Source organism: Rhodamnia argentea, chromosome 5 (genome assembly GCF_020921035.1).
Source record: "Rhodamnia argentea isolate NSW1041297 chromosome 5, ASM2092103v1, whole genome shotgun sequence".
In the NCBI taxonomy this organism is placed as follows: domain Eukaryota; kingdom Viridiplantae; phylum Streptophyta; class Magnoliopsida; order Myrtales; family Myrtaceae; genus Rhodamnia; species Rhodamnia argentea.
In genome coordinates this window covers 26,627,222-26,766,069 of record NC_063154.1, presented here as the reverse complement: position 1 = coordinate 26,766,069, position 138,848 = coordinate 26,627,222, and the positions used below count along the sequence as shown (strand labels likewise).

Here is a 138,848-nt window from a genome sequence, read left to right as displayed (position 1 = left end):
TAAAAATTAGTTCTTCAGCTTTTCAATGTAGGGAAAGGATCCTGTGGCAACCCTGGATAGGAATGATCCAGAAATCAGAAAATCTATAGGTAGAAACTTCAATAAGATTATACAAAGTAAATCAAACTAGAGTTTGACTCGACGGAAAGGTTTAGAGGGTACAATTTTACAAAAGAACCAACGCACACAAACTTTGCCGGAGTTTGACTCGACAACAAAGCCTGAGCATGCTTCAATACTATATCGGAGTTTGACTCGATAGCAGAGCGTCTAGGATAAAAATAAATGCCGAAGTTTGACTTGATGATGAGAATTTGAAAGCTATAGCTTAAAAAATTCAAAATGCAATACAAAAAGTAAATTTGTTTGATTTGTTCGGGGCTCCTCTAATGGATGCTTGGTGGTATTTATAATTGTTGCATAGATAACTGTTTTTCGATGGTTGTAGCTGTCAAATCATCTTTGTCGATTGCTTCGATGTCCGCCATTCTTCATGAGCCGCTCGAACACGTCATTCGGCAACTATTTCTAGCCTACACAATGGATCATGTTGCCATCGACAGCTCCCCAATGACTTGTGACGGCTTGCTCCTTCTCTCCTTTATCCTCATCGATGGTGCTAACGTTCTTCACTCGACATGAATCTCATGACCAAGTCTTCACGGGGTTGTATCAAAGCTTTGAGTAACTCTGGATGGCCATTCTCCTGCCGGATGTTCAAAGGATGACTATCTACCAGTTCGTGTGCGAATTCTCGGCGGCATCATCTATTGTTGGAGCCATAATCCATAATTATTTCACTTCCCTCATCGTGTTCTATTGGCCGTACACGTGGCATTAACTTATATCGTTACCGATAAGCTATCCAACATTCATCAACACATCGGTAATTACGGCGCGCCTCACATGTCACAGGCATGACTTTCTCATATCCCTGATATTCTGCTCTGAAAACTTCCCTTCATGCCTCAGGCAAGTGTATCAATAGGCGAGTTGTTTTTTTAGTGTCACCAACCTCTAACATAAATTAGGAAGTGTTGTAGCCACTTAAAGGGTGGAGATAGACGTGAGCGGCAGATAACCTTTGCCCTATCCTCACTCACATTGTGTATATGTATTATCTTAAACGGTTGAAATCATTTTATTCTATATAGGCAAGTCCAAACTATTCTTGGTCAAAGATTCAAAGCCCATGTTTGCTGGGCCTGAACTCGTTTAGATCCGACCTGATTGATTTGGTCGGGTTCCATTATGTCAAGATCTATGTTACACGGACACTCTTTGGAGCCAATCATGTCATGGTGTGCCAACCCTCGACACTCCGACACTCTTCGACACTCTTCGACATGTGACCAACACGTGGTTAGCACTTGAGATATATCAACAACATGAGAGTCCAACATCTCGACACACTATTTCGACACGCACGGGGTTAATTTTAAGCATTCTCAATAAATTAGGGGTTAACATGTAAATCTATGAAAAATATATGTTTACTTAAGTTATATATCCAGCCACTCCAAAACTAATATACCCAACCAATCCAAAAAAATCTAATCATGAATCCCTAATAGAAGAAGAAAAAACTCACCGTCGATATTTTTATATATACATGATAATTTATGATTTTTATAGTTAATATATAACGTGTTCTAACGTGACGAAATTTTCTATTTTTTGAAAAATTACTTGTCAGCGTGTCGTGTCGTATCGTGTCGTGTCTTATATTACATGTCGTGTTGATGCAACATAGGTCAAGATACGGGACCAAGAAGATTGAATTCAGTTGCCAAAGCCTCACGGCTCCGAATGACCGAGCCACTTGCTAAGTGGTTTTTTTAAATGTATATTCGAAGTGCTTTTTCTGTCACGTTGTTGAAGAAGTTACTTAATTAATTATGCATTAGGAGAAAACGATAAATTGAGCATGTTCCAAATGACTTAACGATAAATTGAGCATGTTCCAAATGACTTATACATATCTATGTATTTAAATAAGAGGTTAATACCATGAAAAATCTCAAATTGGTACACTTGCGATAAATTTATCATAAACTATTTTTTTAACAATCAAAAATCCATAAACCGGTACAACTTTGATAAATTTATCTCAAACTGGTACATTTGTGAGAAATTTACCATAAACTATTTTTTTAACTACCAAAAACTCCTAAATCGGTACACCTTTGATAAATTTATCCCAAACCGGTACACTTGTGACAAATTTATCATCTTTTAATTATTGTTAAATTTCACCGTCGAATTGTTGATTTAGATGAAACGTAACAATTTTCGAATGTACACACGTTTGGGGCTTTTACCTTCTATTTGTCACGGATCTATCAATTTGAGATTTTTGGTGGTATTAATCCAAATTAACGGAACTAATAGATGGTAAATTTATCATAGATGTACTAGTTTAGAGTTTTTGTTTGTCAAAAAGATAGTTTATGGTAAATTTATCACGGTATATCGGTTTGGGATTTTTTTGTGATTGAAAAAATAGTTCGGAGTAAATTTATTATAGATATACCATTTGGGGTTTTTCATGATATTAACCCTTTAAATAAGTAATGAGATCCCGTGTTCGACTCTCAACGATCATGTCTTGGGACACTTACCCGGTGGCATTGGCATACCCCCACCACTTTGAGAAATAATCCATTACATGTGGGAAACCTTGATTATAAAAAATAAAAAAAATAAAAATAAAAATAAAAACCTTTAAATAAGTATGGTATGAGGTAAAATGATGTTGTTATGTATTTTGGGATAAGGTCGACTGACTGACTCGACCGTACTGTCATGTTCCCCTTGACTATGATCACGAGCCCCTCGTGCCCCCTAGATCATGCCCTCTTGAGCTCGAGATCATCACGTATGCAATTAATTTGTACTTTGAAACTTCAACAAATTTGATTGCGGTTCAATGTTTAATCTCGTATAGGATTTTGACGTCAATTGCAATGTGGTAATCGGATGATTTTCAGAAATTCTATGTGAATTTGGTTGATTCTCTCGAATTACGGAGAATGGAATTATGTTTATGTAATTTATGTGATTTTAATTTTCCTTGAGAAAGAAACCGAGAAATGACAAATACCGAACGCTTGCCGAGAGATCACGGGATCGAATCCAAGAGGAAACGAGAGAGAGAGAGAGAGAGAGAGACAACAGAAGCAAGCAAGCGACCCAGAAGACCAAAACCCGAAGAGGGAGTAGCTGAACTCGTAATCAATTTCTTCTTCTTCTTCTTCTTCTTCTTCGCAGATCCGAAGACCGATTCGATCGGAGACTCGGGTACCCTCTCTCTCTCTCTCTCTCTCCATCTTCTTCAATGGCGAAGAGGGCGTTGTGGTTGCCGCTGATCCTGCTCTGGTTCGCCGTCGACAGGGGGCAAGCCATCTGGTTGACCCTACCCCCCACCGGCACCAAGTGCGTCTCCGAGGAAATCCAGAACAACGTCGTCGTCTTGGCCGATTACGTCGTCGTCTCCGACGATCACTCCCACATCCCCGCCATCTCCGTCAAGGTCACACCCCGCCCCTCTCTCTCTCTCTCTCGCGCGTTGAATTCCGCTTCTCGCGCTGTATTCTTCTTCTTTTCTTATCCCCGTGAAACTTTGCGTCTTGGATCGGCGGGGACTTTGAGGAGGGAGAAAATTCAGAGGAGATGCGACTGAAAGATTGCGGTTTTCTTTCTCTGTTCTTCCCCCCACCCCCACCCCCTTTGAGATTCCGAGAGTATCGAATATGCGTGACTTAGCCTATTGGGAAACGAAACTCGCTGGGTGCACGAAAGGTTTGAAGCTGAGGACCTGGGATTTTCGGCTGTCTGTAGTTATTGGAGCTTTTTGCGTTATTGATTGCATGCATGTTTACGCGCTGAAGTTTCTGTCGACTAGCAGCTGATAAATCTTGCTGATAGGCAGATGAGCAGTTGGTGCTTTAGAGGCAGAGGAAAACAACTTGAAAAAGAGAGAATTTTGCGAATTTGATACTTCTTTAGAGCTCAGTCCGTCGAATTTTTGGGTCTATGTGTTGGGAGGGGATGTGAATATAATGCATAATTTTGGGGTTGAATTGGCTGTTGCTGGGAGAAGCAGTAGGGTGAGCGCTTGTAGGCCCGGATCTCAATAGCTATTGACATTTTTCTCATTGGTTGTTAGTGTAGTTGCAATCTGAATGCTTAAGATAGATAAACCTGCTGCGAGTTCCTGTGATCACCACCAATCCCCATTCTTCGACGGGGTTTTGATTTTGTAGAATTATGAATTGGTGGTTTGATACTATGAAGTTCAACACTAGACACCTCACCTCTTCCGGATTTTCTTTTTCCTCCTTTTGGGTTTTCTGAAAGGGGCAAAAAGGGAAGGGATTGGGGTTTGATGGTGACAAGCCTCGAGTTGACTCCCCTTGGTACCACAAATAATGTAATCTCTTCACAAAGGTGTTGCCTCAGCAGTCATCCTAGTTCTACCTTACTGACTACTATGGCAAGTCCAAGCTTTATAGCTGATTACAGATTGAGAGGTCTAATGCATTCACTTATCTTTGACTATGTCTGTGGCGTTTTTGGCTAATTAATATTTCTTACCGTTAATGCTTATTTTGTGGCACATCATATGCTCAAAATTGAACTTCCAGCATTTTCCATGTGCTTGTTGGTATAAACAGTGTCGCTTTATAAGAAACTTTGCAACTAGCAAAGGTAAATTTTATTGCTTCTCCATGATACATAGGATTGACTGATTAAAAATTGGAACATGGGATGATACTTGATTGCATAATTAGTTTATCCAACCAGAGAGCCAATTACAGAGATATCTTCTAGTGATTTTGAACTCATTTCTTGAAGCAATCAGACTATTAACAATGATTTTCTTTCTCTTTCTTCTCCAGTTTCAGAGCCTTTAGCCTAAATTCAATTGCTTAATGCCAGTTTCATCTGTGTATCTAATCCCTATTGTATGCCTCCCTAAAAGTGATGAAGATCAGATAATAAACCTTTAGTTGTGAGTCTTATGTTGCTATATTCATTGCTACAGATAGCTTTGGAAGCCCCATGGAATTAATGACACGGCCTTTTTACTCTCCAGAAAAGTTGATTTTGCCAACATAACCTATTTTTGAGACGATTTGTTTTGAACCTATAATTCTGGTGAAATCTTGTGTGTTTATTGATCCTCCTAATTATCTTTACAGAGATTTTTGGTTACTGCACTGATCTTTACATATAAAACCATAAGACATTCTTTGAACTTCGGATAAGGTTCATAGCAAGCACAGCTTTGCTTTCTCTTGAGCATAATTTACATTTAAGACTTGCATATGAAATCAAGTCATGCTGACTTTTATACAAGTTATTAACAAGTGAGCAAATCCCTAAGATCTAACTTTTTTATCTCATGGACAGGATGTGGCACCTCCATACAGAATTGAACCTATAGATCCATGTCTTCCTTGACAGTCAAATAATTCCTCATTCTATACGCATCTTATTTGTATGCATTCATTTTTGGGAGAATGTCATAAACTACTTTTTTTTTTTTTCTGCCGATTGAATACTCCATTTTCAAAAGAAAGAAAAGGTGCCTAATTTGCTCACAGGGCAGAGTATACTACTTAACACCTCAACAAGCTGCAAATCCATTGAGCAATTGTTTAGGAATAGAGCATAAGAAAACAAAAGTACCTTTTCAAAACCAAATTGGATGGTGCAAATGATGTTTTACAGGTCTTGGCATTAGCCTTTCACAATTTGCGAGATCCAGCTTACTCTGTTGTTTGAGGCTTAGGGATGTAGACTTATTTGTAGAGTGTATTGAAAGACTTCTTTTGCAGTTTCTTCATTTTCCTGTTGATCAACTATTGCTTTTACCACCTGCACCTCCCCAAAGGCAGTGTTTGAATCCCGAACTTAACCGGTGGTACTTTGGTGCACGTGTTGCCCCAGGTTTTCCTGTTCGGGTCACCAAAAAAGAAAACTATTGCTTTTACTGCAGTAAGTCTTTGTATATCTCTGTTAGGGCCTTATGAATGACATAGAAAGTTTGGAATGGAAGGTCAAATAAAAGACTTATGGTTCTCAACTTACTGAAGGCTTCTTTGTCATTTCAAAAGCCAATGTTAAAGTTCTGATCTTATTTCAGGAGTTGGAATTATGAGCAAATTGAATTACTAGATTTAGTTGGAAAAGTATCAAGTAGAAGATTACATGCATTCACACGATCCTTCGTTTTCATGTTTCTATCAGTAAGATATTCGTTATAATAATGAGACAACAGAGATTATGCTAGATTTCCAACATTGAGCTATTCTGAAAGTTGAAATGCCTTATCAGTGGAAATATAATTTGGAGAATAGTCTGATAGTTCTTTTGCTTTCTTCTGAGAATTGTCGTGTTTGTTCTACAGCAGATAAAGCGGAAGAACCGACAGTTGCTTGATTTACCTTTCCCTTTGTGCTCTCTCTTGTTTTTCTTAGGAGATTTGACCCAGTTGATTAAAGTAGGTAACTTAAGCAACGGCAACATGTGAGGGAAAAACTGTGCTTTGACAAATGGTGCAAGGAGACCCCCTTAATGCCTTAATCTTGACTTTCAAAACCAACTCGATGTAGTCAAATTCTATTGGTAGGCATAAACTGTCTCGGCAAACTCAGTGTTGTTCTTGTCATGACCCATCTCTAACAACTCTATTCAATAAGGGAAAAGTTTTGTTTGTCTCACATCTTGAACCTTTTTAATATTACCCTTGCGACTCACTGAACTCATTTCATCAAGTAACCATTCACTTCATATGTCTAATAACTACCCACTATCACCATATTTACTCCATTAAATAATCACCCAACTCCTCTCAAAACGTTTCCTTTTTCTGTGATAAATAACCTCTCACTGGTGCGTGCCTCAACACTAGTAGAATAAATAGCCTTATGCTGCCCAAGGCATGAGCTGAATAAGTGAATAATTAACTTCTTTCTCTATTGATAAATGAAAAAGAGTCTTTTCTCACATAGATTTACTGATATTTGGGAACCAGATAATTGTTTGATTGAAGGCAAGCTCATGTTTGTTAAATTTTTGCTTCTATCTTTGTAGGTGACTTCACCATATGGCAACAATTTGCACCACCAGGAGAATGTCACTCATGGTCAATTTGCATTCACAACTAGTGAAGCTGGCAACTACTTGGCCTGTTTTTGGGTGGATGGTCATTAATCAAGGAAGTGGAGAAGTAAGTGTCAATATTGATTGGAAAACTGGAATTGCAGCGAAGGATTGGGAATCAGTTGCAAGAAAAGAGAAGATTGAGGTAAGGACTGTGGTTTCTTGTTTATATGGTATTTCCATCCTAAAGGTAAATATTAGAAGGTGTTTCCACTATAAAGGAACTTGCTCTTAGGTGTCTAGGAAAGAGAATCTTCAACAAACTGGATTGTCTCCTAGTCTCTAAGGAAAAAAAAATTCATACATTTGTGATGTCATTTTCTGTATGTTTCTAACATGCAGACGTTCCTCACAAATTGACCTTTGTTTTAATTTTCACTGGAGATTCATAATATGCTTCAGGGTGCACTCTTAATGTGCATTTTGATGAAGAATAATTGTCATTGGATCTGAGAGACACTATGTAGATGGGGCATCTGTGGCATGCTGTGATGCCTTTAATAGCAGTTATCTAGTCTGGATAAGTGAGTGTTTCGGTGGTTGTTTTTTCTCCACACGAAGCGAAGTGGTGAATCTTGTTAGAAGGTGGAATATCTCTATTTTGCAAAATGGTCGCTAAAATATACTCCTTGAGCCCTTTCTTCGTTTATTTTTTTTTCTGGGTATCCTTTGAATACCCTGAATCCTTTGAGATTTTCTTCAACAGCGGCTTTCTCAATGTTTCCTCGTCAATGTTCTACAGGGCGTGGAGCTTGAGCTCAGGAAGCTCGAAGGAGCTGTGGAGGCCATACATGAAAATCTATTGTACTTGAAGAGCAGGTAATTTGTGTATTTCTACTTGATATTGATTATTCTCGTTTCACACTTTGTAGTAATGTCCCTTAATCATTGCCTGTAATAACAGAGAAGCAGAGATGAGGATGGTGAGCGAAAAAACCAATGCCAGAGTGGCCTGGTTCAGTATAATGTCCTTGGGATTATGCATCGTTGTTTCGGCCTTTCAGATTTGGTACTTGAAGCGATTCTTCCAAAAGAAGAAGCTTATTTAAATTATATGACTAGGTACGTCACTGGTTAAAAGTGGATGTGAGACCTTTTGATTATTTGTTGCTATTGTAGGTGTAGGAGGAGAAAAATTTTGACACAGGAAAGGACTAGATTTCACTGTTATAACAAGTAAAAGTTATCATCATATTCTGTAGCAGCATGCTTGTATGTCTCGTTCTTCAGATTAAAGGCCTGATGATATGCATGCGAATTCGAATGGTTTGACTCATGAGTCAACCGGGGATAGATTCTCGACATTGCATGTAATTTCAATGTTAGCCCCTTATGCAAGCAGTCCCATGTGAACTGCCTGAACCTGCACTATGTGATTTTAAGGCGGATGATACATAAAGGATGCGTCGAGCACCGGCTAGGGCATGAATGGACTGAGAACGGGCTGACCACTCGCAGTGTCCGAAGAACCGCCTGGATAGTGGACAATGAGCATACGGCCCATTCCTGGGGCTTGAAGCGCCCCCAGAAAGGTGCCCGGACGACCTCAGAACATCTACACTAACTACTTGTTAGGTGACTTAAAGTACGAACACAAAGAGGGTAGTAGAGAATACAAATAAAGATGAAGTAACCAAACGAATCACATTTAGTTGAATCTCAGAAAGCAGATATCACCGGACTAGAGCTCTTATCAAAATGTTTTGACGGCGACAAAGATGTAAGGACGGCTGGAAGATGCCCTAAGAGCTGCGAATCTTGGTGGCTCGGAGTCTCGTGACATTCTCGATGGACTTCATGAAACTTTTGAGGTGAGGTTCAAGAAGTCCGTACATTTAAACATTTCCATGAAAAATAAAAAGTATTTCTCATTCATTTATTTTTGTAAATGATATAAACAATCACTTTTAGGAAGATATTTTTTAAATTATTCATTTATCACGAAACAAACAAAACCTTAAAGCAAAAGGAAGGAGAGAGATATACGTGGCAACATTAATTCCATAGAGTGAGTAAGAAGAGAGGATGAAGAATTCGAGAAAAGAGAAAAAGGGAAAATTGGCGAGGAAGATAGCCAAGACCTTGGCCAAGCTAATTCGAGCATATACTCCCCAGGGCTCGAGATCATCCGCTATCGCTTCGACGTTATTCTTAACGAACATAGCATTTCGCCTAATCGCTATCTCTTGCTTAAGTTTATTCGAAGTTCATTTCATGGTGTGAGCGTGCTAGCAATGCGGTCTTCAACAGTCTTCCCCTCTCACTTCACATTTTAAAGTAGTTCTTTTGTGTCTCCATAATCTCAGAGAACTTCCCGTTGCATAATTAAGTCACTGGAATCGTAGTATTTCCTGCTCCTCTCTATGCACCAATTTCAATCTACTGAAGGAAGAGAACAAAAATTGTAAGAAGAAAAGATGTTTACTACTTCATGTCACTGTTCTCAAGGTCTAAAAGTAGTGGCTAAAACACAAATTCTTAGATTACAGTTCCCCACGAAACTCTAGTAAATGGAAGCGATCTTTCTAGGAGCAAAATCTGTGGCAGTGAAAGGATTGGATCAAGTGAAAAACTCTGCCAAGTTCTCTTAAATTACACTGGCTAACTATTGTAGAACAAACAGAGACTCGAGCACCATTATGCGTCAAATGAGCGAGCGGTACAGAAGATGTACATACCCAATACTAAGCTATGCTACTGCTGCCTGCGGAAGGCACAGGAATCCTCCTCGCAGGCCGGGACCTGGACGGCTTCTTCACATAAGAAGAATTCCACTCCCCACCGTCCTGGGCATAGTAATCCATCGGGTAATCTCCAATGCCGTCGCACTTCGAAGCTCCGCTACTCCCGCATTCGCATCCTGAGCCGCCCTTGCTGCAACCGGAATCGGCTATGCAACCCGAGTTCGTCTTCAAATTTCTCTCCCACCAGCCAGAAACGAACCCAAGAGCGATCTCCGCCTCGAACGGTGTCAATACCGGCTTATGAAATGCGTCACCCCAGTCGATGGAAAGCCTCGGACAGGCGATCTGAATCCAAGCATCCACAGAATCCTCGAACAGAGCGATCCTCCCAGGAGTGATCTCAGACATCAAAACCACCGTGTATTCAAAGCCCTTTTCCCTCATCTTCTTCTCCAACCTGTCTAAAATCCTCGGATTACCTTGCCTCCCGAGCGTCCCCAACACGACTCCCCAACTCCTCGCGCACTCCTTCGCCTTCAATATCGCGTTCCGCCTTGATTCCCTCATCCCCTTTTGATCATACTCCTCAAGAAACAACTTCCCCATGTAGGGATCGTATCGAAAGGTCTTAATCCCTGGGTTCGCTATCATAAAAGCCTCCAAGTGAAACCTCCCATCTGCTACAAACACCGCAATCGTCCCCTCGTTCGAGTCAGAACCGGACCCTTGGAGCGGTGCATCCGAGAACCTCACCTGCCGACAGCGGCTTTGCCTGCGGCACCAAAACCCTAAACCCACTGCTCTCAATCTCGGGCTTCGCCGCGCGAATCGCCCCAGCGAACTGAATCGTGCCCGCGAGCACGACGTCCGAGTAGTCCCCGCCCAAATTGAGCTTCAGAGTTTCCACGAGATGGCCGACATCGATCCGAATCTCGACGAACACGTAGAGGCAAGGTATGGTGGTGGTGTCCACGGGGACGAGGCAGCTGTGGCCGTAGTGGATGAGGAGGTCGGCGCCGAGGGCGAGGGCGGAGAGGTCGTCGACGCAGCAGGCGCCGTAGGTGACGTCGCCGAGGACGAAGCAGTGTTCGACGGCGGCGAAGGAGGCGAAGATGTCGGAGAGGAGGAGGGAGTACATGAGGAGGCCCTCGGGGAGCTGGAGGGCCACGCGCTTGGCGCCGGAGGAGAGGATGCGGGCGACGCACTTGTGGACCTCGAAGTTGTAGTTCGCCGGGAGGAGGGAGATGGCGGCGTTGAGGGAGGCGTTGTTGAGGATGGTGTCGGGGATCTGGGACTTCGTGAACCGCTTCGGCGTCGGCCTGGCCGGCTTCACCGCCGCTCCGTCGCCGGTGGCGTCGTCTCCGTCCATGGCCGTGGCCATAACTGCGCTCAGCCTAGCAAAGCTCGCGCTCTCTCGGTTTCGGCCTCGGATCAGTGATCGAATTCACGGAAGTCCTAAAAGAAAGAGTTCACCGCACGAAAGCCCTTCGAATTAATTATTCAATTAATCTTTAACGTGATATTTTTAAATTAATTTATCTCTCTTAAGCAGCGTTTTTAATTATTTTTCTACAAATCTTATTTAAATTAGAACAAAAAATAAAAAAAAACTAAAATTTTATTTAAAGAAATTGAAAAAAAAAAAAGAGTGAATGAAAGGCCTAACTAGTGGGGCATTGCTGCCCGTCGCTGGGGCGAGGGTGACCAACCCTCATTATGCCGAGGCGAGGCATCACCCGAAATGAAAAATCGATCAATCCTAATTGAACGAAAAGGGAATGGCTACAGATAGAATTTAGAGGGGGCATGCCTAGCTGCCTATATGAAATCGATCAATCTCGCTCGTTGTGATCGAAGTTTATTTTTATCATAGCTCCTACGTAATAGTAAAACGGGTGTGTAGTACATAATTGAAAGTTGTTGAAATGCTACCTTGTGGGTGTTTTAGATTGGTCACGCCATTCTTGACGAAGCTTGCTTACTTGCTAAAGCTGTCAACCATGTTCATTTCTTGTGCATGGACATGAATGCATAACAGCAGTACCAACTAGTGCAGTGGCGACTTATTTGCAAAGACTAATCCACCTCCTTGTCGAGAGTTCTTGGAAGCGACGGTTGCAACTTTTGAGGCTCGCCGAAGCTTAAGATTAGCCAGAACCCGGATGTTAATAGCTGCAAGAAAATGTGTCAACCTACAATCCTAGGTTTCGTTCCATCTAAATGGAGCTATTAGGACGAGTGTGTCATCGAACCGACGGAGATACTTGTGGACATCTACTCCTGATCTTACCTTCCTAAATGTTTAGGAGCTTTGGCTGTATCTCAGGAAACCGAGACGTCGTGCTCGCTACCTTGCTACATACATACTTAGGTCTCATGAAGAGATGGAGTTACATCTAATGTACAAGCCAGTGGCGATGTATCGTTTGTCCGAGGTCATGCACGAAACAAAGGCCCCCGCTGATGATGGTGGCCGTCCAGGTCGCATGGTCGAAGTCAACATATTGAGCAAGCTCGCAGCGAGCGACCGGAGATGCTCGTCGTTGCCTTACCACTCCATTTTTGCGACCGCCGTTGTGGGCCCTCCAGCTTTCTTCTTAGAAAGGTCACACACGCGCGCAAGCCTCACTTCACAGCTCGTGCATGCCCTTCTTTTTTGTGGGCTATCTGGGTAAAGTGGATATTTGTGGATGCCATAACAGCCTTGAACCCATGTTTACATGTGCTACTGCAGCAAACAGAATGGTAGCCTTACTTGGGCAAATCTCTAGTCCTTTGTTGTAGACTATGATGGAATGAATTGTCGGGCATCAATGTTCCAGAGTTTGTGCCTAGCAAGCTTATCAATGACATCGGCAACCTACATCTTGGCCATGACCAACCTTGTCCTGGCCGTAACTTTCGTCTTGGCTATTTCTTGTGGGTATGTACAGGATTTCTCAGGAAAATTCGATAATTGTTTATTGAAATGAAGATTGACAAAAGCAAAATGTTCACTAAAGAAAACATATTGTACAGGCTCATTTTATAAACGACCTAATTAAAATGGTCATTTATGAAATTACTGTGAGATTACTCACCATTCCTGGGCATGAATATCCGACATGGTGTGTGGTTCCCTTTCGTGTTCACGTTGATCGATCAAAATTAGGTTGGAGAAGGGTAGGCTAATGACAGCTGCAGGGAAAGCGAAAGTGTTAGGAACACTAGGAGGAATTGATGAGGCAATGCTGCCCCCGTTCTCCAAGGTCGTGGAAGTCAACCTCTTGTCGGCACACGGGAACCCCGTTGCACCATGTGGCGACGACCCAGCAAAGCCACGTGGTTCGAGGGGTCACCTGCGTCGACCAAAGAGGTTGACTTCCATATCCTTGTAGAACATGAGCAGCATTGGCCTGCCAATCCCAATCATTTATTGTCTCACATTATAATTTGCACGTGAATTGCATGTGAGCAAATCAAATTCCATGTGCCATGGTAAAAATTCCATTCCACAAGCTATTCATAATCCAGCTTGCAAGTGAATTGCACAAGAGAGGATATTAAAGATTTGTCCCACATCATAATCCGGCTTGCACATGAATTGCATATAAGAAGGGGTGTTGAAGCATTGTTCCATATAGCGTGACAATGGGTCCTCAATGCTTTTCATATGTATGTTGTATTCCTCCACCTATCAATTAAGTTTTTAGATTGGACTTTCTAATAATTTTAATATGCCGATGTCACATAATGCTAGAGAAAGGTTTAGCACATTACAATGCTAAAATTTCATTTAACATGGCTCATAAATGTGAAATGCAAGAAACTAATGTGAATTTTTTTGCTAGGGGCCAAATCATGATAATATCGACGAATTAAGATAGAAAATATATGTGTAGGTCAAGTCAAGAAAGCATCATATGCTCACATAACTTTCCTTGTACTCTCACAAACAGAACAAATCATTTTAGTCACGCGACGAAGCAAACAAGAGCACAGAATCTGATCCAGTACGAACCTAGGATTCGATCCAATTCTAGTCAAGATCAAGGGGACTCCATATTGAGATGAAGAGCGGCCGCTCGAATAGGACCATGCTTGTAAGAAGGAGATGGCTGCACCCAGAAGTTCTGCAAAATTATGGTCGGAGCAACTTTTGCTTCCTGGAAAGTGAAGTTTTGGCCAATGCAAGTTCTAGGACCCCAACTGAAAGGGAAAAAGCAGAGCTTGTTCTTAATTGCCTTTGTGAATCCCTCGAAGAATCTCTCCGGATTGAACTCTTTGGCATCATCGCCCCAAATCCATGGATCACGGTGGATTAGGATCGTGGACACAAAAGCAGAATGTCTGGAAGTACTTGTATATCTCCTAACTTGGTCCTCGGCATAAATGCACGCGGATATAATATGAGCACCTCATTCAGTATCATGCTTACCTTGCATATGAATCAATGTATTGTGAGCCTGTCTTTTTCCAAAGAGATGTTGAGATTGCGACCTAACTTTTTTATGTCATCCATGTTGTAACTTCGAATGAGAAGGTACAATGGATATGTTTCTCTTCTGTCACAAACAGAACAAAACTTGAATAATTGCTGCCAAAATATTTTCGGGTTTAGGGAAACAACACAACAAATTTCAGGTTAGGTGCTGAAATCAATAATATACCGCTGAAATGGAGATAAACGGTAGACTACAATGAGATGAGAATCATTAAAATTTTCATTCGGCTCCGCCAATCAAAATCAAGTCTGTTGTTGCAGAAAGCTTGGATAACTTCCTCTCTTGCTCTGTCTGGCTCGTTTTCATACTTGCTCAGTAAAATCAAAGTCCAAGTAAGCAAAATATAAGTCGTCTCTTGACCAGCTACGTTAAACACTTTGCACTCTTGAATCACATCCTCTTTGCTCATATCTTTTGATGCATTCATGCATTGCTGTTTGATTTGAGCAAACTCCTTTTTGTAAAGAGATCTCTTCGTCTACCCCTTCATTCATTTGGCTTCTCTCCTTTAGTCACTATTTCTTTCAACTATCTTTCACTTTATAGTCAATTTCTTTCATCCTCTTTTTCCCTCTTGTGCAGTTTGATTGGCAAGAGTCTATTTTTCTTTTTTTCTTTTTTCAAGGATTAGTCGACTTAAGGATGAAAATTTATACGTTGCACAAATACACCCAAATAATTTTTATCCATTTTTGTGAGTTTAGAAGTGAAGGATGTGTTCCTTAATAATTGATTAGAAGATTTGAATGGGACAGACACAAGGATGGTATTTGGAGAAGAAATTGAAAACTATTGAGGAGATCAAAGAAATATGGCCAAAGAATTTGGAGAGATCTCCCAAAGTTTTCCTTGCTTCTTTGATAGGATATTACCATGCAAAAGTAACACTCAAAATAGAATTGAAATAATAATGTAATGGGAGGAGAAAGGGATTTAAATTGACTCAGATGTCAAGTGAAAGAAGAAGATTTATATGTGAGGGTAACTGATGATTCATGCTCCAAAAGTCATGAGGACACTTCCCAATTAGGGTTTGCCACGTGTTATAAAGACCCTGGGCTGACACTAAACCTATTGAAAAGGGTTAAGAGAGTAGATTATGCCATTCTTAACAAAATCCCGGTTCGAGCCCAAAATAATTATTTCTAAAACATATCATTTCTTAGCAAGTTCCGCTTCAAGCCCGTTAATTATTTCTAAAATGGCTTAAGTACATTACAAATGTCAAAACTTGTATACGGTACTTACTTTAGTATCAAAACTTTCAAGACGATAACTTAAGTGCCAAATTTTTTTGAAAAACGATCACTTAAGTGCCAAAACTTTTAAAACGATCACTTAAGTGCCAATTTTTTTAAAAAACGATTATTTAAGTGTCAATTTTTTTTAAAAAAAATGATCACTTCAGTGTCAACTCCACCAAGCCACGTCGACTTAAATATTAATAAAAAAATAGCACGTGTCGGATTTACGGCAAGCCACGTCGGCTAAAATTAGAATTGGTACTGAAGTGATCGTTTTTAAAAGAAGTTGACACTTAAGTGATCGTTTTTTTAAAAAGTTGGCACTTAAGTGATCGTTTTGAAAGTTTTGACACTAAAGTGAGCGCCGTTCATAAGTTTTGACACTTCTAATGTACTTTAACCTTTCTAAAACATATCAATCGGATAAGGATAACTCCGGATCCGATTGCCAATCATAATTCATTCACGGATAGGGAAATACCGACAGTAAACCGTCCATAAGGAAATAATCGGCGACACCAAATTCATGCGTAAGCGCATTTCTTAGCAAGTTCAGAAAGTCATTCCAACGTCATTGAACAGAACAAGCATGGGTGCCTTAATGGACCTCGGGCTCCTAATAGATGGGCTGAAATGCACATCACAAGCAAAGGGCAAAATTGATAAATAAATAAAAAATCCTAAACTTATTGTATTTTTTTTTCATTGAACCCTAAACATTTTAACTATATCAATTAAGTCTTAAATCTTTTTGCATTTTGTAAATTGAGCGCATCAGATCGGTTTTGTCGAAAATAGGCGACATGGACGACGGATGTAGTGAAATTAGAATTCTCCATATCTTCATTAACAGAACCGAAAAACATTGTTGCAAACAGAAACGAGGAAAATTACCAACGCCAATCAAGGAAAGTAAGAAAAGTTCATCTGATTCAGCACTTCTCCAAAGTAAATATTCCACGAATTTACAATATTACTTAGAAAGACCCAAGCCTTCCATGCTCTCACTCACTCTCTCAAATACTTCTCATCAGCATCCTTTCCCGTCCAGTAGAGGTGTAAAAATGGGTCATATTCAATGAGATGGGTTACACAGTGGTTAATCAAGTTTTAACAGGCGAGCCTAATTCCGTCCTTTGTGGATATAGATGGGTTTGTCTTTACACCCTTTTACAACACATTTAGCTCATCAAAGTTATTAGTTGAGTCAATGAGATGTCTTTAAAACCCATTTACAACTCTTTGATAGTTATTATATTTTTATCATTTTTTTTTTATTTTCTCTCTTTTATTTTTTTTTTTCCTACAACGTTAGCATGGTCGCCAACCGACCGTCGCCGGCCACGGGCGAGGGCCGCCCAAAAGGCCACAAGATAAGAGCCATAACCCCCGTCTATGGTCGGCGAGGGGCACTAAGCCCTTGCTAGCTCTAGGCGGGGCTACGATCCTCACCAGCGACCAATAAGGGCATTGTGGCCCTCACAAGATCTAGGCGAGAGCCTAACCCTCACCCTCACCTATAGTCGATGAGGGTCGAGCGGCCCTCACCCGACTTAAAAGGAAAAAAAAAGAATAAAATTAAATAAAAAATTTAGCAATATAATTTTTTAAAATTTGTAAAAAGCAATTCCTAAATTGAATTAGATATATAAGTGTTTTAGTAATATGGGAAGGGATGGATTGGGTATGGATCTAGGAATTTGCATTGCAATTAAACAATTCCTAAACGGGCTATATAAGTCAATTTGGGTCGGACCATTTATGGCCCGACCCAACCCTCTCATCATCAATGTCTCTGCTCTGATCCTCCAACCCAATCTTGAACCTCCTTACGTTCTCAACGACAGCATCACTGGATAACCCCACGTCCACGTACCTGACACCATGTTTCCCGGATGATCTCCTTTTTTGGGTAGTGTTATTTTGATTTTGCATAACTTTTTGAGAGAAATCTCACGAAAAACTTAAATTTTTTTCTTCTCTTCGTGACGAGTCCAAATGGTGCGACCACCCATTGGTGGATCTTCGTGGGCATCGGCGTACCATGTTTCATTTTCATTTTCATACGCGAGCTTGTTTAACTACATAAGCAGCAAATTACAAGCGCGAGCCCAATCTCAACAAGACCAATTGATCAGAACGAGTACATTGAAATTTCACTCAAAGGTTTAGGATTGAATTAAAAAATTTTACAAATTTAAAGCTGAATTGGCATGTGTACAATAGATTTAGAATTGTTTGGGTAATTTTTCACGATCTGCATTATGTAAGCTTTCTTTCCAATAGCATTTATTACCATCTGAATGAATCGTGCGGTGTTGGAACAATGGTGTATTCTCAATCCTCCCTCATCAATTCGGATCTTGGAGGCGAGATTATTTGAGGGGAATAAACAAAATTAGGAATGACAGGATCAGCGTCAAATCAGCCTTAGGGAAGACAATATCCGCAAGTAAAGCTTGACATATGATATAAGTTAAATTAGCCTAGGTGGACTGTCGAATCCCACGTGAGAATGCAACCAGAGCTAGTCTTTGTAGCACCAACACCGATACATCATTCCTAAAAAAATAAAGAATTTCAACATATTATATATTAAATGTATATTTTCATTTGTATACATAATAAATTATCATTTTTATGATTATAAATTAGTTTGATTCAAATTCTTAAATAAATAAATAAATAACAAAAAACCTAAAATGAATTTACACTAAAAACATTAATCCACCATTTATTAATATCATTCATTATTTTGAATCGACAAATTCAACTACATTCCATTCTAATAATCCATAAAACTTGAAGAGGAAAAAAAAAAAGCAATCAACATTCCATCAATAAATTTAATATTTAGCAATAAGTCAAAAAAAATCCATATTTCACCATAAAATATAACAAGTTATTCATCTACATTATGATTGTAAATTTTAGGGGTAAAACTGTAAATTTGTCAAAAACCTAATCGAGTCCACCTAATATTCTAAAACTGTAAATTTATTCTAAAACAGTTTTACTCCTAATCGCGTCCATCTGATACAATTTTAGGGGTAAAACTGTAAATTTATCAAAACATAATATTTTAAAAAAAAATCCACCTACTAGGGTTGGGCACTTTGCCCAAACTCTAATCGCATCCCCTCACCCTCTCCGCTCTCTCTCACACGATGTCAAAAGCCAGACAAGCATGTCGTGATGTGTCACGCGTGTTGATCACATGCCGGAGTGTGTCATACACCAACATGCGTCCAACACGCGACACAGAAGCCTCTGGTGAGTTTCCATGCTTCTTAGGAGCCAACCATAATCCTCTTCCACCCATAAATTTTAGAGCAAACAATAAAGTCAATGATTCGACGTTTTCAAAAGGGTTAATATCACGAAAAATTTTAAAATGGTACACATGTGATAATTTTATCTCGAACTAATTTTTTATCACAAAAAATTTCAAATTGGTACTAATGTGACAAATTTATCACAAACTAATTTTTTAATCACAAAAACCCCAAACCGGTACATATGTGACGAATTTACCCTCCGTTAGTTTTCGTTAAATTAGGTTAATACCATGAATGAAGGGTAAAAACTCCAAACTCTTACACCCGTCAACCGACACGTGTCATTCAACTCGAAAATTTGATGGTAAAATTTAATTAAAACTAACGGAGGCTAAATTTGTCACAAGATGTACTAGTTTAGAATTTTTTGTGGTCAAAAAATGAGTTTGGAAGTACCTTTGCCACAAGTATCAATTTGAAGTTTTTCGTTATATTAACCCTTTTTTTAAAAAAAAAAGGGTGAATAGAGAGCTCTTAGTAGCCTAGATGATCCATGAAGGAATCATTACCTCGTAGTATATCACCACAATTTTAATACAAAATATCATTTAATATAAAAGGTCGCAAAAAAGGTGATTCTCATATTACTTTATTTCAATTTTGTCGCAAATAATGAGTGTGAAATTGTTGTCGACACAATATATTGTAACCTAAAATAAGTGATGACATTTTTACATTGGGTTATCACAAAATATAAGATGTTACGGTACGTTACCATCCTAGAGAAATCGTTCTCGAGGGATCATAAAGCTTCCCATAAGTCTTTTATCCATTGTGCTAGTTGCTAAAACCGGCCATGTACGGCAAATTTGCCCATACAATTCTTTTACTTTCGAGTCTTTAGAGTAAACCCCGATATATTGTATTTAGTAACACGGATCAATTTACTTCCTATAATACAAATGTTTGGATATTTCCTTTCGACCCACTTCCGATGAAATTTTTCTCGAGAATTTCCTGCATGTTAATAGCCTGAACATCGGTAATCGGAGATAACGTTTCGATACATAAATGAAAATTCATGGAATAATAGGAACAATAAAAGGAAAATGGTGTACAAGCAAACCTAAATATCATATGCCGGTCCAGCAACTCACGTTGAACTTCGGTCGAAATTTTTTTAAAAAATATAAAAAAATATAGAAATGAAAACCCATCCACATATTCCTTTCAGCTTGTCAGCTATCCGACAAGTTCAAATAATCCAATAACTTTTTAAGGCTAAAAAACACTAGAAGTGCCAAAACTTTTGTACGGCGCTCATTTTATGAGACGAAAGAGAAGGACCATCCCTTTTTATTAATATTTGAGCTAAGCTCACTAAAGATTATTTAAAAGTTGGCACTAAGTGATCGTTTAAGTTTTGACTTAAATGGGATTAAACAAATTTTAACCTTGTAGTTACTTCAAACCACCTTTTGACCTCATATGAGGCACGAAAGAGAAGGACCATCCCTTGCTCAAACGTTGAGATCCATTCCAACGGTCCAAATCAATGGCCTTTTCAAGTTTTGAGGATTAAGAAGCAAATTAATTCCTATCTTAAGCTTTGACCCCAAAAAAAAAAAATTCCTATCTTAAGCCCATTTTAAGATCATTCTTTCCATGCCATTTATGTCTTGAAGCATTGAAGTGGGACGACATATCTCAAAATTTGATTTATTTTCAATGTTAATGGCGTGTCCAAGGCTCGGCATCCGACTAATTCTCACAAGATGTGACGGTCCTTCTGCAGCACGGTTGCTAGACCATCCCTTTGTGAGGAAGCCATCCACTTCTTCTGGCTTTGCTTCACCTCTTTTCAACAACATATGGTCATAAGGTTTTGCTAGGCCATCCCTCTCGGTCCATTGCACTGAAGGTAATATGACACTTTTTCATTTGTCATTTTGCTGTTGCGTTGCTAGGGGGACTATTCTTCTTTTGGGCTAGTGGGAAGATACCTCCATCAACTGACCACATTGCTTATTTTTCATTCAAAAATTAACTGGCAGAGTGTTGTCTCCCAAAACAGCTGGTCCCATGTTTTAAAGCATAGTAACGGACATGATGGATATTAAAAATTTTTCATGTTGCTTGTTGACTTTTCTTAGCCACCTTGATAGTGAAATATTCATGATTTTTAGATTTGTCCTTTTGTGTTTTGACTGCAAAACATGTCCTTCCAGCTAAAAAGTTTAGCTCATTATGCCAGAAATTCAGATAGGAAAAACAGAATGGAGCAATATTCAGCTTTCTCTAGTGTTTTGTGAAATCTAGCCAAAATGCTGGGGGTGCCATTATAGTTTTTCCTGGTTAGGTTCAATTTATATCGCAGGCAAATGAATGATATTGAACATATTTTCTTAAAAATGATGATTTACATGGCTTTAAATAGATTAATGTTTTCATCATTGACAACAACCTATGCCTAAAATTTTCGTGGATGATATCAGCGGCACACTCCCAAGGGGTCGTGAAGCTTATAAGTGTTAGTTTTTTCTTGCCAGATAACATCTCTTAGGCTGTGAGGGCCATCTATAAAAATTGGAGCTTCTCAAAGATCGACTGTCCTTGCGAACGGTAGTCTTGGGCTGCAACTGATTTTCTGGTATCTCTATTCTGCTCCAAATGAGCACGCGTTGTTTATCTGGGAATTGTAAATAGCACGTTCTGTTGTATATTCTCACGTTAAGAAAGAAAGGAAGGAGACAAAGACGTTGACGGCAACACAGGCGTCTCCGACAACGGGTTTTCTGCCTCCAGGAAGCATAGATAGGTGCGCGTGACTTCTACTGGATGAACAATCGATGAAGATTGGATATCCTTGGCATCACCTTTGCTTCTTTTTCCTCTTGTTTGTTATGAGGCCATGTCCGGTAAATTCTGAGTGTTTTTACTAATGACATGTCAGCCTCAAGATAAGCGCTTCTATCGCGTCATGAAAATTTTGTGCTGACAACAATCAGGCTCGTCGATGAAGGAGCAAAATACTGATTCCTTTTAATTATATGTTTTGCGTTTTTGATTCTCGCTTATCTGCCAAACACCACTTTCAAATAATAACTACACTTCCCAAAAAGAACAAAGCTCAACTTAATCATAACCTGATCCTAATTACACTTCTCTTGAAGCTTAGAAGAATCGTTTCACCGTAATACCTCAAAAAATTGCAATAAATCAAGCTTGTAAGGATTGACTGGATTGACAGTTTCCATTTACAAATGAGTGCAAGAGGACGTCGGAACAAGACTATAAGACATATGTGTACCCAAATCGCAGAGAGACCAGTCAGTCAGGTGAGAAGCAAGCAGCTTGAGCAGAAAACAAAAGAGACCAAGGAAGCGAGGATTTATGATGGTATTGTAATAACTTATTGTTTTCAATGATTTGCATGCTTCAAACCATCAAGCTCATTTGTGAAGGAGGCTCTGTAGTCCGCTGAGATAGCGTTCACAGTCTCCGAGAGGTGGGTCTGCATCTCCAAGATTTTGCATTCCGTATACTCTTTGTGCTTTGACACCATATCAACCACTGAAAAGAGCTCAAAAGCGCACTTCTGGATTTCTTCCTCACTTTCTCTAATGGCTTCCTGCTGCATCATTTTAGATGTCTGCAAAAACAAGTTGCGTAAACATATGATGCCGCGTCAAACTATACATGCTTACCCTGCAGGAATAGTATTCCACCCAAAAGATCAATCAATCACAACCCAAAAGGAGGAATCCTAATGATTGTATTGCATGACTTGGCTTCTGTTTACTTTCGGCACAAAAGATTTCTGGCCATATATTTCGGTGCATAATCTAATGATTAGACCATACCATACCTTCAAGATCTCTGCAGCTTCTCTTTCCACAATGTCCAAGTTATGAGCTTCTACTTCGACGTCCTCCACCATCCTTTGCACCTCCAGTGCACATCTATGAATGAAGTCTTGCATTTCTTGCTTCAGTAGATTCATTTGACCTTCAAGCTGCGCAAATGGACCACAAATTCCTGTGTTATTCTAACTCTTACAATATAATATACCGCTATTGTCCTTTAGATGTTACCGGATTAAGCACTTCTATATGTACAGCATGAGTTGACCTACAGTATTTTTCCTGACACTAACGATAAACTTTTAGCTTGTTTTGTTCTCAAAGGACACCCGCACCATATGCTTCTGCAGCTCTTCAACTGCATCCTATTCCATGTCTGTAATGATGAGTTCTTTGACTGTTCTGTTCTAAAAGTTATCGTAACTCTTCAATACTAAACTCAACAATAATTTTCTCAACTGCTGTTGACTACCCAGAACTAGCTATTGCTACTCAATTCCCCCGGCCAAAAGTCTACATTACCAACCTCTTGCCAATTCTGCCAATACACCCCACAGCAAGTTGGATGTTATCCCCAGCTTCTCCTTCCAGTGTCACCAACAAATCAGAAATTTCATTGGTATCATAGTTTCCATCAAGAAGGCAAAAACTAGCTTTCAGTTCCAAGACATAAGCAGAGACTGAACACATTGTGGGTTGGTACTTGATCAAAGTACTTACTTCATCAACAAGCGAATGAAGTTGCATAACACGATTTTTCTTCTCCTCGATTCTAGCAGCAGTTTCTTTGGACTGTTGCTGAAGGATGATTAACTCTTCAAGTTTTTCCACCGAGCTTCTGTTTATGTCATCGGCATGCAAGTCGAGTGCTGGCTTTAGTGTCGACTTGTAGTCAATGCCCATCACCTCAGCAGGTGTAGACCCTTTTGCAGTCAACACATACTGGTAATCTGCACCAAGCTTTGACCTAGAAACAGAAAACAAAGGAGTAGTTGAAGGAGAAGAACTACATAATATCACTCAAAAAGAAAGAAACTACTCAATGGGTTTTTATAGTTGAATCCTATCAAGCTATCTGTAGCAAGAAATAGGCCAGACTCTAAACACCCACGGGGGTTCTAAGGCAAGCTAGCTAGCTAGGAAGTGAGAGAGAAAGTGAGTGAAGTCAGCCTTGGTTCTGCTATCCCAATAATTATTTTCCTATGCCCAGAGGGAAAGGTCCTTCCACTTTTGGACTGGTCGTGTGCGAGGACAGATTTGAACCCCCAACACCGTGTTTCATAGCCACGCGCTCTAATCCTCTAAGCTGCAGGCCCAGCCCCATCCACTCTATGAGTACCCTAAACAAAAATGAAACCTTTCCTTTCCCGAGCCATTTTGAATTAAGAAGATGTGAAAGCGTCTTTCTATCTATGAGCTATACAACCTCAAACACGCACATAGAATAACTCAACACTTTATTTATGTTATTAACCTTAGAACAACTCGGCACAAAAGGAAAAACAACACAATCACTTCTTAATGAAATCAATACAATTAAACTCATCTTGTACTGTATCAGTATGGGCACAAGCATTAGCACTGAAGAAATACAAACACACAAACATATGAGAATGTAAGTCTGTTGATGCTGAAGAACTCCATGAGATATCAACCAGTTTATTGTATATAACCAGAGACAGCAAATATACCCAGCTTGAACCTTATGAATACTAGATGATTTCAAAATGGCATCCAAATAGCAAAGGCACATGACTTAGAAAACTTCAAAACCAATAAAGAAGAACAATTAACAAGACTGCAGCATCTGCAAGAATTAGAACTTACTTCCGGACAGCCTTGTTACATTCCTTGGCAAGTTCCTCGAGCTCCTTGAATTTGAGAGCGAGGGTCCTATCAAGATCCCAACACTTCTCCTCGTAGTTGTTCCTCTCAATTTCAGCATCAGCAATCTCCCCCTCCACCGCCTGCAACTCCTTCTTCATTCTCTCCGCATCCCTGGAATTAAACGTCTGCAGCTGGATCGTCCTCTTCAATTCCTCATTCTCCTCGCAAATCCTCCCCTTCTCCTCCTCCTTGGCCTTCAACTCCTTCTCCTTCTTTTCCAATTCCTCCTGCAAATCCGAGATCCTCCCTGTGATCTTCGCTATCATCGTATCGAACTTCTTCACATCTTCCTCAAGCACGCTCTTCTCCTGCTCACGCAATTCCCTCTCCGACGGCCCCGTCCGCAGCTTCTCCACTCTTGCCTCGACTTCCGAGGCATTCTTCTCCAAACTCGCCACATTCTCAGCGAGGTTATTTCTCTCCTCCTCCAACTTAGCCACAAACTCCCTATCCAATGCATCAACAGAGTCATCATCTCCATCTATGAAATGCAAGTAGCTTTGGAGTGCATACTCGTCCATGGTGTTGTTATCCCCAAACGAGCGAGACTTAGAAGCTAAGTGCTCATTGTAGGACGCGATCTGAACGAGCCAGTGCAAGACGGCAACGAACGTCGGCCAGGCGTGGGGAGTGGCGGGCGTGCGGAGAGCCGACTTACTGACTTTGAAAGGGCAGTTGAGCGATCGGAGCAGGATGGGGAGGTCGTCCTCCATCTTAGGGTTCGGGTAATCGAGCTGAGAGACGACGAAGTTGGAGATGGCAGTGATGTCCTTAGCGGAGGGCAGGGCGGTCTTGATGAGGACAGGGAAGGCGCGAGAGGAGAGGTAGCAGTTGACGGCGCGGACGGCGGACTGCTGGTAGGATCGGTCGTTGACGAGGTCGGCGGCGGCGGAGGAGCGGCCGACGCCGGCGGAGGAGGGGCGGCCGCTGGCGAAGCTGGCGTCGGAGTCGCGGCCCCCGCCGCCAAACTGGCGGAGGTCCGGCAGCGGAGGAGGAGGAACGAAGGACGGCTTCGCGCGGCCGCGACCTCTGCTCTTCATCGTTTTCCCTCCAGTTTCACTCGGACAGAGCAAGAGGTCGGATGGCCGATCAAATCGGGAGAATGGAAATGAATTTCTTTTTCCCTTTTCTTATTTTTGCAGGAAAAAAAAGGGAATTAATTTGATTTTTTGAGTTCGGGGTGGGGTTTTCCCGCCTAAAATGCAGACGGGGCTTGGAACGTGAGGATTGAACTGTGGTCCCGATTAAATGTCCATTGAGCAATCCTTTACGAGCCACATTTAGTTTTCACGAGGTGGAGTTTGTTCGTTAGTTGATTAAAATTCTAACCAATTAACAGTATCCGATTTACAAAATCAAGGGCAAAAAAAAAATTTTAAACAAGAAAGATGTGGCCTCACCATGATTGAAATAGTTTTATTTAAATCTTGTCTAGTTGAAACCGAATCATCAAGCCATCAACTTTATATTATTCGTGTCATCTACGTTGCAACGTCGAATGAGAAGGCGATATGTCTCACTTCTGTCACAAGCAAAACAAAGCGTGAATAATTACTGCCGAAATACTTTCGGTCTATGGGAACATTACGGCAACTAGATTTCAAGTCAAGTGGTTACAATTTCCTTCGTTTTTAATTTTTTGGCATAAACCTGTTTATTATATGTGTTGAGATAAACAGTAGAGATGAGTGATATTTGTTCGGCTCTGCCCCATTAAAATCAGCTTTGGAATTTGCCGAAGACTTAGCAGAACTCATCGCTCTGTCTTGCCAGTTTTTGTACTTGCTCAACCAATTAGAGTCCAAGTAAGCAAAATAAAAAGTCATCTCTTGACCAGTGAAGGGTCCTTTCCCGATCTCCCCGACCCCATAGTCAACTGTGATTCTAGGGGAGGACAGAGCGGCGCAACCCATGAGCATTGGCAATGCCAGAGCTGGCGGGACGGAAATGTCGGGAGCAAAGTGGGTTGGGGAGGGTTTTTCTGGGACTCTTTTCTATGTTTTGTTTTTACTTGGCACAAGTGTAATTCGAGACCCATTTGGAATTTGGCAAGGTGTTAAATGTTTAACCCCACGCTATGTTTGTGCGCACGTGACAGACCAGTGCAAACGACGTGATTTTTCCCTTTACTTTTTTTTTTCCTCTTCGCTTTTTGCACTCTTGTATCACATGCTCCTTGCTCGTACGCTTGTCGTGCCCAGATTCTTGAATTGCTTTCATGTTTGACTTGAGCAACAAGTCGCAAGGGATCATCTTCTTCTACTTCTTTGCTTCATTGTCTTTTCTCTTTTGGTGATTACTAGTTTCAACAATACTTTTACTTATAGTTGATTTCTTTTCATTTTTATTCATTATGCTGAGTTTAGGAGTAAATGATGTGTTCATTAATAATCTGTTAGAAGATTTGAATAGCACAAAAATAGAGAAAATTACCAAAAAAGTTCTAAACATATTACAATTGTGCCAATTCAATCCTAAATCTTTTTTTTTTTTTTGCCGATTCAATCCTAAAGCTTTTGAAATTGTGTTAATTCAGTTCATTATGCGACTTTTGGCCGGCGGCGCTAACATGGACGCCGGCCGGCGGCGGCATAATATTATAATAATTTTTTAAGCTTTTTTGAATTTTTTTTTTTTCATTTTTAATTTTCTAATTTTCTTGTTTTAATCTTTTCTTCCACTTTCCCCTTCCTCTTCCCCTTCCCCTTCCCTTTCCCTATTCTCCCATGCCCAGACCTTCCCCTTCCCGTGGCTATTCTACTACCAGCTTATTGTTCTACTTCTTCTCCATTAGGTTGCCGGACCTCGGCTTGGCCAAAGGATGACCGACGAGGCTCTCACCGGCCTCGGCATTGCCGGGCAAGGCCGACCTTGCCGCCGCCGGGCATGGTGAGGCCCGACCAACGAGATGGAGATATGGGGTGGCTCCACTTTCCTCCTCGACGAACTTGTGACTCGAAACATGGAATTTGCTTCCCCATGTGCGCATTACGGTAGCGACACAACCGACGAGGGTTTTTCCCAATTTGATTGGGAATTGGCGAAAGCCATTCAATCAAGCAAATCGGATCATAAAGCCACGAGGAAGAAAGAGAGAAATTTTCTTAGCACCATCACGACCCGTCTAGCGGATTACTTCATTAATGATGGCCAATATAAAAAGCTTAGATTTTCCGACCCAAAAAAAAAAGCCCAAATCTAGGCAAGCGAGGCCGGCGAGAGCTTTCCTGGTTGTCCTCTGGTCGGTAGCCGAGGTCCGGCAATTGGTGGAGAAGAAGAAGAAGAAACAACAATGGGGAAGGGGAAGGTCTGGGCACGGGAGAATAAGGAAAGGGAAAGGGAAGGGGAAGGAGAAAGTCGAAGAAAAAATTAAAAAAGAGAAAATTAGTAAATCAAAAATCAAAAAATAAAAAAAACTTAAAAATTATTTTAATATTAGGTCACCGGCCGGCCAAAATTCACTAGATGAACCGAATTGGCTCAATTGCAAAAGGTTTAGGATTGAATCGAAAAAAAAAAAATTTTGACCGAATTGGCACAATTGCAATATGTTTAGGACTTTTTTGGTCATTTTCCCTACAAAAATAGGGACAGTATTTGGAGAAGAAATTGAGAAAGATTGAGGAGATCCAAGGGATATGGTCCAAAGTGAATGTAATTTTGAGAGACCTCCCCAAGTTTTCTTTGCTTTTGTGAAGGGATATTGTCGAGCAAAAGTAACGCGAGTTACATGTGAGGATAAATAATGGTTCTCGCTCCAAAAGCCCATAAATGCCAAGAACGAATTGATCGGGTCCTTATATTGTGAGAGCTATAAGTAATTGACGGACATGATTTTACCATGTGCCAATCTAGATGCAAAGAGATATGGGATCTTCGACAAGACAGCATATGTCATGAGCACACTTTCCAATTAGGGTTTGCCGCGCGTTATAAGGACACGGGCCGACATTAAACCCATTGAGGAAAGGGCTAAGGGAGTGGATTGTGCCATTCTTAACAAATCCCGCTTCAAGCCCATTTAAGTATTTTTCTAAAGGGTATGAATCAAATGAGGATAATTCTGGGTCCGATTGCCAATCGTAATTGACCCATGGAAAGAGAAATACCAAAGTACGCCCTCCATAAGGAAGCAACGGATCCATGCGTACGGCATTTCTTACCACGTTCACAAAGGACCGAGGCCCGACGAGAGGCCGAGAGCATTTCCGATTATCTACGTCGAAAGTATTGGCAATTCGGTACTCCGAGCTTAATTACCACGTGTTCCAATTTGTTTTTGTTGCTTGATGGGTTTGAACAAGAGTTGGTGCGACATGAGGGTTTGTCTCTCTCAGGTATCGCCGATTTCGAGACTATATATTTGACTCCCATTAGATGAATGGTCATTCATTTAACTAGTCAATAAGACATGATGAGGAAAAAAGCAGAAAAAAAAAAAAAAACCCATCTCCAAATATTTCTTTCAGCTTGTCAGCTATCCGACAAGTTCAAATAATCCAATAATTGTTTGACCTCATTGTAAGACACGAAAGAGGAGGACCATCCTTTGTTTAAACGATGAGATCTATTCCAACGGTCCAATACCTAGAGCCTTTTCGAGTTTTGAGGATTAATAAGAAGCAAATTCATTCCCATCTTGAGCCCACATTAAGAGCATTCTTTCCATGCCATTTATGTCTTGACATATCTTAAAATTCGAGTTATTTTCTATGTTAATGGCGTGTCCGAGGCTCAAGATCCGACTAATTCTCACCGGATTTGACAATCCTTCCCTCTCATATGGATTCGGTAATTGCCGATGATATTGAGGTTTGTGATCCTAGGATAGCTAATGTGCAAATTTGGTGGTTCGAACCCATGGCTCAAGTGAGAATTTTTCACGAGCTAGAGTTTATTCGTCAATTGATCGAAATTCAACTAATGAAAAGAATTTACTTACGAGATGAAAACTAATCAAATGAAAGATGTACGTAACCCCATATCATCGATCGCGTGCAAATTGTTCTGGATTAAGGCGATCGTTACAGGCCAAAAGCCCATATTTAATCGAGTTATGAGATAAAAATTTCAGATAGTCGGGTCTCTTCGTTAGCGGTATCCGTGTATTATCCCAAAAAAAAAAAAAAAGGTAAAGTGAAAAATGTACGTTTCAAAAGTTGCTATCAAGTGGCTTCTATGATTCCACAAAAAGCCAAACCTCCACCCACCCCTTTTATATGATTCCACCGTCCACCCAACTTTTAACTTCTTGCACCCACATTGCAGTATTGCACACAACCCTTTCTAGATCTGCAAATTCCTCCCAAGGCCAAACCCCAAACCATGGATGCTCTCTTCTCCGAATTCGCCTTCCTCTCCGACCAATCCCTCCGCGACAAGAACTTCGACCCGGCCGCGATCGAGGACGACCTCATGAGGCTCTTCGAGCTCGAGGCCTACAAGTCGTGGGCGGCCGCGGAGCTTGACCACCTCGCCGAGGCCGAGGCAGCGGAGGCCGAGGTGGACCGGGCCGAGGCCTACCTCGACTCGGTCATGGAGGGCGCGATGGAGGAGTTCCGGCGGTTCGAGGAGGAGATGGACCGGATGGCGAAGGAGGAGATGGAGGGCTTGGTGGCGACGGCGGAGAGGGCCAGGCTGATGGGGAGCTTGATGGAGAAGGCCGCGACCGTGGCCTCCAAGAAGTACATCGAGGCTGCGGTCAACGCGGCCACTGCTTCCATGAAGTCAGCTTGGAAAGGGATTTCGTCTCACAAGGTTCATCCTTCTTGAGAGAGAGAGAGAGAGAGAGAAATGTTGTCGTGCTGAGCATGTGGTGGTGGGTGATTCAATGTCCATGGTGGGTCTACGTCTTGTGTCAATTGTACTTTGCTAGGCCTTAAGGCCAATTTGAAATAATGTGGATCAATTACTTGGTATGTTCAAATTAATTTGCACCTTCACTATGTTCAAGAAAGATTTGGGAAAGCTCCCTTTTTGGGAAGTTTATTTTGGAGAATAAATTGTTGTGGAGTGCGCTTCTACAGATCTTTGGGGGATCCGATTCATGGAATCGAATCGTAACCATTGGATCATAAAAAGAACAAATCAATAAGAACTTACTAGATATTTTTTCGACACTGTAGTTTTAAAACATTGTATTATCAAATGCACGAACGTAGCGTCGATATAGCCTATCATAAAAATAGAAGTGTGAGAGGGAAAAGAATCGCCTTTGCTTTCTCCTTTCGATATACAAAATTAATTCGCCTTCACTTTGGTTGGTCGCCCATTTCCCTCGAGCAAATTTTGCTGAAAGTGATCGGCGGAGGAACAAGATAACGCGAGTCCCAAAAGACATGATGTCTCGGGTTCAAATCCTGCTGGGGCGTAATTTCTCCGGAGTTGGCCCATGAGGACTCACCACAACACACTTCAAGCTCATTATGCAAGTCCAGATTTCTACGCTTTTTTCCTATACAAAGGGTTTAAGAGGTGAGACTACATTGTCTATGGTAGGGATGAGCATGGCCGGTAAATAGAACACTATAGCAACCACGATCATTTCACAAGATGAGACATTGCGATCAAAATTAAGAACAGGAGAAAGGCAAAGCAATAGTTACTTCCAGTTCTAAAAGAATTAAATAAGATTTGACAACACAAAATCCATACATGATGTATACTGCCTAAAAATTTTTAGGTTTATGATACAAAATGTTTATCGTTTTGATCGTTGGTGTAAATGTAATATGTTTCAAAATTTCATTACAAACTGAAATTAATGATGGAAAAGATTACCAACTCAACACAAACCGCTAGAACCCTGTGATAGGATTGCAGTTCCAATATATATTTAAAAAAAACCCTACAAACTATGCTTATGGTCGATGTCTTTATACAGACTTCAAACCCTAGACCAATAAGTGTCTTATCACGTCTAAAGAAGATTAGCGAACAGAAAGCGCGCGCGCAAAAACGGGCTAGGATTGCATTTCGTGGTCACGTCTAGGTAAGGTTGCGACCCTCGCCGGTTGCCATTGCAGGCAAGGCACTTTCTCTCGGCCCAACGTAGCGACTAAAGCAGAGATCTAGCTCATAGGGGGCTTATAATCAAGTTGCATTACCCAATTTTGGATGAAACTTAGTAAAGTGTGAGAATATGCAAGAGATTTTAGAATGTATTGGGTGAAAAACGCACCGAACATCAAGCAAGGCGAGGAAGTGTCGAGGGGAAGAGGGGAGGCACAGCCCTGACTCGCCTCCTCGGTCCATCCCTAGCCACATTATCGCCTGAGCGCGGAGAGGTTTCAGCCACGCTCGTCGGTGATTGAGCTGCATATAGGATGCCAATGCGCCATTGGCTAAGTTTGTAAGAAAACATATGGTTCGAGAATCCAATCGAGAAAAGTTTAGGGACAATATTGAATAATTTGTTAAAGTTACAAAAGGACCAATTTGAAAGAAAAAAAAAAAAAAAACCAAGCACGCAGACTATCAACTTGTAATTCTTTGCACCCATGTAGGTGTATCAAACTTAGTATACAAAATTCATGGTTAAGACATAATATGACGGTAAAATGACCAGTACTAGTCCTAAATTTGTGTCGAACCGACACGTCAAATCCTAAACTTGCTTAGGTTTGACGTTTGAACCCTTCTGTTAGCCATATCAATTTCAAGCGGACGAGAAATCTCTGTGGCATTTTTATTAATCATCTTTTCTTTTTTTTTGTCAACATTTAGGAAAACATAGGAAAACAAAAGAGATATGGGCCTTGAGGAGGCACTGTGCACAAGGATGGCTCCGCCGCCAGCCTCTTTGCATCGGTGAGGGCGAACAACCTCTTACCGAGATCAAGGCAAGGATGGACGGCCCTCGCCAAGCCACCGATGACCACAACCCTTGCTAGATCTATGCGAGGGTACATGCGCTCGCGCCCGTGCTTGAGCAATGGTGGTGCCACCCCCTCGCCATCACTGAGAGAGGATTGGCAAGTCCTCGCGAGGGGCGGCCGGGTCTCGCTCGGTGGTGACAAAGGGCGGTGCTGCCACCGGTGGTGCGGGGGTCCTCGTCGCGATCTTGGGTAGAGGTTGCTGGCCCTCACTGGTGTTAAGGCATGGATACTCCCCCCAACACCTGGGATTTTCTTTAGCCTGCAAGTCTTTTTTGTCTGTTTTTTTTTTTTTTTTGAAACTTTCAGTCGTTCGGCGAATTTTAGTCTTTTCCGATTTTGTAACTATTTCTACCGTGGCACTATCAAAACCACCCGGTTTCAAGTTCGAGTGGCATTCGACCAAAAAAAAAAAAAATGTTCGAGTGGCCTCCATTAACAGCCAAGTGAGATTTAAAAAAAAAAAAAAAAAACTTGTGTGATCTTCCATCCACAAAAAAAATTGAGAAAAAATTTCAAATAAGAGTATCCTCATTTTTTTTAAAAATAAGGGCATAATATGTACATTATTTAAATAAGGGTTTGAAGTAACCATGTCAATCTCAAAGAAGGGTATGAACTCGTCGACCCACCGAATATTTTGGCCGGTCAAGGGCATTTTCATTATCTATATTTTCTCAATTTTTTTTCATTTCTTTCTTTCTTTCTTTCTTTCCTTCCTTCCTGGTCTCGGGCGATGGTCGCCCTTGCCCGATCCGGCAAGGGCTACCCTCGTTGACCATAGGCAAATGTCGACCTTGCCCGGGTGAGGATCACTGCCTGCGGCCAACGAGGGTAGTCGGGCCCTCTACATCAAAAAAAAAAAAAAAAATATATATATAAATATTCATAAAAGCAAAGGACGAAAATGCCCTTGACCAAACGGTGATGTCAGTCCGTTCTTTAACACTTATACGGCCACTTTAGGTCTTTATTTGAAAAAATGAAGGCACTTCAGGCCTTCATTTGAAATTTTTCCAAAAATTGACGAAGGTAAAGGAAGTCCTAAAATGCATAATTGAAAAAGTTTTAACACGTAAATATATGAAAAAAAAAATGCTTAGGACTTAAAAGCTACAATTGGTCAACATGATAAATTCGGGATTTTGTGTTTGGTTGCTATTCAAGATAGGATAAGGAACGGTTAAAAAGGGATATGACGTGGACAAAACATATCTCATATAAAATAGGGTAAATGTGGATAGAATTTCTCATTTTCATGGTATAAAACCAATTTTCTTAAAAACCCTATTCTATATTGGTTCACTTCACGGCGAAATTTCACAAAAGCGGCGAGAGAGTCGAACTGTGAAGGTAAACAATCATGCTTTCTCTCTCTTACTAGACATGTCATCCTTTGGCTACTCCATCTTGTCTATGTCGTTGTAGCCCGTTTGCCTTTCTTGTTGTAGTTGATTATGTGGTTTTGGAATGTTTCAATGAGCTTCTTCGCTTGTAAAGGCGTTGGGAGTTCATTTTCATTGGGTCGAGAGAGCCGAGATGGAGTCTGCAATAGTCATGGATTGATTGTTAGAGGTTTGATGTGAATTTTCCAGATTCTTTAGCAGTGAATCAAAAAGGATTTTTACCATTTCCGTCATGAATTTCATGGATTCTTTAGTAGTGAATCGTGAGGAAGGGATGGCTACATTCTGTTCCATGCATTTCCGGCAAAAATAATGGATTTACTTAGTGAGAATTTGTGAGATTCTTCCCATTTCAATTCTAGGCCAGCATTATTATCTATTCGATTAGCTTGTTGGTTTGCAAAAAATTATACTTTTGACAAAAGAAAAATTTTGCTTGTTGGTTTGAAAAGGGTTATACTTTGGGGTTTTGGATGATTTCGCCTTATTATCTGAGCCTAGTAATTTGTACTTGCCTAATGTTTTTGTTTTGTTTTAGCTTTTTGATGTTAGTGGAGATGAACCTAAATGACATTTATGATTGTGGTGCACATTACTACCGAAAAGCACTACTATAATTATATGTTGAAGATCCTTTTGTTAGAAACCAAGCTCGTTTAGATAATCTTAATTGTCTTGTTCACAACAATGACTTAAATTGTGGTGAGACCAACTTAGGATGCATAGACGTACATTTGCTCTAATATTAATGTGAATTGGGACACGCAATGGTTTTTAGGCATGGTCAATGGTGCCCGAAAATATCCGGTTTGTTGTATAGTCCCTTTGTTGTTTTATGATATTGAACAACATTGAACAATGTTCTTTTCGCACAATTGTGAGTCATGTAAATGTGCACTTTTTTAGTAATTGAATGACTATATATTTGAACGTTGTCACATTGTAAAATATGATTTTTTTTGGAAGTTTGTTTTTTTTTTTAATCTCAAGAAAGGAGTATGTCAATTGCCAAGTGCATATGCAAACTTTATGGGCGCACATGACAACATTTTTGGATTAGGATTTTCGCTCCGAAAGTGCTTTTGGAGCAACTTCTGAAATATAAATTCATTTGGTTACGCAACTTCATTTTTCTACTTTTGAAGTAAAAATTGCTTCAAAAGTAATTTTGGACCCACTTGCTTCTCTTTAGAAGTAGAAAAATCAACTCATGCTCGTAAGCAGAAGTAAAAAAATTAACTTCCGATCATAAGTTGATTTTTAAAGCGAAAGTGTTGCCATGCACTGGGCTAGAGAAATGTGGTAACTTTTTTAACAATTAATAATCGGAAATAAGTCGATTTTAAAATTTCCTCTTTTCTCGTCCACCTTTATTTAGATTTGGGAAGTAATGACGCTAAGAATAATGTTCTTTCATGAGCAGTACGTACGGACATATTTGTCATTTTCACTTACGTGCTGTTTCTAAATTTAATATTCGAAATATTCGAGTTCATTGTCAAGATATAGTAAAATTCCTTGATTTCAATGTGTCCCATCCGGCTCAAAATCCAGACGACCGGTTTGAAAACTGATGATTAATCCGGTTCAGAAGCGGACCGGTTCGATGAAAGGATTTGAGCCGGCCCTCTCCTCGACCCTCCCTTGCAGGGTTCTTCAGCCTGTGACCTCCAAAAGCCTAAAACTCTCTCTCTCTCGCTCTTTCTCTCTCTGCATTTCATGCTCCAATCCTGTTTAGGTCAATCCGATTCTCTCTGGGCTTCTACACGAGAAGATCGCCGTAGCTCGATATTTCTCGTTGTTCTGACTGGTAAATCGCTAGGTCGAATTTGACTCCTGATTTGGCATTATCTCCTGCAATCGCGCACAGTAGCCTCGATGGTTGTGTGGTACGATGATCGTGTTTGTCATGCTGTGTCTTTTGACTTTTCTTTTGTTGTTTTTAGAATGATCTCGGATTGTGTGAATTATATCGATTGATTCTCCAATTTGTTGAAGTTTCCCCCTTTTGGGGTGCAGTGATGTGCATGAGTTGTTTTTCGTGGTGCTGGTTTTAAGGTTTGGGTAGGGTAGGTTTGGAGGCGGGATACTGATCAGATGCTGAGTAGAACTGTTTGAGCTTTATGTGCTTTTCTGTGAGCCAAAGGATATCTGGAAGAGAATGATTGTGTTGCTTTTTTTGCCTCTGTCGTTTGCTACTTGGTTTTGTATGGCTGGAGCCAAATTAGCTCCTTCCATGCCCTAATACATGCACAAAATGATGTCTTAGCGTTGATTTCCGAAGGCAATTATAAACTTTCGGATGTTTTTTGTCGCCAACTAGTTAAACTTGGACAGATTCTCGAGTCAACTGCACTTTTGTGGTTGCTGCTGATGAATTTCTTTGGTATGTGGACAAATAGGCTAGAACCTGTATTTTTGTCTTGTGGATTCACATCTCAATGAAGCACACTGTTCACTTACTGAATTGAACTATTTTGATATTTATTTGATAAGCAAATTTCAAATGCTTTGACATTGCAGGAGAGGGCCGTTGCTTTGTTGAGCTTTAATAAAGGAAATTGCATGTTGGGTTGATCTGTTGTAAAGCTAAGACTGCTGGAAATGCCTCGCGATATATCAAGGTCTCGTTCACCTTTATATAGACGAAGGCGTTCACCTTCTCCTTTGGGGCATAGGTATAGCCGCAGGAGTCGAAGAGACAGAAGCCGCTCTCCCTATTCATCTTATTCTTATAGCAGGTGATCCCGTTTATATCTTGGCGTAATTTATTTTTAACAGTTTGCTGAGATGAAATGCAAAGACGTCGATTTGGCCTGCGCGAGGCGCATCCTACCTCTGTGGATGTTGCTGCTTCACCCATATTTCTGCTGAATGTGGTTTTGCTCCGAATGTGAAGGATTCTTGATACTACGAGATGTTAAAGTAGATCTTATATGAGATGTTCTAGTAAAGAAAAAGGGTTTGATATGAAGATGCAGTTCTTAGAAATTTTTGGCATGTAAACTGCATGACTGAGTTTATGCCACTTGGTTATGCAATTTTGTGGGCATAGTGGTTTGAGCAGATGCAAACTTGATATTCAAGTTTTGCTTGATTATTAAATTTTGGCTGATGGGGTTTAAGGTGCAACTTCTCTGTATGGGCTTCGAAACTCTACCTGGTCTGTACCTACTTCCTGATGACCAAGCTGATGCTTTAAAGACTACAAAAGAATTTGGTGAATATTCATGATCTGGCTGATGGGTATTTGGTTTTGGGAGCTTCTACACAGAAAATCAAAAGGAAGCTTAGATAGACATCAGGGCTTCAATAGACAGTGTAATGAAAACAAGATGAGCCATAGCATTCCTCATGATATTAAGGAAATTCAATTTGTTCCTATCTTGTGGGAGGTCAGCAGGTTATGAATGCTGGTCAGTGTGCTTTTGTTGCTCGATTCTGACTTTAGCTTCATGTGATAAAAGATGGAGCTTCTTAACAGTATTTGAGGTAACTGTAAACGTTTCCTGCTTATTGTCTCTTGGTGCTGACTTGATATGCACGCCAATATGTAATGTGTAATCTTGTAATACCTGCTGAATGGTTTTTATTGCAATATACAGAAGGAAAAGTCGTTCTATATCTCCACGGCGACGCAAGAGCCGTTCTCCGATAGTGAGGCGTCACAAAAGCCGCTCCCCTACACCTAAGCGCTATAGAAGGCAAAAGAGTAGAAGTTCCTCATTGGCTCCTACTCATAGTTCTTCTAGTCCAAGCCTTGGGTCTGTGGAGCGCAAAAGTGCCAATGAGAAATTGAGAAAGGAAGAAGAAGAGAGGAAAAGGTAGGTCTGAGTCAAGTTATGTTCCCTGCCGTGTTCTAATTGCGATTTTTCCCCTCGGTTTCTTTCTTTTCTTTTTGCTGGGTTTTTCCCCTTTTGATCTTTTTATCCAACTGGATGAGAGTTGGTTGTTTTTCCTTTTTCTTGTTTTTTTTTTTTGTTGGGGGGGAGTGTTGTAGTTCAATTGAAGGGTTTTTTTTTTTTATTTAGAATATGCTCTTTGTTGGGTTAGCTTTATATATCATTTCCTAATCATACAGTAAGGGAAGAATGACTTGGACTTGTTATTTCTATTTCATACTTGTATGAGCTGTGGTTAGAATGAGTGTTTTTCGATTTTTTGAGAATTTAATTTTATGGAAGATTTGTCTGTGAAGAATTAGAAGCACAACAGCTAAAGGTATTTGCAGTTGTACATCACTGAGAAAGTATCTTGATTTTAACTTTTCATGGGAATGCTGTTGAGTGCCAGCTCATCCAATTTTGAGTAATTTTACATGATATAAGAGTTGATAACATATTCTTGAGTTGGCGTTGATCATGCCTTGGTTCATTGTCACTTGTCAGCATTCAAATTCGAGAGACGTCAAGAAAGTGCATCTAAAGTGTAGTTATTACGAAAAGAGATTCATTATAGGGACAAAACTCATTTACATTAGAGAATAACAAATATTTTTTTCTCTCATGAATTATTCTTGTAGCAGCACTATGACCAAGCCTTAGGGCATGACTTCTTCCATAAGAAAGGAGTTGAAAGCATGATCAACGCATTGACTATGAGTTGGTGACAATTATGAGGTCATTTCCGGGGGTTCTATAATTGATCTCCAAGCGTTATCCTTGACATGCATTGTGGACACTTAATTTGGCAATATGAATTTTTGGGTTTAATGGGAAATCCACAAAGCAATGTATGCTTAATATGCTCGACACTCAAGCAATTATGTCTATTACTCCTGTTTTTTTCTTGATTAATGTTTGATGTATACACATCCAAGTTACATGTTTTCATGTAGAAGTGTCAGCACACAATGTTGAAATGTATGGTATATACATTGGGGACACATTTTCTGACAGCTTAAGCTGGTGAGGAAAGATGGTCAAGTGACACGTAATGCATATGGCACAGATGCTTGCTTTGGTGATTAGTGAAGCTCTTAATTGTGAGGTTCATATTCTTAAGGGTATATGGGAGATTTCAAAGGGCATTAACATCAATTGCGATCTGAAAATAGAAAACAATGTTCATGCACTATGTTCACACAGTTTACAATCATCGCATCATGCAGTCCTATAAAGACTGTAGGGGTTTGTTAATCAGAAGAGGTGTAGTTAATAAGGCACAGCTGCTTGATTGTTAAATTACTGTCAGGATCTTGAGTATTTTTGTCCTTGTCACTCTACACCGTCATGTTTCCTGGACTTATTGCCTTATTAACTTGACATGGATTGTGTGCATATGATTGTTAAACAGGGTTTCATTCAGTTATTCTACTTTGTGGTGGTTGTCCTATTATTTGGGCAGCAGTCTGCTATCTGATCTGTTTGGCATGTGATTAACTATCGAGTTGATGATTTGAGATGATCTTGATTTGGATGTCTTACTGTGTTTTCATACGATTTAATGAGATGACTTTTTGACTGTCATTACATATATATGTTTAAAAGAATTTAGCTGTCATGACATAGTTCTCCATTGTTGTACCTATCGAGCATTGGATGTTCAATGGGAGCCAAAATTAAATTGCAACAGCGTAGACTGAGAGCGTAGTATATGAACATTCGTCGCATATGCTTTGCTTCATCGGGACATGATTTCTATTTCAGTTATCTTGCCTGTCATATTTCTGCTGTGTTGTAATGGAGCTTAGAATTTTCCCTAACGGTTCTTTTAACTATGGAGTTACGAATATCTTGCCATCTATATTTTGATGCCCTTGGTGGCAAAGCAGAAAAATGTATCAATGTAGGACTCCGCAGATCTTTCCTCTAAAATGTATTTTAGTGCAGGTTCTGAAGAATTTCCCTGAGTAGGATTAAAATTGCAGCATTTTACTTGACATTCTTCTCCACAGGCTTTTCTGGAGGAAGATACTGCTATTAAGTGAAGTTCTTAGTATTTGATGGGTGCTTCGTTTATCTACTGTTCCAGTTTTGAATCTCATTTGTTTGGATCTGGAATCAATTAGAGGTATGCTTTAAAACATAAGCATGTGTTGTTGTGACTTTGCCTTCATAAAGGTTAGCTTGCACTTACATTGCAGATCGTAAATAGTTGAGTTAATAAAATGAGGAAAGAAGTGTGGAATGTTGGAAAACCAATTTGGTTATTTGTTCCTCGTTTGAACTTTTCATCCATCATTCTGCTCTTGGGGGGTGGTCATTTTTCCAGGTTGACTTTTTCTCTTTCTTTATAGGCGTCAGCGTGAGGCAGAACTGAAATTAATTGAAGAGGAAACTGTTAAGAGGGTAGAGGAAGCTATCCAGAAGAAAGTGGAAGAGAGCTTGAACTCTGCTGAGATCCAACTAGAGGTACAAAGAAGGCTGGAGGAAGGCCGGAGAAGGCTTCATGATGAAGTTGCAGTACAGCTTGAGAAAGAAAAGGAAATTTCCCTTATTCAGGCCAGACAAAAGGAGGTAGAGTTCACTGGACTTGTCTTTTGTATTTCACCAGGCCTATCTCTTGGATTATTTGAGGTTGAATTACTGCCGTCACCTAGTAGAAATGTACCAATAACTTGCAGTGTCTAATTCGAAGTGTATCACTCATAAGACTTGTATTCATTTTTACATGCTTTGTTGTTCTTGCAGTTAAGTGCACTTATGTTTTTCAGAATCTTCTTCCTTTGATAGACGCCATTTTCACGATAAGCTAACATGATCTCTTGAAACCTCTGATAGATTTTGAGCCAAAATTGTAGTTATTGCATAAATAGCAAAGGAACTGTGGCCGGAAGGATAATTCGGAAATCCAAGCTGTTCTGCTTCATTTCCTTTGGAGGGCCCAGTCTGAGAGTAACTGTGTTGATCTTATTATCCTATTGCTTTTCTTGGAGCTTAAATAATCACCCGGTTGCAGGAGCAAGCGCGAAGAGAGAAAGAGGAACTAGAAAGGATGCTGGACGAGAACAGGAGAAGAGTAGAAGAAGCTCAGAGAAAGGAAGCTTTAGAGCAGCAGAAGAGGGAAGAGGCACGGTATTGGGAGCTGGAGGAGCTCCAGAGGCAGAAAGAGGAGGCTTTGCGGAGGAAGAAAAAGGAAGAGGAGGAGCAACGGCTAAATCAGATGAAAGTGTTGGGCAAGAACAAATTGCGGCCCAAGTTGTCATTCGCTCTTGGCTCAAAATGAAATCGTTCAAGGTAGTTTGTTGCATATGTGCACTTGGCTTTTTTCCGCATTTTCGAGTCTGTATTATGGGGAAATACATGGATAGATAGAATTGTAGCGGTATCAGTTCTTCTCTGATGACGAGCTTGTATGATTCTTTTTCCCCTTTATACTATAGAAGTGTGGTCTTTTGGTAGTTGCAGTTGCTGATCACCCAACAAATGAAAGAACCATAAGATTTTGCTTCTTGTTCATCTGCCTTCATCTTCCAGCAGTTTGATGTATGGGCAACTCTAAGGATGTTAGGGCAGGGCAATAGGCAAAATTGGGGCAAATTCCGATCGGTCATTGAAATCAGTTATAGAATCCCGGGCTGATTGTCTGTGAATGGTAAAATATCAATTGTCTGATGGTAATATGTGATCGGTCGGTGACGTGTTTGCAGGTACTCATTAACAACTTAGAATTGAATTTACCAATGTGTGGTCAGTCACTAAGTTAACGATGTACATCTGAATTTTATCATTAGCTATAAAAATGTTACGGAATTTTTTTTTTTTTCGATTCAAAGCTATTACAGCAAGGATCCGTGAAAAATGGGTTCTTGATAAGAACGCTATAAGCAGAGTTTATTGTGTTGGACTCCTTATTTTAAAGAAGGGACATGCTGCCGAGGCAATTTGATAAAAACCAAAACATCATGTTCTAACTTCTACATTTGTTGTACATGTTGAAAGTGAAATGATAATTCACTAAAGATTTGTGCAATTTTGCGTTCGTAAAAAAATTCAGGCTTCGTTTATTTCGCGAAAAATGAGTAATTCAAAAAAAAAATTTTCCAAAAAAATTATAAGACTATATCACATACAAAAGGAACAGTCGAAAAATATTTTCATAGACTACGAAAATTTTAAGATATAAATTATTGTCGATAAGGATAATAGTTATTATTAACTAACTATTTCAACCGATGTAAGTGATCTTTAGAGTTTATGAAGCATTTTAGTGCAATTGCAACAGAGATCTCAAGTTTCGTGCCTTTATACTGCACATATTTATTCTTTAATTACTAAGCCAATTTCACCAGATTAACAATGGGCGCGACCAAAGTAGTAATTCGCATGCCGTTATTTTTTATGGGACAGTGAACATTTGTGGTAACAGTTTTCTAAAAAGTCAATGTAATATATATTTTTCTTCCTATGTGATATACTTTTGGCCTGTCCATTTGATAGACGGGGATATCGGACTCCACAAATGCGTTCCTTATTTTAATGTACCGATGCCCTCATGTCTTGCATTCCCAATTGGAGGATAGTTTTTTTCTTCCCTCACTCCACAGAGTACCACCAAATTTTTATATCCTAGAGTTTAGGTGGAGCCTTTTAAGGTCATACTTAGGACCAAGTCTATCCCCTTTATCAAGCACCTTTTTCAATCTAAAGTTGCTTCAATTCGGGTCATAACTTTTCTTTACATTTGGTTTTGACTGTGGTAGATTTTATTTTTGACTAGTGTTGCAGCTTTAACTGAAAATTTGATTGACAATGTGTAAACCATTCAGTCAATAGAGGAAGATCAATGTGGATATGTTTCTCATCATGATTACACGATCTGAATAAGACTTCTCTACCCAAATTGTCAAGGAAATTCAACTTCTGAAAGGACAGCTCGGCTATTAAGAGTCTCTTGTTAGCTACTGATTTTTCAAGCGTCAACCATTTTCTCCACTACCTTTGGGACAATTTTGGGTTCATGAATCTCAATGCAGAACTGTCTCGGAAGATTTTCAAAAGAAACCACTTTCGAGGCATGAACAGCTCAACGCTCAAGAGAAGGACATAGGTAAAATATAAGTACACAACACAGCCTCGAGTGATATCTAACCCGCGTCATTAGCTACGAAATAATCATGCATACGACTATTCACTCAAGCTTTGATTCGCGTCTTATCTGATTAATGATAGTGAAAATATACATATCATTAGCCGTTTTACTAGTTTAAATTGTGCTTTCTTGTCAAATAAAATTAGAGATCATTAAGGTTCCACTTATGCATGACTTTTGAAGTTTTTGATGGCTTAAGACTTAGTGGGGGACATACATGGTGTGGGGAAATTCCAGGTTTTTTTTTTTTTTTTTTTGGTTGGAAGGGAAATTCCAGGTTCAGAAGGAACTCTTCCATGTCCAGTGGGCAGAGACCCACGTGGCAGATCATTAGTTGCACTGCAATCATGGGCAGTGAAGGTTGTTATCTGAAGGAGTACAAATAGGCAAAAGTTTGTACCATGTCCCATGGGTTAATTGCTCTCATATGTGCATTTTCATCTGTTTATAAATTAGGACACGAACGCAGAGACCCAACAACTCGGAGGCTTGCGGAATACTCGCAAGACCCACGAGTGCAATGAACTTAGCCTTTTGTTATGTCTAGATGGCTCGACAAAGAGCAATTAGCGCGCAGAACCGGTGAGATTTGAACGGGCAACCTTCAATTTGTGAGCTCAAAATCCTCCTAAGGCGCAACGAGCTGTCCAACTTAGAGGGTTAATTGCATTAATTTCATTACCTACGATTTCATGTTTTTTAGGGATTAATTTTGGATGGCTAATTTTATAAGACCATGCATTGTCCATACTATATAGAAAAAGCAAATTTAAACGCATAAGCAATGTGCTTATGACACGGGCTGAGGTTTTCGTGCCCAAACCAATTGTGCAAATGACCGAGAGATGCTCCAAGACTTGCTGTGTCTTGGTCCCTTAAGTTTGTTTAGGATTTTCTACCATATTATAGCATGTTCTCGGGGACGGGTGAGTCGGTAATTTGCTTTGTGTTCTGGAATATTCCTAATTAATGTCGGTAGTTGAGAAAATAGGAGATGCGATCTTAGCCGTTAGATGAAATGGAGATATATGATTGTAATTCGAGGCCCCCTACTATATAAAGGGAGTCCTCCTTCTCATTTGGTATCCACAAAACAAATATCACAAAACATTCCTCCAAGAGTCTCCCTTTAGAACTTCTTCTCTACGAAGATCCAGGTAAATCAACGACAAAGGCTTAGCTCCACCGATCCAAAGGACGCCCGAGTTGCCGACGGGATCGATCCCAAACTTTACGCCCGTGACACTTACGTTGCGATAATTACTTAATCATTCTTAAACCTAGCATATGAACAATCCTAAATTTTTCGATTTTGTTATTGTAATCCTAAATCTTTACTTGCAAAATTTCAATATATTCATTTCTATCAATTGTTGTTAAAATTGTTGACACGATCTATCATACGAATAGTCCTAAATTTTTCAATTTTGACAATATAATCTTAAATTTTTGCAAAAATTTCAATATAGTCCGATTAATTGCCGTCAAAATTCTTGTCGTGCTATTTAATCATTGTTCGCCGTTAGAATGGAATTAATTCCGACAAACAGATTAACTACAAGTCAAAGCTGGCGGCTGCCACAATGGTTAATTGGCCAATTGGCGAGGCATAAAGAGTCGGCAGCTAAAGTGGGATTCCTTTGCAACGTCCCAAAGTAGTGAACCTCTCCGTCATTCTCACATTAGGTTGCAGTCAGCTCGACCACACTTTGATAATATTCTTAAAAATTTAAGAATAACATTATATATTAGATTAAAGTTTACAAATCACAACGAACAAATTAAAAATTTATACGCATCATCACGCATTGAGTCAAAATTCAAAAACTATTTTGTCAATATTTAAAAAAAAAATTCACCTCTATCGGAATATAATGCAGTTCAACTACAACCTAACATAATGAATGCAGTGGATATAGTGAATTTTCAAGAAAAAATTTCCTAATTTCAATGTGAGAGGTGTGCCGCGAGTTTTATTAGCCTCAAAATAGTACAATCAATTCATCGTTCTTGAATATATAGAATACAATTTAATCGAGAGTGACACGGTGAAATCATCGTGAAGAAAAAATCTCATTATCCTAAAGTTTTGCAATTGTAGTTACGAGAAAGCGAAAGAGTATGGTTCATACATTGTATGTTAATCCATAATGACTGAATTAAGTTGTCCATATAGATGCCAAGCACATAAGCACCATCACCCACTCAGCTCATGCATTCTTATTCAACTTATATATCTCGGACAATTGTCCAAAAATGTAATAAATCTATTGTAAGAAAATCAATTCAGCCTTAAACTTTTTAATTAGCCAATTTAGTTCTAAATCTTTTGACGATTTGTCAATATAGTTATTTGGCCGGAAAATACTAATGCAAACACTAGCCATCCTACGCAATGTTCACACCAGTGCATACAACGACTTTTGTGACTTTCCGAACTTTCTAAATTTTTTTCCTTTTTTCTTCATTTTTTCTCCATCTGCCATCGCTAAGGCCCTGGACTGGTAAAGGGAAATAGGAAAAAATCAAAAAAAAAAAAAAAAAAAAGGAAAAAAAAAAACAAGAAAAAAAAATCTAGAAAATTGCCAACCATGCCGTGTAGGACGGCCGGAGTGTATGTTAGCGATTTTTGATCAAATTTTGTCAGAAGGGCTTCATTGGAAAAATTGTCGAGATGTTTAAGATTAAATTGGCTGAATTAAAAAGTTTAAAACTGATTTAGCCACTACGTTTAGGACCCTTTGGACAATTACCCCCACTATCTTGTAACGGGTCGTGTAGCAAATGAGCACTGACAACTTGAGCACTGACAACTTACCAAAGTGGGAAAACAGTACATAAAACTGATCTCTCCCTTATCCAAAACATCCAATTTAAGTCATTCACCATCATTCATAGGATGACAAATGCACTTTACTCTTAATCATATCTATGTCCACTCCAAACTCATGAACGGTCTTATATGAACCCAGACCACCCGCCGAGTCATTCTCTATTTTAAGCCCAATCATTGAAGTGAGTGATTCGCTCAAGTGAAAAATTCACCTCAATTTTAAGAGGTGAACGATTGATTTGAAATTGCAAGTTTGTCAAGCTTAGTGGTGCCAGAACTCAACCTCAAGATTACATGTGGATGATCTCATGGTGATGCAACAAAAGCACAGTAGCCAGAGAGGTTTTGGGAGATGACAATAATTTTCCAGTGATGGGCAAGATCATAATTGAGGATCCTCACATAATTTCATAAGTAATATCCCACTTTCTATATAATTGGCCAGTAGGCATGCGGTTCAGCTGGTAAATAAAGATATATATATAAAATTGAAGTATAATTTTCCAATTATGCACAAAGATGTCCTCTAGTATTTTATACAAGGAAAGGGTTTTTGCAAGAGAGAGGAATAAATCTTTGGCCCTTCTTTTTCTTATTCTTTGACTCAAGATATGATGAGTTCCATTCCATTAGTAAACTTCAAATGTCAGCCCTATGAGTACGGGAAAGTATTACATGAATATATTTCGCGAAAAAGTAAATCGATTAATTTTCAAGGAAGTGGTTACATATCAAGGAAGAAAACTATTGATTTTGAAAATTCCTCATTTTTTTAATCGGAAAACCTTTTAATTTGACTAATTTAGTTCTAAACATTTTCAAGTTTTGTCAATTGAGTCTTTCCGAACAATTTAAGCTAGAAATTACTAATGTGGACACGATTTGTTCTACGTGGCACGGTTGGTACCGATATGTATAATATTTTTAAAATAATTTTATGAATTTTCATGGCCTGTGTCGGTGACCGATGAGGGTGCCTCGACTGAGAGAGGGTCGCCCTCACCCAAGTCAAGGCGACATCACCGAGGCTTAGGAGGGCAGCCTTGCCAACACTCGCTCTTGCTGGCCCCACGTAGGCCATGGAAGAAAAGGAGGATATAAAAATAATTAAAAATTATAAAAATAGCCACATCAGCACCGGTCGTGTCGTGTAGGCCCACCGTCATAAAATTAGCAATTTTCGGCCTAAATTGGCCGGATGGACTCAATTGGCAAAACGTAGACAATATTTAGGACTAAATTGATCTAATTAAAAGATTTAAGAGCTGAATTAGTACCGATATAATAGGTTTAAGATTTTTTTTAGTAACTTTTTCGGTTTTTTTATCGACCTAATCGGCAATATTGTCGATGCAAGAAATACTTTTTCATTGATTGTGCTTGTATGCAGTTATGCATATTTTTTTAAGAGAAAAATCACAATAAAAAGCAGAAAGGATTAAATGTTCCGAGAATCTAATCATTATGGTATAATTGATAAAGTATTGCAAAAATTCATCCAAGAAAAAGGTCATTATCCGGTGCATAGTGCTGGGGTGAGCCTCATGCGTGATAATCATTGGATGCGTATCTCCAGTGGAGCTCTCGTGATTCAACGGTCGTGATAAATTGCGTCCTCACCCGAAGGGAAAAAAAAACAAAGAAAACAAAAAAAATTATGACTAAATCCACCCCATTAACAACAAAAAAATAAAATAGCCTTCAATCATCCAATTGCAAAGCTCCTTCTTTTTTTTTTTTTTTTGTGTTTTTATTTAGGATCTAATTGCCATAATTAAGCCTTTCGCATGTTTTTTTTAGTGCATTAAATAAATTTTTTAGTGTATTCCTAGATATTCATATAACGTTTTACCTTCTCGGTATGAAAATTATCTTGCCAATAATAAAGAAAAAAAGACAAAAAAATTTCGTTTAGTAAAAACTTAAAATTGTTTTTTTCATCACTATTCTTATACTAACTTATCTATTCTTTCTCTCTCTTGTCTCAAGTCCAATAGTAGTAATTAATATTAACATAATAGAAGTAAGTGGATCTATTAAGTGACTGAATTCTAAAGAAAAATCATTATTAATGGTCCAAGACCATACATATTGATAGATAAAACTTCTATTTATTTGATGAATAGATAGATAGACCAAAAGTATCATAAATATACTTAACAATAAAATAATAGGAAAAGCCCACATACGGCAAAGATTTTTTGGTTGCCGTTGGAAAAGGTAGAAGTCCCATTCCTATTAACATAGGAATTGGAAGTGGAGCAAAGGGGATAATCCATGAATATTGATATGTATATTCCATAAAAAAATCTTCTTATTTTTAATTAATTCTTTCTAAGTCACCGGCTCTTATATCTTTTTATAGGTTCAATAAAAATCAAGATATGAACAACTTAAATAGAATTTTCGATTCCTAATTAATCTAAATCTTTTCTTTTTTCTTTACCCAATACTTCAAAGATTCAAATTAAGGAGTTAGAATTGGTCAAAAGATATGAATATGATGAAGTTACTAGTTATATTTATAATAAAATAACACATTAATTCATTTATTAATATGGAATAGTAAGTATAAGTAAGATTTTTATGAAAATGCAGAAAAAACTGATTTATTATTACGTATTACGATAATTTATATCAATAGAGCAAATAATTACACCAAAATAGAGTAGTTTAGAGTAGTTTAATTTTAGGATGATAGACCCTTTTAATCCGGTCCATATAATATCTATTCGGGAGCTAGAGGAAATGCATCTCAAGTACACCAATTAGTAGATATGAGAGGATTAATGTCAAATCCTCAAGGACAAATGAGTGATTTATCCATTCAAAGTAATTTACGCGAAGGACTATCTTTAACAGAATATATCATTTCTTCCTACACCTACACATCTTAATCAACGTTGTTTTTTGACCGGAAGACCGAGAGCTAACTATCGAGACTTTGGGCTTTTCGGACACAGACTTTGGGAAATGGTTCATGCATATTAAGCTCACTTTCTTGGCGAGTACTTTAATTGTAATTTCATTAGGCTAAAATATATATCAAGCCTCTTTACTACCTATATTAAAGAAATTATATTTTTTCCTTACTATTGGCTGTATACTTTTAGATAGAGTATGTAAGGTTATAGAATTATCTTGGAATACACCAAAAATATTATGCACGATGAGACATCTTAATATCTTTTCATAAACACTTTATAGACAAATGATTGTGCTAAGAACTGCCTATGTTGAATTATCGCTATATTCTACTTGACAATTTATCCATAAACGTGATTGATGATACAAAAGAGAATTAGGTTTCTTGAAAATTTTTCTTTTCAACAAAGTTCATTTTTATGGAAGTAAAATCTAACAATTAAAAGGGAGTAGATTCTTTTAAAATACATGGGGACATTTTCCTTTTGGTAACTGAATTCTACATAGCAGTAAACAAAACTAAATAAAAAAGAAAGTAAATAAATTTGGGGCCACAACTTTAAATTGCAATTGGATGATTTACAGTGATTTTGTCTTTTTGATAAAAATGGGATGAATTTAGTCATATCGGAATAGAAATAGCATTGACCTTTTTCTATCTTGGTAACCATTAGTATTGCCGGAAAAGGGGATTAAGTCATTAAAACTAGGAAAAATTTCAAAAAATGGTCCGAAGTCCTCTTATTTTTTCAAATAAGGATCTCAAGTAAACCTTGTTTCAAATAAAGATATGAAGTGATATAATATGTTTCAAATAAAGGCTTGAAGTGGCCATAGAGTTTAAAAAAAAGCATGGCTTAAAGGACATGTTCATCATTTCTCATTTTGATTTATTTAATTATTAATTTATTGTATAATTTTTCCTTTTTTTGGTTTTTAAAAATAAATAAATGGAAAAACAACCACACCTACGGGAGGGTCGCCCCTCCCGCTTGCGGGGGCCGGCCCACCGCTGGTGGGGGCGGTGAAGGTTGGAGGTCGCCGCCTCTCCCCGGGTTAGAGTGGGGGCCGACGACCTCCGCCCAAATTTAAGAGAGGGCCCGACCCTCTCCTTGTTCCGACTAATGGTGAGCGGTTCCTGGTTCACTCCGGTTCTCTTCAAGAACCGAGAACCGGACCATTGGTTTCGATTTCCAATTTTCGGAACCGCGGATCGGATCACCGGTCCAGTCCCGTTCTCGGGCGATTTTATGGGACCGGTAACTATGTTGACTTTTGAATATTATTCACACTCCAATCACCAAATGGGGTTGGTCCATTGCAGCTCTCCCATTGTCTCTGTCTTTATTTTGTTGTGTATATTTTGTATGTTCATGAAGGAAGAAAGAAACAAGTAGCATGGGAATAAGGTTATTGGCATTTTCTTTTTTTGCAGAGGAGGAAGATGCTAAGGTCATCACATGAAAGCAAATAAAGCCAACAAAGATGAGCTTATGTGCTTCCTCGTTCCCTTCACTTTCTTTAACGCCCCAACCCCTCTCTTCTTTTACTGTTTTGTTACATTATGTTTCTTCACTTGATTTTTGCCCTTTGTGATAAAAAAATACTTCAGATTAAAAATTATCACGTGATTGCCTAAGGACGTGAGAAGGGGAGAGGCCATGGAAAGAAAGTTTGGAAAGAAAGAAGGGAAAATTGGATTTAGCAATATGATTAAAAAGTTAAAAAAATATTAAAATTGTTCGGTCTAGTTTGGGCGGTCCGGTTCGGTCCCATATCCATGGAACCGGGAACCGGAGCGTCACCGTCTAGAATCGAGAATCGGACCATTGGTCAAGTCCGATCCGGTCCCTGTTCGGGTGGTTCGATTTGCTTACCCCTAGTTCCGATCCTCGCCGAGGCGCCGGCGACCCCGCCCGCCTTCGCCGCCCTCCTCTCCCCCTCGGCGGTTGGTGGGGGCCGGAGGGGGAGAGGAGCAGCCTCCCGCCTCTTATACTTTTTTTTTAAATAAATTTTTGTTAAATTTTAAAGAAACAAAAAAAGAAAATTTTAATAAAAAGAAAAAATCAAATATAGAAAAAGATTGAAATGCTCTTGAAATTAGGTCATTTTTTGAAATTTCATGATCACTTCAACCCCTTATTTGAGATAACGTTCACTTTAGATCATTGTTTCAAAAAATGAGGACAGTTCAGTTTTTATTTGAAATAAGGTTCACTTTTAGAATTTTTAATTGAGAAAATGAGAAGATTTCGGGTCTTTTTTAGAAATTTTCCCTTAAAACTATTTGCGTCATGGCGGCAAAATTGAGGGGATTCGGATCAATTCTCTTTGTCCAATCGCTGATTGAGGATTGACGGAAAAACGAAGATTCATAGCATCTCTTCTTTGAGATTTGTCCTTTTGCTCTATATATGTATATATATTCATCCCGCCAATCGTCACTTCACCCCCACGAACCACATCATACGAGACCACTTTGTAATCTACAGAGAGAGAGAGAGAGAGAGAGAGAGGGAGGGTAGTGGTGAATTTAATGCCTTTCAGTTGCCCAAGAACTGGTGGAAACCTCCCGCAAGTTGTGCTGCGACAGCGGAGATGTGTTAAATTCACGGCCAACCATGTGGCCAGATTCGTCTCCTCTTCCTCTCAAAGCCGCGACCCACGATTCTACTCACCCAAGAGCAGGTCTCATGAGCTAAAGATTGCTTGTACATCCAATTTCAGCACAAGCCCTTCACACCCTTTGATGGAGGACCCCGAAAGGTTGAGTCTTTCCTCTTTAGATGGTGAAGTAGAGAGAGGGAGATACTCTAAAGAGCTGGATGTTGCAGTGAGAGCCGTGCAGATAGCATGTTGGGTTTGCCAGAAAGTGCAAGACACTTTAGTCTATAAGGCCAACAACAACGACGACGGTGACAACAATGGGAAGCAAGTTCACTCCAAGGATGATAACTCTCCAGTCACTATTGCTGGTAAAAAGAAAAGCCAACTACTACTGTTCACTTTATGTTGGATTATACAGTTCTTGGGTTGGGCAAGTTGGGTGTTGGTTGTGAATCCTGTTTGTTTGGTTTTGATGAGGGATTTTATTGGTTGATTCTGAGTTTGGTTTATGCCATGAATTAATAAGGGGCTTTCTGGATTAATTGCTGGGACATAACTTTACTCCTTGTGGTACTTGAATTGTACATTCTCATTTGCAAATAACCGTTACAGGTGACTAATCTGAGATGGGTACATCTTCCATCACATAGTGCACATAAATGGTAGTGACAAAAAATGACTTGACTAGAGACCTTTAGCTCCTGACTGGGAAGAGAAATTGGTGGAATGTTTAGTACTCTCGAAGCTGCAATTATCTATCTATAAGTGAAGTCTTTGTTAAAGAAGGGTTACCTTTTCCTGTTGGTGCAACTGCAGTAGAATGTAATTGGCTTACTGTTCCCATTCTAGACGAGGCAAATGATGGATTCAATTGTTAAAACTATATAACTATTGGCCTAAGAAAACTCAAATGCTAGTTTACAAATTTTGAGAACCTATTTACTGGCATGCTAGTGAGTCCCTACTTTGGAGGAGCTGGTTCAGTTGTAGTTGCATTTTATGATTCTATGAGTGTGTCTACTGTTTGTTCGAGTAAGGGCTTTATCTCGAGAACCTGGTTCCCACAAACTTCTCTGCAGGTGGGTAGTTTTCACATTAATCTGCGTTATTGATGCAACAATGCAGAGTACAGATTTTTTATTTTGTCTGAACCGGGCTAAATTAGCTTTCTGATTTAGTTATGTTGTGAAGTAACGGCTGGGTTTTCCTTTCTTTTCCCTTGCAATTGCAACATCAGAATTTTCCCTCCTTGAGTTTGTGTGGTTGAAACTGCATTATTTTTCATTTATATATACCGAATGATAGCATACATGTTTAAACCTTTCTCTTTGACACACAGATTTTTTTTCCCAAGACAGTATCTCCAATCTATCATCCATTAATACAATCTGTCTTTTTTCCACAAAAGGAATGAAAACCTTAAAGCCTAATGAAGTAGAACCTTAGGTTATTTCCCTCATAAGCAAATTTAAGTGTTTTGTTCCTTTTCTTTATCCATTTACTTGAAATAATTCTGCAGAATCATATGTGCTGTTCATTCTTTATCCATATGACAAATCTGCTGGTTCTTTAATTATAGATTTCTGTCACTAGATTCAGTCATGAGATTCTTTCTGCATGTACCAGTCACAGAGTGCTATTTTTGGTGTATAATCTTTATTTATATGCTTTTTAAGAAGCAAGTGCTTCCTTGATTATTTAGATCCTAGAGAGAGGCAATTTTTTTTTGGCCTCAACCAATGTGAACTTTTAACATGTTCACTTAGTTCTTCATGTTCATGCTTTCTATGATGCAGTTGCATTCTTCACCTAGTAGTTTGGCTAATGCTCTTGATCTTGCATCTAAACAGACTGGAGTGTGCAAGCTACAATGAGTTGGTTGCTATCTGATTCTTTTGGAACTAGCAATATCTCAATTGTCGCTGAAGAGGACGTACATGCTCTCTCCAAGGCTGATGGAGCCGGCTTGTTGAAAGCGGTTGTGGAAACAGTCAATGAAGCCCTATATGAGGCACCCCGATTCGGGCTTGTGTGTCCACAAGAGAACCTCGGCCCCAAGGAAGTTCTCGAGGCTATTGGCCGTTGCAACTCCGGTGGCAGGCTAAGTAGAAAGTTTTGGGCACTAGACCCTGTTGATGGGACACTGGGGTTTGTGCGTGGTGATCAGTATGCTGTTGCTCTTTCGCTGATAGAAGATGGGAAAGTGGTCCTTGGAGTTCTCGGCTGCCCCAATTACCCAATGAAGAAGGAGTGGCTAAGCTATCACCATCGCTACCACAGGATTATCACCAAATTGACCCCACCGGAGGCGGAATCTTGGGACCGGGGTTGCATACTTTATGCCAAGGAAGGCAGTGGCGAGGCCTGGATGCAGCCATTGCTCCACAAGAATAAGAGGTTAGAGTGGCCAAACGCTGCAGTGCCCGTTCGTGTTTCTTCCATTGATAATCCAGCACTAGCAACTTTCTGCGAACCAGTTGAGAAGGCAAATTCAAGTCATTCCTTCACAGCTGGACTAGCTCATAGTGTCGGGCTTAGGTGCGTATTTGTCTATCCCCCCTATGGTCACCGCTTTGCACAGTGATAGGAACCAGAATGGAGTATTTTGAGCTCCACTTAAGCATTAGCGAATGATTCACAAAGTATGCGTAACTTATAATGCGAGCTAGCAGATATTCACTGAATGCTGCAAAACAAGAAAATCATCGAAGTTATGAAAAACTAGCGGACCCTATGATGTAAGGCATATACCAGAAACTCATAAGAAGTCATGGGAAAAACAGATGTTTCCCAAGCGCCACAAATCGGGTTCTGCAAGTAAGAGATTTATGAGAAATTAGAACACACTGGCAAGACAGCTTACATGCTTGACGATAACTCTGTTTCTGCAGGAAGCAGCCATTACGTGTGTACAGCATGGTCAAATATGCAGCCATAGCTCGTGGAGATGCTGAGGTCTTCATGAAATTTGCGAGGGCGGGTTACAAGGAGAAAATATGGGACCATGCTGCCGGAGTCGTGATAGTACAAGAGGCTGGTGGCGTCGTGACGGATGCGAGGGGACGTCCCCTTGATTTCTCAAAGGGCATTTACTTGGAAGGTCTCGATCGAGGTATAATCACCTGTTCCGGAGCCAAGCTGCACGAAAGGATCATTCAGGCTGTAGATGCTAGTTGGAACTCCTCTTGTCTGTAAAAGAAAATGTACATGTGTATATGGCAATAAGTCTGGCATAAACTTACTGTTGGATCTTCAATGTACTGAAGCGACTACTTTCAAACTTCCTGACCTGGTTCGAACTTAGGAAAGGACCGGTCTAATTGCTGAACGGGATTATGTACGTGATACAGGTAACTGAAAGTTTGACATTACGGACATTGCGATTCGATAAGTTCGCATAGATCAGTTTGATTAATTTCCTCGATGAAACTTAAGCATGTCCATTGATGGAGCTCATGGAATCTGATCTCTGTTCTTGAACTTGAAGCACTATCCTTTCAACTGCAGAAGCTGTGTGGGGCAGATAGAAAGCTACCAGCCACTTACAAACGTCATTATTCACCCTTTTTATATACTTGGAGATTTCACTTGAAAAAGAAAATGTTTTATCCTAATGAATTTGGGTCCATAACCATGGGTTTCAACGTACGAGACCTCTCTCAAACCAAGAAAAGGATAATGTCAGCTACTTTTCAGTAGTTGTGAGTTTTTTTAATTTTAAAAAGATTAAAGTTTGCGGATCGTAATGTCTAGATTAAAAAAATAACGCGACAAAAATTAATCCAAAATCTTTCATTCTGTGTGATATTTACATCATGGACAGGCCTTGAATATATAAGAACTTATAGATGTAGTAATCAATCGATGATAATTAGGGGTGGTCGGTTTTAAGGTGAGTTAGTTCTCGTCTTACTCTTACTCTTGATCTAAAAAAACAGAAGAAAATGTGACGGTCGTGTTACAAAAGCTTGGAAACGAGGACTGATCGATCCAGTCGATTTTGGGTTCTATCTAGAAACCGGCCCGGCCCACCTTTGTGTTTTGCAAAAAAAAAAAGAATAGTTGCCCTATTTGATTACACTTTTGCTAGTCAAGCGTTTACTTTACGATGTTATTTGTTAATGTCCATTTTTTTTTTTTATGGGTGAAAAGGTACATTTCTTGTTTTTCCTAAAAGTGCTTCAAAACCAATTTAGAATGACTCAACTATAGACAACAAGGTAAAATCGATGGTTTCGGCCTTGGTATAGGGAATTGAATCGACCCTTCGTGGATTCTAATAATCGGTGTCCTTGGAAGTCGGTTTAGGCCGGTTCAATCTAATTTCTGGTTAAACTGGCTCTTCTAATCATACTTAGAGTTTCGTTTATTTAGCGAAAAATGAATGATTTAAAATTTTTTTTTCTAAGAACGATCGATTGTATCACTTACAAAAAATGAATGAACGAAAATTATTTTCATCATCCACAAAAATATAAAATATATATTCTTGTCGATAACGAAAACATCATCCATTGGCTAATTATTTGAAGCGATACAATTGTTCCTTTTCAAGATAATATTTTCGAAATCAATCAATTTTCGTAAACAAAAGGAGCTTAGGTTCTATTTGGTTCATGAAAATAAATAACTTGGACAACATTTTTCTAAAAATGATCAACGAAAATTTATTTTTATTGTCTGCAAAAATATTTAGATATAAAATTGTTGTGGGTAATGATAAAATTTTTAATTGTTGTCTGCAGTGAAAAATATTTTTCACCTATTAACTATTTCAAGCAAATTAATGAGTTATTTTTTAAAAATATTTTTAAATTATTTCTTTTTCGTAAAACAAATCAAATTTTAATCGGGTTGACTTCTCAGCCAAACAGAAAATATGTAGATGTTTGTTTTTTTTTTCCTTTTTATATTTTTTTGGGCCCAATTACAGATTATATGAAGAATATTTTTTTAGCAATGAGAAAGTATGAAGATTATTATTGTATTATTATTACATATGAAGATTTTTTTCCTTTTTTTCGTCGAAAACATATGAAGATTGACCAGAGAAGAACTCCCACCGTTTTTCTGAGGGAGGAAACACTGTCTCGCTTCCACTTCCATCTTCCTCCCGCCATCTCTCACTCCTCTTCTCCACTTTTTCATCGAGCTCAGAGAGACCCAGCTATGGAGATTTCTTCTTCTGCGCTCGTCGTCTCGTCTCCGAACATCCTCTCCCGCCAGACGTCGCTCCCTTTTCCTTCAATCCCTTGTTTGCCGCCCCCTCCTCCTCCTCCTTCGACAACCGCTAGGTCCTCTCGGGTCTTCTCTGCTTCTCCGGCTCCTGCCTTCGTCAAGCCGGATCGGGCTAAGCCGGCCCGCCCTCCGCCCGGCGCCTCCGCTCCCCGGAAGCATCACTCCAAGTCTTATTTGGCCAGGCAGGCCGCTGTTCTTGAAATTCAGCAGTCGCCCGATTTGGACTCCGCTCTCGAAAGGTCCTGACTGAGTGGATAACGTGATTGCCCCACTATTTCGATGTTGTTGTGAAGTGCTTAGGTTGTTTAATTTGCTACGCGTCATGTTTGTTTTCAAATCTTGATTAAATTTTGAGGATTTAATTGCACCACTCGAAGGTTTAGGGCTTGATTGTATTCTGTATGTGCGCTTCCGGTGTGTTTTCCCCCTTTATTCGTCTATGCAACATTTTATGATAAATCCCGTATGGAATTTTGTGCCTGCTTTAGGGAACCGACCCTTTCACTTGCTAGACTTATCTTTCAAATGTCATAGAACATGAAATTTAATATATTTTGAGGAAAAAAAAAACAGAAATTTCATTGCATATGGTATCGGGCTCAAGATTCGACAATCTTGGAAGATTGCATGAAATCATCTTTCACAAGTTCATACATTCCCTCTCAACATCTAATGTGATGGACATCTTGAAATCATGGATCACTGTTTCTGCTTTTGCTGTAATGATATCTCTTTCCTCATCTTTACTTCATTCCTTTCTTCTGCTGAATCTCTCTTAGGAGGTTAAGGTCTTCTAATTTTGTGTCTGTGCAGGTTTGGTGGTGTTCTGAAGGTGCAGGACTTGAATGCCATTTTGAGGTATTTTGGGAAGCTCAACCGGATGCAAGATATCTCCAAGGTTTTGAAACTTCCAAAGTTATATTCACTTTTTTTGTCGAGTTAGTTTAAGTGTCTCCTCTCATTGCATACAATTCGATTGTTCTTGAATGTGGACTAGAATTATTATCAGTGAATGAAATTATATGCTCAAACCAACTTTTCAACCCATGCTTTGTTCATGACTGTATGTCATGGATTTAAGGAATTCGTGTGTTCTGTTCCATTATGCGTTCATTGCGATGTGGCTGAATTATGCTTACACTTCCATTTTGTCAAGAACAAAGAACAGCTCACAAAAATCATTGCCTTGATGGTGCTTGGAAATAAATGTTTATAAAAGTAGTAATGTATCTTTATGAATATCTACAATGGAAAAAGAAGAAAATAAACCGCAATAGTTTCGAATGTGTTTGGACTGGATTTTACTTATTATTATTATTTTTTAAATCCTGTAGTGCGCGCACTTTGACTTTGTTTTTAGTCTTAAGCATCTGAAACTTTCATAATATATAAATGTCTACACGTGGATTCACTTATAAGAAATTTGACTCTACCAAACAGCTCAAATAGATTTTTGGTATTGATTTTAGCTATTCCCTCATGATTTGGAAGCTTAAGATAATTTATTTCCATCTACCTGTTCTCCTGCATCATTCCTCTGTCTCTGGTTTGCCCTCTATTTGGCAGGCTAAATTGTGGCTAGCAATGGGTCTTCTTGCTTAGGAGACAGTTTATCATTTTCTTTCCGTTCCTTTTAATTACCTAATGAAGAGCTGGTATTAATTTTCTGTTGAAATTGTCACAGCTCTTTCAGTATATGCAGAAGCATGAGAAGATCAGTGCTTCAAGTTATAGCAGTTATATAAAGTTCACAGGGACAAGCCACAACCCTTTGAATGCACTGGAAATCTATAACAGTATTCTGGATGCCTCAATGAGAATCAATGTCTTTATAAGTAATGCTGTTCTTAGTTGCCTCGTCAGAAATGGCAAATTCGGCGTCGGCATGAAATGTTTTCAACAAATGAAGCAGGATGGGCTCAAACCGGATATCATTACATATAGTACGGTGCGCAACTCTAACCTTATTTTGGTTAACTTTCTCTAAGCAATCAAATTAGCAGCTTATGGGAAATAAATTTGTGACCAATAAAAAGCTAAATTTTATGTAATATCTAGGCTTTTGATACGTGAATTGCGGAAATTGTTTATCTATGGGAAGAGATATGCTGTATACATTGTAGGCCTATTCTTGACAGCTTAAGCTTTTGGGGAAAACTATTATTTAATATGTTAGAGCACAGGTGAGGTGTTGATATCTGAAATACTCCCCTTTTATATTATTTTGTATGTTTTTCCGTCTCCTTTCATGCTTTATTGTTCCAATCTGCGATTGTCTTTAGTTGGTTTACTACGGTCACATCCCATGTTTCGCATGTAAGGCCCCACTTATACAGGAGAGGGATTGTTAAGATATAGTCTCTTTAGATTGTTAGACAACATTGTCTATCGATAAAATGGACCATATGGTTTCTCGTCTTGAATTATATGACTTTAACAACATCGAACCAGCTTATTTTGCTCATGCTCATAACATACGGCTTCATTGCTCCAAGTTGACAGTTGTTCCTTTCATTATGTTGCAACCAAGTATCTCATTTTGTTGCCACAACGATCAATTATGTACAGAGATCTCATGATCAAGGTTAGAGTTGAAAATTCGATGGGCGCAATATGGAGTCTTTTAAATAGACAGATTCCTATAATTTTTGCCAGATTCATTGGGCTCTGATAAAGCCCCACTAAGCAAATCTAACTTGTTTCTTTGCTGCCGATGAGTCCAATTTTCATCTACATCACATGATTGATCTGCTCTAAGTTGTAGGGAAGTAATAGTTAGAACATGATTGCAGTCTTACTAGGTACTGTTCATGGTTTGAGCAGTAGCAATCCTTACTTTCTTCATTATCCTTAGCTGCTTGCAGGTTGCATGAAGGTCAATGATGGTTACACCAAGGCATTGGAACTGATACAGGAACTGGAGAATAATGGTCTTGAAATGGATAGTGTAATCTATGGGACTCTTATTGCTGTGTGTGCTTCAAACAATCATTGTGAAGATGCAGAGCGCTTCTTCAAGAAAATGGTGAATGAAGGCCATGCACCCAATGAATTCCATTATAGCTCTTTATTAAATGCATACTCTGCTGATGGTAATTACAAGAAGGCCGACACCTTGGTGCGGGATATGAAATCTGCAGGCTTAGTTATCAATAAGGTTCGTCTTGAACTTCATCTCTTATTTTTATTTATGAGATGCATTTGATTGCATGCATTTAATTTTGAAGACTGTAATGTGGATTGTGGGATTGAAACTTTTATTTTCGAAGGTAGTTGCCAAATATTGTGCAACTTCCTCCTTCTAAGGTCTGATAGGTCTTTTACTGTTCAAACTATAATTTTGGTTTGCTGCCAAACTTTTCAAACAAAGAAAAACCACTTCTTTAGGGGTTTAAAACCCCTTGTTCTTAGAAGGGAGAGCATCTTTACGACTGGGATAGGCACGGGGAGTGTCGCCCCACTGGGCCCCGACCTGCATGGAGTGGATTTTCCTTGCAAAAAGTATCTCTTGGAAGAACAAATGCCCCTTAGCTAAATAATCTGAAGAATTGTTTAAATAATCTTGGCAAAAGAATGTACAGCTACAATAATTTTTTTGATTATATCAAAACGGGGATATGTGTAAAAATTTTGCTAAAAACCATATTGTCAGAATTTTTCCCTAAGGCAGGGTCCCCTCCTCGTGCCTATTTCGATTTGCTACTGATGCCTTATGCTTGAAAGCTGTGGGCTTTGTGGAAAGCCCGGCGCCTTTACATCCTAGAAGTGAGATTCCTTCTCTCTGTATAGCTAGAGTGCCTTGGACTACATTGCGCCTGTTTGACTAGTGATGTGGATCCCCGCTCCAAAGTTAAATAGATCTGAGTTGCTCAATAACATGACAATTGAGCTCTGGCTGGTTGATTAAATTATATACTAACAAAATAAAAGGAGTAAATGTCCATTTCAAGTATTATTCCTACTGCTAGAGCTTCCTCTTAAATGACTGTGGAGTGGACAAAAGGGTGCCTTCTAAGGCTTCCCAATTGTCATTAACATTTTTACCCACTTCATGTACACTACCTGCTTCCTTAGTGGCTAGTGTCATAACCCTCTCACTTGAATTTGTATGTGCTGTTGGTGTATTACTTTGACCAGAAATTTTCATTACATCTTTTTGTAGTACGTGTACAGTATGCTTATACTGTGTTGACATCATTCACTACTGCAAGGTTTTCAGGTAATTTTGACTACTCTGCTGAAGGTTTACGTCAGAGGAGGCTTATTTGATAAGTCAAGAGAATTATTGGCTGAACTGGAACTCTTAGGCCATGCCAAAGATGAGGTATATTATTGTCCTTCAACGAAGCTATAGCAGGCTCGAAATATATGTGCTTGAAACAAATGATACGCATCGTATTCTCATCAGATCTCAGAAGTCAAAAGGACAGAAGCTGGTCAAGACAGTTTAGTCATCATAGGCTTTGGAAGGATTCTCTGTATTAGATTTCTCATATATTACCACATGCCTTTGCTGATGTGCCACAATATGAAATCATAAACTCAATAAGGGATTCTTTGAAGCTTGTTTCTTGCATTTTCTATCTCAGTGCTTTGCAGATATCATAGTCTTTGTTTTGTGTGAGGATGAAAATGCCGAACAAAGCCTTTTTACCCAAGGAGGGTTGACTATATGGTCAGCTCTGTTTAGTGCAATATCCTCTAGAAGAGTAATTTTCAAGATCCTGCCTTTTGTGTTTTTGACATGTCTTTTTAAGCCTCTCCTCCCATATAACACTCTTTTCCTACTATAAAAAATTGTACTGTTTCATACCATCTTGAGTTATATTTTCATTTTTCAATTCTCTTTAACTGAGTTTCTTGCGTTTCATCTTCTCTTGTCAAATATGGTCATTGTATCTATTCTTTTATGATTATCTTTACTACAAAGCATTCACATCTCCAACTAATCTGATTTTGCTACCATTGGAACTCATATTGCTTAGCAGTTTATCTCATAAAGCTTTTGATTTACCTTGCCCTAGTCTCATACAACAGCACAAATCATGCTTTGAGAAATAACATCTCTGATCAACATAACCTTTTCTTTTAGAACTCACCAAAGGATTTTCATTTGTATTTTTCATTTCTTTCTGTAGTTTTAAGTGTCATGATTTTGATAATTAGGATTTGACCGAGGAATCTGCCAAGAAAATCATAGAGGCTCCTTTGGTTGATCAATGTTACTCTCTACTATCCTCGAAGTGGAGAATATGGAAACCATGCATGCTTAGTCTTTCTGGCACAGAACCATCAATCTTCTCATTGTTAGCACCAGAACTAAAAATAGGCCATCTACACATAACACTGAGCAACAATCAGGTATTATGTAGTGGGCATTCCGTAATAATTCGAAAGAGAACTGCTAACTTTTGAAATGCATGGGAAAGGTAGGTTGCTAATTATTGATGTGTAATATTCTCAACTTTTAGCTCAAAGATCCAGGGGTGCCAATATGAGAGATTTTAAATGTGGAAGCAACATATGTCATACGCAACTTGTGGATTGATCCTTTTGTTCTCCTTTTGTAATTTGTTTTCATCAATGTTCCGTCATTTAATGTACGTTCAGATTTTTGCTAACTTACGATATGTGTTTAATTTGTAGATGTCGTACTGTCTATTTATGGATGGCCTGGCTAAGGCTGGAAGGACAGATGAAGCTAAATCAGTGTTTGACGAAATGATGGGAAAATCTGTCAAATCTGGTAATTAAGCATGACTACAAATTTCAACTACAAATTTCAATTAGTTATTTAGTTATGTTCTGTACCGTCCTTTTTATAAAGAAGCAGAATGACTTTTGTAAGGTTCCCTAATATGCACTTTTGAAAAGTTGAGATGAGTGCAATGAATTCCAATGAGTTTCTTTATACTTTTCAGTTTTTAAATGAGATCTGCGACCAGCATCATTTAATCCTTTGACTCGTGTTAGCTTTGATGTCCTTAGTAAAGATGGTTTTCTTTTGGGTAGAGCTATCCTTTGGCATGAGCTCCTCCATTGTGCTAATCTCTTGCTATTATTCTCTAAATAATTGGTCCGTGCTGTCCCGTTCTTTTAATGTAAGTCAAGCAGACGAATGTCTGCGAGTGTGCGGAGGGGAAGGTGTGAGGGACTTCAAATTGTTTCCTGCAGTGTGAACTTCATATTATTACTATAGTATAATGGCAATGCTCATGTGTGGATATAATGGTTATGTTGTACTTGCAGATGGCTATGCGCACTGCATCATGATTTCAGCATTTTGCCGGTGTGGGCTTTTACAAGAGGCCAAACTGTTGGCCAAAGACTTTGAAGCCAAATTTAACAGATATGACTTGGTAATATTGAATACCATGCTGGGCGCCTATTGCAGAGCATGTGAAATGGAGAGTGTCATGCAAACATTGAAGAAGATGGATGAACTAGCTATCAGTCCTGATTACAGTACCTTTCATATCCTAGTCAAATACTTCTTCAAGGAGAGATTATATCTGCTTGCTTACAGGACTATGCAGGACATGCATAAAAAGGGGCACCAACCAGAGGAGGTATGGTGACTTCTGATATGATATCCTAATGTCTCATAGCCTAAATTAGGTACATTGCTCTTACATGGAACGCTAACTGCAACTTTTTGAATGCCTATTCCTTTGACGCCTGCACCTTTGTGATGCTTGTTGCTTGATCAATAGATGTTCATTTTGGAACTAGTGATTACATCTTCAAACCAAGTGACAGCACTCTGACATAAGCATGCTATGGCAACTTTTTGTTTTTGGGTGTCTTCTTAAGACACACTCAACGAATTCTGATGCGAATATGAAGCCATAACTACAAATATCAGTAGTTAGTTGTGGAGATGGGAGGACTGATGAGTCTATCCGAGAGAGATTTCTTCCAGAAGATGCTGGTAATCTCCTAAGATGAGGAGTCTTAATTCTCAAATCAATCAGCAGGCTTGTGGGTTAAGTCTCCATACAGTGTTTGATAAAGCTTGGCATGATAAGTGAGACTTTAGGGATAATTTTGCAAACTACAGTTCAGAATGTCTTGGCTTAATTCTGAACCAGCTAGGCAGAGATGGATGCCAGCCTTGTGGCACTTTAAAAGTACAAAGGAAGGGAAGAATTTTTCTAATGACTTTTTGCTAGTTTAGGCCAATACAATCACTTTCTTGCATAAGAGGTGGTCTGGTAGGCCTCTTTTAAGGAGCAATCGCTTGTTCTTTTCATTTTTTTTCCTTTGATAAGAAGCCTTTTGAGCCCTTGCTTTACCATGAAGATGAAACATTTGGAGCGTGTCTCTTCAAAGAAACTCCAGCAACTGTGGGTTCGAGGGAAATTCTTCACAGTGACCAGCTATTTAGAGTTTCAATTTTCCATGGGACAAGAAGATCTAGTGAAATGGTGGCTTAATGGAAATGGCCAATTTGTATTGAAATCTTCCAACAAACAGCTTCTTGTGTTTACCTCAGGAGTAGGGAGAGCAATCTTCCTTTGGCTGCTGATACTGAAATCTGGTGTTCCATCAGTAGACATTTTTTTTTCCTGATTGGAAGTCAACCTTGTGAGGATTACTTCGACTATTTTGGATTTTTGAAGGAGTGGAGTATCTCTGGTTAGAAGGTGCATCATTTGCCACAAAATGGCTGAGTTGGTTAACCAAATTTTTGTTGTTTTTCTTCTTTAGAAAAATAAGGATATATTTGTAGACTACACTCATAGAGGATGAACGAACGCTTATTCTGGTATTCTGTGAAAGCTGTGGTGAAGATCCCCCTATTTGTTTCTTCGTGGTTTGCGTGGAGGAATAAGGGGCATGAAACCTCACTTGTCGAGGCCGGACTTCTTAATCTTCACTTGCAAAGGAGCAAGCATCCGTTCTATGCCAAACGGATGGGGAGTTTCCTCTTACTATTCCAAGAGAAAAGAAACATTCTTGCTGATATTATGGAAAAGCAGTTTTAATTAAAAACAAAAGTCACCAGTGAAAAAAGGTCGACAACAAGCAGTTAATTCTGGGTGTTAGTAGTATTAGTATCATCTTTAGTGGGCTGTTTATCTTGTAAATGGTTTTGCAAGTGCGTTAGCATCCCCTTGGCTCCACTTTTTGAATTGCTTTTACTGATATGAAGCTACTAATAATTTTGAAGGGTTCTGAACTATCTGTGTTCTTGCAGGGACTTTGCTCCTCCCTAATCTTTCAACTTGGTAAAATGAATGCCTACTCAGAAGCTTTTTCTGTTTACAATATGTTGAGGTATAGCAAAAGAAGTATGTGTAAGGCTCTCCATGAGAAAATTCTGCATATTCTGATTTCAGGACGGCTTTACAAGGAGGCTTATGTCGTCGTCAAGGTACTTCTTTTATTTGCTTTCTTTTGGTGTTCAGTGGTTTCATCTTTACTTACATATATTTTTTTCCTTCAATTGCTAGGACAATGTGGGATTAATCTCCAAGCAAGCAGTTAAGAAGTTTGCAACTGCATTTATGAAGTCGGGTAATGTCAACTTGATAAATGATGTGTTGAAGGTCATCCATGCCTCCGGAAATAAGATTGATCAGGCAAGCAGTCAGTATATGTGCTAACTAAACAGAAATAAGTGCTTTTTTTGGGCCAAATAAAATGAGAAAGCTAAGGCATATGTATCGAAATCTTTTCCCCTAGTTATCTTGTTGAAGTGAGTTTATTAGTTTGCTTATTTGGGCTTTCAAATAGTAAAGTACTGGTGGAGATGTGGGGTAAAAGTGATGGAGGAAGACCAAAAAAGACATGCCAGTATTTCTGAAAAAATCTTGATTAACTGGATATTACTAAGTATGTGGTTCAAAATAGAGTGCAATAGCTAACCCCACTCAGGGGAAAACGGCTTAGTTGTTTTGTTTTTGCAAGACTGCTTTGATTTCTTTGGTTGTTTTTTAAGAATCAGAAAAACCCCTTCTATGCCTCTCTTAGTTTAGGCAATTCACGATAAGATTAATGCCTCTCACGCTTGATCTCTTTTTCTGCGACCAAATTTGCCTTCTGTTCTCTGACCAATCTTACAAAAACTTGTTTTGAGGACCTGCAAGATTGTAAGAGCAACTCCATTCTGCTCCGGTTATGCATGTTGGGAACTTGACATTTTAAAATGCATAAGTTGGTATTCCAATTTCTGTAATAATCTCTCTTGCTTTCATTTCTCTCTCTGTGGGTGGGATGCTTCAGTTCATAAGAAAAGCATCGCTAAAGTAAATTGTGCTCGAAAAGAAGTTCCTGAAAATTTGAAGATATTTATATCTAATTATAAGATTTATTGATGACGGTGTTTTCCTTTGCAGAAATTATTTAATATGGCTGTATCACGATTTATTGTTCTGCCTGAGAAGAAGGAATTACTTATTCAACTACTGCAGTGGATGTCTGGTCACGGTTATGCTATTGATTTGTCAACAAGAGACCTCATTCTAAAAAATTCACGCTTCTTTGGTGATGAGCTTATTAAGGAAACACTGTCCAAGCATCAGTTACGTTTGAAAGGAGTGAGGTCTCATAAGAGGAAGGAGTGAATTTCAGGTAATGTAATTTGAGTTAATTCTGCTATTTTTTTTCTTTATGATGAATCACTTACTATTGGCGCTATAAGTAGAGCGTAGTTCTTATCTATTTTTTTTCCAAAGATACTCTGCAGATGATTTCTCCTGATATATATTTTTGGATGCCCAATAACACATGCACACGCGCTTATTAGTGTTCTAAATCATGGTTATCCCAATTAGGAGGCCCCATAAACGCAAATTCATACATGACTCTTATTAGTCTTCTGAATCAATTTTCATGTAGTTCACTAAGTTACATGAGTGACTTTTTTCTTTGCATTATCCCTAAAGGAACCCATTGAAGCAACTCTTGGTCTTCTTTAATGAAAAACTGCACGCTGTAGCATCCCATTTGTCTGATGATACCTGTGATTATGTGCTTATTGTCCGAGTGCAAACGTTACTTGAATTCTTTATGAGGTATATAAGTCATTAATGTTGATGATATTTGAATGAGAGCATAGCATTTGATTCTTAATAATCCAAAGCTAGAAACTTAACTGAAGTAACATCTAAAATTAACATCATTACTTTTTTTTAAGATAGATTTTTTTTTTTTTAAAGTGTGAGCACTTTAGCTAGAATAGAGGCTAGAGGCTGTTTATAAGTAGAAAGAATCATGAAACGACTCATCAGATAAAATGAGAAGTTTGGTCATTTGTGCATTGAAAAGAGCAGTCATAATTTCTTCGGGCTTGGTCCCTCCCCTAGATGAAGCATACATCCTATATAAAACCGTGAGCTTGTGTAGAAGAGCTTGCCTTGTCCACGGGTAAATATTGTGTAGTTAGCATCATTAATTGTAACACCTTTTTGGCAATGTTGTAGAAGTCATGAGGTTCACTATGCAAACAGTAAGATTTGAGTCCTTTTGTTACGCAAATTTATTGGAAATGAAAGTGAGTGAAAATTGTGTGGTTTGATTGCGATTCATCTCAATTCTTTTTTCGGTTGTGATTACTGACAGAGTCAGTTTGTTTATAAATTTTCAACTAGGTGGCATATTCATTGATATACTAACCAAACAAAATCGCAAACAAGAGCACAAAATAGGTGGGCAAAATAAAAGAAGAACTGTGGGATAAATTTTTGCAATGTAGTTACACTAAATTTCTCGTGAGAGCGGGTTGCATCTGCTATGGCCTTTTCAATTAAGGTCTGAATTTCTTTCCCGACTGCTGTAGAATTTGAAACCAGCATGAGTAATCTTTTGTAGTTGATACTAGTTGGGTGCTGTGCATTTCTTGCTGTTTATTGTTGCGTATCACACTTTTGCTGATAATTCTACATTAAATCCATGGAAATATGTGATACTTGAGTTGTGTGGTGACCTACCTTAATTTTTGGTGAAATGAATTCATTCATTCGTGACACCTTTTATTTCGAGGTTGATAGCATCACCCTTATAAGCCTAGTAAGGTGGCCGTCGCTTTTGATGATTTCTTCTATAAGAAGTATCCTCAGTGGACTATGTGTTGCATTTTCCTTACTGGTTAACCTTTTCTGTAGGAACTGGCTCCTCTGCCTTTCGCGTTTGACTCATAATTCCTATACAGCGTTGTAAGTTGTTGAAAGCGGTATTTCTTGAAACCCATCAAGCTACATGACCTACTGCAGCAATCATCGCCCATAATGGAGGTGCTTTGACGTTTTCTGCTATGTTGAAAACTTCAGCCTTTCATTCATTGACCATTATGCTGAATCCTTTTGTCAGGTTACCTCTCTTGCTTGGTATGTTGTGCCTGCCCCTGCTGATTATGCAAGACATCACAATCTCATGGTTGAACTTTGATAAAACAGAGCTGGCTTATGATGCTGTCAAGAAGTATATGTGCTTATGCTTGGCCAGAGGTTAAATTTAGCAGGAGAATGATTAGAGCAAGCTCCCTGTCTTATTGGTTGAAGTTAGTTCGCCTGAATTTTTGTTCTTGAACTTCCTTGATTTACGGATTATCTCGGACAATGTACATAGCCTAACAGTTGCTGGTGTAGAGTTTTTCTCTTAACCGACCTGTCCCGTTTTAGTCAATGCAGGATCACAGCATAATAATGAGATCTTTTTCTTGCTTTTGGTTGCTGTTCTTTTGCAGTGTAGAGCACTGTCTCTTTGAGAATACAACTCAGGTATGGCGAACGAATACGTCATTAGGGGATGGCGTAGCCGCCAGTCCCTATTGTCATGTGTAAATGCAGGATGCATTTGGGATATTATGAGCAGTGGGTACAAATGCATCCTATCTAAACATGCATTCTTAACCTGAGGCTAGAGATATGCTCTGCTCTTCCAAACTGCACTGCTACGCTTGAAGCCACTTCCTTATGTGGTCCGGGGAGCCTGACCTCCCTTTTTCACTCGTAAATATAGAGTTTTGATAAGAAAGGCCAATAGAAGTTGGTAGAAACATAAGAGAAGGTTTTTTGGTGGAGAAAGTTGGTTATTTGACGGTGAAAAAAACGTTTGGTAAATTTAGGAAGTTGGTAGATAAGGCAAGAAGTCTGACGACTCGATAGGAAAAGTTGCCAAGTTTAAAAATAAATAAATAAACGCCCATAAGCAACTCAAGTAAAAATTTGGTAATACCAAAGCTGTCTGGTAATTTCATATAATAGTTGATAAATTCAAGTTATTTATGATTTTTTTTTTTGCTAGAGATAAAAATAAGTTGGCTATTCAAGAGAAGGAAAATAAACATTCTCAAATAAAAAGTGTTGACGTGAAATGAGTTGGTAATTGACTTGGAAAGAGAGTTGGTAATTAAAAAAAAAGTATTGATGAATATTAAAGGCTGGCAATCACGCCTAATAAAAGTGATAGCTCAATAGGAAAAAATTGCTGATTTTAAAAAGGAACGGGTAAAATATTTGTAAGCATTTTAAATGAGAGTCGATATCCTAATGCCAATTGATAATTTAATCCGAAAAAGAAAGTACAAATACTAGGTGGTAATTTTCCATATAAAAGATGCTTAATTCTAGCCTTGGTGGCTTAAGTATATTACAAGTGTCAAAATTTGTATATGATGCTCATTTTAGTATCAAAATTTTCGAAATGATCACTTAAATATCAAAACTTTTAAAATGATTATTTAAGTGTAATTTTTTTTGAAAAATGCTCACTTTAGTGCCAATTTTGACGAGCCACGTCAACTTACATATTAATAATAAAATAAGTCGTGTCGAATTTTTGGTGAGCCACATAAGCTCAAATTGGAATTAGCATTGAAGTGAGGATTTTTAAGTGATTTTTTTGAAAATTTTGACGTTAAAGTGAACATCGTATGTCAATTTTGATATTGACCGTGTACTTTAGCCTAATCTTGGTTGACAAGTTAAAAGTTAGGCAACGGGGCTAAGGAAAGTTAGGAGAAGTCGATATTTAAAGCAACAAATAAAATAAAATATTGAAAAACTAGCTCCAATGAATATAACGGCCAAACGTGGAGAACAAGGCAGGAAACACCTCTCTATATATGTGTCTCTCGGGAGCCCATCTTCCTCCGCAGTTCGCTTCGCCGCTCGCGGTGTTAGCTCGTTGGCGCCGCTTCAGCGTCGAGATTCGAGCGCCCGAGGCTCGCCCGGTCGGTGACACCGTCGTCGTTCCTCGTCGATTTCCTGATCTTCAGCGACGTCCCGGCGCATCGCATCCTCGCCGATCCCGCCCCCCTGATTTCGTCTCCGACCTCTGCGACCCAGCTCTCGATCTTGCCTCGACTCTGTCCAAGACTGAGTTTCTCGCCTTTCAGTCCCTCTTTTCTTGGGACCCCAGTTTCTCAAAGTTCGAAATCTGCGGGTTGGGTTCGTGTAATCTCGACCCTGTCTGTTAAAGGCGCAGCCTTTGTGCGACTCGGTCGGAGCTGTTAGCGGGAAGGGTCGATGGGGTCGCATTCTCATGGAAGCAAGAAAGAGGCATCCTCTTCTTCGGAGAGGAACCGGAGGAGGAGACGCCGCGGGAGCTCTAGTCGTTGCTCCGACGACTCGTATAGCGGCAGCGGAAGCGACGGGGAGCGCAGCTCGAGGAGGGTTATTACAGAGGAAGAAATCGAGGCGTACAAAGTGAAGAAGGCTCAGAAGAAGGCAATGCGCACCGCGAAGAAGTTGAAGTCGTGGTCGGTCGCCGGTTATTCCAATGCTTCGAATCCTTTCGGCGATTCAAACCTCGATGAGAAGTTTGTATGGGAAAAGAAGATTGAGCGTGATGTCGCCTGGGGCGCGGATCTTGACGTGTTCTCTATCAAGGCTGAGAAAAAGAGGCAGAAAGAAAGAATGGCAGAGATTGAGAGAGTGAAGAAGAGGAGGGAAGAAAGAGCGCTTGAAAAGGCTCGGCATGAGGAGGAAATGGCAATGCTAGCCAGAGAGCGTGCTCGAGCAGAGTTTCAAGAGTGGGAGAAGAAAGAAGAGGAGTTTCATTTTGATCAAAGCAAAGTCAGGTCAGAGATCAGATTGCGTGAAGGACGTGCAAAAGCAATTGATATTCTATCTAAGCACCTCAATGGTCCAGACGATCTGGATATGGAATTGAATGAACCTTTTGTGGTCTTCGAGGGCTTAACAGTGAAAGGAATGGAAGAGCTTCGTGGCGACATCAAAATGCATCTTGATTTGGACACGGAGACACCAACACGTGTTGAGTACTGGAAGGCACTTCTAGTGGTTTGCGATTGGGGGCTGGCAGAAGCTAGGAAAAAGGATGTACTCGAACGAGCTAGGGCGCGTGGGGAGGAGCCTCCTGCTGAGGTTCTTGCAGAAGAAAGGGGTGTGCATCCTAACGTCGAAGCAGATGTGAGGGATTATCTGCACAAGAAGACCTGGCGAGAATTGGAGGATATACATGCTGGTGTTGAGACTGATTTGTGTTCTGGCACGGCTAAGGTCGTGGAGTTTTGGGAGGTTATCCTCAAACGTATCCCCATATACAAGGCAAAGGCTTTTTTGAGAGAATTTCATGTGAAAATGTTGCACGAGCATCTTCGACGTCTGGAGCAGCCTGTGGATGTCATTGATAATCCAGAAACTGCTAATGTACTCAGTCCTATACAAGGAGGTGTGCCTGATGATGAAGGATCAATGTCCCCGGTTACCTTAACCAAAGAAGAGATGATGGAGTCCGAAGAGGAGTGTGGACCATTTTCTCCACAACTGCTGCATGGTGATGAGACTGAAGGGGCCGTTGACCCTGAAGAGGACAGGGCTGCATTGGGTCGGAAAAGAATGGAGGTACGAGAAGAACAACAAAGACGGATGCAAGAAGCAATGATGTCAAAGCCAGCTCCATCAGAAGATAACTTTGAAATGAAGGCCATCAAAGCCATGGGAGCCATGAAGGAAGGTGATGCAATTTTTGGCACTGGTGCGGAGGTGAATCTGGACTCACAGGTTTATAAGTGGCAGGATAAGTATCTACCGAGAAAACCAAAATATTTCAACCGGGTCCACACTGGATATGATTGGAATCAGTACAATCGAATGCATTACGATCACGATAATCCACCTCCGAAGCTCGTGAAAGGTTATAAGTTCCATATCTTTTACCCTGACCTTGTCAACAAAACTGAGGCCCCAACATACAACATTGAAAAGGATGGGAATAGCACAGAGACGTGTATCATCTGGTTCCACGCTGGGCCCCCATATGAGGACATTGCTTTTAGGATCGTGAATAAAGACTGGGAATATTCACGCAAGAAGGGATTCAAATGTACTTTTGAAAGAGGGATTTTGCATGTTTACTTCAATTTCAAACATCATCACTACCGTCGATGAGCAGATTTTGCATGATTATTTCAACTGTGGGATAAGTTTTTGCAATGTAGTTACACAATTTCTTGTAAGAGGGGGTTGCATCTGCTATGGCATTTTCAATTAAGGTTCTGAATTTCATTCCTAACTGCTGTAGAAATTGCAACCAACATGAGTATCTTTTGTAGTTGATACTAGTTGGGTGCTGTGCATTTCTTGCTGTTAGTTGTCGCACATATCACTTTTGCTGATAATTTGACATTAAATCCATGGAAATATGTGATGCTTCATTTGTGTGGTGACCTTTTTTAACTTCTGGTGAGTGTATTCATAGTCATTCGAAACACCTTTCATTTCAAGTTTGATAGCATGACCCTTTTAAGCCTAGTAAGGTGGCCTGTCGCTTTTGATGCATTTATCTATAAGAAGTATCCTCAGTGGATTGTATGTATGTTGCATTTTCCTTGCGGGTTGACCTTTTCTTTCGGGAACTGGCTCCTCTGCCTTTTGCGTATGATGTGCAATTCCTATACAGTGTGGTAAGTTGTTGAAAGGAGTATCTCTGGAAACCTGTCAAGCTACATGACCTACTGCAGCAGTCATCGCCCGTAATAGAGGTGCTCGATGCTTTCTGCTATGTGGAAAACTTCAGCCTTCATGCATTAACCATTATGCTGAATCCTTCAGTCGTGTTCTCTCTCTTGCTTGGTATGTGGTGCCTGTCCCTGCAGATTATGCAAGACATGACAAATCTCATGGCTGAACTTTGATGATGCAGCTGCTTTATGTTGATGTCAATAAGTGTACGCTCTTGTGCTTGGCCAGAGGTTAGACGTAGCCAGAGAATGATTAGAGCAAGCTCCCTGTCTTATCGGTCAAAGTTTGTTTGCCCGAATTTTTCTTACTTGAACTTCCTTGGTTTATGGATTATCCTGGCAATGCACATAGCCGAACAGTTGTTGGTGTAGAGTTTTTCCTCCAGCATTTGCCTGTGCTTTTGTTGTACAAAGTAAATTATTCTCCAATAGAAACTGAATTGGTTCACAAGAGCAGTCATCCTGTGTTGGATCACTATGCCCATCTCCAAATTTTTTTTTTTTTTTTTGTGGTCAAACTCGTCTCCTAATTGACCAGTCCTGTTTTAGGCAATGCAGGATCATAGCATAATAACGAGATCATTTTCTTGCTTTTGGCTGCTGTTCTTTTGCAGTGTGGAGCACCGTCTCTTCGAGAATGCAACTCCGGCATGGCGAATCGAATACATTATTTGGGGATGGCATAGGCGCCGGTCCCTATCGCTTTGTGTAAATCCAGGATGCATTTGTGTTTATGAGCAGTGGGTACAAATGGATCCTGTCTGAACGTGCATTCTTAACCCGAGGCTTCAGATCTGCTCCGTTCTGCCAAACTGCATTGCTACACTTGAAGCCACTTCCTAATGTGGTCCGGCTGTCTCACTACCGAATTTGAAGCGTTAGGTCAATCAAAATTGGTAAAAAAAAAATAAGAAATTTTTTTTTTTTGGTCTGAGAAAGTTGGTTAGTCAAAAAAAAAAAAAAAGAACAAATGAATAATGCAACTAAAAGTGGTCGCTCCATTAAAAAGCTGGAAATTTTAAGAAAAAATAAATAAACGTCCTTAAATAACATAAATTAAAATTGGTAGTCAAAATTAGTAGGTACTTAATCGGTGAAAAAGTGTTAAGTCATACTAATACAGATCAGTAGTTGCATATAATATTTTGTAAATACAAGCTATTGTTAAGATTGGTAAGTAAAAAGGCGATAAATAATAAAAAAGAATTTTTGTGAGAGATAAGAAGTTGGTAATTTTATAAATAAAAATGCAAATAAACATTCGAAACCAACTCAAATAAGGGGCCGTAACTTGAAATTAGTCGGTATTTAGTTGAAGAAAAACTGGTAATCATTCCACCTAAGATTCATAAATTCTAAAAAGAGTTCGTAAATTTTAAAGGTTCACAAGTAAGGTAAGTAAAATTGGCAATTCAACATTAGACCCAAAAAAAAAAAAAAAAATTGGCAATTCAACGACAAAAGTTGCGTAAAAAAAAGAAAAGAAAAAAGTTAGTGGATTTAAGGAAAAAAAAAAGTAAATATTGATAAGTATTTCAAATGAGGATTGATATCTTAAAACTAATCGTTACTTAATTAAAGAAAATTCGATCATTCATTGGTAATATCATAACATAGATGATAAATTTAATCTATCGATATGGAAAGTGAAAATAAAAGCTAGTAAAGTAAAAGGGCAATGTTTTCGTTTTAAAAAAAACATAAACATCGGAATTAAAATCTCTGATTAGAGTTGGTAACTCGAGGTGGTAATTTAATCGGAGAGATAGTAATTATCACTGATGTTTGGTAAATACTGAAAGAAAAAAGTTTTTAAAATTTAACATGTAGGTAAGCACGACAAATGAAAACCGGCAAATCAATAGAAAAAGTTTGGTTTAAAAAAATAATAATAATAAAATATGGTAAATTAAATTGAAAAGAAAAACTCTGGTTTTTTGGCGGGAAACCCCCACTCCTCCCTCTCCCTCTCCCTCTCTCTCTCTCTCCCTCAGCCCCATCTTCCGTCGTGTTCGCTTCGCTGTTCCTAGGGTTCCGCTCGGAGCCGCTCCGATGTCGAGGTTCGAGTACCCGAGGCTCTCCCGATCGGAGATACTGTCGTTCCTCGTCGACTCCCAGATCTTCACCAGCGTCTCGGCGCAGCACCTCGCTGATCCAACCCCGGATTTCGTGTCCGATCTCTACACCCAGCTCTTGATCTACCTCGATTCTTTCCAAGAGTGAGTTGCTCATCTTTGGTCCCTCCTTTCATGGAGCAGCCTCTGGTTTCTCAGATTTCGAAATCCGCAGGTCGGATTGGTGTAATCTCGACTCGGTCTGTCGTGCGTTTGTTGTGTGTGTTCGAGTGATTGAGCATCTTTTCCCTTTTTTTTTTTGTGGGGGGTTTCGCCCTCCAATTGTACAGGGAAGATGGGCAAATGGAGTTTGAGGCGCTTGAGCGGCTCGAGAACCCGGACTTCCACGTGGAGTCGGTGCGGAAAATGAACCTGTGCAGCCGAGTGAAGGAGGTCGTGGCCTCTCTGCGTTGTCCCACACAGTTTAACCTGAAGGATCTGGTGAAGCCCGACGCGGAGCGGACCGAGATTTTTGTCAGCGCCATTCTCAATTTCTGTTTCCACAAGTAAGTTTGGCGCGCTAATTATGGCGGGAAATTATTTAACAACTTCGTGCCTTGATGTTTAAGTGTGAGAAGAATTGAGGCCTATACTCCAGCTTGTTGGAAACAATTTGATTCTCTCTTACTGCCCGTGATTCCCCTCCTTTTGTATGGTAAAGTTTGCTGTGTGTTTGCCTTGATCAATGGCAAATTTAGGGGCTGCTATGCGATATGGCTGAGTGCAGTAGGAAAATCACTTAAAGTTGACAAGATGGGGATAGAGAAACTCAATCTTTCACCTCAGTGTATTCTTTGTCTGTACACTACATTCATGGGCGACGAAAAATCACTTGTTATTTTATGTACTTAAAGTAGTATATCTCACTCAGTTTTCTAGATATCTTATAGCTGGATAATAAGTTTCTAGGAATTTCATCTTTTATGTGCAGCTAATACATGTTATTCCCTTTCACATTTCTACTGGTCTCCAGAGACAACAAAATGAATCTCTTAAAACCGATAGTGGAAGAACTGAACCTCCTTGACGAACAACAGAAGGAATGGGAGAATAAGTTATCCCAGGTACCTGAAAAGCAATTGCTATGAAAGCACTTTCCATGTAAGTTGACCACGAATTCATATAATACATTTGATATAGTTGAATGCAGAGGTTGCAAAGTTTAATGAAGCCAGAGAGATGGAATTACCTCTTGTTCAAAAGGTAGATGCAAAGCTGAAAGAACTGCGCCAGACGATATCAGAACTTAACAATCATCAGATGTCCTTAAGAACTACTTCTCGAAAGTTGGAGAAGAAGAGTCAAGAAATGGATGCCAAGGTGAGCCCACCATGTTGCATGTTTTTCTTACAGTTTTTGTAGGTGTCATATTTATTGTTTCTGCACTCCTTTCTGAATTTACGTTTTAGGTTTAGATGTTTTGACTTTACCATCGATAGTCCTCACAGGAGATAGAGTACCATAATTAATTGGAAGAGGGAATATAACTTTCATTTTTTGTGCAGAAGTTTTTGGGTCAATGAATTCTCTGGTGCAATTATGATAACTCATTTTAAAATCTCCTGTTCTGGAGCAATGCAAGTCACTAAACTGAAGTTAATGCAGCTTCATGTTCTCAACTATAGAAGTTGTTTTTACTTTGATTAGTCTGAACCATATAAGTTGTTATGGAGTCCATGTAAATTTCTAGTTTAGACTCATAGTACTCTGGCTGCTACCTTTCTCCCTTCTTCCACGAGGTTTTTGATCTCTTGTTCTTCTTGTAGAAATTACATCTTCAATCTTTTGGGGTGCTTCTTGCATATGCCTTATATTGGGGTTTTCAAGGTGATTTACTTTGATGAAAGGTTTTAAAGGTGGATTGTTGCGAGAAATGGAAGAACTAAGCAGAGAATAATGCAGTAGTACTTTTCGACAAGATAACTCCTCTTACTAAGTTGTAATGATGTGGGCACAATTTTTGGACTTATAAAGCTTTAGACATTCCCCTCAAGTTAGAGCATAGATATCAATCAAGGCCAAGTTATGACAAATAGTATTGTAGAGTCACCCACCTAATGCATATATAATGACACCACATGCTTTCTCCAGAGAAAAGGCATGTAACAAACTGAAGGAATACCTCATTGGTGGCAATGTAATAGTTGTTTCATTGTCATTTGGCCATGTGCATAGGCCTTTTGTTACCAGGGAATCCCACTTCCTGTGAGATTATTCTGTCAGCAGACCTGTGCTTGTGGCGGGTTTATCTCTTGCTTTGATAAGCGGAAGTTGTTAGAGATAGTCCAAGTCCCTAAAACTATTCTTGATTCGTGTCAATAGAGACAAGTGTGCTTCTGAAGGGCTTCAGTTCCATTCTGCATTGAAAGTTGGCTGTCGCAGGATGCCTTCAGTATGGTAGCATTGCCAGATAATCTACGCCGTTTTTATCTTTGAAGCTGGGTTACTCCCTTCAAACCCCATGAACAACCAGCTTCATTTTCTTTTCTAAAGCATATTCATAATCTAAACCATCAACCCATAAGTATCAAGTACACATAGTGAAATTAGCTAGTGAAAATTAAAATGTGTCCAATAAACTTGCTCATCACACCACTTGAACTCCTTGATCACAATACAGGCTTTTCTGTAGGTTGATCGCTGCTGTGGCAGTCCATCACATGTTGGTCTTGGGGTTCTGTCAGTAAGCAGAATCATGGTTTAATAACACAAGCAAAAGCACCAAAACTGAGTGTCTTGCAATTGCAGAATGCCTCAGCAACCAATATCTTGTTAGAGTTTCCACACTAAAAGGGAGTTGCTTTGTAGTATTATGTAACAAGAAAGTGATATTTGCCTTCTGTTTCTATGTATAGAGCATGTTAAAGAGTGACTTCAGGCACTTTTTAAGCTTTACCTAACATATTTTGAAAGTTTAAAAAGATAAACTCTGCATGTGTTAATGTCTTGTCATGTCTAAATTTACTTAGTGTTACGTGCTTTGAAGTTTGAAAAGGCAGTAAGACTCTACTTAGTGGCTTGATTGATATCTCAATGTCTGTTAATGTTGTACAGATTGTATGATTGGCTTTTCTTGAGGGTTTGGGAAATTAGAAACGTGTGAATCCCGATATATCATTTTTGGAGGATAGACTCTACTTAGGATAGGGACCGAGCACTTCATTTGCACAATGAAGGCATGATAGTTTTTATCTGACTTTACCGAGGGGAGATGGTCTTGCAGCTGCTGCTTAACATAGAAAATCCAGGGTCAATGCTGCCATAACATTGTCTTGCCTTTGAGGATGCGTATCAAGTGCTTACAGTAGCAGAGTCTTTTTTTCCGGTTTGGAAAAGTACTGTAACGAAGTTGAATCGCGCATTAATATCACAGACTGGTAATATGTTTTGCTTGCATGTGTATACAAATGGAAATCGTCTTTGCTTTTCTCAGTTATGGCCTGAGAATTACTTGAAGTAGAAATAGTACTACTCCCCTTTTGACCTCTTATTTCCTATTTTCACACTTTTCAGATCCTTAATGCTCAGTGTGAGCTTGTGCAAAGTGGTCAAGCCAATGCAGAGTTACGCTCAAAAGTAGTCCAGTCACCCGATAAGCTTCAGGTGCGTTGGGAAACAATTCTAAGTTATATATTGCATCTCTAATAATTAAGCTTGACGCTATGCCTTCTGATATTTATGAACTAGTCTCTTTGTCCCCCTTTTTTTAAAGTTCGAGTATGGTTAGTAAAATATCATCCCTACGAGGAATTTGACAACATCTCATTAAATAAGTAAGGATAATTACCGCACAAGTCCTAAACTTGTCAACTTAGTGCACTCTAAATCTGAAAGTTTCATTTTGTTCATTTAAATCCTGAAACTTGTAGCTTTCATCCACTTTAGTCCATCTGGCAAACCCTCTAGTTTCAAGTGGATGGTAATGCACACATAGCCTTTTTTTTTAATCATTTTTAATTCCTACAAGTTTTATTAAATGTGTTTTTGTCCCAGTAGTTTAAATAAAAACGTTGTTGTTTTGTGACGCCACATGAGAAAGTAAAAAAAAAAAACTGAAAATAAATAAAAATGAACAGAGTGAATATAAAAATTAAATCTGGAAATGGGAAAAAAATAAAAATAAAAAGCGAAATGAAATTAAATGAAATGAAATGACACCACAGGATTGGGGATGGGGGTTCAGGCCATCACAGGGCGCATGAGAGCTCACTGCACGCTTGCCCTTGCGCAATGGCAACCCCTCGCCACCACCAAGCTGACCCTCGTGACTGCTGGGGGAGGTTCAGCCCACCCTCTTGCGGTGGTGGCGCCACCGTCGTGTGAGGGGCTGCAAGTCCTCACCTGCACACTGCGAGGGCCAGTCTGCCCTTGGTGCCATTTATACACAACTTTTAAGATAGTGTCATGTCAGGTTTTTGCATGCCACGTCAACAAGATTGGCTGAGCGGATACAGAAAGGACTGGATTTTACCAAATTCAACGCGTTTAAGACTTGATTGCTACAAAGTACTAGTCTGCTCATAACCTTCTGAAGTAGCAATGATTACATAATAGGAACCCATCATACCATGTCCACTCTTTATTTAATGTTATTGTTATTATTTTTTTTTTTGTGGCTTTTCTCCTTCACCCTTATCTTTGCGTGTATACCATGAGATCCTAATTTTTGTTGTTTTTACATTAAGAGGTCTCTCGAAGAGAAAAAAATAGTTCAGGAAGAGGCAAGAAATGCTGAAAACTTGGCAAAGCAATCTTTTGAGGACAAGAATGCTGTTATGGAGGTTTACACAAAGGTAATTGAGACTCTTTCTGTAGTAATCATCCTTTCCCTTGTCAGGTTTGCCTGCTTGAGGCTTCGATCTGTATAATTTAAGCTCTCTAGCAGTTTGTCTCATTATACTGATATAAAACAACACAAAAGTGCATATTCACGTTTATCCTAGAAGCTGTGAATGCTCATGCTGCAAAGATCATCTTTGGCTTTTTGTCCATAATCTTCATCAGTCTTTTTAGTAAGGTAGGTTTTCTTAGAGTCTCAATCAATTATGCGTAATCTGAATGACTAGTCACTGCTGAAAAAAGGCATTTAACACATCTAGTCCTTTCAGTAGTATTTCTGATTTGTTTATGCATCCTGACACTTATTGGATCCTAGCCATGTATTGGCCTTGTCCGCTTGAATGCAATCATCTAATTTATTAGAAAGGTTCCTTGGGGTCCTGACCTATATCGGTATAGGTTAATTGCAAATAGACAATCCTGATATTTTACAGAGTGAATGTATGTGTGCCTCTGTGTGTGTATGAACAGTTGGCCTGAATACCAAATGAAAGAACATCTATACACAAAAAACTCCATTCTCGTTCACTTGTTCATGTGTCCAAAGTTAGACGGAAGATTTTACTGGAAAGGTCCGATTCTTGCCAGTTTCCTTAACTTCTCTCTGATTTTCAAAGAATTTGCAAAAGACTAGGGCTCCTATATGATGCATTTATCATAAGAGATATTAGATGACACTTTGTGGCTCAATGAGAAAGAATAGAAACCTATGACTCTATTGCACTCCCCACTTGCAGAGGCCATAAAATCTTTCTCGTGAAAGTTGATTTGCAAAACAGGGCAGGCTCTATGCTCACAGACACTCTGTTTTTTCCATATTTAGGTAGCCCCCACAGTGCTTGTCGTAGTTGGCAACAGCTGCAGCCAGTTGGACTTTCCTGAATTCAACTGGATGCTCCTCCCTAGTTTTATTTGCATTGTATTTGACAAGTTCACATAAAATTGCTCGTAGCCACCTCTCTACAAGCAGTTACAGGAAGGAAGAGACACCGAGGAATTCTCAAAAATGAAAATGTACATTAAATATATATTTTTATATATACATGATAAATTATTATTTTCTTGAAGTCACAAATAAATAAATAATAAAAAAAGCCCTTGAATGAATTGACTTAATAATACTCTTAAACTTTTTTAGTTTCATGACCAGGAACTCTTCCGGTGAGGGAGGGATGACCTACTAAGAGAATTAAATAATAATGCTCTACGAAGGAATTATGTCTGCCTGTGCACTTCCTTGTCCCACATCGGCCATGCAATGGAGAAAGTAAGAGAATGCTTCTTATAAAAAGGAGGCTCAGTCATGTGAGGTAACACATTTGGGTTTGATGGGCCATCAAAAAGGCCTAGCATGTCCCCTACGTGAAAGCTTGGGTCGATGGGCTAACGGCCCATGGGGACTGGGGCAGATTATGAGTTTGAAGTACAAGATCTGCGGGAATTAATTTTGGATTGCTGTTGAATCATGTCCCGGTGTGTCGGACACGTGTCGGTGTCCAACACATGTCCGACAGTTGAAAATTATCTCTGAAATCATGTCTGTGTAACATAGTCCACAAGAACCTTTCTTTGATACCTATAATTTGTTAATGGCAGAGAGAGGGATGCTCAAAAGTATATCAAATGGGCATGTCATGCTTGAGCTACAGCAATTCTTCCTTTCATTTTTTTTCAGCATGAATTTGAATATTTCCTTGTTCTGCTTCTCTTTTCTCAAATTTCTAAGTACTCGTAGATCACGTAGGCACTCTTTCAAATGCAACCACTAAACCTATGGTTAGCTAAGGTACAGTTTGAAAAAGTAGATGGAGATTTATTACTTGTAGATGAAGGATCATCTCAAGAAGATTGAACCTTACCCAACAATAAATGCAACTTGCTTGAAGGTTAAGTGCATATCTCCTGCAGAGTTTTAGGGGTTACTTTGCTTTGATATCTGATAGGGTCTTCATGCTTCAGTGTGGTGAAATAATTGACACTGGAAAGCACAATTTTGTCTTCAACATCAACATCACCTTTATTCCAAACTAGTTGGGGCCGGCGGTCGATGAACCCAAAAATAAATAAAATAAAAACAAGACCGATTGAGAGAAAAGAAATAATTATATAAAAATAAATAATTATATAAATATATATAGGAAAAAAGGACTAAAAAGGATGGTCCGGAATATAGGAATTTTGCCCTTCCACAATACTAATAGCTTTCTTTCACTCCATCCTAAGACAAACCGTACGCCAATCTATTTCTCACTTTATTAAATCTTGTTTTACTACTTTTCCCCCAGGTAAGTTTCGGCCGACCTCTTCCTTTCTTTATGTCATGCTCTCGGTAACAAACTTATGTTCTTACCGGAGCATCTAGGGATCTTCGAAGAATATGCCCAAACCATCTCAATCTATGTTCTCTCATCTTTTCAAAAAATTAAGTATGATGTGATTTGGAGTTTTCTTAGAGGAAGTTATACCCAAAATACTAAAAGGTGTAAGGAAATCCTAGATTGGGTTTTTAGTATTTCTTAGTGTTTAGTCCTATGCATTGTTTTTCATTTCTAGAGATATGTCAAGAATCAGTGTTAGTGTTTTTATTTCTTGTTTAGAGACTGTTGGGCTTCGTCTTGAAAAATATAGTGTCTTGGGGTATGCCTATGCTTGGAAGGTTTTTCCAAGTTGAGTCTGCATAAACCACCTTAAGGCTTCCGTTTGTGTAATCGTGTTTGAATATTGCTATTTCATACAAGAACTTGTGAATTACAGTTCCTCTTTAACTCTGTATGTCTTTGGTGGATTCTGTCAAGTAATGAGTTACATGACCTGAATCCTAAGGTGGATTTATTAGGGTTGAGTATTTATCCTATCATATGCCCTGAATTGCAAGGGGTATTCCTTAGGTGTTGAGCATTTCTGTTGTCATATACTTTCTAAATCTCCAATCCCTCCGGTATAAGTTGAGGGAATCAACTTGTGAATGATCGATAGTTTTGCAGAGGCTATCCAGATATTTTTCCTTTAGTTTTCTTAGGCACTAACAATCTTAAGGAAGAACCTTGTGTTTCCATTTTTTGAAGCTAGTGAGTACTATCCACAACTTAATATATTTTTCTCTTCACCCTGTGCTTATTGAGTTCTCTGCTCCTCTAAGTGGTTGGAGAGGAATTTTGTGAGCATATCTTAAGACATTGTTAAAGACTCCAGTTTTCAAGCCCTTCCTTGACCTAGACAAAGGGTTGTTAATGTTTTTTCACATGACCTGGTTTCGCTTCTTACATGCTAGCAAGTCGTCTTCACAGAAATCTCTATAGACTATATCTATTTCACTGTACATTTTAGTAATTGAATTCATAAATATAATATCAAGATTCAGCAGTGGTGTATTGTTCCACTTCTGCTTATCTTTTATTTCCTCTTTTCAGGTGTTCAAAAAATTGTCCAAGCACTTAACAGTGATGCAAAAGATACAAGAACAGGTGATATCAGGCCTTGTAATTACAATATCTTCCAGCATCGGTGATTGTGATGTTATAAAATGAGAAACATGATAATCATTTCTGGTTTTCTTTGAGAGTCACCATTCGTGTAGGCTTTTTAACTGGGGTTTGAGATATTGTTGTTTTTGGTAGGTTAACTCTGCCAAAGCTATTGATAAAGATGTCAAGGTGCTGAAGTCTAAGCTAAGTGATGATGGAGTCTTGGATAAATCTCTTGATGCCAAGCTTGTTGAACTGCAGGGAAGAGGTGCTTCTGTTGCTTCTTTTTTGTTCACTAATAGTTTAATCTTCGCCACACACCTTGAGCTGAAATGTGTGTTCTGCCAGTGGAACAATTGGATGAACTGAGAAAGCAGGCAGAAAAGGAAAGTCATACTAAATGTGAGGAAGCTACTAGAGAAGCCAATAACGTGAAAATGGAAGTGGAACTTAGGAAACATGAGTTGGAGGCAAGACAAAGGAAGGTCGAAAGTGTGGTTGCAGAGGTATAGCACAGATATTGGAACTCTTCTTCTATGTTGCAAAACAACTCATCTGAAATTGATAATTCTAGCTTATTTTGCCTCGAATTATTTCCAAGTGGTGATTATGTGTTTCCCTCATTGAGTTTTTAGGTGGATTCTATTACTTCAAGGACAAATTCGATAAAAGAATCCTGTGCAGCTGAACAACAAGAGCTATTACGTAGATGCGAAGATACTATTAAAGAGGTGCATTATCACATTATCCTTATGACTCTACACTACTTAAGTCTATCACATCTTGAAAATTCATTGGTGTCTAAAATGCCATTTTCTCGCTTGAAGTAAATTCTATTTTTTCCTCTTACCCTGAAGTGTAAACGTAGTCTTAACTTTGTTTTGCAAAATCTGTTGCAGGTTCCCTCCCTCCCTGCCTCCCTCCCTCTCTCTCTTTCTCTCTCTCAGTGCACGCGCATTACACCAAACATGTTAATCAATTCTTAGTATAGAATCATGCCATCACTGTTTTAATTTTCCAACTACTCATCTGATAAGCCTAGGTGCCTCTCATTTTATTTACCCAAAAAAGTCTGAATACTTTGGATGGGTTTTTGCAGTTTCGCTGTTACTTAAAGTCTATTGGAACCGTTCTTCCAATAGCCTAAGAGCAGGTGCGGAGGTCAATGGAGGAATCATGTGGTTACGCACCCAAAAAGTTGCTACATTTCTTTGGTACAACTGGCTTGTTGGCTCCGAACTTGCATGAGCAAGATGCTTTTATTCTCCCTTTAGTTTCATCTACAAATTTGTTTTTCCAACTTAAACTTGTGAGAGTTCTGGTGTAAGTACAATATACTACTAGTCATGTTTATTGGAGCTATAACTGTGGAAAGATTGCAAATTCGCCAATTCGATCCAGATAACCACTTAAATGAGCGAAACCAAATACATCAAGATTGTTTTTTTTTTTACCTATACAACAGAAGCTAATGGTGCAGACAAAGGAGGTGGGGGGTAACCATCCCAAGAAACATTGCCCATTTCCTTTATGCAATGCCTAGCTGACCAGTTAGCACCATTATTGGCTTTTTCTGTTAGACAAAACTGGGTACTTCTGGAATCCTTCACTAGCTCTAGCATTTCAGGGACTGAGGGTCTGCATTTCCTTCTGATGAACGAGTTGTGAGGCTTTGAATTTGGGCTGCTGCAGCATCGGTTCTCACATCAGATGTTTTACAGTTGTAGCATTGTCTACAACTGTGCTTTCATTTTTGTTTGACGTACAATTGAATTCGGATTTTGTGGGAGTTGATAGCCCTCAATTGGTAGTGGTTACCCTCAGAAATGCTTTGAAGTTTAACTCTCTATTTAAGCATGATGCAACTACGTATTTCTCGACTCTATTAATCAACATGCACGTTATTGAAAAATTGATAATGAAGAAGATACTGAACATGAATTGTACTCTAGTGAATGATCTAACACCTGCATTCAGTAAAATTTTAACTTACTACGGTAAGCTATTACATCATCCAAGAATGCAGGTAGGATCTCAACACGAACCATATCGTCATAATCTAAAGAGATCAACCCTTTGTCCATGGGAAAAACAGAGTGAAGAGGTAATCAACGACACAAGGTGGGTTGGCATTCCTCAATGTTCGAGAGACAGCGTGCATGCACTTCCCATTTTTGTTTCTTCAGTACTGGCTTTGCGCTTAGAGTCCTTCTAACGAGCTAGTATGCCCTCGAGTGCTATTGTACTTGTTTCTAGTCTCTCTAGCTCCAGTTCTCGTGACCGTTGTTCCTTCCGAATGTCATCGCCCTCTCCGTTTAGTTTCCTGTACTCGTCCTTCTTTGCAAAGACAGCAACCAGATCCACTTCCTTTTCAAATTTCGTCAACATAGTGGGTAGCAACTGTTCACAACAATCAAGTGACCAATAGAATTGCAGGACTGGTACGAGATATGTGAACGAAGAATTGCGGAATTAATCACAGAAGGCAGCAACTGTTCAGCAATTGCAAAATTTGTTTGAAAGAATATGTTGGTATCCAGCATGTGAAACTCGATCAAAAGACCGAAAAATAAATGTATAGATACCTTAAAAATGACGAGAGCAACGGACTGTGAATTGTATGTTCAAGGTTAATTAGTGGCCATGAGAGATTCGGAGCTCAGCAGACTTGGAATCGATGTCCTAATAGAGAAAATTTCAAGTAAGGCAAGTACCTTGCGAAGCACCAACAATGTTTAATTTATGTCCCTGAAAAAACTGCTGATGTACTATTCAGAAAGTAAGGTGGGTTCTTTTTATGCTAATTCATCAGAATATTAACGATACTGCTTATAAAACACTCGGTACCCATGGAAAAAAAGAAAGGGTTTGGTGATGCACATCACATCTCATGTGATAGCTAATGCTCCACAAAAGAAAACAACTTCTATTGAAAAGTTAAGAGAGAGCAAACCTCATAGGCCACGCAGCAAACATGAGCAACAAAATTGGGAATACACTCGCGACAGCAATACACCGGTCGGTTCGAGGTTCTTTGACTCTCACAGCTGTCGCAGTAGTACTCATCGTTAGGATCCTCTTCCTCCTCGACTAAAGATGTATCCAAGTTGAGCGGATGAAGGTGACGACGGTGCGCGACTGTGTCCGGGAAAGAGAACGGAGGGCAGCTGAGATGAAGCCTCAGCATGCAGTTGGGTTCTACACAATGAAAGATGTAGGGCTCAGCCATCAACCTGTCGCAACATTCACCAGTAGTTTGCGATCCTCTCTCGAGCTTTCTCAGGGCAAAAAGATGACTGCCATTGCGGAACATCCTCCCGGCGTATTCAGGGGCCGAATAGAGGGAAGCACAGTAAGCGTCCAGATAGAATTCACAGTCGTTGCAGCTGAAGTAGGACCCCCGAATGAATGGTCGGCACACCGTGCAAACCTTTCCTCCATAATCAGATTCTTGGAGGACAAGGCAGTGTTCTGGATGATAAGGATGTCGAATTTCTCTAGGCAATTCCTCCAAGCATTTCTTGTGCCAGAAGTAGCCATTGCACTCTTTGCAGCCAAGAACCGATCCTTCAACTGGACCGTGGCACTTGCAGCACCTCACATACATTCCCTTTTTAACATTGCGCTCTATCAATGCATGGTCGTGGCTATAATCTAGACTCTCGTCGTAGCAAGGATCTGAATCTTCATCCTCCATAACCCTTCTCTCTGGTTCTTTCCCCTCAAGACTAGAGATTAGCAAGCAAGAAAGATCAGATCGGCAGGACTTCAAATTAACAAACTTGAAGAAGATTGACTGGAAAAGTCAGGTGATACAACTGGTGAACGTGGACTCGATATTATAGAGATTCTTTTCCAGTGCCACTTGACCCACTAATTGCAGGATAAAGATAAGGCTATTAAATATTCACTTGACTTCACTGGACGGTGAAGAGCATGCACCATTTGGCGTTTCTTGGATATTTAATTCTGAACAAACACTCGTTTCTTGGGATTTTTCTGGAAAGTTGAGGGTACTTGTAAAGATCTGAATGAGATCAGACTATTTCTAACAAGAATTTTTCATGCAAATGCGTCATCTCTTTTTACTAGAAGCTCCAAAAGTTGGAGATACATGTTCTTGCGTGTCGTTGACTAATAAGTTTGACAGGGGCAGACGCGAAGAAAGCAGTGGATTTCTAACCTTTCTTTTTGTTTCCTTGCTCAGAAGAGAGTGCAGATCTTCAAGTTCAAGATGCAGATTGAGCATTTCTCTCACCTGCATCCTTTAACAAGGACCAGACCTGGCTACGACTCTAATGTTCAGTGTCATTTATGTGATGATTTCTTTTCAGATCCCCCTACAGGTGCACTGAGTCAGACTGCAGTTTCGTAGCACACAGGGGGTGCGCCGAGTTGCCCCTAGTGATTCTGTAGCACCCTCTCCACCCTCCTCACCGGCTGACCCTCCACCCCAGGAAGGCAAAGGAGGCCAAGCCTTTATGCTGTTCATGCTGTCAAAAGAGTGTGGCAGCTATGCATACAAATGTTTACAGTGCAACTTTGCCCTCGACATAAGCTGCGCTTCCATACGTACAATTTTGCAGCTCCCACATCCTGATCACTAACTTCTTCTCTTACAGAAGGTGTTCTCCCCGGGAAGTTCAGATTGTAAATGCAGTACCTGTGGCATTCGCGGCTATGATGATAACATTCCCATTTTCGTTTGCGTAACTCCTGGATGTGATTATGCGATCCATCTTCACTGCACTCCGTCGTTCCCCATACCAGAAACTGTCAAACACAGGGATCACCAACATTACCTGACCTGCACAACTCGAGAAAAAAGGGGTTCCCTGGAGTGGTGCAGCTTCTGTGGGTTGGAGAGAAACCCTGATATCCCTGCTTATTACTGCGACGAGTGTGATTATGCTGTTCATGTCGGTTGTGGCATCTCTGAGGTGATTACACGTCTCTCTTATATAAAAGTCATTCCTGGAACTGTGCCTTCTCTCCTTCTCTACTGATGCCGCAAATTCATGTGATTTGGGGACTTAAGAGATCCATGGAATCAGCGTGTAAATCCAATTTCCTATAACCATGGTTACTGTAAGTTAGCTGTGCACTAAATGCATCTCTTTGGTGACATCGTTGGATGCAATTGAATTCCTAGTTTACAAGAATGAACTAAGACCGTCTAACCACATAGACCCTTGAGATAATGTAGTAAATCTAAACCCTTATTCATTTCACTTAAACCAACATGCCAGTTTGAGAGTTGAATGGTTGTTGGTCACTTGTGCTACAAAAGACAGCCATAGCTCAGTTTTTTTCCCATGAGGCTGGAAAAGCACATCAAGGATAATACCAAGGCATATTGTCAAGATGTTTCCGTTTCTTATAATTAGTGGTGTGCTTGTACAAAATAAGGAGCTGAATCAACTGTTACCAAGCAAAACTCCAGTTTTTACTCTACTTATATGACCTCTGATAAAGAGAATCGCTTCCATTTTTCCCATGAATTGCATCACGTGGGCTATGACTGGTAGTGTAAGGTAGTCTCCCATTGCTTTGGTTGCTGGCAGGTACTACTTCCACTAGTTGAGGAGTACAAGAGTAAGACTGATCTAAAGAGTATAGGTGCTTCCTTGCACCCTGGGAGAGAAGAAGTACCATCAAACTTGGAGGCACCACAACTAGATATCGAGACAGTTGAAGATGACAAACACTTGACTCCAGTCCTGGAGCTCCGGCATGCTGATCATCTTCTTCTCCTCTTTGACCCTGTGAGCTTTAGAGACTGTCTCTTCAAGTGCAGTGTTTGCCATGACAAGATTGGGGACCCAGTTAGCAAGTCACCAGTTTTTGTATGCGTGATTCCAAAGTGTGGTTATGCACTTCACTTTCACCGTACTCCATTTGCATTTCCAGAAACTGTCAAAATCAGGAAGCATTACCATCAGCTCAAATTGACAGAGTCGGTGGTGGAGGACGATTCGGGTGAGTATTACTGTGAGGCCTGCGAGAGAAGAAGGAACCCCAACCATCCCATCTACTACTGTGAGGAGTGTGAATATATTGCTCATGTGAGTTGCAGTGTTGCTGAGGTGAGTCTTCATGCAACTATGTTTGCTAATAACAATCCCAAATGCATTTCCTTATCTCTCTAGATGAACAGAATTGATTGCCAAACATTTTATTTGCTTGACCGGAGATGGACATAGTATTTTACGTTTTGTTATGATGAAAAAACATATTTTATGTTCTTTATCACTCATTTTATATTTGTTTTGGCTGCTCTCTGTCAGATGTTACCTTCATTGGTTATGGAGTACGAGAATAAAATAGCAGCACCAACTGCTTCCCTGGACAATCTGCTTAAAGAAGCAGAAGAAAGGCTCTCGCTGCTTCGATCCAGGAAAGAAGAAATACAATCAAGACTCGAGGTTTTACGGATAAAAGGAAGGGCGGTTAGGGACAAGAGGGCTCCATATGTTGAGCCCACCTTATCAGATGCTAAAATATTGCAGGACCACATCCAACTGCTAATGAGTAGAAATCTAATAAAGAGGAGGCTGAAAAGATTTGAACTTGGGGCGAAAATATTGTGGTATTTTGACCAACCATTCGAAAAGCTTGAGCTATTACATGAAGGCATGGTGTAGTCAGATGCATGACAACTCTCATATTGTGCTTGTCCAGAGAAATATCTGTCTGCTAGGCCAGTCAATTGAGCTCGGATGCTCTGTCCCAGGAAGCACTACCAGGTGGCTTGGAATTTCATTTGCGGACATCAGCTTGTAATGACTAGAACCGCTCTTAAGAATTGCAGTTGTCACCCTTTTTCCTGCTCCTGTTTCTTGCTTATCCTATTCTAATAATCACAGTGATTCTATTGGTGAAAATAGTGTCTTGTGGTTACATATTATATGTATGCTAAAATAGTGAATAACCAACTTTCACCTTACATTGGGGTCCAAACAGAGTACCAAAAATTCACGCCTTAGACATTTCATCACCACCTTCCACGATCCAAGATTGGGTTTCCAAGTCCATTCCAACACATCAATCGTCTGGAGACTAGTACAAAATTTGGATGTCCATTCCTCTGTTATGCAGCAGTTGCAACTGAAACTACTAAATGCTTCAAAATTTGATTCTGCATTACACAGGAAGGCAACCATTGACTCTACTCAACTCTGTTTAACCCTATCAAAACTTCATTTGGGATGGGGAAATGCAGAACAAAACTGATAAGATTTCGCATGAACTTACATACATACATACATATCTACTCGAGGGACCAGCTATGTTATATTTTGAAGATTTTCCGAAATGGTTACGACTCGTTATGAACACATCTGAATGACAGAATTATCAAAACGAAAGAATTCAATAGCAAAGTCAGAGTTGGAACTCGGAATCATCCCACTGAAGGACGGCGGACTCGGGATTCTGCTCTCGCTTGAGCTTGTCCTTCAAGAACCAGTCGCATACCCTGCCCGCATTGAGCTCCTCGATCGAGCACCCTTCTTGCTCCGCTACCACTCTCAGCAGATTCAACGACGATATCTGCATTTCAAAAATGGCCACTCACACATCGATTTCTCGAACAACCCATGAAGGAGATTTCTCAACCATCGGATAAAAAACCAAGCTTTCTCCAATATCGTGATGAAAGGGAGAAGATTTGGCGGAGCGTTACGCACCGTCAAGCGACAGAGGAAGCGCTCGTGAGTGCTTAAACCAGAGATCTCAACGAGGCCGGCCTCCTCGAGCGTCAGGAAGCTCCGGCTCTCCGCCGCCGCCTTCGTCGTCCTCTCGGCCTCGCTCTCTCCTGGGTCATCGCCGCTGCAACCTCTGACCACGGGCCTCCTTGTTCCGTCCACGGACCGGCATGTGCCGAAACGGGTCGCCGGCCTGGAAGGTCGTCGGCGGCTCGCGGTGGAACTGGAGAGGAACGGCGAGCGATGGCAATGGGTCTTGCAGAATAGTCCAGTCGAGATCGAGATCATGCTGGTGTAATCCCGGGAATTACGCCAAGGAAGAGGAAGAGAGGAGGAGAGGCGAAAGCAAGAGCAAGTTCAGGGAGAGGCTCATCAGTCTCTCTTCCTGTGGACCAGACGACAAGTTTATCTGCATGAGATTACTGATTTTGTCTTTTCTTACAAATATTTTTCATTTTCCCTTTCAAATTTTAGAGAGAAAATTAGTGTATATTTAAGATTTAAAGTAAATAATAAAAAAAATTAACTATAGAATATTAAAACATTAAAGAACTTCTAATCTCGCATATATAAGTTCGTGCATTAATCAAATTTCAGAGACAAAAATTGTATATATTCAAAATTAAAGAAAATACAACCTAAACGAAAAATGATTATTGTAATTATACTTTTCATTCTTAAATGCTCTCGTGAGGATACTTTAGTTTTTATTTTATTCTTGTCTTTTTTATGATGCTCACGTGATCTTCAAAATGATATTTTCGCATAGAAAAATAAGTGAGTTGCTACTTATTATAAGTAGAGATTTAGAGACAAAAAGTTTCAAATGAATTCAAAGACTCAATTGTTTATATTACAAACTTGAGAATTACATTAAAAAAATAATGCATATATAAGAGAAAAGCAACAATTCATATCCTAATTAATGATAAGCTCGATGGAGCCAAAGGTCGATACGCTTAATTGCAAAATTTAATAAGCATGAGGATTATAAATTAACAAACGAATATAACATAACAATTAATTATATCGCGCTCTTGATATAAGTATATAATTCAATCTGGTTTTGATCATGGTTTTTTCTTTTTTTTTGGTCAGACATTATCGTTAATTTTTTTTTTGGTCGAACATTATCGTTAATTTAACTGTTGGGTTTTTATGGGATTATCTGGTATAGTTTATTTGTAAATTGACAGATTGATTGTGCCACGTCACACAAAGTAAGTACAAAGCTCGAATTTACACCTTCACCAGTTCACCTACATTCTTTCTCGGGAATCTTCTTCTTCTTCTTCTTCTTAATTGAGTTCAGTTCAGGATACTCTGAGCGCGTTCCCTTCGCTTGAACCCAAACGATGTCGTCCTCGTCGACGATTGCGTTTCGTTTTCCTCCATGCGCGATTCCACGTCCTTCCTCCGTCAGGAGCAGGACGACTCTCGCTCCCACTCTCTGTCCATGGCGTCGGAATGGGACACAGAGGGGAAGGCGTCTCTCTCCGATTTCAGCGACCCCTTTCGACCTGTCTCCTCCGCCCATCGATCACGACCTCGCGGTGAGCACCCCATTGTATAGTGGAGCAGTTTAATTCCGCTTGGTCGTTGTTGGGTCTTCGCTGTCGACGGTTTTATTTATCTGTTCTGTTGCTGGGTGTCTTCTGGGTATGTGAGTTGCTGCGCTGGGACGCTTTGCAGGACTCCATGATGGTGGTTGGAGGGAAGGTCTCGGCCGATGGGGTTGTGGAGACTTATGACAACGATGACGAAGCATTGGATGCAGCTGATAACGGTCTTGCTGTATGTGGATAGTTTTTACTTTCTCTCTTGTGCTTGCTAACAAGGGTAACACAAGAATGATTCGATCTTGGACAGAAATTCTAGTATGCCTCTCATTTTGTTCACCCCTGCCTATATTTTGGACCCTTTGATTGACCCTCTAGTTGGCTGGCCTTTCGTAAGGCTATAATAACTGTGGTGGGATGAAAGAAATGTTACTTCCAGCTAAGCTACTGTATTAATGCCAACAAATTCAAGTTTATGTCCAGAAAATGCGATTATCTCAACCTCCGACTTGTACTTGGTGCTTGTTTCTGGTTTTCATTAACATTTTATCAAGCTAAGAAGCTGAGGTGAGGATACACACGTGGATGTACTGGTGTGGGGGGGGGTGTTTAATTAGAAACTTGGAGGCGGAGTCTCCTCGATGAGATTAAGATGAAGAATATTCCATTTAACATTGGTTGAACATGTTATACTTACACATTGACTGTTTCACATTTCATACCCATTAAGCAGGACTTTACTTTTGCAGTGACTCCTTAGTCATTTGGTTTGGTTTATGATAATGTGACACGACCAATTTGTACACTATGTGCTTGAGATTTTGCTCAATTGGGTCTTCAATTTATTCTTAAGCTGAACATATGAACAGCTACTTATTTCCGCTTAATTTTGTTTAGTTGTCATTTTTACTTTGTCAGATTTGATTCATTGATTCATACACATGATGGTCTAGGTTGTGGATTTGTCGCACTTTGGACGAATAAGAGGTATGAATCTCTTCTTATGGGAGGTCATTTTCACAGTTTGCATGATATGTATGTTCTAACGGGAATTTTTGTAACAATGGCTCCCATAATATCTTTCAAACAACTTACATGTCTTGTTAAAATTATTTTTGTAAACTCCTATCAATGATAATCGATAGGTATATTCTGACTAAGCAAATGAATCGCGTCGTTCTTTTAATAGAAACAGTTTCCTCCAAAATGATGCGCCTTTTGAAAGTTAAGTTGAGATGCCACTGCATTTGTTGTCTTAAATAATTATCACTCTATTTGGCTCCTTCATGCTCCCTTCACTGGTTTGAAATTGTGTTGCACTTCAATAAGGTTGTGGTGCTGAGCTGTTGCCCAAATCTTCTAGGGCATTTAAGTTGTTGAATACATTGCATCTTGTGCTTGTTGAACTTTCATCAAATTTGATTATTCTTTGCTTTCATCCTTGTTTCTATCAATGCATTTCATACGAAGTCAGTGGAGAAGACCGTGTCTCATTTCTTCATAATCAGACCACAGCACATTTTGAATGCCTTCATGAAGGAGAAGTGAGGACCTTCACACTCAATTTGCTCTTCTTTTCCACCAAGCTCTCTGTACTCTCGTGTTTCCGGGTCTCATATTCATGTTGCTAAATGAATGTCTACGGCAAATCATTAGGGATGTGACACAGTTTTTGTGACACCAACAGCACGGACAATCGATATTGGCTATGCATGGATCATGGTAAAACTCAGTGCTTTGCTTGATTCTTGCTCCTTATTATATTTTTTTCCTCCGGCTGCAGTTGAGATAATTCTTTGTTGGTAGTCATGACTGCATTATGTAACAGAAAAACGCTATCACTTTGGTGGTCTCTCCAGTCACCTGTCAAAGCATAACAGAAACGCTCACAAAGTATGTCCTTTTGTCATGGACTCTTCTCAAAAACTGGACTGGTATAATGGTTCATACATTCACGTACTGATTGTTTTTTTTTTTTGGTTCCCATTCAAACTCGAGACTCTGGTACAACCATGGAGTCGATAGATGAAATTTGTTTTTCACTAAGTAGTTTAATGCATTTCATTGGATTTTTCAGTAAGCGAGTATTATCTAACCATTAGAATTTTGTCTAGGTACATATTTTTTGCTGACAAGGTTGAGATCACAGATATCACCAAGCAGACAAGCTTCTTCGTCCTTCTGGGACCTAAGAGCTGTCAAGTATCTGTGCTATCCCATGAACTTAGACATGATGTTCAAACTTTCAGCAGGTTCATATTTATGATTCTGTTGGCTATGTTTTGAAATTTTAACAGGTTATGGAGCATCTTAATTTGAAGGATCTGGATGGACAGCCATATGGCTCACATAAACATTACAGTGTAATGTTTGTTGGATCTTCATATTAAATCCTTCTGGTTGCTGATTTAGAGGGCATAGCATATGATTGCATGTAATCCAATTGACATTCCTGTGAATTTGAGCATATTCAATTTATAGCATCTTCCTTCCCTTAGCTGTTATGTGAAAAGGACTGGAGTGATGCAGCAAAGAAGTGCCTAAGTATTGCAACCTATAGTCTTTTTGCTGAGTATGTTATGCAATGTGCTCTTTAGGACTTCATCTATCAAGGCTGCCAACAGGAACACTGCATCCGTATGTTCCATGTCCAGCAGTTATTGACAATAAAGAGATATGATGTAATTTTGCTGACATCATATCTACAGCTTAGGCATTATAACTTTTTCATCATCATAACCTGCAAGTTCTTGATCTCTGTCTCTGATGCTCAAAAAGTGTGATGAGAGTCAAGTTCATATAACCTGGACATTCAATTGACAGAATGTTCTGCATTTGCAGATAAATGGAATGCCAATAACAGTAGGAGTTGGAAATCTTGTTTCTGAAGAAGGTTATTCTATGTTGATGTCGCCTGCTGCTGCCACAACTGTCTGGGATATCCTCTTATCTCATGGTGCCATCCCAATGGGAGCTAATGCGTGGGAAAGGCTAAGGATTTTGCGAGGTCAATTTATCTCAGCTTAAATGCATTACTTTTCATGTAAAGTATCGCTTTAGCATATGCATACTGTTGTCTGTTTGGAAATTTTCCCTAATCGCTCGATAATACTGGGGATGAACTTATGTAGTAGTTAGTGATTTAGTGTGAGTGAATGGGAACTATGGTTTCAAGGCGTTATATCTGGTAGTGGACATGTATGTTTTGGTTTTTGTTGGGACATTTTCTAGGATGGCATCCACTAAGCTACGTTGGCCCTCTGCTATGGTTATATACATGGGGATCAGGATCCTGATGAGGGAATGCATTTGTTGATGGACTTTTCTAACAGTGGAGTTTGCTTTGAGGTGTTACTTATAAGCTTCCATAACCTACTTGTGGTAATTTTGGTCACTAGAGCTTCTTTTCGGTATTGCTGATCATGAGCTGATTTATGCTTAACTTTTAAGATCATGAAATCAACTTAGTGCTATAGTCGGCTGTTTTTTATGTTCCACTGGGAGGTGTCATCTGATTTGAATTTCTTCTGTTGTTCAATGATAGAAACTTTATTAACACGAAATTTATAGTTTCACTTTTCATTAAGGTCATTGCTCATTAAGTATAATGGCATTTGTGATGTGATGACATAACCAGGTCTGTCTTACAAAAGGGAAAGTTCACCTTGTTGAGAGTATTTTGGTTGTTGCATTGACATGTCATGGTTACCATATTTGTGCATGCTCCAAATGTGCATGGTGTGGTTTGCCACTAATGACATTTATGAGAAATCACTGTCGATGAGGAAGGTGTCGATCAGTCGCTTCTAATCACATTCTTCAGATTTTGATCCCATTAGACAAACATGGTTGTTTGCAGGAAGACCGGCACCTGGGAAGGAGCTTACCAAAGAGTACAATGTTTTAGAAGCTGGTCTCTGGAACTCAATATCACTAGATAAGGGTATCTCTTTACAATAAAACATCTGTTTTTAAAGAAATCTAGATGATTTACACTATCTTGACTTCTCAGGCTGTTATAAGGGGCAAGAGACGATATCTAGACTGATAACTTATGATGGAGTCAAACAGGGCCTATGGGGTGTTCAGCTATCTGCACCAGCAAGACCTGGAAGCCCCATCCTTGTTGATGGGAAAAAGGTACAGTCTGTGTTTGGCATAGAGTGACGTAATACTGAAAAATATTAACAAAGAAGCTACATTTATAACCAAAGATATGCCCAAGCGTTTAAAAAAGACAGAAAAATTTCTGAAAATTAGGCCAAGGCTAATTATCTCCTATCTTTCTTGAAACTATCTTTCTAATCGATCAGAAATTTACGTTTGGAGCGAAATAAACTCGTCTCTTATGTATTTCTGGCGCTTAATGAATCATTTGCAATGTCTTGCCTCTGAATTTTCCGCTGACACGCTTAGGCCGTGGCCTGGCATAAATTGTGGATTCTGTTTTAATTGTCTTATGGAATGATTTCTCTTTTGCCTCATATTTGACGCAGTCAACTTTTATAGTCTATACGAGTTTGAGAGTCAGAAAATTTTGGTACTGGATGGACCCTGTAGGTTGGAAAGCTGACAAGTTGCACATCGAGAAGGGAACCTGGGTATTTTGGCTTGGGATACATTAAAAGACAGGCTGCCTCAGAAGGAAGCACTGTTCTTGTTGGAGATGACATTGTTGGGAGAGTGATGAATCTTCCTTATCTTGCTAAGCAACATCCACTCGGGAAGAAATCAGGTTCCTGAGGTAATTTGGTTATATCATCTCTATGTACCTATGTATAGATCATTTCTACTGAGGATAACTTTGATTTAATAGAGAGAGATGGGCTGGTGTTTTTGTATGCATGCTCGCCAGGAAGAGGCAGCCGGTTTTCTAAAATGTGGTCGTGAGTAAATTGAGGAAGTGTAAAATTGTCTATTTTTTCACGAAATAATATTTTCTTCTCTGAATCACTGTTAAGCAGCTTACTGCCTAATGTTTCCCATGTGAGTTGTGTGGAGACCCTGAGCTTTTTTTTTTTTTTTTGTTCAGTTTGAAAAAGAAATCCTCCATATGCAAGTCATGTTACGTATGCCTCATCACTGAGAAATAATGGTTTGGTCGAATGTCAGTTCTCAATGTTGCTGGTTGTCTGCAAACAGATAGCTACACATCTTCTACGATGATTCTTGGCAGCTCTCTTTATGTCTACAAGATAACTAGGTGTTCATGACATTTGTTGGACATGTTTTTGTCGATTTGTGAGAAAATTACATGGTGGTGGCATGTGACCATCAACTTCTCTATTTGTCTGTCTAGTCAAGATGTAGCAACTTTGTCCTACTCATTTGTGAAGGAGGGAGGGAAGGAAGTGAAATTGTGGCCGGGGCTATTGTGCAGGTTTGACTGATGAAGATGTGATCTACTGCAAATGCATTTTGGAGTGGCAAATGGTTGAGATGATATTTTTCAAGTGATGCCCTGCAAAACAGTACACAGACAAACAAAGTCATGTGAACATTGGATTTTGACTGTCGAATTGTGTTTTGAAGCATCTTTTTTCATGGGTTCTATTCTCACTAGTTGAATTGGTTTCCCCGTTGCCGGTTGGCTTAAAGCCGCATTATCTGGTTAAGAACTTACAAAGCTTTTGATGTGAAGAAGCATTAGCAAAAAGACTGCGACTATTGAGGCTATAATGGTGTTCTTAAGCATCGTTTTGCGGTATAAATCTTGCTTTGTGAAGGACGACTCTTTAAGCTAATCCCTCAAGAGTTATTTGTTCATTTGATACCAGTCCACCTGGATATGGACTTCTCAAGAGATGAGATTTACTCAAACTCAATCAAAGCATGTGATAGGTACGTCGGGCCAGCGAATGATCCCCCAAGCATCGGCCGAAATTGAAATTAAACCAGCTGGGTTGAACACTATAAATACAAAAGTCTGTTGCCACATCACAGGAAAATTGCCTCAAAAATTCGTGGTCGGGTACGACGGCCGAAATGTGCAGGTCCGGACATTGCTGTGCAACGAACCTTGCTAATGCTTTGTGCTTGACCAGAATCGAGCAAGAGTTCGCAATCGATATGATCATTGGATGAGCCACGACCGATAAACCCACTCACCATGTTCGGGCTCAATTCAAACAGTAAAGCTTTTGCCAAACATGGCCATTTGCTCTTGTGATCCGGAAAGTCTTGACTAGTTGCCCGGATTACGGTCACCTCTCGCTCACCATCCGGCTCGACCATCAACTGGGGAGGCGACAATTAAGCGTTCCTTCGATATTGGCTATCATAGGGAGCCACCTCAACAACTCCACATTAGCAAGTTTATGCAATTAGCAATAGTAAGTGAAGACAATAATTGGTACGACCGAATGAATATACGAGTTCAATGACCAAATTTCATGAAATTAAGATGTTTCGCGAGGAAGGTTCAGCGCAATCAGTTGGAATCAAGCCAACAGTAAGTAATTATTTTGTGAATCCTCTTCTTGAGTTGATGACTTTCATTCGGCTTATTCTAGAATGTAAAAGCTGAGAAAAGTTTTTGATGTATCGTAGTGTGAATTACTAAAGTTTTGCCCGTGTGATATTATTGTCCACCCACATGATGGTTAAATTTTGAAATCACTCATTTTTTTTTTTTATGTTGGGATTGCGCATGGCAATACTTGTGCTATAGAAATCAACTTTTACTTCTGGAGAAAGGTAAATTTTTTTTACTTAACCAAAAAAATGCACCGGAGTAGAAAAATAAAATTACATAACTAAAAAGATTTTTGCTCAAGTTGCACTACCAAATGAATTTCTGCTCCAAAAGTAGTGTTATGCCCGCACATGTGATCTAACCATCTGGTAGTGTAATCCTCACATGAAATATGCTTTTTGCAAAAGCCTACCTAAGATGCCTTTTATATAAGAACAAAAAGTTGGTAATTACCTTTGATTCCATTTTCATCCAAAGATTTTATTCTATGTGTTGTTTTCAAATTCCACTCTATTAATTTAGATTGTCACATGTTTATTAAGTTATACTCATTTTTCATATTGCACGTTTTATTTTGCTTGGAACCACGAAAACATGCAAATTCTTTCTATAGTATTCCTGATTAAACTCATAGACCCCATTTATACCACATCGTTTAAAATGATTTCATGGTATTTTTTTTGCATTTTTTATGCTTTAAAATTTAAAATAATTTTCAATAACTTCGTAAATTTGACTTGTCCTTGACAAAAAAAAATCCGTATTAAATCTCACTCTTTCTTGCTAGATAAGTGTAAACTTTTTCTGGTGACACTAAAAATTCAAGAATATAAATTTTAGAAAATTCGAATTCGATTAAAGAAGTTTCAATCTAAGAAGCCCTAAAAGTTTATGGATCATTTAAAATACCATACCGATATCGTAAGGTTTGAATCGCACTCTCGAGATTGCGCCACTTGGTGCAACCACATAAACCCTGAACAAAATCTACTTGGCGCAATTACATAAACCCTAAAAACAATCTAGGTTTTCTAATTTTTTCTTTGGAGGGGATTGAGGGCTGAAGAAAAAAGGGTGAAAAAAGGGTTTTTTCTTTTGACTAGCTTGAAGAACTTGAATCTCCCTCGAAGTTTTTTTAAAGCGGTTCCGATTCTAACCATTACCGCGACTTCCCTCGGATTCTATAACAAGGTGATGTCCTTATTTCTCCACGCTCTGATCATGAGCATTTCCTATCGTTTTTTTCAGAGCGCGAAATGGCTTGAATCGATCTTTCAAACAATCGCACATGACCTGTTTGATGATATGCATCTGAGATTTTTGCCGAGATTTGGTTCCAGAAATCATTCAAGGGTGCGTGCGCTTTTAGCGATGTTCATGGAATTTTATCTGATTCGTTGATTTTTTTTTTTCATTATAGACAATGTGCATATTTTACGGTTTGCCGAGCGTGAATTCTAAACTTTCTTTCGTTTGTGTGCCTCTGCATTGCGTAAAATGCTCCGGGGATGCGCGTCGACTGATGAGAAATGACCGGAGGTAGATGATGCAAGCTCGGATGTCTGGTGATGATTGTGATTGGGATATTTGCTGTATTAGTTTTTCCTGCCCCTTTTACCTGCGTCTGTTATCAAAGGATTCTGATTCTAATTGAAGCTAAGTCCAGTATTTGTTTTCCTTTTGATTTTATACAGCTCTGTGTGCGTACGTCTATATCCCCTTGTCTCTTGAAGCTTGTCGTCTCTTTTTCTTTGATTTGCAGGGGCGTTATTGCTGGAAACAAATTACCCACGTGTCATTGCCAGTGAAAATTATATCACGTGTTCTCTTGAACAGGTAAGGTTTGAAACGGGTTACGGGGTTCAAATTATGACCGTTGAATTCAATAAAAATAAATAGTTAGACGAGAAGGTCACAAACTTGGCATATAAGTTTGAAGGATCTCATCTTACTTGTTCGTGTTGATAGAATTGAAACAATGGGAGAACAACGGGAGTTCAGTTAAAGTCAAATTGTTGATATTTGATCCTAGGCCCATTCTAGCTGTTTCCTAATTACATGAACTGATTGCGAACCAAGGGTCACTTTTGACATTCATGTTGCCCGGGTTTGAGTCGAATAAAGTCGATAGTTGTTCAATGTTACTTATGTGTTACTCAGACCTCCTCAGCTTGTATATCCACGTAACCAAGTTACGCTTTGGATTCATATTGATTTAATGTTCAATCATCACGTTCTTATGACTCGAAACGTGCTTAGGATGTCCTAGGAACTTGCAGACCATTTGTACTTGTGCAGTGATTGATGATTTCTGATCTCATTTGGATGATCAACTTGTATTTTGTGGCTTGGGGGGTCTTCTTTCTGTTCTTCAAGGACATATATAGGGTAATTCAAGCGTTATCCTCATGTCTCTCTGTCTCTCTACCCCCATTCTAAGCTCCTCCAAAATCTTTGATGACATTCTTTGATAATGTTCAAAGTATTCCCGGGACTGTGAAGCTTGAGCAAGTTCTTATTGGACTTGGGGGTCTTCTTTCTTGCTTGTTGACAATGATTAATTTTGCTGACAATAAAATTGTGTTTGTAGTTGGTGGGGTCTTCATTTTGTTGTCCAACGTAAATTGTGTTTGTAGCTAGTGGCGTTTTAATTTGTTGGGTATCTTGTGAGTATTGGTCAAACTTTCTGAGAGGATACTTCCCATATGCAAATAGTGGCGTGATACGATCTTTGGTTGGCATTCATGCTGTCCAACGTTTCTCAATTGGATTATAGTGCTCATTGTAGTAACTATTGTGATTACGTATCACTTTTCATTCAAAGTTCACGGCCGCGCTCTTTATAACATTTGTCCTTTCCACCGCAAGATTAGACATTTTAAAGTGAGTAGGAAAACTTAACATGGGAGCACTTTTATCGCATTTCATCTCATAAATATTTAGGTAACACATGTTTCTTCTAGACGTAAAAGATGTAGAAATGCAAAATTTCGAAAATTATTGAAAAATGTGAAAATGGATTAAATTAGAGACCTTGATTGGATTGTCAAGTTTTCCCGCTAGATTTAGTTTATTTTTATTTAGTTAGCATATATATAGTTTAGAAATATTTAGTGAGTTCCTTTAATATAGTTGTAGTAGACTAATCTTTCATACAAGGAATTGGATTCAATTTGAGATTAGCTCACAGGGTTGTTGTCCTGAGGCTTGATAACAAGGTTATGTTATATTCTTTGCCCGACTTGTATCGGGTTATTTTACTACTTGATCTTTTACTCATTCTTTAATTACTATATTTGATGAACCGGCTGTAATTCTTTTATATGTCTTCTGTGTTGTGATTTGTTTGTTTTATTTGAATTCTTAGGTTACATTTAAGGATCATAATGAACACAAAAAACCTTGCATAGACACTTCACGGACAAGAACTTTAGGACTCATAATTGGATAAGAGAGATTGCATGTGATGCTTAGTTAAAAAGTGATCAAGTTTAGGTACCAAAAGGACAGTAGTTAGATTACTAGTGTAATCAAGTCTCAATGCTAGATCTAGGTGCAAAGGAAGTAAGTTATTCTCCCACACCTCACTTGGTTTCTAGCCGACTCTAATAAGCTAGTGGCGACTCCTCACATAGAATTCTCTTTTTAGTTTGGTTAAAATCAAATTAAAATGAATCTTCTAATGCCGCATGAGGTAAGGGTTTGGGAGAACTTGTGCCGGTTGAGGACCAACGGTCCCTAACACGACATTACCTCTAAACCCGTTATCTACTTGAACGGGAGGGTCGTGGCACTCACGAGCGAACAAGTTGCCTCGTTTGTGAACCAAATCGTTCGTGCATGTTAAGTTTTCAATGCTTTTTGTATTGAGTCGCCATGAATTGTGGCTTGGAACAGGTTTTCACTTCCTCCTTCAACAACGACGAGGATGTCCAAAATCGCTTCATGTCGACGCTCATCCCTTTCAAGCATGTATCCTTCAAGGAAGTCTAGAAGGTTCTAGAATCGATGCAAAGGAGGTTGAACCACGAGGTCAAGGACCCGAGTAGCCAGAATGAGTCGTTTAAGAATGAGTTTGACCTCCTAAATTCAAAGGAAATATGCCTCGAGGATGACCTACGGAAATGTAGGATGAGTAGAGGTGAATGTGTGATGACTAAGAGACAGGGAATAGCCAAGGATGTATATGATGTTATGGAGAAAGTGGGGAGAGGAGGAGGAGAAACAAGTTTGAAGGAGATATTGGTTGAGCTAAGGAGGAACGATGAATTAGATGGTGATAAAAGGGAATTAGAGAGTTGGCTTTGGATTTGGGGTAAGAAATACAAGGATTTGGACCAGAGGGTCTTGCAGTTGGAAAGAGACACTTCAACACGGAAAAATAAGGAGCAATGTATTTTGGGTAGTAGAGAAGACAAACCTGCGGTTCTTTGAGAGGTTTAATCAATGTGGATGCGTGTAGCGATCGTGACTTTACTTGACATGGAAATGATTCTTTATTTGGTGGACTAGTCTCCTTCGTGTGCAATGCGAGGAAGAAGCTGCATTTTGGCACAGGTGCTTGCTTGTGGCCATTAGCGGGTCAAGGAATAAATCTTCGGTGGAAGAGAATGTAGTTTTATAAGGTAAGTGAATCAACTTAGATGTTGATAACTTGCAACAAACATCTTATCTTTAGTGATGATGATTTGAGTATATATTTGGCAACATAATGAGGGTAAACAAGAGGTACTTTGCTATTGCTACAGTTTGATATGCGTGTTTGCAAGATGGCATAGAAAGAAGCAAAAGAGGGTTGCATATATATCCAACGAAACTTTCTTGTTTCATCGTTGTTCTTTCGATGGATTGATGAATTGGGAGAATATAGGCCTTAGCCTTATTAGAAATTAAGTATCAAGATTATCATTAATAAACTACTCAATATGATAGTTGATCTAGGTTCATATGTAGTTATTATTATGTATGTATGGGTAATACTCAACAAATATTTACATCCATTTGCTCATCGGCTCCTATTTCTGATGAACTTAACATATATTTACCAAATCTATTCAGGACATGACTATTGTCTAATGGTATGAATAAAAACATATCGAGGTAAAAGTCTCCAAAAATTAACTTGAGGAAGTTAAATGTGTTCAACTATATTGTGAATGAAAATAAGGTAGGCTTAGGTACTTATAAGCCAAACTATGGTAGTTATTCACATGGTGGAGGATGAAAGAATGTTGAAGAGTTGATTTCATATTTGGACAGAGATGATGGGCTATGTATGAAGGTTATTTGTGCCATTTACAAACGGCAAATTTTAGCCAAGAAGGCATTGGAAAGTAGCATTTGTGAGGGTTTAAGCTAGGGGTGAGTGGTTTCAGGTTCCCCGAAACCTACTTTGCATATCTTAGAACCTATCTTATCACAGGTTTTAGGATTGGTTCTAAAGTCTACCTAGATTTCACATGTATTCTTAATTGAACAATTGCAATGAATTCTCACTTGTAATGACCATCATTTGCTGCTACAATCTACCGACTATAACTCACATTTAGACATATGAAGAATATTAAATATTAATGAAGTAAAAGTCTCGATCATTGATATTGCCGAAAATGAAAGGTCAGACTAATGGTTACAAATTGCACACTCATCATCGAACAACATGGAATACCGCAAGATCACGTGAAGACATAAAACGAAAAGAAAACACAAACTTGTTCTAGGTTTCACCTCCCGAAACCTAGTTAGAACTTTGTTTTCACAAGTTGGGTTCTTCGGATCCCGCCACCCCTATTTCAAGCTGCGTAAATATTGATATCTTAGTGTGCGTAGGCCACTGAAGCCCCGACAAATGCTATTCTCTATTGTCTTTCAGGCTAAATTTTGTCGTACGTAAAGAGCCCAAATAATCTTCATACATAGCTCATCCTCTCTTTCCGGATCTAAAAGTAACTTTTCCACATTCTGTCATTGTCTACCATGCAAATAACCACCATTGTCTAGCTTAACAATACCTAAGCCTACCTTATTTTCTTGCGCAATATAGTTGAACACATTTACGTACTCAAGCTCTTTTTGGAGATTTTTACTTTGATATTCTTCTATCTATGTTTGACAAAAGTCATGTCCCAAACATATTTTGTAAATGTTAAGGTCATAAGAAACAGGTTGATGACCAAATCTCATTGGAAAGATTGTGATTCATTATACTTCCACCATCTTGAGTCTAGCTTGTACCAGCATAATAGCCATGGATGTAATTATTCTCCCCTTAATTAGATTAAAACACGAACCTCTTTTCCTTTTAAGGTCTCTTTTCTTCCTCTCTTAATTACGTCCGTCGAGATTTTTTACAACTATAGGTTTATGATATGACAAAAAAATTTTGCTCAAATTTCCTGGACTAGCTTTGTCATCATCAATATTAATTTCCTCAGCTTCTTTCAATTGGGTTCTCCCATCATCCGAAAAAGATAATACATGCTAAAAATTGCAACTTTCATAGGTTAAAATCAATCTAGATAACTAGAGAGATCATGAGCGTTACTTATAAATACGTAATAATAGCAACTACAAATGAACCCAAATCAACTATCGCATTGAATAGTTTACTAGTGACAGTCTTGGTAATTAATTTCTAACAAAGCCAATATCTATATTCTCCCAATTCATCAATCCATAGAAAGAATAGGGAAGAAACAAGAAAGTTTAGTTGGATATAATATACACAACCATTTTGCTTCTTACGACGTCATCTTTTTTTATAGCATACATAACAGACCGTAATAGTACTAATATAACTCATGTTTATCCTAATAAACTTGCTAAAGATGCACTCAAATCATTGTCGGTAAAGGTATTATGTTTGTTGCATCAATTACCAACATCCGACCCAATTCACTAACCCCGTAAAACTCCATCCTCTTTCACCGGAGATTGGTGCCTTGAACCTCGCTATGGTAACAAGCAAATATCTGTGCCAAATCCATATTCTTCCTCGCATTACTCATGAAAGGGACAATTCCGCCATTCGTAGAATCATTTTCATGACGTGTAGAGCCACGATCACCACATGCATCCACATTTATCAAGCCACCCCCAACCCCTCAACGTTACTCCCCCTTCTCTTCCTTCACTTCACGGTAGCAACCATCGCGATGGCTAGCACGTGATGCGTGGCCCCGAGTGATGCGATCTCTTCCTACTCCTTTTCTCTCTCAACAAGCTCGTCTTTTCTCCTTGTCTCTCTCTTCATTCTTTCTAATTCTTTGACCGGCTCTCAGTCACTCGTAAATTAAATTACTTTTCCTATTTTAATTTTTCATTCGTTTTCTACTATTTAAGAGAGACTTAGAGCGTCGTCTTCAAATTTGGGGTAAGAAATCCAATGATTTGGACTAGAGGGTCTTGCAGTTGGAAAGAGACTTCAAAACGAAAAAATGAGAGCAATGTGTTTTGGGTAGTAGAGAAGGGGAACCGGCGGTTCTTTGAGAGGCTTGATCAATGTGGATGCATGTGGCATCATGACTCTACTAGGCATGAAAATGATTCTACGTTTGGGGGAATTATCTCCTTCGTGTGCAATGTGAGGAAGAAGCTAGATTTTGGCACAGTTGCTTGCTTGGGGTCATTAGCAAGTCAAGGCATAAATTGTCAATGAAAAAGGATGTAGTTTTACAAGGTAAGTAAATCGGCTTAGAGGTTGGTAACTGATGCAACAAACATAATATCTTTAGTAGTGATGATTTTGAGTATTTCTTTGGCAACTTAATGGGGATGAACAGGAGTTATATTGCTATTGCTACAGTTTGATATGCATGTTCACAAGAGAGATGGAATAGAAAGAAGCAAAAGTGTTGTGTACATATCCAATGAAACTTTGTTAGTTCTTTATTGTCTTTTCGATGGATTGATGGATTGAGAGAATATAAGCATTGGCTTTATTAGAAATTGATTACCAAGATAGTCAATAGTAAACTACACAATGCGATAATTGATCTAGGTTCATATGTAGTTATTGTTACATATATATGGGTAATACTTAACAAGAAATTCCTCTCAGAGCATCACCGTGAAAATTTAGCATTTTCCTATGTACAAACTACATGCCATCTTGCTTTCAGAATGATAAGATCTTCTTAGTTATCTAGATTTATTTTATCTCATAACAGTTACAATCTCCAGCACATGTTGCCTTTTTCAATTGATGGGAGAACTCCATTTAGGAAGTTGAGGTAATTAATGTTGATGATGACATAGCTGGTGTAGGAAATTTGAGTGGAAATTTCTTATCACATCATAATTTTAAAGTTGAGAAAGATCTTGGCGGGAGTAATCAAGAGGGGAAAGTACAATTACATCCATGGTAATGGTGCTGATTTAAGCCGGGCTTAAGCTGATGGAAGAAAAATGAATCACAATATTTCTATTATGATTTGCTCATCAGCTCTTGTTTTAGATGGGCTTAATATATCTTTGACCAAATTTATTTGGGACATGACTATTATCAAACCACATGAATAGAAACGAAACGAAGTAAAAGTCTCCAAATATTAGCTTGAGGAAGTTAAATATGTTAAATTATATTATGAATGTAAATAAGATAGGCTTTGTAATGCTAAGCCAGACTATGGTAATTATTTACATGGTAGAAGATGAAAGAATATGGAAGAATTGATTTCATATATGAATAGAGATGATGGGCTATGTATGAAGGTTGTCTCTCGAAAAGCACTGGAAAGTAGCATTTGTCATGATTCAAGCTAGGGGTGAGTGGTTCCGGGAAACTTTGCATTATCCAAAAACCTACCTTATGACAGGTTCCAGGATTGGTTTCAGGTTTTACCTAGGTTCCACACGTATTCTCAATAAACAATTGCAATGAATTATCACATGTAATGACCATCATTTGCTGCTACAATCTACTGATCATAACTCATATTTAGACTCCCAAAAAATATGAAACATTCAATCATGGATGTCACTGGAAATGAAAGGTCGGATTAATGGTTCCAAATTACACTCATCATCAGACACCATGGAATATCACAGGATCACGTGAAGACATAAAACAAGAAAAATACAAACTTATTATAGGTTCCACCTCTTAGAACCTACACTATTTCCACCGGTTAAGTTCTTCGGTTTCCGTTCTACCCTAAAATCATGTTCACCCGTAATATCTTAGTGTGCGAAGTCCATTGAAGCCCTAACAAATGCTGTTCTCCATTACCTTTCAAGCTAAATTTTATTGTCTATGAAGAGCACAGACAACCTTCATACATAGCTCATCATCTCTTTCCAAATCTAAAAGTAACAGTTGCACACCATCTACCATGCAAATAGCCACCATCATCTAGCTCAGCAATACTTGAGCCTACCTTATTTTCATGCACAATATGGTTAAACACATTTACTTAAGCTGTTTTCAGAGATTTTTACTTCAATATTCTTCTGTTTATGCCATTTGACAAAAGTTATGTCCCAAACATATTTGATAAAAGATATTTTAAGTCCATAAGAAACAAGATCCGATGAATGGAAATATTGTGATCCATTTTCTTTCCATCATCTTGAGTTCAGCTTCTACCAACACCATTTCCATGGATGTAATTATTCTCCCACTCATTTAGATTAAAACACAAACCTCTTTTCCTTTAAAGGTCTCTTTTCTCCCTCTCTTGATTACTTCCGCCGAGATCTTTAACAACTGTAGGTTTATGTTATGCCAAAAAAATTCCGCTCATATTTCCTGGATCGGCTTTGTCATCATCAATATTAATTATCTCAGTTTCTTTCAATAGGATTCTCCCATCACCCGAAAAAGGCAATATATGCTACAAATTGTAATTGTTATGGGCTAAAATCAATCTAGATAATTAGGGAGATCTCATGATTTTGAAAGCAAGATGACATATGTAGTTTGTACATAGAACCATGCCAAAGTTTCACGATGATGCTTAGAGTAATTATTTGTCGAGTATCATCCATAAATACGTAATAATAGCAACTACAAATGAACCCAAATAAACTATCGAATTAAATAGTTTATTAGTGACAATCTTGGTAATTAATTTCTAATAAAGCCAATGTCCATATTCTCCCAATTCATCAATCAATAGAAAGAATAGGGAAAACAAAAAAGTTTCGTTGGATATAATATACGCAACCATTTTGCTTCTCACGACGTCGTCTTTCTTTACAACATGCATAACAGACCGTAGTAGCAGTAATATAACTCATGTTTATGCTAATAAAGTTGCTAAAGATGCTTTCAAATCATCATCAATAAAGATAATGCGTTTGCCACTGTGTTTGCTGCATCAATTACCAACATCTGACCTAATTCACTAATCCTATAAAACTCCATCCTCTTGCACCGAGATTTACGCCTTGAACCTCGCTATGGTGACAAGCAAGCACCTATGCCAAAATCCATATCCCTTCTCACATTGAGCACGAGAGAGAAAGTTCCGTCATCCGTAGGATCATTTCCATGTCATGTAGAGCCAAGATCGCTTCTTCCTCACATTGCGCATGAAAGAGGTTTCCACCATCCATAGGATTATTTTTATGCCGTGTAGAGCTACAATCACCACATGCGTCCACATTAATCAAGCCACCTCCAACCCCTCAACATTGCTCCTCCTCCTCTTCCATCTCTTCGCAGAAACATTCATCCGGTGAGCTGTCATGTGGCGTGTCCCCGAGCGATGCAATCTCTTCCTACTCCTTTCCTTTCTCAACTAGCTCGTCCTTTCTCCTTGTCTTTCTCTTCTTTTTTCCTAATTCTTTGACTGCCTCTCAGTCACTTCCTGTAAATTTAAATTACTTTTTCTGTTTTACTTCATTCGTTTTCTATTATTTAAGCTTTTTCCAAACCCTAATCCTTTTCTCCGCAGCCCCACTTGCCACAGTTGTAAAACGAAAATTAACTTTCTGATGTCTTCCCTTCTCCTCCACCACTCCCCCTCAGCCCATGCTGTGAATCGATCTGGATTTCCAACGCTTGGAGAAACTGGTGAGATGGCAAACAAATAAAGTAGCGTTATATTCAGATCTAACAATATTAAGGAGCCACAGCCCAGAACTGAGCATTTTGTACCGATTTGTAACCTTTTTTTTTTCCTGCTTTGCTTCACATTCCTCTTTTTATTTTTCCCTCTATAATGAATTTCCCCGTTCACCTTTGAGGTCTGGCCTGAGGAGAGGAGCTTGAAAATGCGGGTAATGTCTTCTTTAGTTTTGAGGGTTGTTTCCTGTTTGCTTTGGGAAAAAGTAGACTTAGTTAGATGTTTTAAGTTGCTGGGATCTAGGACCTTGTTCGAACTTTGAAGGTTGCACAGTTTTAGCATTCTGTTGTTTTGGTTTTACTCATATTTTGATGTCTTTTTGTTTGCATGTTCTAATAAACTGTCTTTTCATTGTTGGTAAAAACAAAGATACAAGTGTTTTGCCTAGACATTAGTGTTTTCGGGACTAATCCGTTTAATATTTTTGTTTTAGGGTTGGTGCTGGAATCTGTTACACAGCTTCATTGTATATTTTGAGACAATTGTGTATGTCTTAGCTTCAGTTGTCATTCTCGTGAAAAATCACCATTTATGAGATGTCTGGCGTCAATCTTTGTCGCGTGATTTGACTTTTTGTAGTTTTAATACGTCCAGGTTCTGACCTGAGGAGCAGCATGGAACCCGAAACCGTATGTATCTTCTTTTTTCTTTTAATTATTCATGTCCCTAAAATAATGATTTTCATCTGTGTTTTGCTTCCGGATTTAGACGCGCAATGAGAGTTCTGAACATAAGATTAAGAAAATACTCGGCTGAGCTTGGTCTCAATAGAAATCGCTTCTCTCAGGCGATCTGATCGTTGACGTTCTGGTGATAGGAAAATGGGGGAGGGGAATCGTCGAGGTGCGGTTAGACTCACGTATGTGGTGTGATCTGGCCACACCTCGAGTAGCCGCCCTCACCGATTTTTCAGTCATTAGAAGACCTGAGAGAAGCTGTTCAGGTCGAGGCCAAATTCAGCCAAATACTTGTTTATTCCACCATTTAGATCCCTCATCGCTTGTGACATTCCGAAGGAAAGAAAAAAAAATTGTTCGCGACAATCCCCGTTGTTTTAATGGGATATATGAAAGGTAAAATTTCCAAATGCATTGAAATAACCTCAGCAAGAGTTGCATCTATCGGTTGAAAGACCAGACTCAGGCACCATTGCAGTGGCCCACGGACCACATCATGGTGAAGAGGATCGACTTCAGTGGTTGAGGAACAAACTTTTTGACAGAGAAGAACGAGTTCAACCGCTGGAGGCAGAACGAGAGTAGGTTCCGCAAGTATTCAATGACAGAGAGACACATCAAACAAGATCTTTCTCTTAGTAATAATAATTTCCTTTAATCTTACCGATTAATCATGCGCATCAGATGGTAATATTTAACTTATAACTTTAGGTCAAATAGTTCGTCGGCTTTTTTTTATCATTTGTTTTCCAATTTCGCCCTTATGTGTTGCCGTTGGATATGACCTTAATCGAAATACATTAAAAAAAAAATTTATCTCAATGAATGTTCTTGTTTCGCCGACCGTAAGCGAGAAATTGTGGCACACCAGGCAAGCTTGAAGATGAGACTGGGGACAAATTTGACCTTCCAAGTTGCACATGCCCCATTGTAGCTCATAATCTCAATCCACCAAGCCTCTATGTATACCAAATTCCTCAGGCATCCTCTTCCAGACTTATTTAGCTATTCCACATTCCATGAACAAATGATTTCTTATTTAGCACAAAAACCACAGAGCAGACAAATGTCATTCATAGATATAGCCAAATTTTTAATCTTGTCCTCCGTTGAGAAGCTTATTCTATATTGTTGGAAACAAATTCCGAAAAACAACACGTAAGAAAAATGAAAAACATGCCCAGGAATATCTTGAATTACTGGTCAAACACGGGTATATCACGTGACGGAACATATCTTTATTTCTTCAGATTAAATGTTTTTGATGCGTTCTTGAGAGATCATTTGTTCGTCTACCGTTTTTGCGTTCAGGAGAGTAGCAGAAAACGTCGTCCGTTTTCCACTGTTCGTTTCTTCTCTATAGAAAGAACGTCGTTTTCTTTTTTCTTTTTTCAAACTTACTTAAGAACGGGAGAACGTTCCTTTTCACGTTCAAGAGTGTTCATCTTGGGCTGGGTCAGCTCAACATTGGCAGCCCATCAATAACCCATAAAACCCATCAAATATACTGAGCCAACATATAAATCTTCTATAAACATGTTTCGAGGAGCCCGGTTAAAATTCATGCCAAAACCCCTTGCACTATTATTTGAGAATTGCTAGAGGGAGTTGCTTTCCATTATATTCTATTTTTGGTTGAATTGCTCCCCCCCCCCCCCCCCCCAAAAAAAAAAAAAAAGCCTTTTTTTTTTCCCCCCCTCCCCCCCCCCCCATTTTTTTTTTTTTTCCCCCCCCCCCCCATGAAGGAAAATTTTCATTTCATTCAGAGGAGTGCATAACTTAATGCAAATCAAGCAAAGCAACTACATCCGAATGATATCAATTTGGTACAACATGCAGAGACTTGCTTATTCCACAAAGACGCACCCCATTTCGGCTGGTTTTGCCTTACCATTTATTTTGGGTCAGGTCAAAAATTTGGCCTTGCCTAGCTCAAAATTTTCAATTATGTCCTTTGTTGACTAACTTAATGACGACCAAAAATCGTAATGTAAACTCGAAAACTAGCTCCAAATTTCCCAAAAAGTGGATTTCAAGGCTACAAATGATCCACGACAACGTTTTCAGAAAAAGTTTCCGCATTTTAGTATTGTAAGTAACGGGTTTTATAATTCTAGACAGATTGAAAGTTTTGCTCCACTAGTGTGTGAATTTCGTTGTTTTAATGAATGTTGTGCATTCTTAAGTAATCTCATGATAATTACGTCATAATTATACGTTAGATAACTAATACATTTTCAAAAAGTGAGAAAAAAAATTAGGTTTTAGTCTGAATGGGTACTTCCCACCCCCGACTAATTTTGGTCTTGGCCTTCCTTTAATTTTTTTGGGCCACGCCTAGAGAAATGGACCTAGAAAAATCAAGTTTCTCTCAATTTATCCCAAAATGAAGCGGGAAGACTTGCTCACGTTGCTCTTTTCACATCTGCATAAACCCATTGCTCTACAAATAATTTGTATAAATGTATCGAGATTTCGATACATAATAATTGTCTAACTTACCAAAGATAGGAAAGATTTTACATTTAAATTTTGAAGAAGTGTTTAGCCCGGACCGACATGTATTGCCCCGAATAGTTTTGGTCCGAGCCTTTTTCATTTTTCGGGTTAGGCCTACGAAACGGCCCTCGAAAAGTCGGGCGAGTAAAGTCTATTCAGCTGAGCACAAAAATTCTAGTTAGGGCTGTCTAAGCCCGTTTACACATGTATTCAATACATCAATTAACCCAAAATATTGGCCTTCAAAAGTGAAAATAGTACTTCATGTGTTCCATATATATATATATATATATATATGTTGTATTTCTTACAAGATCATGGAAGCCTCCCTCTTTCGATCTTTCCTCTTCGGTCTTGCTCACGCTCGCTTCCGCCTCTGAAGACTCACCCTCGTCCCTCTCTCGCGGTCTCGTCACGCCTGTCGCTTCTCGTCTTCGAATCGAAGCTGACGCACTTTCTCGAAGAGCTCGCGGAAGCCATTGCCGAGGTCTCTCTCGCCCTCTGTTCTTCGGCTTCATTTCGCTGACAAGGAAACGAGCTCCAATCCGTAATTGGAGACGGCTTCATTCTTCGCTGCCGCAATCGTCGCGTGTGAATTACCAGACGCCATTACTGCTTCGGCTCCGATTCGTGTTCTGACCTCTCGCTTTCTTTGGAGAAGGGATCAATCAAAAAGCAAGCAATAGCTGCTCTCTCTCTCTCCGGACAGAATAGTTTCCATTCTCCGCTTTCTCATTTCTGGAGGAAAAGAAAATCACAAATCCGGAAATTTCCAGAATTCAAAAGAAAAAAAAGAACTTTGTCATTTTCCTCGGGGCGGTTTCCGGGTTGGGTTGTTGATGGGTCGGTTTTGATTCGGAGGCGTTTCTCTTCCCCTCGATCACAACCGGAACCTCCCGGCGATCTGTCTCGCTCACTCTCTTCCAGCGCAAAAGATTGACCCGATCGTCGACGATCGTCTATGATTGAAGGTGAGTTGTCCACGGCTTTCTTGTTCGGAGTTTGATGTTAATTGGAGAGGCTTTGAGACGTTCCTTCCAATTTCCTTTCATTCAAGCTGCTGGAGCACGAGAATGGTGAAATGGGTCTGTTTGAGGAGTTAAATTGCTGTCGTTGATTGTGAAAAAGCTTGCGAATTTGAAATTTCTTTCCGATCCGGGTCAGATGGGATCCTGTTAATTCGTTTCGTGTCTCCATTTTTCGATTTGAGCTAATTGTCGGGGGGAAAAATTGTTTGTAGAATGGACAAGGTCGTGGAAGCTGTTGAGGAAGTGAAGAAGGAATGGGGTGAGGCGTATGCCAAAACCCAAGAGCATATAAAGGCCATTGAGGAGTATAGCAAGTCGAGAGAGGAGAAGAATTCCCTCCCGAGGTTGAACGGTCTGGCACAGGATGGCTTGGCTCTGTTGAATTCGCTGCAGTTTAAACTCGATCTTCTCGCCCCGCAGCTGCCCGCCATCGATTCGGTCGAATCTGCCAAGTCAGTGCTCGAGTCTTGGAAGACCCGGAGCCAAAAGTAAGTTATTATTATTAATTGATTGACCCGAAATTGACATGCGGAATTTTGTATACTCTGGAAGACGATTGCTTGTTGTTTTTATAGTTTCATTAGCTACTGACATGAAACTTATAGTTGTGTGTCAAACCTTTTATTTGGGAAAGGATGTTGGGAAGTGTGGAAGAGCAGGAAAAATTCTTGTTTAGATGAAAGCTAATGACAGTTTTTGTCTTTGGAATTTCTGTTGCTGTGGATCCTTTTGTTTGAAACAAATGGTTGGCCCTGTTAGGACTTGTTTAACTTAAATTGTAAGGATTTACTTGATTGAGTAGTCTGAATGAGCCCCATATTGCATTCTTGTGAGTTGAGAAGAGATTTTGCGGTCTTATTGGTCCAATATCGGCATGGTTGGCTTGTTAACTCTCTTAAAGTTCATATATATGCTTGACATCCAATGCTTGTGCATTTGGAATAATCTAAGTGGAAATATTTCTATATGACCAAACTAGTTGTGCATACACCAACATGTAGAAGATTCTCAAAGATCGTATCTGTAATCAGCTTGCGAATGAGGTTGAGGAATGCTAATTTGCAAGCAAGGGCTAATCTGAGGAAGGCTGCGCAAGAAGAGGTATGTACAGTGTCCTCTATGTGATGCTTTGTCTTTGCTTTGCTCAATCGATGACTTTTTCTGTGATGAGTTCCAAATGTGGGCTCAGGAAGATGAACTCCTTTACTTTCATGCATGTTAGAGGGAACTGCTTCTTGGTGGCGGAGAAGAATCAACAATTCGCAGACGCAATTTACAGTATGTTTTACATCATTTCCTTTTTTCTGAACTCTGCAATATATTTTTTTCTGCAAGATTGTATTGCTTGCAATAGCTGGAATTCCAGACATCCGTGCAGTTAATCTCTGCTGCCCATAGTTATACAACCTACAAGTTGTTGATTTACCACTAATTGTTAGGACAAAAGCTGGAATGACATCTGCCGCAGAAAGCATCACAGATAGCCTTCGCCGCACTCGTCAACTGATGGTCCAGGTCAGTTGTCAGCTGGCTGTGTGCATCTTCTGTCCCCTTACATTTTTAGATGTCTGTATCATGAGTATTTAATGTTATTCCAAGTTTTAAGCCTGAATTATCCAAAGAAGAAAATCATTGTAACACTAAGGCCACTTTACAGGAGGTAGAACGAACTGCAAGCACACTCATGACTGTTGGTGAGTATTTTTGTTCCTATGAAGAGACTTTGAAGCAAACATATGTCATCGTGCTAGCTCTTTCTAAGCTTTGGATTTTTTTCTCATCACTTCGTTATCACAAATCGTTGTGGATTGGCCTTTGTCTCTCTTTTAAATGCATGAGCTGTGACTTGAGTTCTTCTTTCACTTTGGAACCGTGCTTCCCAAGCTAAGATCAGTAATGAAAAGATGTATAGTCCCAAAGCAACCTACCACTTTTCTGTCATATGAGGTACTTGGCTAAAGTTTTGCATTTTGATGTGTATTCCTTGTAGACTTTTAACCTTGTATATTTTCTGCAAATAGGAAGAGGGACATTACGAGACAATGGTCGGTTAAGAACATTATGAGACAATGGTTGGTTAAGTGACATTTGAGGCTAGCAAATTGTGTTTCCTTGATATGATCATGTAGTATCGATCATCAAACTAAAATAATCATAAGACATGTCCTACTTCAAATGTGTTTATTGATCATTTCATACTTTTTAGACCCTTGCCGTTAAACTAATAGTCGATACTTGTTTGAGAGTTGGTACTTATGTATAAACATGTCTTAATACAAACAAGATAGAATTATGATCATGGAAAAATAATGTGGAAGTCCAATTTAAACTACATTAACGGTCTTTAATGGAGGTTGAAAGTTCCAGTACTTTGTATTTGTTCTGTTATCATAATGCAAAACCTTCATTAGGCATATAAACACTTATTGTAAGAGATTCCCCAAGATTGTCTAGTGATCTTTTTTATGTCAAATACTGAAAAAGAGAAAAGGGATTTTATTCTTATTTTTTAGCATTGATTCTGCTTCGAACTTCCTGCGTCAAAGCTCGCATACAGTTTGTTGCGACAGGAACCGTGAGCAACAGCAAATGGCTAAGTTTTATTCGTAGATTGTCAGTAAAATTGTGGAAACATGATGTTTGGTGCATGCAGAGAAACTTCCTGTACATTAACTGGACAAGAGGCCAGTTTAACTTGAGGAAACTATTAACTCCACTTCTTGGGTTGGAAGCTTAAAGAGAAGTGAAGTTTAGATGCTAACAGCTTTAACAGTTATTGTACTTGGTAGTTTTATCCTTCGTATGCGCAATATCTATCTGTAGTGACACGGATATGGATAATATCTTTTTCTGGAACATTGAGCACCTTCACCTCATTAAAACCTGATTTTTCCATATTCTGTCTCTACAGATAGATGAATATGACTTACGAAGAAACTTGAATGTATAATTTTCATGGTGTATTTTGCAGACGAATCGACTGGAGTTCTAAGGAAGGCTGAAAGTGAGTACAAGGGCCACCGTTCATTGTTGATGCGCACCCGAAGCCTACTTTCTACAATGCGACGTCAAGATGTGATTGACAGGTCTGGATTTGGACAATTTTTTGTTGATTTTTCATTACTATTCATATGTGATGTTTACCTGGAACTGCCCTGAGCTTATACCTGGCTCCGATTGACAGGATAATAATTGCTGTTGGATTTATCCTGTTCTCGTGTGCTGTTCTATATGTCGTTTCGAAACGCATTGGGCTACTGAAATTGCAGAGGAAGGTCACAGCTGCACTGAAGGCGGGTATGGCAGGACAAGCAGAGATTGGACTTAGAGGCAACCAAGAGGGCATCAATATCCCCCATATCGTTGATAATCTAATTCCCAATTTGAATCTTCCATTGGATAGACCTATGCACGACGAACTTTGAGCTTCTCTAGGTGCTTTCTAGAGTACGGCATGTCAACTTGGTTCTGCTCGCTTGGCTCACTTTCAATTAAAAGGAAGATGGAGTGACATGCCATACTTTCTGTCACAATTGTTATGCTCAGGTTTAGGGACTGACTTTGTTGGGTCATAGTAAAAGAGTACATTGTGTATCCCCCTAGTCCACATTTTAGATTTCTCACTCGACGTCAATGACTTCTGCAAAATTTGCCCCTCTCTGGCTCCGATATATGTGCGTGATGCGGTTTCTGTTGCTCGTGTGGCTTGTCGTATATCATGAGACTATATGGTTTTCTAAGAAAAACTTTCGAGATGTTATTACAAATTTATGTGAGCCATTTCTGTTGAAGTACAGCATCTATATCAAATGCTTTATCTGTCTACGCTTTTGATTTTCTGCCAACTTTGAAACATAAGTTGCACCCGCATCTGCGTACTTTTTCTTGTGCGAATCCATCTGGTTTTGCCATCTACTCAGGATAACTCATATGCGGGAAGACGGTTCACATCTAAATGATCACCTCTCTTCATTGCTAACCTGTATGTACCTGAGCTTCCTTTGCAGCTGGTAAATTTGCCCATCTGTTCTGTGGGTCGTGTGCGCGAGCAAATACATTTATACCTGCTGGATACAAACTCATACTAGAAGCACGTATGAATTCATCCCGAGTTTCAATAAGCTGCAGAACATAAAGTCTCCTTTTACAATGACTCAGCTGAATAATAGAGTATTAAATGTCTCAAAACCAGAGTGCCATACATGACATGAATCCTTCAGAACATGGTATTCCAGATTTGAAACTCAGGCACTAGTTCAGGTGTCCTGCTGGATTCCAATTCCATGATAGGTAAGATTAGACATGGCCGGTTCGGTCGAACCGCCGGTTCCCGAGCCCCGCGGCTCTTTCCCCGTGCCTCCCCCCATTTTATTTTTTTAAAAAAAAACGGGTCGGAACCGGCCCTAAACCGCCAATTCCGGGCCTGTTCCAACAATTTAGAAACCGGAACCGGCCCTTGATGGCCGGTTCTAGTTCCAGGTTGGAACCGTGAGCCCGGTCAACGGGCCGGTTCCAGGCCCCGGCCCCCGGGCCCATTTGGCCATGTCTAGGTAAGATGGATCTCCTAGAGGCCTGCCCAGATCATCAAACATTGGAAAAACAGAAAAAAGACGAGGACATATCTAGAAAAGACATCATGCAGAAAAATTCCCATCAATGTTTGTGCATTTTATCATAGGAAAGATGGAATTCAAACTGGACATGAATATGAGTACCGGCTATGATTCTGATAGAAGGTGGACAGACAACTGATAGTAGACGTAAATGGCACTTTTCGTTAGCTTTGGGACCTGCAGCAATGGAGTGAATTGATTCTTTTAGAACACACATAAAGATACGTCGTATGGATCCGCCATTTCTACCACCTACATCCAGAGAGGACTGTCGAGTCTTTGACAATGAAAAAACAATAAAAACACTTTCAGAACAAAATGTCATGAAATGAGAAAATTGAAACATTACTCTCTAAAAACGAGGAGGCCAGGACAATGGGGATGAAGACCAGACCGACAAGAATAAGAGTTGTAATAACCTGAAATGATGAAGTGTTTCTGAGAAGCCACGGATGATTTGACTCCAATAATATATTGTGACTTGACAATATAAAGGAATCTTGTCGATCTCTTCTAGGTGCGAAATTCTGGAAAGGCCGCAAAGGACAGTAATGATGGGTTGTATCCTAATCTGAATAAGCACAATCACAATAGATAATAGCAAAAAATAGATGAAGCACGGTTTATCCAGATGAAGCACGGTTTATCTAGATTCACCTCATAATAGGGCTACATCCTGTAAAGAGATTTCACTATGATTTAGGTTTACGGCTACACAACTCATTATAATGATCTCCCATAAGAGCATAATATATATGACCTAAAAATAGGTCCAAAATCTAAACCTCTTTGATCCCATAACAAATGGGCTAACTTAAACACAAGTATGATTGAGCAACGGATTCCCCGTTTTGGGGGCGCTGCCCCCGAATCCCACATTTCATGTGCATGGAGCATATGTCATCGGTTTATACTTTAATTTCCCTAAACTTACGTGAGCGTTCCCGATATGAGAAATAAGGGTCTCCGAAGTATTCACCAACTTCTAACAAGTAAGAGATATGATATGATTCTGATTTCCTATTTTTCTTTTGCTTTTCCATGCGTTCATCGTCAGACAGTTGGCTAATTCGCTCAAATCCTATATGGATGCCGAGCAAGCATTTCCAGACAAAACGGACCAAGTCTCACGACTGGAGTTGGTCGCCCAACAGGGTGGTGGTTTATCCAAATCCCTCCGATGATGAAGCCGTGTGGATCCAAATATTGAAGGAGACGCCGGAGACGAATGGATTCGTGCTTGTCGAAGGAACTAACTATGTTATGCTCCTTTGTCTCTTTCCCTTCTTTTTGTCTTTGAATATAGTTGCCTTAAGAATAAAAAAGTGAATAAATCGGCAATTAAGAATGATGGATGAATAAAAAATAGGATTAATGGTACAAAAAATCCTAAGCTAGTCCTCTTGTAATAAATTTAACACAAGCTAATTTTTTTACCACATAAAATCTCAAACCAAGACACCAGTAACAAATTTGCTCCAAACTAAATTTTTTACCACAAAAAACCCCCAAATTGGTAGGCTTGTAACAAATTTGCCTTCTATTAGTTTCCATTAAATTTTACTGTCAAATTGTTGAGTTAGATGACGTATGGCGGTTGATGGATGTATCTGTTTGAAATTTTTACCCTTCATTTATCACGGGTAGGGGGTGCAAAAGAACTGGAAACCACTTGAACCGCCTAAAATTGGACCGGGCCGGAACCGGTGGTTCCTAATCCAATTCTCGATTCCAAGTATGAAATCGCCCACCCGAACCAAATGGGAATGGTAAAATATGATATATTATTTAATTTATAATTTCTAAAAAAAATTAAATCCCTAATTTGAAACTCGCTCTTCTCGTCTCAAACTCCCACTCTCACCTTAGTATCTCCATCTCCATCTCTCGATTTAGTGCTTCAATTCTCAACTTCCATTGACTCACGGCCACGCCTCCGGCCGTTCATCACCTCCCTCTCTCGCTCTTGGTTGCCTCCGTTTGCTTGGTGGGACTGGTTCCATAGACCCACCCGGGAACCGAATCGGATTGGCGGTCCGGTTCCCGGGTGGATCCATGGTACCAACAAGCGGTTTCCGATTTCAATTTTTTAGAATCGGCCCTTAGTGAGCGGTTTCCGATTCTATGGTGGGAACCACCCATCCGGACCATGCTCACCTCTAGTCATTGGTGTACCAGTTCGAAATTTTTTATGATAATAATACAATATTACGGAAACTAACATAGGGTGCTAGTTTGGAGTTTTTGGTGGTTAAAAAATTAGTTTACGGTAATTGGTATCAATTTGAGATTTTTTTGTGGTTAAAAAATTTATTTGGCATAAATTTGTCACAAGTGTATTAATTTAAGATTTTTCATTATATTAACTCTATTTTTTATTCGCCTTTCGTTCTTAATTGCCCATTTATTCATTTATTTATTCTTACAGCAAAATATATTAAAAGCGAATAGGAAGGGTAAAAGACAAACGAGCAGAACCATACTATGTCCCTTCAACGAGCACGAATCCACTCGATTCGGATAAACTACCGCCCGGTTAAGGGTCAGTGGAGAAGACCGTCTCTCATTTCTTCATAATCAGACCACAGCAAATTTTGAGTGCCTTCATGAAGGAGAGGTGAGGACATGCGCCCACGATATGCTCTTCTTTTCCGCCAGGCTCTCTGTACTCTTGTGTTTCCCGGTCTCACAAAGTACTCGCGTTGCTAAAGGAATGTCTACGGCAAATCCGTCGGGATGCGACACAGTTTTCGTGACACCAACAGCGCGGAAAATCGATATCGGCTCTGCATGGATCATGGTAAAACTTGGTGCTTTGCTTGCTTCTTGTTCCTTAATACGTTCTTTTCCTCCGGCTGCAGTCAAGATAATTCTTTTTCGGCAGTCATGACTGCACTTACTAACGTAACAGAAAAACGCTATCGCTTTGGCGGTCTCTCCAGTCGCCCGTCATAGCATAACAGAAGTGCTCACAAAGCATGCCCTTTTGCCATGGACTCTTCTCAAAAACTTTGGACTGGTATAATGGTTCATACATTCAAACACTGCTTACTTTGTTGTTTGTTCCCATTCAAACTCCAGCCTCTGGCACGGTCATGGAATCAGGGGATGAAATCTGTTATTCTATTGAGTAATATCTAACCTTTGGACTTTTGTTTAGGTACGTAATTTTTTTCTGACAAGGTAGAGATCGCAGATATCACCAAGCAGACAAGCTTCTTTTGGGATCTAAGAGACAGTCAATTATCTGGGATATCCTATGAACTTAGACATGATGTTCGCACTTTCGGCAGTTTCATAATTTATGATTCTGTTGGTTACCAACAGGTTATGGAGCATCTGAAATTGAGGATCTGGATGGACAACCATATGGCTCACATAAACTTTACAGTGTAATGTTGGATCTAGTCATATTAAATCCTTCTGGTTGCTGATTTAGAGGGCGTAGCTTTTCATCGCATATAATGCAATTGACATTCCTGTGAAATTTGGGCATCTTCCTTCCCTTAGATTTTATGGGAAAAGGAATGTAGTGATGCAGCAAAGTAGTGCACAAGTATTGCCACCTAGTATTTTTGTTGAGTATGTTATGCAGTGTGCTATTTAGGACATCGTCCATCAAGGCTGCTAGCAGGAACATGGCATCCGTATGTTCCATGTCCCACAGTTATATGACAATAAAGATATATGACATAATTTTGTTGACCTGCAAGTACTTGATCTCTGTCTCTAATGCTCAAAAAGGGTGAGGAGAGTCCAGTTCATATAACCTGTACATGCAAATTGATAAATCGTCCTGGATTTGCCGATAAATGGAATGCCAATAATTGGTAGGAGTTGGAAATATTGTTTCTGAAGAAGGTTATTCTATGTTGACGTCGCCTGCTGCTGCCACAACTCTGTGGCATATCCTCTTATCTCATGCTGCCATCCCAATGGGAGCTAATGCAGGGGAAAGGCTAAGGACTCTGCGAGGTTGATTTATCTTGGCTTAAATACATTAGTTTTCATGTGAAGTACCACTTAAATGATTTTAGCATATGCATAGGAAATGTTCCCTAATTGCTCGACTGTTATTTCAAGGTGGTATTTCTGGCAGTGGACGTGTATGTTCTGGTTTTCGTTGGGACATTTTCTAGGATGGCCTCCACTAAGCAGACTACTTTGACCCTCTGCCATGGTTATATATAGGGGTTCAGGATCCTGATGAGGGAATGCATTTGTTGATGCACTTTTCTAACGGTGGAGTTTGCTTTGAGGTGTTACTCATAAGCTTCCATAACCTACTTGTGGTAACTTTGGCCACCAGAGCTTCTTTGCGGTATTTGCTGATCGTGAGCTGATGCACATGCTTAACTTTTAAGACCATGAAATCAACCTTTGTGCTATAGTTGGCTGTGCTTTATGCTTCACTTGGAGGTGTCATCTGATTTGGATTCTCTTCTTTGCGTATTGCATGTTTTGGCAGGATCTCTTCTGTTGTTCTATGATATAAACTTTGTTAACAAGAGATTTATCATTTCACTTTTCATTAAGGTCATTGCTCATTAAAGCAAAACGGCGTTTGTGATGTGATGACATTACCAGGCCTCTCTTAAAAAGGGAAAGTCCATCTTGCTGAGAGTATTCTGGTTGTTGCATAGTACCTGTCATGGTTACAACATTTATGCATGCTCCAAATGTGCATGGTGCGGCTGCCAGTAACGACATTTATGAGAAATCGCTGTTCGAAGAGGGAACTGTCTGTCAGTCTCATCTAATCACATTGTTCAGATTTCGATCCCATTAGTCAGGAAGACCGGCACCTGGGAAGAGTACAATGTTTTAGAAACTGGTCTCTGGTACTCCATATCAGTAGATAAGGGTATCTCCTTACAACAAAGCATCTGTTTTTAAAGAAATCTAGATGATTTAACAGTGTCTTGACTTCTCAGGCTGCTGTGAGGGGCAAGAGACGATAACTTGTGATGGAATCAAAAAAATTCTATGGGTTGTTCATCTGGATGCACCAGCAAAACCTGAAAGCCCCATCCTTGTCGATTGGAAAAAGGGTGGATACAGTCTGTGTTTGGTATTATTAACAAAAGAAGCTACATTTATTACCAAAGATGCGCCTAAGGTTTCCAAGAAGACAGAGAAATTCCTGGGACCTATGCCAAGCCCAATTGTCTCCCATCTTTCTTGAAACTATCTTTCTAATCGACCAAACATTTTGTAAGAAGTCTTTAGGATTTTAAGTTTCCCAATTCCACATCTTAGAGACCGGCCGCCAAAAGATCTCTCCATTATCATCTGGAACGACTTCCATTTTGCCTCATATTTGACACAGACAACTTCTACAGACCGTACAAGTTCGAGAGTCAGAAAATTTTGGGACTGGATGGACCCTGTTGAAGGAAATAATAAGATCTCAAATAGCTAAACAGAGTGCCCCATGACTCATTGGAAAGGGAAACGGCAGACATAAAATAAAAGCTTTATTTTCAAGTGGAACTTGTAAAGAACCTGAAACTACCCACTCCTAGCTAAAACCTCAAGTAGCTAAACAGCCGTCGGTCAGTCAGGAACAATCTTAACCTCCGGAGGCGGCGGAATCGTGTATGTATTCCTGTGAATAGATTAAAAAGTGAAAAAAAGAGAAGACGGAAGAAGGAAAAAAACTAAGGAGTAGAACAATATTTGTACCCTTGGACGAGCACGAATCCGCTCGTCTCCAGCTTCTCTCTGAGGGTACAAGATTCCTGAGGAGAATGGTTTGCCATCGTTGTTCTTTGCTTGGGAGGAGTGATTTGAGCTGGTCTGTGGATATAGTAGGCTCGCACGGCTTTTTAACCGTTGGATATGTCATGCCCTATCTGGGCCGTCCATGAAGAATGCTTTGGGTTTATTTGGTAAGTCTCCTGCTTTTTTATTTTATTATATATAATAAAAAAGGCGAAGCTCAAATGTTACACTACAAATCGCTTATAAAAACTTGATCCAGTCTATTCTCCAAAGATAAAAATAATCAAATCTCTTGTGGCCTATTTAAAACTAAGTTACCATTCACATCACGTGAGTGAATGATTCAATTTGCTAATCAATCAGCACATATATTTCCTTCCCTCAAAATATGCAAAAATTTGACGTGCTGAAAATACAATAAATTTTTTGAAATATGAGGAATGAGCGTGTCACTAAAGTTGAGAGCGGGGGTTGATTTGTGGAGCAGTGAAATATCGGTTTGTGAGTCCACCTCCACGATAAGTTGAGGGATGCCCAAAGAAATTGCCATTTTAAGACCCAAGAGGATACCCCCACTGTTCTGCTTTGAGTGAAGAGCATACTCCCACAATCTGAGCAATAATCTGAGCAATAATCTGAGCAAATCTAGCAAGCTAGTTACCCAATTCATTATGCAAGAGCCCACCGATTGATTTTAAGGCTCCTTTTTTTTTATTCATATTCTTTTATTCCCAAAAAACAGAAATCTTATTTGGTAACTGTCGTCCTTGGGAATGGAATTTAAGAATAAAATTCGAAAAAATCATTTTTACTCGGAAATTATTTTTGAAATTATCAAAGAGGCTTTGTCAGCGAAAGCACAAGAGATAAAAACTTATGCCTCGTCGTTTTCTCTTGCCAAACACTCTCTTATCTTCTCTTCTTCCTTTCAGACGTGGAGCGCAGGCTCGTAACGTGCTTCTCTTTCTTCCTTCCGTTAAAGCAGGTGCGGTCATTAATTGACTTTTTATCATCTGCTGTAGTCTATGGACAAGAATTTTTTTTTTTTTTTTGCTTTTTCCCTTGAATGCTTGGAGCACTTGACGAAAAATATAACTGAGAATTCAATTATTTGAAAAGCAAAAGCAGACCCACTTCGTCTATTACTCAAGAAGCACCGACACTCTCTAGTGCTTTCGTGTCCTGTCGGGTCGTGTCCAACAATTCGACACTCTTCGATATGCGATCGATATATGGTTAGTACTCTAAACACGCCAGCGGCACACGAGTCCAGCATCTTAAGAAGCCATTTCAACACGAATGATATCAATTTTAAGCATTTTCAATAAATTATAGGACAACATGCAAATTTATCAAAAATATATATAATTAAATCATATGCCCGGCCATCCCAAAATCAATATACCCAGCTAGCATTAAAAAAAAAATCTAACCGTGTATCCCTAATAGAAAAAAAAAAAACCCATCGCTGATATTTTTATATATGCATGATAATTTATCGGTGTATATATAAAAATATACATTTGATATACAAAGTGTCCCAACGTGTTGGAATTCTCTTTTTTTTGAGAAATGACGTGTTGGCGTGTCGTATGTCGGTGCTACTTAATCTACCACCCCTCTACCTCCTCTGCCACCATAAAAACCACCGCCACTGTCAGCTCTCGGTCTAGCCTCATCCACCACAAACGGATAACCACCTAGTTCAGTCCCATTAAGCTCTAAAGCAATGTAGCTATCCGTAAAATCAAATCAATGTAAGCAAACCTGCAAAAGATCACGTAAAACCCAATATTCTGTATATACAATGATGTAATGCAGAGATCCAATCCTCACTTCCATCTTATTCCAGTTCATAACACATGCTAGAACCCTTTTCCTTAGGCTGCGCGATACCACTAAGAATAAACCTCAGCAGGTGAACTCAATCGTTAAGATGAATGCTTGTTAGTGTTCTAAATCAAGGTTATACTGATTAGGCGGCCCCGTAAATGGACATTCGCACGTGACTCTTATGACTGAATCAACTTTCATGAAGTTCACTAAGTTGCATGAGCATGAGCGACTCTTTTCTTCGGGTTACACCTTAAGGAACCCATTGAAGCAACTCTTGGGCTTCTTTAATGAACAACTGCATGCTGTAGAATCAGCACATGCATCTCATTTGTCTGATCATACATGTGATTATGTGCTTATTGTCTGAGTGCAAAAGCTACTTGGATTCTTTGCGGGATTTGAATGAGAGTATAGCATTTGATGCTGAATGATTCCATAGCTAGATACTTGATTGAAGTAAGACCTTAAATCGACAACATCCACGTCATGCTCTTTGTTGTTTGTATGGAGTCTAGGGCTTATATATAAGGATAAATAATGATGAAATGACTCATTTGATAAAAAGAAACGTTTGGTGATTTCAAGTTATCAAGATCGTGCTCCAACAAAGGTAACTCCTCGTACTAAATTGAAATGATATCGGTACAATTTCTAGACTTATAAAGTTGTAGACATTCTTATCAAGCTAAAGCGTAGATATCGATCATGGCCAAGCTATTACAAACGTTATCGAAATGTCATCGGCCTAATGCATTTATAACGACAGCATGTACTTTTTCAAGAGAAAACCCATGACTATTAGCTTTAGTCTCACTAAGTGTCTAATAAAGTGATAAACAACTTCATGTAACAAATTGAAGGATAAACTTGCTGGAGGCAATGTAATAGTTGCTTGATTGTCATTCGGCCATGCGCATAGGCTTGTTACCAAGGAATCCCACTTCCTATGAGACAATTCTGTCGGCAGACCTGTGCTTGTGTCCTACTTCACACCCTCCGAACGACCAGCTTCATTTTCCTTTCTAAAGCATATTCATGATGTGAACCGTCAACCTATAAGTATCAAGTACAGATAATGAAATTAGCTAGACAAAATTAAAGTATGTCCGACAGACCTGCTCATCACACCGCTTTTGAATTGTCCAATAAACCTGCTCATCACACTGCTTGAACTCCTTAATCACGATACAAGTTTCTGTGGGCTGTGGCCGTCCATCACATGTTGGTCTTGGAGATTCTATCGGTAAGCAGAATCATGGTCTAACAAAGGAGGGAAAAGCACTAAAACTGTGTGTGTTGCAATTGCAAAATGCCTAGCAAACAAAATCTTGTTAGAGTTTCCACACTATAAAGGAAGTTGCTCTTTAGTATAATGTAACAAGAAAGTGATATTCGCCTCCTGTTTCTATGTATAGAGCATGCTAAAAGAGTGACTTCGGGCACGTGTTGAGCTTTACCTAACATTTCGACCAAAAAAAGAAAAAGCTTTGCCTAACATGCTTTGAAAGTTTAAAAACATAAACTCAGCATGTTTCAATGTCTTGTCATGTGTAAATTTACTTCATGTAATGTGCTTTGAAGTTTGAAATGGTAATAAGACTCTTAGCAGCTTGATCGGTATCTTATTATCTGTTAAGTTTGTACATATTGTATGCTGTCCCTGCACTTTTTTAGATGCCTGTATCTTAAATATTTATCGTAATTTCAAGTTTCAAAACCTGAACTATCCAAAGAAGAAGATCATTGTAACATTAAGGTCATTTTGCAGGAGGTAGAACGAAGTGCGAGCACACTCATAACTGTTGGTAAGTAGTTTTGCTCCTATGAAGAGATTTTGGAGCAAACCCATGAGACAACCATGGTTAAGTGACATTTAAGGCTAGCAATTTGTGTTTCCTTGATACGGTCATGTATTATCGATCCTCAAATTAAAATAATCATGAGATATGTCCGACTTCGAGCATGTTTGTTTGCCGTCAAATTGACATTCGAAGTTGTTTGAGAGTTGGTCATGTCTCGATACGAACAAGATAAGAGTTGTGATCATGGAAAAATCATCTGGAAGTCCAGTTTAAACTACATTAACGGTCTTTAATGGAGGTCGAAAGTTCCAGTACTTCGAATTTGTTCTGTGATCATAACGCAAAACCTTCATTAGGCATATAAACACTCATTGAAAGAGATTCCTCAGATTGTCTAGTAATAAAAATGGATTTTATTCTTACTTTGAGCACTGATTCTGCTTCGTACTTCCTGCGTCAAAGCGAAATTTCACTCGCATACGGTTTGTTGCGACTGGAACCGTGAGCTTGCAACAGCAAATGGCTAAGTTTTGTTCAAAGATTGTCGGTAAAATTGTGGAAACTTGATCTATTCCAAAGAAACTTCCTGTACAGTAACTGGCCTGGACTAGAGGCCAGTTTAACTTGAGGGAACTATTAACTGGACTAGAGGCCAGTTTAACTCGAGGGAACTGTTAACTCCACTTCTTGGTTTGGAAGCTTGAAGAGAAGTGAAGTTCAGACACCAACAGCTTTAACTGTTACTGTTCACCATTGATGCGCACCCGAACCGGTTTGGTTCAGTCCTCGAGGGTTCCAGTCCGTTCCCAGATCCATAAAATTGGAACCTGTTAGGGTCGGTCTGGTCAATCCAGTTCCCCCGACTAATTTTTTAAAAAAACTACTTCCTAAATGTAGACCTAAACTTAAATCTAAGATGCTTAATATGCTTAGTATGATTTTTAGGTTTAGTGACAACACGATGTAATTAATGAGAGGTGGTTTGGCGAATATATAGTTAACGAAAAAAATTTAACAACAAATCAAAAGAAAAGTGATTAGCCCAACGATTGGACTGCTCAGGAATTGGACCGAGAACTAATCACCCTTGCCTTATATGTACCACAGTCTCCTTCACAGCTGGTAAATTTGCCTATCTGTTTTGCGGGGTCACACGCGAACACATACATTTATACATACGTTCGCAATGAGAGATGGATACAAACTCATAATAGAAGTGAGAATGGATTCATCCCGAGTTTTAGTACGCTACAAAACATGGTCTCCTTTACAATGACTCAGCTGAATAGTAGAGTATTAAATGTCACGAAACCAAAGTACCATACATGGCATGTATTCCTTCAGAACATAAACTTAGGCACTAGTTCAGGTGTCCTAGTGGATTCCTATTCCAAGATAGGTAAGATGGATCTCCAAGAGGCCTGCCCAAATCATCAAACATTAAATAAATAAATGAAAAAAGACAAGGAAAAAGAAACATATAAAAATCAATTAGTCAGAATTCCCAAAGCTAATCTTCTGTTGCAACAATCATGTTTTGAATGATTGATACTCACCTTGGCTTGAGCACATAGACAAGTATGAAGGCTACTGCCAAGAACAAGCAAATCCCTCCAACAGCCAGATAGGCCGCTCCCAGGAAGTCATTCTTCCCACCCAGCCAACTGGTGGTCGATAGCACCAAGTGCTTCTTGCCCCCGAAATCGTAGGTGTTGTAGTTATTCTGTATCATGACCGTGATCTCCTTACCTGCTTCGAGATCGACCTCTATCCTCCCATACAGTTTTCTGAAAGTGGGCAGCGCCGCCGTGCGCATCCACACGATCAGGTCCTCCTGTTCATTCAACTGTGGAATGCAAAATGCAATCAGTTAATCGTAAAAAGAAAGAGAGCGTGACTCTTCGAACCACTGAATGGATCAGATGGAGGTGATCCAATGCTTACAGGGATGCTTGAATTGAGTTTTGCACCGCCGATTAGACGTCCGTTTTGGAAATTCTTCGGGTAGACGTCGGATCCGAACTTATGCTCTCGGTCGCTGTCCCATGCTATGTTCCTCTTGTTGACGGCTAGCGGCTGATTGGTCACCGAAAACTTGTAAGTGTCGTTGAACAAGCTCCATGCGATGAGGCCACAAGGAACGATTGGCTGTTTGTCTCCCGCAAATGCTTCGGGCTCACAATTGGTTGTCTTCGACTCATCTTTCCTGCTTCGCAATTGTTTATCGCTCCTACTCTTGACATATCTAGAAAAGACATCATGCAGAAAAGTTCCAATCAGCGTTTGTGCATATTATTATAGGAGAGATGGAATTCAAACTGGACATGAATTTGAGTACCGGCGATGATTCTGATAGAAGTTAGACAGCTGATAGTAGACGTAAATGGGACTTTTCATTAGCTTTGGGACCTGCAACAATGGAGCAATAGATTCTTTTAGAACACACATAAAGATGGAAATAAGCATCAACAAAAGAAAACTCCCGCAGTAAGCAGAAAATGGACTCACGGTTAGCTTCCTAATGCAAGTCTTATCAGTATTATCATCTTGAATGAAGCCGAGAGCTCTGTCCTTGAAACTTGGAGGAATGCAATCTTCGTCGTATCGATCCACAATTTCTACAACCTACGGTCCAGAGGAATAATCGAGTGTTTGACAATCAAAAAACAAGAAAAACAAATTTCAGAACAAAGTACCATGAAATGAGAAAATTGAAACATTACTCTTTGAGAGGCAAACAAGGAGGCGAGGCCAATGGGGATGAAGATCACACCGACGAGAATAAGAGCCGTAATGACCTGATATGATGAAGTGTTTCTGAGAAGCCACGGATGATTTTGCTCCGATAATATATTGTGATTTGAAAATATAAAAAGGAACTAATAATGCTAATTGTAGATTGTACCCAACCGGGAGTCAAAATCGGTTTGCAAGCGGGAAGTTCCTGCTGGGTGAACCTAGAATCTGGAAAAACAAAAACACGGACAAATGCATCAAAGCTGATAATACAAACACTAATAAGTATAAACCTTTGTTATTGGTGTATCAAGCTGAATCAATAGGACAATCAGATGATGGAATATGACTGAAAAAAATTCTAAATGTTAAAAAGCTAAAGATATTTGCCCCTATCTACATCACTTGATAAGGATGCCTAAAAACATCTCGAATGCTTTAGGATCGACCACTAAATCATCAAAAGATGAAAAAGGAAGTCAATTCCTCAGATAAGATTGATTAGAGCACATAGATAATCTAAAGATGTTTTCCCAGTACTATATTACTTAGTTCCGAGCCGAGGCGCACTGCGAAAATGTCTTATTCTATTTCATAGCAATGTAAAGATCAAAAGCAATTCACCATCTTTTTCTTGTTGGCTATATAAGCACTTTAACATCTATCCATACTTGCCCCCGCCCAAAACCTCAAACGAAACAGAAGAAAGGAACGCCAACCTACTGGCATATTTCTCCGAGAAGGTGTTCCTTCAAAAGCTAATGCAGATGTGCATGTTCGGATGTAACTTAGAACTATTGCAAAGATACAAAGTGTCCTTCTTGAACTTCCCCAGCAATCACCTCCTGCATATGATCATAGGGCCAAGGACATGGATCGATGAACATGAGGACGCGAGCTCTTTTTCGTTTTGGCTATATAGAAACGACCCAACTCAGTACATACGACAAAAAGCCGAAATTCACTCAAAACGGCGTGTATACGATCGTTGAGCCAAGGACGCGAATTGAATGAACAAAGACGGACAGGAGACAACACAAATTCAACGAACAAATTCTGGGTATCCTATAATATGATCACGGCATTGAGAATTGTCAGAAGGGTTGGCACCCAAAAACGAAGAAGTCGAGGATTGAGAGATTTCCCATCATCAGAAGAGATCAAGAAAACCCAAAGATAAAACAAGGGTTACACGATCAAAACCACGAGAAGGAGAAGGAGGAGGAGGAGAAGAGGAGTACATTTGGGTCTTTTGGTGATCTTCTTGGCAGATGGGAATGGATCCTGCGTTCCATCGCTCCCTCCCGTCGAGCTCGTCTCGCCTCTTTCCACCATTTTCTTTTCCTTTTCGGTGCTTTCGCCTTCTCCCTTTCGTCGTCCTCTCTCCTCTTTCTCCCTCCCAGCCAGCCAACTTCTCCTTCCGCGTTCTCTATCTCTCTGTCTAATCTTCCCTTCTTTTGCGGAATGGAGAAGATCCCACGAACGAATTAATGCAAGAGTTTACGGCATTTCCAGAGATTTGAAACCGAGTCGTATTTATAGCCCTTAATATTATCGAAGCATACGCGTTTGACTAAACCTAACATGCTAACTTTTTAAAGACAGAATCGACTGGAAAAATGAAAATGTTAAAGAGAGGAGGTAACTTTCTTGAGAATTACTATTCCTCCTGGGCTAGTTGGAACTTATTAGAATTCCTAATATGCTCAAGTTTCGATTTTTTGGGCCCTCGACGCGGGGCTTCGGCAGATTTTCGGCGGACCGCTAGCATGGAAGACTATAGCGCTTCTGGGTCCGACACCCACAGCCACTCTCGGGTATCACCACATCGGCGGTTAAACCGGAATTGACCTATCCCAACAAAAGGCATTCGATTGCGAGATTCAAAATTTGTTACATTAATGATTCATATTGCAATTCCATGATTAATTCAGTAATTTTTACATAAAATGGATTTACCCAATTTCTTCATTTCTATTGAGTTTTGCGTTTTTTATGAGCTGAAGATTCATTTGATAAAAACAAGAATTATACGATATATGCATCGATTACATCACGGAAGAGGAATTCCTTTACTTAAACATGTAATTTCCTTTCTTTTCTCCCATAAAGACCATTATCAAAATTTCTTTTATCTATTAAGCAGTGAATGTTAAACATTTAATCACGTAATCTTTAAAGGGTCATGTCTAACTTTCTCCAACATCAAAGGAGAGAGTTTCCCCTTCTTCTCTTCTTTTCGATTGTTTTTTGAAAAATGAATTATTTTTTGAAAAAAATAAAATAATCGTTTATATCTCTTACAAGAATCAATGAACTAAAAATATTTTCATCTTCCAAGAAAATATTTAGACATAAATTATTGTCGATAATAAAAATATTTCTCATGAACTAATTATTTCATTACATTAATTTTTAAAAAAAATTGTTTTCGAATCATTCTTTTAACACGAAATAAAATGAGTCTAAGACAGCCTTATCAAATTTGTTTAGTTATTATGTAAAGGATGCTGTTATTCTGTAAATCAGTTATATATATACTTTTCTCCTATTTTTAATGAGATAATTTTCCCTTTCTGTGCCATTCTCGAGAAAATATCATTTTCAGCATGGAGGTTTTAATTGACCTCGTTAAAGAGGAGGGTCCAAGCTCACACGTATATAGATATGGAAATTAAACTAATTGATTGACCTCATTAATGAGGAGGAATCAAGCTTAGATATAGAATACAAATATTTATTCCCAATAGAACCCTCAAGAACTTGCTAGGGTACTCATGAAATTCTAGATCCTTTATAAATTTCTAGGCATATGCAGTCATCTTGGTCACCTCCTCGGCTCATCGTGCCTCCAAAACCTCCGGTCCATGATGATCAAAGGCGGTCGGAAATGGAGAAATTTATGAAGAAAAAATGGGTTTTTTTTTCGTGGCCGTTAGTCACGTTATTTATTTTTAATTTTTTGCTAAAATTAAACGACTGCAAGTCGCACTAGAAGAAGGGGGGACATTTTTTTTGGACAAAATTAGGATTTGCACTAATTAATTTTGATTTAGAGATGGATAGGAACTTGTTGTATGAAGGCAATGGTCATCTCATGCATAACCTAACTATATCCATGCCCACCAAAATTAATGACACGAATATATTGAACAAGTGCATCACCAGTCCCATTTGATTGTATATCAAGAATCTCAATCCTAGTGTGAAATTTTAGAGAAAGAAGCAACCCTAGATATACAGGATCACGTATAACAACAATCCTCAAGAATGCTACAGATTTCGGACCTTTGTTCATCATCCAAATTGTCCGGGAACTCGACGAAGAACTTGAGCCGGAGATCGCCCCGCTTGCCTTTCTCCTTCGGGTTCGGCATGCCTTGCCCCAGGATGGCCTTCTCGTACCCTGGGAAGATGATCTCTTCGAGCGGAACCCTCATGTCCTCGCCCCCTAATAGCGGGACGGAGAGGGTGCATCCAGTCAGGGCTTGCACCAGCGGGATCTCGACCGCTATCTCCAGATCGTCCCCTCTTCTCTTGAACAACGGATGCCTCTTCTCCTCGATCGAGAAGACAATGTCGGCCGGCAGGTACCCAGGCCTTTCGTCGCCTTTCCCTTCGAACGAGATCTTCGTCCCTTTCTTCCATCCGGGCTTCACGTTGATCTTCAACGTCTCCTCTTCTTGGATGATCCTGCGTGATGCAAAATTCAGACATCCATTTCGACCATTGATACAATCCCATGTTAATTGGAGAGGATAGAATGGAAATGATGATTTGAAGGGGAAAAATGATTACCCCGTGTCACTAATCACGTCTCGTTTGATTTTAACTTTCTTAACAGATCCTAGAAACAGCTCTTCCAACGTGCACTCCAGCTTCTTGTCTATTGGCGCGGGCTTTCGCCGGGCCGCCGTGTGCGAAAACACAATTGGAGTGCTTCCTTTCCTGCTCATGTTCCTCGACAGGATGGCCGGAGCCTCGGCTTCGGATCCCGCCTTTTTGCTCATGCTCCGTAACAGAGTACTGAAATCCGACGAGGACGAGGTCGTGTTGATCCGGCTCCCCATCCTCGACAGCGAAGGGGTCGGTGTTTTGCTCCTCCTGCTCAAACTCTTTGATAGCAACGAACGGCGAAAGAAGAAGCTGTCGTCGACGCTGCGGTTGGGAAGCAACGAACCGCCTGACGTGGTCGCGTCATCGCTGCTCGCGACTCTTTCATCGATCTTTCTCGCATCTAAAATCTGAAACAACGCGAAAACATCAACCACCGAACGAAAAATGTCGCCACTAACGATGGCCAATGTTGGCACGTGGCGGAACTCGGGTTTCGTTACCTTGTCGGCTTCGGCTTCGGTCTTCTTGGAGGGGCTCTTGTCGTGGTGCCATTTCAGGTGAAGGAACTTGCACGCCTTCGAGATGTGGAAGACGCTCGTGGAGCTCTTGTTGTTGAGTCCGAGCAAAGTGGAGAGATCGGTAGTCGTCGGTGAGCGAGGATCTGCCATGGGAGAATGGATGATGATGATGATGATGATGGTAAATTGCAGCAATCGAGAGAGAGGGATTGTTGAATGCAAACCCTAGAAAGAACTGAGAAAACAGAGAATTGATGGTCAATTTCCATGTATAAAACAGTGATTTACAACCCAACATTTCACCGTCTTTTTAGTTCCTATATTTAGATTAAAATCCGTCTATGGGCCAAAAAAAAAAAGTAAATTAAAGTAGAGAAAAGAAAAGGAAAAATTCCAAGTAAAGACCCAATATGCTCACATTTTCTCAAATAAGGACTTCAAATGAACTTTGTTTCAAATAAAGCCTGAAGTGACAATGGAGTTTCAAAAAATGGCCTGGCCCAAAGGGCATTTTCGTCATTTCTCCATTTTAATTTTTAATTTTTAATTTTTTAATTTTTCCGATTTCTATTTTTTAAAATTTTAAGAAAAGAAAAAACAACAACACAAGAGAGATGGTCGATGACCTCGTTGACCAAAGACGATGGCTTGCGGCCCCTTGCCAAAATTAGGAGAGGGCCGGGCCCTCGCTAGAATCAAGCAAGGGTCGTGGGCCCACCCCTAGTTAGGGCGGGGGTTGGCGACCCTCGCCTAGATCCGACATAGGGCTCAACTCTCTCCCCATTTTGGCGATGGCCTAGTGGACAAACCCTACCCAAATCCGACGGAGGGCTCGAGCCTCTCCCTAGGCCCTCGCCTATGGTCGGTGGGGTCGCCGGCCTTTGCCGTCCCCCTCCTCCGGCGGTGGGGTGATGGCCACATGGGGAGAGGGCCTATGTGTTTTTTTCTTTTCTTTTTTAAATTTTTAAGAAAACAAAAAAAGGAGAAGGGTAATAAAAAAAGGAAAAAAATCAAATAAAGAAAAATGATGAAAATGCCCTTGAAATTAAGCCCCCCCTTTTTTTATAGGTTTCATGGCCAATTTAGACCCTTATTTGAAATCAAGGTCCACTTGAGACCTTTATTTGAGAAAATGATGAACACTTTAGGCCCTTATTTGAAACAGAGGTTCACCCGAAGCCCTTATTTGACAAAATGAGGGCACTTTGGGTTTTTATTTGGAATTTTTCCAAAAAAGAATAAGGAGATCTCTCCTTTAAAGGAAAGTCTAGATTCGATCACAAATATATATATATATATATATATATATATATATATATATATATATATATATATATAGAGTTTAGGATTATAGATATAAATATTATGGTATATGTGCACCCGAAATTTATAAAACTTGTCACTAAAATGCAATTGAGTAATAAAACTTACAAAATATGCAATCATGTTCTAAAACTTGTTAAATTGGTGCAATCAAGTTATTTCGTTAACTTTGTCCTTTTAGACTAGCAAAAAATGCTGACATGAGTTCTTTTAAATAATTTCACTCGCTTATGTGGCGATGACGTAGCTAAACCATGAAACATAAGAGAAGTATAAATTTGGATCATATATGTGTGTGTATGTGTATATATAATTATTAGGAAAAATGGCACAAATGCTCTATAAATTTTAGCCCAATATGCAATGCCGTCACGAGCATTTAATTTATTCAATGTAGTCTCTGAACCTTTGATACTGGTTCAATTTAGTCTCCAGACTTTATGAAAATATTTAATGTTATCTATAAACTTTTGGTACATGTTCAATTTAGTCCTTAACTACATGAAAATTTTCAACGTTTTCCCTCATCTTTTAATCAATAGAAGGACTACATTGAACATGTACCATAAGTCCATGAACCACATTGAATAAATTAATAGGTCATGGATCACATTGAACATTATACTAAAGTTTAGGGATTAAATTGAACAAGTTAAAAGTTCATAGACCACATTAAACACTGCATCAAAGTTCACAGACCATTTGTGTTATTATCTCTCATTACTAATAGTCCGCATCCTATTTTTGAATTAACAAATCTGTCCACTAGCCCTTGTGCATGCGTGATTACTTCTATTTTTAATTAGATAAGCAGTTGACAATTTGTATAAATGCTAAGGCATAATCAAAAGCATCAATTTAGCACTAAAATTTGAACATTGAGGGAAGAAATTCTTAATGTAACTTCGTGATCGAGGGTGACTTCCCCTAGAACTTTATGGTTACGAAATACCCAAGTATGATTGCAACTTGAGGTTTGGTCCCGCCTATCTTCAAACAAAGCAAATTGTGAATCTCTAGACTTATTTAACGTCGATCCGACGCTAACGCCCAAGCCCCCCAAATTCATACCATATTATTTTTTCTTCCCTTGATAGAAGGAAAATACCACAAAGACTTGCGAAAGCAAACTTCTGTTAAGCCTTTTAAGAATATGCTTAGATCCAATGTTGTGTCAAATTAAGGAAATTACAAACAGCGGAGACAATTACACAAGCAAGTCTTTCTATGCATGTAAGAAGGATAGCTTGCTATTCAGATCAGACCATGGAATTGTTGGATTTTACGGGTCACTTCACTTGTCGTTAGATCTGCCTTTAAAATAACGCGCCAGAAGCCAAAATCATGCTGTCATGGAGCACATTGAAAGGAGAAAAAAGAAACACATACTAAAGTTGTAGAATAAACGCATGTAAATATATTTGTCAACACAAAAAAGATGTTGAACTTTTGATTATTATCGCTAAGTGATAGGCTTAGGGTACGCATGATAACACTTTTGAAAGTGAATTTCTGCTCCTGAAATGTTTTTGGAGCATAAATTTGTTTGGTAATACAACTTCTGAAGCACAATTCCGTTTGGTAAAATTTTTTAATCTTGAAAGAAATTTCTACTTCTAAAGTGAATTTTCACTTTTGAAGTTGTTTTTTCCCCAATTTGAGAAGTAAAAAAAAAAACTTCTCAATTCAAGAAGTACTTTTTACCTCACTCTCTTTTTATGACGTCCTTTACCCCTCTCTCGCCCAACCACGCCTTCACCTTTGCCACCTCCAGCCACCAACCGCCAACCTTTGCTGCCTACTACCCACCGCCATTGTTGCCTATTGCCAAACATTGTCGCCGACCGCCACCTCCCTTTGCCGACACCGTTGCCCCCCACAAGCTACGCCCCTCGACCTCCGTTGGCCGTTGTTGACCATTGCCTGCCCACCATAGACCACCGCCCACCACCGTCCGCGCCGACCACCGCTCGCCACCATCACCGCCAACCATGGCCCCCAACCTCCGCTGGCCTCCGCTAACCATCGCTTGCTCGCCGCAACCACCGCTACTCACCATGCCAACCACTGCCTATGGATAATCTACGAAACAAGTATTTCATTGCATTAACTCATATTAAGATATCATGGATTGATTTGTCAACTTCAAAATCAGTTAGGGGTTTTTCTCAACATAGAGCATGTTAAAGAGTGACTTCGTGCACTTTTTAAGCTTTATCTAACATGTTTGCGGTGTGCTGTCATGTGTAAATTTACTTCATGTAACGTGCTCCGAAGTTTCAAAAGGTAATAGGACTCTTAGGGTTGAGTATAAAACATAGAAGTTTTATCCTACGTGTAAATAAGAAAAGAATAATCCAAAAAAACCGAGGAGAGGAATAAGGCGGATAACCTTATCCATTATATAAAAGCTAACTTTAAATTATCACAACTTCTATCTCATTTGTTTCTATTTTCATTTTTTTTTTTCAAAGAGGTTTGAAAATCTAATAAAATGTGTATATTTTCAATTTGTTTTTTGTGTATGGGAACGTTATTTTATAGTAATAAGATCAATATTTCATGAGCATCA

The 138,848-nt window shown here is 39.3% G+C and overlaps 16 protein-coding genes, 1 long non-coding RNA gene and 1 pseudogene across 34 annotated transcripts in view; 11 read left to right on the top strand and 7 right to left on the bottom strand.

Annotated features, from left to right (window-relative positions):
- Positions 1-5,396, bottom strand: part of LOC125315199 — a 13,884-nt gene extending 8,488 nt beyond the window's left edge. The window contains exon 1 of the long non-coding RNA XR_007198553.1: positions 5,251-5,396. This is a non-coding gene — a long non-coding RNA (uncharacterized LOC125315199). The remainder of the gene's footprint in view (positions 1-5,250) is intronic.
- On the top strand, positions 3,127-8,369 carry LOC115727219 (transmembrane emp24 domain-containing protein p24delta3-like). Its single transcript, XM_030657398.2, is given in 5 exon segments — positions 3,127-3,532; positions 7,102-7,218; positions 7,220-7,315; positions 7,913-7,989; positions 8,075-8,369. Coding segments are annotated over 5 exon segments (630 nt in total). The 5' UTR covers positions 3,127-3,337; the 3' UTR covers positions 8,220-8,369.
- Positions 8,370-9,505: 1,136 nt separating this feature from the next.
- On the bottom strand, positions 9,506-11,304 carry LOC115727222 (2-(3-amino-3-carboxypropyl)histidine synthase subunit 1-like). Its single transcript, XM_048279614.1, is given in 3 exon segments — positions 9,506-9,574; positions 9,847-10,572; positions 10,574-11,304. Coding segments are annotated over 2 exon segments (1,380 nt in total). The 5' UTR covers positions 11,236-11,304; the 3' UTR covers positions 9,506-9,574; positions 9,847-9,854.
- A 10,790-nt stretch (positions 11,305-22,094) lies between these two features.
- LOC115756926 (kinetochore protein NDC80 homolog) lies at positions 22,095-25,706 on the bottom strand. Its single transcript, XM_030696908.2, has 4 exons — positions 24,551-25,706; positions 23,444-23,690; positions 22,729-22,875; positions 22,095-22,512 (listed from the first exon to the last, which is right to left on the bottom strand). Exons 1-4 carry the CDS (start codon positions 25,648-25,650, stop codon positions 22,282-22,284), a joined length of 1,725 nt encoding a protein of 574 aa, XP_030552768.2. The 5' UTR covers positions 25,651-25,706; the 3' UTR covers positions 22,095-22,281.
- A 4,139-nt stretch (positions 25,707-29,845) lies between these two features.
- Positions 29,846-30,536, top strand: LOC115732056. The gene has a single exon (XM_030662715.2). The coding sequence runs from the start codon at positions 29,936-29,938 to the stop codon at positions 30,380-30,382; it is 447 nt and encodes a 148-aa protein (XP_030518575.2). The 5' UTR covers positions 29,846-29,935; the 3' UTR covers positions 30,383-30,536.
- A 4,999-nt stretch (positions 30,537-35,535) lies between these two features.
- Positions 35,536-41,290, top strand: LOC125312422 (uncharacterized protein At1g10890). 6 transcript variants are annotated; one of them, XM_048278514.1, is made up of 6 exons: positions 35,538-35,700; positions 36,228-36,276; positions 36,414-36,631; positions 37,496-37,714; positions 40,129-40,348; positions 40,791-41,290. In XM_048278514.1, the coding sequence occupies exons 3-6, from the start codon at positions 36,495-36,497 to the stop codon at positions 41,055-41,057; spliced, it is 843 nt and encodes a 280-aa protein (XP_048134471.1). In that variant the 5' UTR covers positions 35,538-35,700; positions 36,228-36,276; positions 36,414-36,494; the 3' UTR covers positions 41,058-41,290. The 6 variants fall into 6 exon arrangements, with proteins under 6 accessions (XP_030552752.2, XP_048134471.1, XP_048134470.1 ...); XM_048278513.1 differs by having other exon boundaries at positions 35,538-35,779; XM_030696892.2 differs by lacking the exon at positions 36,228-36,276 and having other exon boundaries at positions 35,536-35,700.
- Positions 41,291-51,059: 9,769 nt separating this feature from the next.
- Positions 51,060-54,663, top strand: LOC115756909 (PAP-specific phosphatase HAL2-like). Its single transcript, XM_030696884.2, has 3 exons — positions 51,060-51,656; positions 53,139-53,826; positions 54,180-54,663. The coding sequence occupies exons 1-3, from the start codon at positions 51,218-51,220 to the stop codon at positions 54,481-54,483; spliced, it is 1,431 nt and encodes a 476-aa protein (XP_030552744.2). The 5' UTR covers positions 51,060-51,217; the 3' UTR covers positions 54,484-54,663.
- A 1,681-nt stretch (positions 54,664-56,344) lies between these two features.
- LOC115756907 (pentatricopeptide repeat-containing protein At1g10910, chloroplastic) lies at positions 56,345-72,870 on the top strand. Of its 7 annotated transcripts, XR_007198315.1 has the most exons (13): positions 56,730-56,765; positions 57,131-57,245; positions 57,340-57,424; positions 58,211-58,474; positions 59,381-59,683; positions 60,746-60,850; positions 62,173-62,272; positions 62,776-63,095; positions 64,727-64,903; positions 64,983-65,111; positions 65,868-66,102; positions 67,635-67,763; positions 67,840-68,125. XR_007198315.1 is itself a non-coding variant. In XM_030696880.2 (11 exons), exons 1-10 carry the CDS (start codon positions 56,458-56,460, stop codon positions 66,093-66,095), a joined length of 2,019 nt encoding a protein of 672 aa, XP_030552740.2. In that variant the 5' UTR covers positions 56,346-56,457; the 3' UTR covers positions 66,096-66,117; positions 72,397-72,870. The 7 variants fall into 7 exon arrangements, 2 of the variants coding, with proteins under 2 accessions (XP_030552742.2, XP_030552740.2); XR_004017268.2 differs by lacking the exon at positions 57,131-57,245 and having other exon boundaries at positions 56,346-56,765; positions 67,635-67,685; XR_004017264.2 differs by lacking the exon at positions 57,131-57,245 and having other exon boundaries at positions 56,346-56,765.
- LOC115756908 (cactin-like) lies at positions 69,577-72,165 on the top strand. Its single transcript, XM_030696883.2, has one exon. It carries the CDS (start codon positions 69,999-70,001, stop codon positions 71,883-71,885), a length of 1,887 nt encoding a protein of 628 aa, XP_030552743.2. The 5' UTR covers positions 69,577-69,998; the 3' UTR covers positions 71,886-72,165.
- A 1,542-nt stretch (positions 72,871-74,412) lies between the features above and the next one.
- On the top strand, positions 74,413-84,236 carry LOC115756911 (kinetochore protein NUF2 homolog). Its single transcript, XM_030696885.2, has 11 exons — positions 74,413-74,676; positions 74,862-75,077; positions 75,545-75,635; positions 75,712-75,891; positions 78,085-78,174; positions 79,257-79,364; positions 82,821-82,874; positions 83,028-83,142; positions 83,223-83,380; positions 83,510-83,605; positions 83,974-84,236. Exons 1-11 carry the CDS (start codon positions 74,510-74,512, stop codon positions 84,019-84,021), a joined length of 1,323 nt encoding a protein of 440 aa, XP_030552745.2. The 5' UTR covers positions 74,413-74,509; the 3' UTR covers positions 84,022-84,236.
- A 1,544-nt stretch (positions 84,237-85,780) lies between these two features.
- LOC115756915 lies at positions 85,781-88,428 on the bottom strand. Its single transcript, XM_048279081.1, has 2 exons — positions 87,058-88,428; positions 85,781-86,602 (listed from the first exon to the last, which is right to left on the bottom strand). The coding sequence occupies exon 2, from the start codon at positions 86,569-86,571 to the stop codon at positions 85,801-85,803; it is 771 nt and encodes a 256-aa protein (XP_048135038.1). The 5' UTR covers positions 86,572-86,602; positions 87,058-88,428; the 3' UTR covers positions 85,781-85,800.
- LOC125315280 lies at positions 87,109-89,518 on the top strand. The gene is made up of 4 exons (XM_048279732.1): positions 87,109-87,240; positions 87,497-87,814; positions 88,403-88,960; positions 89,162-89,518. The coding sequence occupies exons 1-4, from the start codon at positions 87,109-87,111 to the stop codon at positions 89,516-89,518; spliced, it is 1,365 nt and encodes a 454-aa protein (XP_048135689.1).
- Positions 89,519-89,778: 260 nt separating this feature from the next.
- On the bottom strand, positions 89,779-90,990 carry LOC115756916. 2 transcript variants are annotated; one of them, XM_030696897.2, is made up of 3 exons: positions 90,563-90,990; positions 90,230-90,425; positions 89,779-90,014 (listed from the first exon to the last, which is right to left on the bottom strand). In XM_030696897.2, exons 1-2 carry the CDS (start codon positions 90,866-90,868, stop codon positions 90,258-90,260), a joined length of 474 nt encoding a protein of 157 aa, XP_030552757.2. In that variant the 5' UTR covers positions 90,869-90,990; the 3' UTR covers positions 89,779-90,014; positions 90,230-90,257. The 2 variants fall into 2 exon arrangements, with proteins under 2 accessions (XP_030552757.2, XP_030552756.2); XM_030696896.2 differs by lacking the exon at positions 89,779-90,014 and having other exon boundaries at positions 90,035-90,425.
- An 872-nt stretch (positions 90,991-91,862) lies between these two features.
- Positions 91,863-110,703, top strand: LOC115756912 (putative transferase At1g60990, chloroplastic). 4 transcript variants are annotated; one of them, XM_048278536.1, is made up of 14 exons: positions 91,863-92,133; positions 92,273-92,374; positions 93,093-93,126; positions 93,610-93,683; positions 93,796-93,861; positions 93,968-94,032; positions 94,254-94,341; positions 94,437-94,502; positions 94,981-95,146; positions 95,999-96,082; positions 96,152-96,279; positions 96,700-96,883; positions 109,805-109,837; positions 110,278-110,703. In XM_048278536.1, the coding sequence occupies exons 1-12, from the start codon at positions 91,936-91,938 to the stop codon at positions 96,880-96,882; spliced, it is 1,254 nt and encodes a 417-aa protein (XP_048134493.1). In that variant the 5' UTR covers positions 91,863-91,935; the 3' UTR covers position 96,883; positions 109,805-109,837; positions 110,278-110,703. The 4 variants fall into 4 exon arrangements, with proteins under 4 accessions (XP_048134493.1, XP_030552746.1, XP_048134492.1 ...); XM_030696886.2 differs by lacking the exon at positions 110,278-110,703 and adding an exon at positions 110,117-110,210; XM_048278535.1 differs by lacking the exons at positions 109,805-109,837; positions 110,278-110,703 and adding an exon at positions 97,520-97,812.
- Positions 110,704-113,291: 2,588 nt separating this feature from the next.
- LOC115756913 lies at positions 113,292-117,535 on the top strand. Of its 2 annotated transcripts, XM_030696891.2 has the most exons (8): positions 113,292-113,830; positions 114,100-114,375; positions 114,919-114,988; positions 115,110-115,165; positions 115,327-115,402; positions 115,545-115,581; positions 116,859-116,973; positions 117,072-117,535. In XM_030696891.2, exons 2-8 carry the CDS (start codon positions 114,101-114,103, stop codon positions 117,310-117,312), a joined length of 870 nt encoding a protein of 289 aa, XP_030552751.1. In that variant the 5' UTR covers positions 113,292-113,830; position 114,100; the 3' UTR covers positions 117,313-117,535. The 2 variants fall into 2 exon arrangements, with proteins under 2 accessions (XP_030552751.1, XP_048134496.1); XM_048278539.1 differs by lacking the exon at positions 113,292-113,830 and having other exon boundaries at positions 113,905-114,375.
- A 536-nt stretch (positions 117,536-118,071) lies between these two features.
- Positions 118,072-132,053, bottom strand: LOC115756914 (ALA-interacting subunit 3-like). Of its 2 annotated transcripts, XM_048278538.1 has the most exons (9): positions 131,840-132,053; positions 130,768-130,826; positions 130,586-130,660; positions 130,371-130,487; positions 130,201-130,271; positions 129,807-130,107; positions 129,419-129,708; positions 129,249-129,283; positions 118,072-118,164 (listed from the first exon to the last, which is right to left on the bottom strand). In XM_048278538.1, exons 1-9 carry the CDS (start codon positions 131,931-131,933, stop codon positions 118,139-118,141), a joined length of 1,068 nt encoding a protein of 355 aa, XP_048134495.1. In that variant the 5' UTR covers positions 131,934-132,053; the 3' UTR covers positions 118,072-118,138. The 2 variants fall into 2 exon arrangements, with proteins under 2 accessions (XP_048134495.1, XP_030552753.2); XM_030696893.2 differs by lacking the exon at positions 118,072-118,164 and having other exon boundaries at positions 128,983-129,283.
- Positions 121,037-123,685, top strand: LOC115756918 (annotated as a pseudogene).
- Positions 132,054-133,750: 1,697 nt separating the features above from the next.
- On the bottom strand, positions 133,751-135,164 carry LOC115756929 (dnaJ protein homolog 1-like). Its single transcript, XM_048279175.1, has 3 exons — positions 134,936-135,164; positions 134,397-134,842; positions 133,751-134,291 (listed from the first exon to the last, which is right to left on the bottom strand). Exons 1-3 carry the CDS (start codon positions 135,101-135,103, stop codon positions 133,844-133,846), a joined length of 1,062 nt encoding a protein of 353 aa, XP_048135132.1. The 5' UTR covers positions 135,104-135,164; the 3' UTR covers positions 133,751-133,843.
- Positions 135,165-138,848: the final 3,684 nt, after the last annotated feature.

Coding starts and splice junctions, on each gene's coding strand:
- LOC115756926 (XM_030696908.2), bottom strand. CDS start 25,650: ATGAAGAGCAGAGGTCGCGGCCGCGCGAAGCCGTCCTTCGTTCCTCCT. Junction 23,691..24,550: donor TGTAACAAGGCTGTCCGGAA/GTAAGTTCTAAT, acceptor TTCTGTTTCTAG/GTCAAAGCTTGGTGCAGATT. Junction 22,513..22,728: donor AAGCTGCAGAGATCTTGAAG/GTATGGTATGGT, acceptor TTGTTTTTGCAG/ACATCTAAAATGATGCAGCA.
- LOC115732056 (XM_030662715.2), top strand. CDS start 29,936: ATGGATGCTCTCTTCTCCGAATTCGCCTTCCTCTCCGACCAATCCCTC.
- LOC125312422 (XM_030696892.2), top strand. CDS start 36,495: ATGCCTCGCGATATATCAAGGTCTCGTTCACCTTTATATAGACGAAGG. Junction 36,632..37,495: donor TCATCTTATTCTTATAGCAG/GTGATCCCGTTT, acceptor TGCAATATACAG/AAGGAAAAGTCGTTCTATAT. Junction 37,715..40,128: donor GAAGAAGAAGAGAGGAAAAG/GTAGGTCTGAGT, acceptor CTTTCTTTATAG/GCGTCAGCGTGAGGCAGAAC.
- LOC115756909 (XM_030696884.2), top strand. CDS start 51,218: ATGCCTTTCAGTTGCCCAAGAACTGGTGGAAACCTCCCGCAAGTTGTG. Junction 51,657..53,138: donor CTCTCCAGTCACTATTGCTG/GTAAAAAGAAAA, acceptor GCATCTAAACAG/ACTGGAGTGTGCAAGCTACA. Junction 53,827..54,179: donor GCTCATAGTGTCGGGCTTAG/GTGCGTATTTGT, acceptor CTGTTTCTGCAG/GAAGCAGCCATTACGTGTGT.
- LOC115756907 (XM_030696880.2), top strand. CDS start 56,458: ATGGAGATTTCTTCTTCTGCGCTCGTCGTCTCGTCTCCGAACATCCTC. Junction 57,425..58,210: donor GGATGCAAGATATCTCCAAG/GTTTTGAAACTT, acceptor AAATTGTCACAG/CTCTTTCAGTATATGCAGAA. Junction 65,112..65,867: donor CCGGAAATAAGATTGATCAG/GCAAGCAGTCAG, acceptor TTTCCTTTGCAG/AAATTATTTAATATGGCTGT.
- LOC115756908 (XM_030696883.2), top strand. CDS start 69,999: ATGGGGTCGCATTCTCATGGAAGCAAGAAAGAGGCATCCTCTTCTTCG.
- LOC115756911 (XM_030696885.2), top strand. CDS start 74,510: ATGTCGAGGTTCGAGTACCCGAGGCTCTCCCGATCGGAGATACTGTCG. Junction 75,892..78,084: donor GTCAAGAAATGGATGCCAAG/GTGAGCCCACCA, acceptor CACACTTTTCAG/ATCCTTAATGCTCAGTGTGA. Junction 83,381..83,509: donor TCGAAAGTGTGGTTGCAGAG/GTATAGCACAGA, acceptor TTGAGTTTTTAG/GTGGATTCTATTACTTCAAG.
- LOC115756915 (XM_048279081.1), bottom strand. CDS start 86,571: ATGGAGGATGAAGATTCAGATCCTTGCTACGACGAGAGTCTAGATTAT.
- LOC125315280 (XM_048279732.1), top strand. CDS start 87,109: ATGCAGATTGAGCATTTCTCTCACCTGCATCCTTTAACAAGGACCAGA. Junction 87,241..87,496: donor GTGCACTGAGTCAGACTGCA/GTTTCGTAGCAC, acceptor CTTCTCTTACAG/AAGGTGTTCTCCCCGGGAAG. Junction 87,815..88,402: donor TCGGTTGTGGCATCTCTGAG/GTGATTACACGT, acceptor TATGACTGGTAG/TGTAAGGTAGTCTCCCATTG.
- LOC115756916 (XM_030696897.2), bottom strand. CDS start 90,868: ATGATCTCGATCTCGACTGGACTATTCTGCAAGACCCATTGCCATCGC. Junction 90,426..90,562: donor GCTTCCTCTGTCGCTTGACG/GTGCGTAACGCT, acceptor TTTGAAATGCAG/ATATCGTCGTTGAATCTGCT.
- LOC115756912 (XM_048278536.1), top strand. CDS start 91,936: ATGTCGTCCTCGTCGACGATTGCGTTTCGTTTTCCTCCATGCGCGATT. Junction 92,375..93,092: donor CAGCTGATAACGGTCTTGCT/GTATGTGGATAG, acceptor ATGATGGTCTAG/GTTGTGGATTTGTCGCACTT. Junction 94,503..94,980: donor GCTCACATAAACATTACAGT/GTAATGTTTGTT, acceptor CTGCATTTGCAG/ATAAATGGAATGCCAATAAC.
- LOC115756913 (XM_030696891.2), top strand. CDS start 114,101: ATGGACAAGGTCGTGGAAGCTGTTGAGGAAGTGAAGAAGGAATGGGGT. Junction 114,989..115,109: donor GGAAGGCTGCGCAAGAAGAG/GTATGTACAGTG, acceptor CATGCATGTTAG/AGGGAACTGCTTCTTGGTGG. Junction 115,582..116,858: donor AAGCACACTCATGACTGTTG/GTGAGTATTTTT, acceptor TGTATTTTGCAG/ACGAATCGACTGGAGTTCTA.
- LOC115756914 (XM_048278538.1), bottom strand. CDS start 131,933: ATGGTGGAAAGAGGCGAGACGAGCTCGACGGGAGGGAGCGATGGAACG. Junction 129,709..129,806: donor AACTCAATTCAAGCATCCCT/GTAAGCATTGGA, acceptor TGCATTCCACAG/TTGAATGAACAGGAGGACCT. Junction 118,165..129,248: donor ATCTTACCTATCTTGGAATA/GGAATCCACTAG, acceptor TATCATGGAATT/GGAATCCAGCAGGACACCTG.
- LOC115756929 (XM_048279175.1), bottom strand. CDS start 135,103: ATGGCAGATCCTCGCTCACCGACGACTACCGATCTCTCCACTTTGCTC. Junction 134,843..134,935: donor CCGAAGCCGAAGCCGACAAG/GTAACGAAACCC, acceptor GCGTTGTTTCAG/ATTTTAGATGCGAGAAAGAT. Junction 134,292..134,396: donor GACGTGATTAGTGACACGGG/GTAATCATTTTT, acceptor TGCATCACGCAG/GATCATCCAAGAAGAGGAGA.